General features: G+C 50.1%; 1 protein-coding gene across 2 annotated transcripts; it reads right to left on the reverse strand.

Annotated features, from left to right (window-relative positions):
* Positions 1-16,347: 16,347 nt before the first annotated feature.
* On the reverse strand, positions 16,348-95,562 carry LOC138517030 (zinc finger protein 850-like). Of its 2 annotated transcripts, none has more exons than XM_069632540.1 (2): positions 95,291-95,562; positions 16,348-26,425 (listed from the first exon to the last, which is right to left on the reverse strand). In XM_069632540.1, exon 2 carries the CDS (start codon positions 25,807-25,809, stop codon positions 23,962-23,964), a length of 1,848 nt encoding a protein of 615 aa, XP_069488641.1. In that variant the 5' UTR covers positions 25,810-26,425; positions 95,291-95,562; the 3' UTR covers positions 16,348-23,961. The 2 variants fall into 2 exon arrangements, with proteins under 2 accessions (XP_069488641.1, XP_069488642.1); XM_069632541.1 differs by lacking the exon at positions 95,291-95,562 and adding an exon at positions 37,150-37,225.
* Positions 95,563-144,179: the final 48,617 nt, after the last annotated feature.

The following is a 144,179-nucleotide window of genomic DNA, read 5'->3' on the forward strand; positions in this document are numbered from 1 at the left end:
GCCTTCTGGGCAGGTGGCGGCGTGCAGATCTTGCGGGCAGACACTGCGGGTCCTCAGGTGTAACACTGTATCAGGCATTTCTTTATACTTATACACAGGCGCCTGCTCTTTTCCCTAGAAATCCATGCTCCATATGCACTGCTGAGTGCTCTTTCCCCTAGGAATCCATGCTCCATATGTAATGCTGCCTGCTCTTTCACCTAGAAATCCATGCTCCATATGCACTGCTGCTTGGTTCCTGTATCAGGCATTTCTTTATCTATATACACAGATGCCTGCTCTTTCCCCTAGGAATCCATGCTCCATATGCACTGCTGCCTGCTCATTCCCATAGGAATCCATGCACCATATGCACTGCTGCCTGCTCTTTTCCCTAGAAATCCATGCTCATCCATGTTCCATATGCACTGCTGCCTGCTCTTTCCCCTAGGATCCATACTCCATATACACTGCTGCTTGGTTCCTGTATCATGCATCTGCTATTCTTATACACTGCTGCCTGCTCTTGTCCCTAGAAATCCATGCCCCATATGCACTACTGCCTGCTCTTTCCCCTAGGAATCCATGCTCCATATGCACAGCTGCCTGCTCTTTCCCCTGGGAATCCATACTCCATATGCCCTGTTGCTCGGTTCCTGAATCATGCATCTATTATTCTTATACACTGCTTTCTGCTCTCTCCACTAGAAATCCATGCTCCATATGCACTGCTGCCTGTTTTTTCCCATAGTAATCCAAACTCCATATGCACTGCTGCCTGCCCTTTCCCCTAGGAATCCAAACTCCATATGCAATGCTGCTTGGTTCCTGTATCAGGCGTTTTTCTATCCTTATACACTGCTGCCTGCTCTTTCCCCTAGGAATCCATATTCCATATGCACTGTTTCTTGGTTCCTGAATTATGTATCTGTTAGTCTTATACACTGCTTTCTGCTCTTTCCACTAGGAATCCATGCTCCATATGCACTGTGCCTTCTCTTTCCCCTAGGAATCCATGCTCCTTATGCACTGCTACCTGCTCTTTCCCCTAGGAATCCATACTCCATATGCACTGTTGCTTGGTTCCTGAATCATGCATCTATTATTCTTATACACTGCTTTCTGCTCTTTCCACTAGAAATCCATGCTCCATATGCACTGCTGCCTGTTTTTTCCCATAGTAATCCAAACTCCATGTGCACTGCTGCCAGCTCTTTCCCCTTGGAATCCATGCTCCATATGCAATGCTGCTTGGTTCCTGTATCAGGCGTTTTTCTATCCTTGTACACTTCTGCCTGCTCTTTCCCCTAGGAATCCATACTCCATATGCACTGTTGCTTTGTTCCTGAATTATGTATCTGTTAGTCTTATACACTGTGTTCTGCTCTTTCCACTAGAAATCCATGCTCCATATGCACTGCTGCCTTCTCTTTCCCCTAGGAATCCACGCTCCATATGCACTGCTGCCTGCTCTTTCCCCTAGGAATCCAAACTCCATATGCACTGCTGCCTGCTCTTTCCCCTTGGAATCCATGCTCCATATGCAATGCTGCTTGGTTCCTGTATCAGGCGTTTTTCTATCCTGGTACACTTCTGCCTGCTCTTTCCCCTAGGAATCCATACTCCATATGCACTGGTGCTTGGTTCCTGAATTATGTATCTGTTAGTCTTTTACACTGCGTTCTGCTCTTTCCACTAGAAATCCATGCTCCATATGCACTGCTGCCTTCTCTTTCCCCTAGGAATCCATGCTCCTTATGCACTGCTACCTGCTCTTTCCCCTAGGAATCCACTCTCCATATGCACTGCTGCCTGCTCTTTCCCCTAGGAATCCATGCTCCTTATGCCCTGCTACCTGCTCTTTCCCCTAGGAATCCACGCTCCATATGCACTGCTGCCTGCTCTTTCCCCTAGGAATCCAAACTCCATATGCACCGCTGCCAGCTCTTTCCCCTTGGAATCCATGCTCCATATGCAATGCTGCTTGGTTCCTGTATCAGGCGTTTTTCTATCCTTCTACACTTCTGCCTGCTCTTTCCCCTAGGAATCCATACTCCATATGCACTGTTGCTTGGTTCCTGAATTATGTATCTGTTAGACTTATACACTGCGTTCTGCTCTTTCCACTAGAAATCCATGCTCCATATGCACTGCTGCCTTCTCTTTCCCCTAGGAATCCATGCTCCTTATGCACTGCTACCTGCTCTTTCCCCTAGGAATCCACGCTCCATATGCACTGCTGCCTGCTCTTTCCCCTAGGAATCCAAACTCCATATGCACTACTGCCAGCTCTTTCCCCTTGGAATCCATGCTCCATATGCAATGCTGCTTGGTTCCTGTATCAGACGTTTTTCTATCCTTGTACACTTCTGCCTGCTCTTTCCCCTAGGAATCCATACTCCATATGCGCTGTTGCTTGGTTCCTGAATTATGTATCTGTTAGTCTTATACACTGCGTTCTGCTCTGCTCTTTCCACTAGAAATCCATGCTCCATATGCACTGCTGCCTTCTCTTTCCCCTAGGAATCCATGCTCCTTATGCACTGCTACCTGCTCTTTCCCCTAGGAATCCATGCACCATATGCACTGCTGCCTGCTCTTTCCCCTAGGAATCCATGATCCCTATGCACTGCTGCCTGCTCTTTCCCCTAGGAATCCATGCTCCATATGCACTGCTGCCTGCTCTGTCCCCTAGGAATCCATGCTCCATATGCACTGCTGCCTACTCTTTCCCCTAGGAATCCATGCTCCATATGCACTGCTGCCTGCTGGTTCCCATAGGAATCCATGCACCATATGCACTGCTGCCTGCTCTTTCCCCTAGGAATCCATGATCCCTATGCACTGCTGCCTGCTCTTTCCCCTAGGAATCCATGCTCCATATGCACTGCTGCCTGCTGGTTCCCATAGGAATCCATGCTCCATATGCACTGCTGCCTGCTCTTTCCCCTAGGAATCCATGATCCCTATGCACTGATGCCTGCTCTTTCCCCTATGAATCCATGCTCCATATGCACTGCTGCCTGCTGGTTCCCATAGGAATCCATGCTCCATATGTACTGCTGCCTGCTGGTTCCCATAGGAATCCATGATCCCTATGCGCTGCTGCTTGGTTCCTGTATCAGGCATTTCTTTATCCTTATACACGGATGCTTGCTCTTTCCCCTAGAAATCCATGCTCATCCATGTTCCATATGCACAGCTGCCTGCTCTTTCCCCTAGGAATCCATACTCCATATACACTGCTGCTCGGCTCCTGTATCATGCATCTATTATCCTTATACACTGGTGACTTCTCTTTCTCTTAGGAATCTATACTCCATATGCACTGCTGCCTGCTCTTTCCCCTAGGAATCCATGCTCCATATGCACTGCTGCTTGCTGGTTCCCATAGGAATCCATGCACCATATGCACTGCTGCCTGCTCTTTTCCCTAGGATCCATACTCCACATACACTGCTGCTTGGTTCCTGTATCATGCATCTGTTATTCTTACACACTGCTTCCTGCTCTTTCCCCTAGAAATCCATGCTCATCCATGCTCCATATGTACAGCTGCCTACTCTTTCCCCTAGGAATCCATGATCCATATACACTGCTGCTTAGTTCCTTTATGTTTAGTTTAGTTTATTCATTTGTATTGGCCGCCAGACCCGAGGGTTTGAGGGCGCAGGAACAGTATGGTTATTCTCAGCTTGGTTACAGTGCTGTACAGTCATTTACAGTGAGTGCATAGGTTAATACAGTGGCGATGGATACAATGATATACAGTTTATTAATATACATATAAGAATAGATTATAAAGGAAAGGTCAGCTATTGGTCATTATTCTTTAACCACTGAATGTAGTTACGTCTAAAGAGGGGGTAGGTTTGGGGTGTCCTCAGGGCTAGTGGTAGGGAGTTCCAGTGTTGGGCTGCTTTCACCTGGAAGCTGTTACCGCCCATTTTGGATCGATTGAATCTGGAAACTGTAAGTAGGTTAGCATTGGAGATTCTGGTGGTCCTGTTGGGGGTGTATCTTTTTATTCTGTCAGCTAAGTAACGTGGGGCTGCATTATTGAGCCATTTGTGTGTTAAGGAGGCTACTTTGAGCCAGATTTTATCGATAGTGGTGAGCCAGTTATGGGATCTCCTGATGTTGGAAATGTGTGCTCTCTTGGGGATGCTGAGCGCTGCTCTGAGTGCATTGTTTTGCAGGGTTTGGGTTTTATTAGTGATCTGTTTGTTGGCTTCAACATAGAGGGTGTTGCAATAATCAAGTTTTGATAAAACAAGGGCTCTGACTAGGGTGATGCAATTCTGAGTGGATAGGAACGGTTTGGCTGCTCTTATAAATTTACATGTGTAGGCTGTAGAAGAGGCCATGGAGCTAACCTGTCTATCGAAGGTGAGGGCGGAGTCTTGGTAGATTCCTAGGGTTTTCACTACCTTGGCTACCTTGATGGGGTTGCCGTCTATAAGGAAGCTTGGGTAGTTGAGGTCTAGTTTGTTTAGATTTGAGGTGGATCTGAGGATGATGGGTTCAGTCTTGTCATCATTCAGGCATAGACTGTGGGAGTCCATCCATGCCAGGATGATGAGGTACACCCTGTTCACCAAGGACAATTCCTTGTTGTAATCTCCCGTCAACGTGATGAGGATCTGGGTATCATCAGCATAGTTAGAGTAGGTGATACACAGGTTTTCAAGATCATCAAACAGGGGCTTTGTGAACACGTTGTAGAGTGTGGGGGAGACACATGAGCCCTGAGGGATCCAACATGTGATGGGGATGCGGTCAGCGGAGGCTGAGGTGGAAAAGACACGCATGGATCTCTTGCTCAGGAATGACTCAATCCAGCCGATGACTTCTTGGGAGAAGTGGGCAGCCGAGTCCAAGTGGTTGCAAAGAATTTTGTGATCAACTAGATTGAATGCTGCGGAGAGGTCTAGGAGAACCAGTAAAGCCGTTTTCCCCATTATCTCTCAGAGTGTCGATTTGGGCCTTAAGATCAATGAGAGCTGTCTCTGTCCCATGTTGGGGTCTAAAGCCTGATTGCAGGATTCCCAGGAGGTGGTTTTGCTCAAGATATTTTTGTATTTGTTGATAGGCCGTCTTGTCTAGTATTTTGAGCAGGAAGGGGACGGTGGTAATGGGTCTCTAATTAGTGGGTATGGTCAGGTCTAGGGAGGGTTTTTTGAGTAGAGGGAGGACCCAAGACTCTGAGGTTGTTGGGGATGGTACCTGATGAGAAGGAGGCATTGATAAGTTTGGTGATGAAGGGTGAGAGGTCTCTTGCTGCGTCTTTGATGATTTGTGAGGGGCAGGGGTCGCCTTGGCAGTTGGATGGTTTAAGGCTGAGGATGATTTTTTCCACTTCTAACGTAGAGACTTTGGAAAAGCTGAAGCGGGTGAGTGGGTTAGGTATTTGTCATGATTCCTGCCCCTCATGTCCCCAGCCCTCCAAGATGTCAGGCTGGAGCCAGACCACGATCACCTACATGGCCTTCAAGGGCATCTCCATCCCTCCAAAGACCCACTTGGAGTCAGACTTGGCGCTTGTGGCACCAGACTCACTCACTCACTCCCATAGGATAACATCGGGGATTGGACTTGTAGTGCTTTGATGGGGACAAGATGGATGCCCCCACATATTTCGGTTCCCAGAACTGCATGTGCAGTCTAGTCTTTTGGGTGTGGTTCAGCTCAGAGACACCTGGGATACCCAGAGACTATTTAAGCGACGCCCAGGCTGGGAAACATGCTTTGTGTTTCTGCACCTGCAGCGCGACACTCACCGTGTTTGGATCGGTCTCCAGGAGGCCTGCATCTTTCTTCTGCGCTCAGCTCTTGCAAGAACAAGAACACCGTTAGGAACAGCCATACCTTGCAGCGCTTCTGCCCATCATTCATCGCTCCTTCTGTTCTGCGGGCATCTTCGGTGGTGTCATTCCCATCCCGGCACACCGCTTCCTAAGGAAAAGAACAGAAAAAAGGCATTAGTAAGCATTCAGGAATCTTCGCTTATTTTTAACGACTGTACGAGCTTCAAACGCTTACCTGAATCCCAGCCGCTCTGGGGGAACTCTGTCTCCGGAACTTCTCACACATCTGCAAGAGGGAAAAGACACTCCAGGTTAGCGTGGAAACATCTAGAGGCACTGCATACTGCGCTTACTCACTGCATTTCTTCTTTATAACGGGCATCCACGCTGAAAACGTCGCAGCACCTAAAAGACACAGAAAAAGAACTCAGTTCAATACATATACGAAAGGGTCGCATTGCGCATCGCACTCTCACTCAGCTTCAGCGCTACTCATCTCAGCAGCATGTCGCCATCCCCGGACACCGGCCATCATCTAAGGAAGGAAAGGAACGAAGTTAGAGAACTGTTCAAAAGACTCATTATACTTACCTGTCGGACTCTTGCCAGTGAAGTAACTAGGCAGCAACGAGCCCACATCAACCAATGCGCCCCTGCGCTGAAAGCAGGACGGAGAGCACGCTTTCCAAGGAAACAAGGTTAGCTGTAGATCAAAGGGAAGGGTTGGACCCCCGGGAAGAAGGGGTTCAAGCTCACCAGAGACATTAGGGAGTTAAAACTCTACCAATCCTGTGTTTCAGGCCCAGTCTCCAGTCGAGTAGACTCCAGGGAAGGGTTCAAGGTCGTAAGAGGTCAGAACATGCTGTGTGACGTCCCCGTGGATACCAGGTGAGCGTTACAGTATCTGGTTCTGAGGCGTGAGGCAAGGTGCGGGGTGTGTAGGAGTGTTAGTGAGGTTGGTGGAGTTGGTTAGGGAATTTCTTTTGTTGGTGATTTTGATTTGAAGGCCTGCTACTTTGTTAGACAAGGCATTTTGGACACTGGTGCACCCTTGTTTATCTTTCACGCATGTATCTGGAACTAGGGGAGGTGTTTCCAGCTCTTTTATGAGAGTAAACAGTTCCTTAGTACTGGATTTGGCTTGTGATATTCTCTGGTTGTATGATTCTTGTTTAGCGATAATGATTTCCTTTTTGTAAGTGGAGACTATTTAGTTGAGGATCTGCTTATTGATGTCTGTGGGAGATTGTCTCCAGGCTTGTTCCTTTATGCGCTTCTCTAATCTGAGGGCTTTTAGATGGGTAGAGAACCATGAGTTCAGATGTTTTTTTGGCCTGCATTTACTCAGTTTTAGGGGTGCGATAGAGTCTAAGGCTAAGCGCATGCTATTGTTGTAGCTTTCTATGAGGTAGTGGGGGTTGGAGGTAGCCGAGAGTTGGTTCCAAGTTGGGAGGATAAGGGGAATGAGTTTTTCCGCTGTGATGTTTTTCTTACTTCTCGTAGGGATAGCTGTGGCTAGAAGGTTGTTAGTAATAGGGCTAGCGGCTTCCAGGTTGAAGGTGAGGAGGTGGTGGTCGGACCATGGTTGGGCGGTGTTGGCTGTGATGGAGGCCACACAGTTGTGGTCAGCTACCCAGTCAAGGGTTCTCCCTTTGTTATGAGTAGGGGTGGATACTCTTTGAGTAAAGCCTAATTCTAACAGGGTGCTGTTAATGAGGGTAGCCTGGAGGTCTTTGAAGCAAAGGTTGAGGTCTCCTAAGAGGAGGCTCTGGGAGGAGTTTTTTAAGTTGTTGGTGAGGGTGGTGGTGAAGTCTTCATCAAAGGAACCTAGAGGTTCTGGGGGTCTATAGAGTAGATGGATGGTGATAGTTTGGGAGTTGGCGGTGGGAAGTTTAGCTGTGAGAGATTTGCATGTTGGGAGGTGGTTAGTGGTGTCTAGTCTAATGTTGAGGTGTGCTTTGGCAATTATGGCGAGGCCTCCACCTCTGGATTCTGTTCTGTCCGCTCGGAGGATAGTATAGTCATCAGAGATGGCTAGTGAGAGAGCAGGGCCAGCAGCTGCATGGAGCCAGGACTCAGTGATAGCTAGGAAATCTAGATCTTCTGCTAGAATGAGGTCTGCTATATGTGTGGCATGGGCTACTACAGATCGCGCGTTAATTAAGGCGCCTCTTATGAGAGGGGTGATAGACTTAGTACGAGTGGTTGTAGCGGTTAAGTTGTGAGCCTTATGCTTGGTCGTATTATTGGTTAGGCTGAGCTTGGGTGTGTCCGTGGGGCGGTTGGTGGGAGGGACCGGGTGCATAGGTAGGGTCCGATTTGTTGAATTGGACTGGATGGAGTCTCTGGCTCGGGGCTCATATAGTTTGGGTAACCTGGCACGTAATTTGGAGTTTTTGGCAGCAAGGCTACATGGTGTAGAGAGGTGCATCGTGAGTGGGGAAGTGGTGCCTATGGAGGCTGAGCTAAGGGTGAGGCTGGGGTGGCTGGACAGGTGGATGAGGTGGAGAATGACTCTCAGCAGTGCTGAGAAGATGCCTGGTAGGTACATTGTGTAGGTATATGTGTGGTGTGGTATTCAGATGGCAGGGCAAGTAGCTGCCTAGTGCATCTTGGGTGGCCAGTGTACTTATTCGGTCGGCCGGAGTAGATTGTTGAAGAGCGGGGCAGCTGGGTACAAATGATATGGCAGCAGGGTCTGTCTAGATTTGACCATCACAAATTGGGTAAAAATACACTGTGCAGGCAAGTACCAAACAATGACAGCAGGGTCTGTCTAGGTTCGATCATCACAAATTGGGTAAAAGTACACTATGCAGGCAAGTAACGGCCAATATGGCAGCAGGGTCTGTCTAGATTCGACGATCACAAATTGGGTAAAAATACAATATTTTCATAAAGTGAATTGGCAGGTGCCAGTAATTTAACAGTTTTCGAGCAGTCTGAGAGCGTTTTTCTATTGTGCGATGGTGTGGGTTGCGAGCGGCAGGGTACTAGCACTGATGGTAAAGTCGTCTAGGCGACTTAACTGCTAGGGGTTGCAAGTGAGTTTCCTGTGGGAGTATCGTTAAGACGGAGGCATCTTTACTATTGTGGGATGGCTAGGTGTTGTAGCAGCAGGGGTCAGTGCAACAATGCAGAGGGATGAGGGATAGCTTAGAGTTTATAGGCTGTGTGCAGTTTAATGTATATTGGGTATGTAGGCGCTGCGCATGCGGAGGATAGCTTTCCTTATTAAGCAGGAGTCATCCCTAATGGACGGAAGGTCCCTAGGTATCAACGCTCACACAGCAGAGAAAGTAATTGCTTAGAGTAGGCGAGCGCCCGCATGTAGACAGTAAGGCAGAGTAAACAGACTTCAGTTGGGTGAAAACACATGAGAGGTGTTAACATTTGGAGGCACAGGGTAGGATTGGTAGTCAGCCAGTCCAGTGATTGTAGAGCAGCGGTTGGGCTGGAATTGCAGTGTTACCTTTGATGGGGTCAGGTGCGAAAGCCAGGGGGGCTGGCAGACGGCAGACACGGCAAAACAGGCGTAAAATAGGCGATGGCCTTGTCTCGAGAGGGCCGGCTTCGCCTGCCGGCGACCAATGGGGATGGAAATAGGCCGAGTGGCCAATCGGCAGCCTGCTGGTGGCCTGGCTAGGCAGAAGGGGCTACAGGCATGATACGGTCGGCCATCTTGGAGCGGCTAGGTACCTTGTGTACCTTAATGGAGGTGAAGGGCTCACTTGTAGGCCTTTCAGGCAAAATTGTGCAAATGTGGGATTTACTTTTGCAGGCTTTAATGATCGCTCGTCTGCAATAAAGCACAGGCTTGGATGGCGATTTTTGCAAAAAGTAGCGCTGGGGCATCAGCGCTTACCATAATTTGTGGGCTGGTCAGGCGGCTTCCTCAGTAGGCCCGCTGCTCCTGCAGGGACGTTACCTGGAGCACCTGCACCACAGGTTACCTGGAGCTCCTGCTCCTCAGGTGGGTGGTGGGGACTGCTGAGCTGGCGTAAAACAGACAATGGCTTTGTCTCCCGTGGGCCTTGGAGGGAGTGGGCCAGCTTTGCCTGCCGGCCACCAATGGGGATAGAAATAGGCCGGTTGGCCAATCGGCAGGCTGCTGGTGGCCCGATTAGGCAGAAGGGAATGCAGGCATGAATCGGTAGGCCATCTTGGAGTGGCTAGGTACCTTGCGTACCTTAATGGTGGTGACGGGCTCCCTTGTTGGCCTTTCAGTCAAAACTGTGCAAATATGGGATTTACTTTTGCAGGCTTCAATGATCTCTCATCTGCAATAAAGCACAGGCTTGGATGGCGATTTTTGCAAAAAGTAGCGCAGGGGCATCATCGCTTAGCAGAATTTGTGGGCTGGTCAGGCGGCTTCCTCAGTAGGCCCGCTGCTCCTGCAGGGATGTTACCTGGAGCTCCTGTTCCACAGGTTACCTGGAGCTCCTGCTCCTCAGGTGGGTGGTGGGGACTTGCTTGATGTTACTCACCGCCAAGCTGAACAGGCCGGTGCGTGGCTCCAACCTCAAACCAACAGGTAAGAGGGAGCTGCTCCAGATTAATGTTCAGCCCAAGCTGAAGTGACCTCCCAAATGGGAAGCAGCCAGAACCAGGCCTCCACAACTTGAGGATCTCTTTAATGTAATATACCCCTTTGCTGTACTCAGATAACAGACAGAGGAGTTGATTACCCAAAAGAGCGGGGATACACACACCGCTACACCAAGGCTGTAAAGAAAAAAGGACACTGATTAATACAGCAAAATAGGTTCCCTTATACAGTATTCCTAATAGTGGTGAGTATACCTGAAAAGACCCTGGACTGGATATGAATGCCAGTGTGGGATGGTAAGCAACGGATAACCAACCTAACAGGGAAGAAGGATCAGTTATCCCCAATACTTTAGGATACAAAAACCATGCTTATTCATTTGTGATAGCTTCCCCTATAAGCGGAGAGACACTGAGGAATCAGGTAAGGAAACAACGACAGGAAAAAACATAAAATGGGTAGATTAGTATAGGGAAACACCCCGGGCGGCACTGGGATGTTGCTAGAGTCAGGGTGGTGCACTGAGCAGGATAGCGTCCAGAAATGCACAAGTAGTGATCCAAAAATACAATGTCCCCAAAAGTCACTGGAGTTCTGTTGTGAGAGTTAGTTCTGAAAATATTTCCCCAAAAAGTCACTGAAGTTACGTTGTGAGGATGGTTCGCAGATACTGGGAAGTTCCCAGAAAGTCAGTGGAGTTCTGTTGTGAGGTTGGCCCTTGAATACACAGTTGTCTTGGACTACCAGAAGCAAACCATGGAAGGTTAGCGAGACAGGCTAAGTATAGAAGGCAATGAGGAAGGACAGGCTTACCTTGTTTACTCTGTATACCTATAGTAGGAGCCAGGTGGAATGGCGGGTACAGAGAACGCGGACCGGTTGGAGCTACTCGGGACAGCGAAAACAAAGTGCGGAAGATATCCCCAGGAGATGTGCACAGGGAACGGACGCGCACTGTGGAAGGCTCCGCCGGAAAGGTGAAGCTCTAGTGAAGTAGGGGAGGTAATGAAGACGCTAGGCAGGAGGAGTCTGTGGAATGTCTGGGTCAGGTGCAGGGTATGATTTGAACAAAGTCAAAGGAATAAGCTGAAGCAAGTCAATATGGAGTCCGAGATCAAGGTATCAGTAACAAGTTTGTTTTCCAAATGAAGTAACGCTAATTAGAAGCAGCGTTAGACGGGCAAAGAGCGCTTTTGTGGACTTGGCGAGAGGCGGGGCCTGCACCGACATGCCGAAGTCAGCTGTCTTGTCACGTGACCAGTGCGAAATGCATGTAACCTGGAGACAGGAATGCCACATCTCTAAGGCAACAGCCAGCATTGCAGGAAAAGAGATGCCAGCCTTCTGGGCAGGTGGAGGCGTGCAGACCCTGTGGGGCCTCAGATGTAACACTGTATCAGGCATTTGTTTATCCTTATACATAGATGCCTGCTCTTTCCCCTAGGAATCCATACTCCATATGCACTGCTGCTTGGTTCCTGTATTAGGCATTTCTTTATCCTTATACATGGATGTCTGCTCTTTCCCCTAGAAATCCATGCTCATCCATGTTCCATATGCACTGCTGCCTGTTCTTTCCTCTCGGAATCTATACTCCATATACACTGCTGCTTGGATCATGTATTGTGCATCTATCATCTCTATCCACTGCTGCCTGCTTATTCCCCTAGGAATCCATGCTCCATATGCACAGCTGCCTGCTCTTTCGCCTAGAAATCCATGCTCAGTACACACTGCTGCCTGGTTCTTTTATTAGCCATTCTTTCTCCTTATGGTGCCTAGTTGTTTTCATAGGCATGCATTCATCACATGCACTGCTCTCCTAGGAATCCATTCTTCACATGCACTGCTGCCTGCTCTTTCTCCTAGGAATTGTGAGACAGGCATGGTATCAAGAGAGACACAGACTCAAGTGTCATAGGATCAAAACCTTTATGTACTGTAACACTGGGGTAGTGTAATACCTAACTGGTATTAAGCAAAAAGTGTGTGTCCCTAGTACTAGTCTCAATTGAATAAACTGAATAACTTACTATCGCAGCTCCATTGTTTTTAGGAGTCTGTGAATCATTAGTCTGATGCAGCACACCCACTTCTTAGTAAAAGGGGGAAATTATTTTAATTTTTTATGAATTCAATAGTGCATCACTTATACAGGTGCAATAAAGAAAATATTAACAATTCACTGGTAAACACAATTCAGATGTGACCAAACAGCAAAAATAGTGATAAAATCCACAAACAATAGTGCTGAAACCATCTGATCTGAATCATAAATACTGGTGTTACAAACACATAAAACACACAATGTTTTTAACCTTAAATAAAACAAGTAAACATGACAAATGAACATTACACATTTAGTCCAAATGACTGTGCATTCTAGTACTGTTAGTGCTGTACATTCTGTACATGCTATATGGGGAAAGGCCAGAAACCGACTATTACTGCGGTAACTGGACCAGACACCAGAGTGCCTTGGGTACACCTTTAGATTAGGAGACTTGGTAAATCAACCTCCTGGTAATCTGACTTATTGTATCATCCTTCATGGTCTTTAAATGCAAGATATCTCTGCCTTGCCAATGTGGAAATTCCTAACTAATAGAGACTAAGACATATGGGGACCCATGATCGACTACAGGTCCTTTAAGTTATCACGTTTCAGTGGTCACCAAAACTACTTTCAGCCGCCTTCTTCTGGGCATCAAATTCAGGACCCTGTATACAAAAAATAAAATAAAATTGTAAGTGGAGTCTCTCAGACTGTGCCTATCGTTATTTGGCACTTATGTAGTGTGTTCTGTTCTCAAAACGTAGCATCTATTTTACCTGCCAGGGTTCTGATCTCTAGTTCTGGATCCGGACGTCAGTATGTCTCAGATCAGTTGGGCTTGATGATCATACGGTGATTGGATTAACGGTAAGTCCTGTGTGGTTGCCCACTACTTGGGAGTTATTCAAGATTAAAGCTGTGAAATAAATTAGAAGGGGAGGTGTCAAGCATTGGGTATTAATACGGGGGCTCATAAAAATATGCTCCAATAGTCAGATGAAATATACCTGTGGTAGTTATTCCTCAAGTGCATACTGGGAAAGCCCGCTGTGCGGAAAGGTGCACTCACGAGGTAGCGCGAAAAAGCTGTGGGCGGTATAAGCACCCATGTTGTGTCCTGCAACAGGAACATAAATGGTATTATAGTTCCTGTGTGGCTACAACATATGCTGCGTAGGATAATGCAACAAATAGTTAAACATGTGCAGTAGGGTCACATCAGTTACCTGTATCTATAACTATTGTCCATCCCATGTGCAACTTGGTTAAGAGTCCCGTACCAGTCTCTGCATACGATAACTTGTGGTGAGTCAAACCATCCAAGTTTTTATCTGGCAGGACAAAAAGATAGAAGTCAAAGGGTCTAGGAGCTGCAGCGCATTTTAGTGCTAATATTGTTGTTTATATTATGTATACCGCGTGCTGCTCCCCTTGACCTATATTGGCTAATAATTGTGGCCCGAACATCTCCCAACGGTGCACATTAAAAAGTACCTAACTGGCCCCAAACTCTAAAAGAGATGGTTCCCTTAACTGAGGTATCTAAGGGCCGTCGATGTCTGAAAGTCCAAAATCAAAATCAGTCTGTGTATAAACCTATGCTGGGCCTCACTCTCTGATAAAATGTGGTAAGTATCTTTAAGGAAAAAATAGTGATTCAAAAAGAAATATATACTATGGCTGGTTTCAGTTGGTCCTCTCACCAGGTGTGGCTTTGTCAGAATCCTCAAAGTTCATCACAATCAAAAAGAAGTTGTTCATCAGCTCTTCTCCACAACGTTCTTACACTCTGTTCCAACAACTCCCAATGTCTTTAGTTCTTGGGAATTCCCTTCCCCAAGCTTCAATCCTTCCAAATTTCAAACAAAGCAAAAAGATAACAGTTTCAACAAGGTTTCTCAGGGTTCCCTTCCCGCAGCTTATTCCTCCTTGTTTCACCAAATAAGGGTTCACCTTTGTTAGGCCTCTCAGGGTTCCCTTCCCCAAGCTCAGGGCCCTTCCGTTACAAACACAAAATTCAACTTGTCAAGAGGTGCCCTTCTTTTACTTACAGTTCCTTTGACACACAACCTTGGCTCCTCCTAAGCGCGACCACTCTGATCTTTGGCCCCTGTCACTTTGATGTGCACACTTGCACCTGGTCTTTCTCTTCTCTCGCACTGCCGTGCCCTGGTCACCTTCCTTTGAGTTCACTTTCCTCTTCACATGCGCCTCTTGATTATTAACTTATTAGCTTTTGTGCACCACCCCTTTTTCTTTCCGTGCCTCTTGCACACTTGTTTCGCTGTCCGGTGTTCACTTGCAACTTTCCTTCCCTTTCAGATAACTCACACTTATCCTTATACACTGCTGCCTGGTTCTTCTATTAGCCATTCATTCTCCTTATGGTGCCTAGTTTTCATAGGCATCTATTCTTCATATGCACTGTTGGCTGGATGCTGTCCTTGGAATGTATTGTCCAGCTGTACTAGGCCTGGTTCTTCCCCAGGCACACTCCTTTGCAATTATTTCTAACACAAAGGACCTTCATCCTGTAACACCAGTCTTAGGGCCTTATTCCAAGTTGATTGGTCTGGTAAAAAAGTGCTGGCATCGAGTTTTACTGGCATTTTACCGGACGGTCCGACTACAGGTTTGCCAGCGGGGCACCTGTATTACCTCCAGTTAAGAGCTTTGGGAGGAATAATAGCTCAGACGAATCACGTTTGTCTTGAAAGCAAAGCAACGTGGCGCAACACAGGGTTGAATCCTGATCCCACGCTTGGAAACCACTTGCTGGTGTTAAGCGCGTTATAAATGAACAAAAAAAAAAAAAGGTCATTACCGCCACCGGTATTGCTCGTGCTGGTAATCACGGCAAATCCCCTCATGGAGTCCTATGGGGATCTATGAATGGGGATTACCACTGGCACTCGGAATCCAGTGGTAGTGCCGCAGGACAGAGTGCCGGAAACGGTAACAGCCTTTGACAGTATCCTGGCGGGTTTACCACCACGATACCGGCAAGGTTAGAAATAGGCCCTTAGGTTCTAATAAACTGTTCACCTATCACCAATCAAAGATGCTTCCAGCTGTGTTGCGAGTCTGGGAAAGAGTCACAGTCAGAACACAATACTTGCATATTGTAGCTATGTAGCCTTCATTTGTATAGAGCTGCACATTGCCAAAGGTCCAGCTTGTGACGCAACCTATCTTTTTACATTCAGTAGACTGCTCACCTGGGGGCCTTTTCGCTGATGTCAGAACCCCTTCAGACTGAAAACAGAAGCAGATTATTTCTCCATTACTTACAAGCTTTCCTCAACAGTCTCCGATGCCTGCTTTCCAAGGGGGAGTCAGAACACAAGCTGGAGATCCAGACCTTCAGATGTACACATGCATCTCAAGGTTCCTCCTCTCTACATCATGCAGTTGCTCTGCCATCACCTCTGCTTCCTTCAACTGCTCCTTTTGCTTCTACAGGAAGTATATTCCATATTTTGCATCGGTTGATACAGTTAACTTCCTATTTTGCGCTATCGGTTCTGATCCTCTTGATGAAAGGATTCCAGAAGGACATGATCCATGTGTCTAGGTGACCTTTGCACATTAGGATATAAATCACTAGTATATAGACTCAGTTCTGGATATTGGCCGAGTTAAACAACAGCACTGCAGCACCAAAGCAGTCCAGTCGGTACATTCCTTCCCCCTGCCAGGTGCATCTACAGGGACCAGTTCCAACCTGTCCCTCGGGCATACATGTATGTGGGGTCTATACACAAAACCACAGCATAAAGAAAGAGCCACCATGTAACAGCTTAGAAAGAAGAATCGCCACACACCGGACTACCATCGACATCTTGGTGCCAACTCTTGTGATTTAGCAGGGCATCGATGAGCAGCAATATCTCAAGTCACTAGTCAAACCAGTCGTGAGCACCAACCACATGATTGCAGTCTAAATATATAGAGTACATCACAAAGAATGCACACTTTATTTACACTATTGGAAACAGAATAGGCAATGACTATGTCATTCTCTTAAGAAACAGAATCATGAGAAAAGTACAGCAGTACACCTTTGCAACCATTGGTGGTCGTACTGTCTGCTGTCCACCAACAACAAAATTGATTAACACTTGTGGGGGACACCATGGTTGCTAAATCCTGCCATGTGACCATTTCACACATTGGGTCCCCTTGGTTGTCCTTTTAGAGCGCCCCTCACAACTCTGTAGTGAATACTTGAAACAGGCTATCTGCATAGGCAGTCAACAAAGGAGAATCCCCCACTGCGTCAGGTACCTTTTGTAAAAATTCTGTGCAGCCATGAGCTCCTGCAATTTGTTACAATAGCAATGTATCTCCAACCCTCAACAGCACACACCCATGTGTGACCTTCCTGGGCTGCTTAGTCGAGCCTTGCCAGCCACCCAAGTCCTAGAACGGCAACATGCACACATACATCTTCTAAGCGAAAATCCCTAGAATTTGCAACCACATAGCCTACGATCATCAAGGGCGTTCCAACTGTGGAAAAAGTGTATTGAGGCCACACAAGTGGGGAGCGAGCGCTATATAAATAACCAAATACAATGCTTATATTTGCTGTAAGGGTGCAGGAAGCGATGAAAGATAGGTGGCATGTTTGGGGCTACACGTTTATTAGCCTAATGTAAAGCAAGTGAAAACCTAGCTTTCCCCAACTCGAAAAGAGGTTTCTGTCTAATGGGTCCGTCAGAATGTCCATAAATTAGACTCCCCCATCATGTCCCTTACACTTCTAACTAAATTCTTAACAGCTCAAAGTTCCATTCCCAGGAGAATTATACTATTAGATTCTAAAACAGTCAGTCATAGATCAAACAAAGGTTTTCTTCCAGCCAAAAACCACTGAACGACTCCTGACTCCCTTCCCCTGGCTGGAAGCACCAAAATAGTAGTTCACAAAACCAGACAGGGGAATGACTCTGTTCCCCTGGCTGAAAGGCCAATGTACAGTTCACCATTGTAACTAGGGGGAATACTCCCTTACCCTAGCTTCTTAACAATTGTACCTGGTTGCTGAGTACCTGGTGAATGACTCCCTTTTCCTAATAGGATTTGCCACAACCACCAAATCCGTGGGAAAGACCCCCTGGCACTGCAACCTGGTCCACCCATCTGCCCAGCACTGTCAATAGGAAGCAGACTTCTCACAGTGAAGACCATTTAGTGTGGGGTGCACAACCCTTGCTTCCCTTTTCACCCGTGCCCCTTGGTTCACTCTCCTGCCAAGGACTGCCACGAGGAAGATAACTTGTAATGTAACTTCCCATGTCTTTCCGGCCCATCTCGGGTGGTCAGTGAGATTTATTTGACCACCCCAATGAGGAAGATTTCCTTTTAATTCCGTTGTTAGGGTCCCAGACCCTTCTTTGTCTTCTTCTCGGCCGAGTAACCCTTGTGGCATGCTGCGGAGACCCTCCTGCACTCCCTGTGTCCCTACCGGTTTGCTCGTACCTCCTGTTACCTTCAGAGACCTTTATTTATGGCGGCAGCACTTCCTTGGACTGGAGCTGGTCTTCTGCCTGCTTCCTCTGGTCGTCTGCTTTGGGCTTTGATGGCTGTCTGCTCTGTGTGGTTTGGTTCCCTAAAGTATCGGTACTAGGGTGGGACTGCGTTGCCTCCCTTCTCACAGTGTTCATACCGCTGCCTCGCCTGTATGTTGCAGGACCCGTTGACTTCGGATCCCGAAGAGCCGCCTTCTGCTTCCCACCAGCGTCCACTGCCCTCCAGTCTTCGCAGCACAAATGCTCCCACGTCTTACAGCTTCCATGTCTGCTGCTACCCCAGACCAGCTTGACAACAATGGAAGTCCGTTTTTGATATTTATACAATGTTGCCAGCCTGGTCTAGGCCCACTGTATGAGTCATTCCTCTTTTTCACAGGATTCATGATCATAACTCTACTGGGCCACCCCGCCCCAGTACCTGGTTTACTTGAGTTCCCATAGCTCTTCTTCATCTTAGTGCTTTCAAGGACACTCAGGTCTTCTACCTTGCAACAATACATTGATCTGCGGTCTAGAAATATGTTAATAGAAAAGGGGACAGTGTGGGTATGACTTTCTTCTAAGGGCTGTACCCTAGATGTTTGTATTTGTCCCCAGAGGGGGAGAGAGGAGTCCCTCCCCACGAGTTCCTCCCCACTGTGCACCAACCCCAGGGGACCTATCGGGTAGCGGCCTCACAGAAAAGGGTTCCCCTTCGAGAAGTGACATCTATGGACCCGTCACAGTGCTAATGGAAATGCACTGTGAAGGCTGTATTAAGTGCCTTAGCTTTGCTCAGTCCTTAACTCTGACAACATGTTGTTACCAGCGAAAGTGAGCGTCCCCCAAAAATGCAGTGATAACTCCCCAATGAGAGTCAATAAAGGACACACCCCAGGAGGGAATGCGACCAGGACCAAGTGTGGGTGAGAATAAAAGTAAAGTTATCTAAGGTCAAAATAGGGCAAGAGAGGACTCTGCAAACTGCGAGAGCGCTCTGCCCAAACATCAGAAAATGCAATTATATTACAAAATCACATCATCTATGACGTGTGCTATATGGGATACATTGAATTGCGGTCAGCGGAGGAAGGGGACAGGACCGCATCCATGCTGTAGGGGTGGTGCTCCCGGATTGGCTTGCATAGAGCTGGTTACTTTGTAGAGCACGTGGGTCAGCTGGGCTCATCTGGCTGGGGTGCAGGGTCAGGCGATGTCCGAATCGTGAAGATATATACTAACATTTGCCCTTGTGGTCACACATACCTTGAACATTATTTATAACTTCTGGCATATATGAATTATATCACTGGACATTTGACCTGGACGATAAAAGTGAGACTACATGGGTCCAGGTGCCTAATCTATTCACAATATTACGTTGACACATTCATCAAACATTCCCTTAGATCTCATGAGAGAATGGTTTATTGTTCGTTATCGTGAAGGGAATATATTGCCACACATGGGATTAGTGTTCTGGGGTGAGCTGGGGTGGTACACCGGTGAGGGGCAGGCAACTGTTACATAAAAAAGGCTTCAGGGTGAGGGGCCTGTTGCCCATACTTCTTTTAACAGTCTGTGGGTGTGAGGTGGGTTTGTGGAGACATTGTGTGTCAGGGGGCATGTGGGTGGATACTTGGTGCGGGCTCGGCAGAAGGGTGAGAGGTTACATTTGTTGCATCAACGCATCAGTAAGACAAGGGCCTTTGGCTATCGACTCAGCATGAGGGGGAGAATGGTGCTGCTACATGTCTCCTCAGTAGACTCTTTAATCCTCCGATGGATTTATTATTCTACGGCTACCCTTCGCCCCCAGCATCGTAGTTAGCACTATTGCTGCATGTAACCTCTGAGGCTCATCTAATTCTCAGACAAGATTATTATTCCATGGCTAAACCTTTTGCCCAAAAATCGGTGACAGCGCTAATATTACACATAACCTCTGCCGGCCCATCTGACATTTGAATCGTGTTCCCTTATTCCATGTGCACACTTCTTCCCCATCACAGGTGGCAGATCTGCTTCGACGTGGGTAGCTTTTTCTAAATCTTAGAAGATTTTATTCCATGGATACCACTCATCCACAGCATAGGCGACAGTGCTACTGCGACATGTAGTCTCATCTAATCTTTGGATCGTGTTCCTGTATTCCATGTGCACACGTCTTCGTCATTATCACAGGTGGCAGATCTGCTTCGACGTGTAGCCTTGGTAGGTTCTTCTAAATCTTAGATGATTTTCTTTTGTTCCATGACTACCACTCGTCTCCAGCACAGGTGACAGCACTGCCACATGAGGCTCATCTAATCTTTGGATCGTGTTCCCTTATTCCATATGCACACATCTTCCCTATTGCAGGTGGCCAATCTGCTTCGACGTGTAGCCTTGGTAGATTCTTCTTAAATCTTAGATGATTTTATTCCATGGCTACCACTCGTCCACAGCATAGGTGACAGCGCTACTGCGACATGTAACTTCTATAGGCTCATCTAATCTTTGGATTGTGTTCACTTATTCCATGTGCACACTTCTTACCCATCACAGGTGGCACATCTGCTTCGACGTGTAACCTTGCTAGTCTCTTTTAATCATCAGAGACTATCATTTATGAGATGGGCAGACTAACAGATAGTCCCCATTCCTTACAATGTTCCAGAAAACATACTTTTGGAAAGAATTGTGCACACCCTAAGCAAACTGTGCTCCCACCGCGGAGACAGACTCGATGTGGGAGAATTAAGTTAGTAATATTTGGCCTAGGGTTCTACTGGTAGTGTTTCATGCCTCCATCCGGGCAATCATAGTGTAACCTTGCGCTCCAGGATATACATACAATTTAAATAAACACTAAGATAATTTCAGATTTTAATACTTTCAAACAATGTCAATTATTCCTTGAGCTTTATAGAGCTCCTACACAAGTAACAATTTACATGCACAGGTTTTCTACTTTAATGATAAGCTCCAACTACTTCACAATACGTGCATTTTCTATTGCATTCTGTAACAGAATAGCTTCTGAGCAGCAACTCATTTGGAGTGGTGGATAATCTGTGCTTCCTAGGACGTTGCTGGATGTCGGCACTCACCAGGGATACATTTTCTGGGGAGTACTTCCTTTTAGGGTTCAAGCTACGTTGAGATGTCATCTCCCCAGCAGATGAGCTGGAGAATGCATAGCTCCCTTCCCTGGGGATTGCAAGCTGATAACAGAAGGTCGTGGATCTGGCCCAGCGGTTCAGATGCCTCGGAGCAAAACTAACATCCTTGACTTGCTGGCAGCACAGGACCTATTTGGTAGATGCTTGTCTAGTACATTAGAATCTCCTTACAATAAATGTAGAAGGGCAGGGAAAGAGAGGAACAGTGAATACCAGGGATCATTCTGATGTGTTCCAGCAAGGGTGCAGAGAACACGCCAGCTAATGCCCCAGCCCACTGAAGGGCTGGTGCTATGGAGCAGCTGAAACTGAAAAATATCACCAAAGCCAGCAACTGACAGGATAGCACCCTCTGAAGGCACAAATGATGGATACTCAGTCTTCAGTGGAAAACACGGGAAGAAAAAGAGGAGACTGATCTCTAACCTTTCTGGGCTTGGAACAGAACTAGCAGGAAGGGCAGTGGATAAGTGCATAGCTAGGATCTCTCAGAAAGTGGACTGTCTTCACTGTGTGAAACATGCATGTTACATGTGTAAAGCTGCTGAGATACACTCTACCTTGCATAATCATGAAACAAGCACCACTGAATGAGGTCATAACACGGCAAGCAAGATTGTATATTTTAGGTGGTCTAAATAAATGGCAAATTATTATTTATTTCTTATTACACGCCACATGCCCAAGGCCTCGGGGCGCACATGATTTTATACAGAAGATGCAAAGACCACACGTCTGAAGCCAAACAGTCCACAGTGGATGGAGGGGGATAGTTCACATGTAAAGTGCAGAACTAGGACAGGAGAAGCAGCCTGCACGCTGCAACTATGAATCTGCAACGTTGATAAAGGGAGTACCATGAAAATGGTGTAACAGCACCAGTTACCAGAGCACTTAGAAGCGGGAAATATCTATCCTGAAGCACTATATAAGGACACAAATTATTATTATTGGTAAAATCCAGCTTTGCTAGAATATAAAAGAGCATGACTCTGATCAGCCAAGTGCCTCAGAGGGTGAGAGACTGGGTATTGGTTCAGAAAGGAGTATCAGAGGGGCAAGTTAGGAGGATTAGAAAGAACGACTTGCACTCACTGGAGTGAAGATGCAAAGGAGTTGTGAATAGTGAGTCAGCATGTAATGCCAAGCAAAAACTTCCTAAAATGAATAGGATTGTGGAAGAACAGCTACGTGAAACTGAGAACTAAAGAAGTAAATCTATAGAAGCAGATACAGCAGAGGGGGCCCTAACATTAATGCATCACACACTGAAACACGTGAAGTCATTAGAAGCAATGAACAGGAGGGTGAACTATATTTCATGTTAACAGGCAACTATTGTGGGTAATGAGTTCATATGCCCCTCACACATCTGCAGCAATGAAGGAAATACATCTGTCAGGGTAGGAAGTTTAGACTGGGCGGTGAAAAGGGACACCAAAGGCATAACACGGCTCCACTTGGCAGGATTTGGCTGAGACCCCAGTTATGCTACAGGCAAATTATTCCTTAGTATAACAATGAGTGCACAAAAACAGCTACAAGGCCTCCCATTTAAGAATAATTATTTTACAAATGTGCAATAATATACTGAGACGATAACACAACTGTTAAGTAAGTTTGAGAGGGTTCAATGGGATTCAGAAATAACAGCCAGTAAATAGAGGTTCTGGACAAAGAAAAAAAAGGTGGGTATGGGACTCGCAGAGAAACAATGCATTACACAGTCATGAGAATATGCTACAACAGATCCTCTTGGGCTCACACAGTAAATCTTGTGCAGACCATAAATGCCCAGATGCTGCTACAGTAGCTGCAATAACATTCTGAGTCAGTCAAGCTAATGTTTAAGGCTTCCAAGGATTCAAAGGACATCTGCTGCTCAGCGGATTCTTGTGTCATCACCAGACACTAACTGTGCTTCTCTGAGAAGAACATCCTTGCTGTGTCTAGGGTACATATCATCATGCATGTTTGGGGAGAATCAGAAGTCATCGCAAGGGGTAAGGAACTGGTGCTCGCCAGAAGTAAATATCCCCTTGTCTGTCCACCACTTCAGAACACTTGCCAACCAATTCGAAAGTGTTTATTACATTCTCTTAACTGCTGGAAACCTTTTTGATACTGATAAATTGCCCTTATTTATTAATGTTACTGCTTTCTGTCCAGTAACTAAACTCTTTTGATGCTTTCTATGAGTTGCAACATCCTCTGGATCTCCCTCCATCAACCTGCATCAGTGTTTTCTTCTTTATACCGTGTCTAAACTATTTAGAATGCAATCAAATGTACTGCCATTATTCAGCTATAATATCTACTTTCTCCATCTGAATTTTCCTAAATACGGAGTTGCTCAACCTTGGACAGTTGAGAAAATATTCTTAAACCTCAGCTTGGACTGGAATTGAGGTGGACTTCCTATTCCTATTGTTTTAAATGGTTCGATCGTCTACAGATGTAGTCTAAGTTATCCACACACAAAGACTGGTCCATATGTTTTAGGAGAAAGGATGTTAATGACCATTAGAGGTTGTTTTTTTGCCTTTACCGCAACATTTTTGTTAAGTAGGTTCAAAAGGTCTTCAATGGGAATCGAGACGCGCTTATTCAGGTTAACTTGAACATTGATCACTGTCCTCGTAATAATGGGCTCCTCTGTTCACTTTGTTTTACAGTCTTAGGCATTCTTAAGTGTGACACAATTCTGCTTCAATGGGATAATCAGCGCAAACTTCATGGAAGATCCAAGCTACCTCTCTGCTGGTTAACAGTCAAGGCTGCTAACTGCAAGCTGTCCCAAATAAATAATGTTTAAAGGACGTCTTACCAGTGTGTCTCTACTTCAGTGCACAACGCAGCTGAGAGTGAAATGTTTCCTACATCTGTACAGCTACTCGCTTGTACACAGGCATTTATGTTTGAGTAGAGCGTTCATGTCAATACATTTCTTCCCACACTCGTTACAGGTCTGTGGTTTCTCTCCTGTATGAATGCGCTTATGTTTGGCCAGCGTTGAAGATGCGCTGAAGCTCTTCCCACATTCACCACATGTATAGGGTTTGTCTCCTGTGTGTGTTCGCATATGTTTTTGGACTGTACTCGCCCGATTGAAGCTCTTCTCACACATAGGGCATGGATATGGTCTCTCCCCAGTATGTATTGGTATGTGCCTCATAAGTACCGATGATTGTGCAAAACACCGTCCACAATAACTGCACTCATGTGGTTTATCTCCATTATGTAGACGTTTGTGTGTCATTAGAGCACATGCATCAATGAAACTTTTCCTGCACACGTTACAGGTCTTTGGCTTCTCCCCTGTATGAATTCGCCTATGTCTTACCAGTGCTGATGACACAGTGAAACTTTTTCCACATTCAGTACATGCATAGGGCCTCTCACCAGTGTGTGTTCTCATATGTTTTACTAATGTATTTGATCGATTGAAGCTCTTCACACACAGTTTGCATGAAAATGGATTCTCTCCTGTGTGTATTCGCTTGTGTCTCATCAGTATTGATGACTGAGTGAAACCCTTTCCGCATTCAGTACATGTGTACGGTTTCTCTCCTGTGTGCAAACGCTGGTGCAGGATGAGTGCTTGTGATAGGCGGAAGGATTTTCCACATTCATTACAAGAAAATGGTTTCTCACCAGTGTGCACACGCTGGTGTGAAAGCAGGGTTGCTGAATGACGGAAATTCTTCCCACATACATCGCATGCATGCAGTGCTTTCCTTAAATGCGACTGTTGATGTTTCCTAAATGCAGTTGACTGAATGAAACCCTTTCCGCATTCCTCACATGTATATGGTTTCTTTCCTGTGTGTAGAAATTGGTGTTTAACCAATGTGGTTGACCGCCCAAAACTTTTCCCACACTCTGCACATTTATGTGGCTTCTCACCTGTATGTTTTCGTTGATGTACACTTAAACTTTGAAGCCGTCTAAAACCTTTCCCACATTCATTGCACGTGTATGGCTTTTCTCCTTTGTGTATTCGTTTGTGGGCAACAAAAGCCTTGGATTGACTAAAACTCTCGCCACACTTAATGCATGTATATGTTTTCTCACTTTTATGTATTCGGCTGTGCATAATAAGGGTATGTGATTTGTTGAAACTCTTTCCACATTCACCACATATGTAGGATTTATCTTGCGTGTGCCGCAGTTGGTGTTTGATTAAAGTGGAGGACTGACTGAAACACTTGCCACACTCACCACATATGTGTGGTGGCTTTTCCATGTGGACTAGTTGATGCGTTCGAAGGTACGTAGAACGTGCAAATCTCTTCCCACATTCAGTGCATGCAAATGGTTTTTCTCCAGTGTGCATTAGTTGATGTTTCCATAAGTCCGATGACTGGACGAAGCCCTTCCCACATTCTGTACATTTAAACGGCCTGTCTCCTCCATGTGTGAACTGGTGCCTGAAGAGGCTGGATGTGTGACAGAAACTCTCTCCACATTCGTTGCATTTGTAGGGCCTTTCTCCAGTGTGCGTTTGCTGATGCCTGATGAGATCGGACGACACCCTGCAACTTTTACCACATTGATTACATACATACGGTTTATCGTCGCTGTGTGTTTGTTGGTGCCTTAGAAGATGTGCGGAGCGCTGGAAAGATTTGTCACATTCATTACATGCAAATGGCTTTGCTTTCTTATGTGCCTCTTGGTGCTCGAGGAGGGATGATGCCGAATCTAAAGATTCCCCACACTGATTACACGTGTACATCTTTACTCTGGTGGTTGATCGCTGATCCGCTCCTTTCTAGGTACACAAGTCGCAGACAAGTTCACTAGGCAAATACTTGCCGTCTACCTTCGAATTCATTTGCTTTAGACAGCTCTGATAAGCCACTGAAATTCTTCAATGCATTTTCAAAATTTAGCTAAGGTTCAGGTCTCTAAGTACTAGTGCAATTGCTGCTGTGAAACACTTCGCTATATTGTTCTGAATTAGGTTTGTATGACAGTCAGCTGAAACCTGGCTCACATTCAGATGCATGGTATTGTAATAAAACGTCTGAATTTTCACCTCTGCATCACAGGCAAGCACGCCTCAAACGCTTTTCACAGCTCTGGCCCACGTGGGATAACACAACAGGCTGCTTTTCCTCTTGTTTACTCCTCTGGGACCCTTTGTCTTATTGTTGTGTCTATTGTCAGTGATGTATTAAATGAGCTACATTTATCTCCTCTGTTACTTCAGCAAAGAACATGGAGTGCCTTCAGCTTTTATCCACTCTAACACAGGTCAACAGTTGCTTTTAAAAAGGAAACTGAATTTAGGCCGATCGTGCAGTCTTCAAAAACAGTCTGAATCTTCTTAATGTGTATGGCTGCCAGCGCTGTTAGAAAGACAAAATAAAGAACTATTAGTGTGTGAACATTTTTGAGATTACATTCATTTGAATACTAATCAATCCTGCCCACTCGCATATTTTCCCCAGAAATGTTCATGATAGAAACATTTCTTCTTCACATTTCCCACAGAAAGGACCAAATCTAGATATCCTTCCACTTCCTGAATCCCACACAAAGGATTTTTGGGAGGGTAGAGTACTCGGGTGCAAAATGTCAAGTTGCAAGCCACTAGACAGCCATACAAGGGCACTAACCACCTTAATTCTATGCATACATACATAACACAATCTTACTCCCCAAGAGTCAAACATAACTATGGGCTAAGCAAAATAATTAGTCACAATCCACTAAAATAAAAGACAATCAAAATAGGTCAATGGAAGTTCCAGTAACCCTCTTCTTTTGATTCCTATTTTTTTTTTTACTTTGTGGTAATGTATTTCAATTAGAATTACTGAATAATCTGTTCCAAAAATCAGATAATCTATTCTCTCAAGAGTGAAACTTTTGTCGGGCCACTCTTTTTACATCTTGGAGATGTACATCCAGCCACTTTACTTGTGAACAGAAACTGACAATGGTTTCTAATGTTTTCAGATTTGAAAGAGCTCTTTGTTCTTTTTAAGAATCTTAATTTCCATTGGTTACCCCATGCCAACATCACCATTGGCTACGATTTGTGTAGCTGTAGATTACCAAGCAATTCTCCCACTCTATGCTCTCAGATGTCAAACTCTAAATTCTATCCCTCCGGGACTTTCTTTGTGCCGTTCTCTTTCTCACCTTATTACTCATTAGGTCCACTTGACTAGTCGCTTTAAGGACTTCACATAGCCGGAAGGGACTTCTCCTTCAGTTCAAAATACTCCCATATTTTAATTGGCTAAGACTACTCAATTTCCCGCTACGTTATGAAGCGAAGCACCTTGGATCAATTGAGTTTTGCTGAGTGTGCAATAGAAATGGAATCTATCCTGGCCTTCATAATCTAGCCGGGTGCCTAGGGTAGTATGTGCCAAGTCGTGATCTGACCGCAAATTGGACCCAACGTCTGAATGTCTTGGAGTCTATCCTTTTAAGCCCCATCGTCTGCTACTTTGCATTTATTATGGTCTAGGTCCATATAAGTGTCCCTCCTACAAAAAAAGGATTTCTCAGGAACGCTTGCCAGCATTGTGCTAACCGCCTCCCACAAGGCTTAAAGGTCCACATTAAAACAGCATATTGACCACAGGGGGATTTTATAATCCTGATAGAAGCCCCCAAGAAAAGGGAAGGTGTCTTCCTCATCACCTTGGACCACCCCATCTCACATTCTCTTAAGCCACAGAAGACTTTTCCAGCAATGGCATCCTTAAGGTGTGGTTCCCATTCCCTTATAAAGTGGGTTTCCAACACACCCTATAGATAGGCACCCTTTATTAAAATTGTCTTAATAATTAACACTGTGGGTTATACACCGACCAATACACATTTGTTTTGAAAAGTACCGTACAGAAAACATAGCTACTTTAAAGAGTTGTCCATCACACTGCCCTATCTGAGCTCAAAGGACACACTGTTGCACAGAGCCTGCCTCTACACACCCTGTAATAATGCCTCCCTCAGAGAAGCCCCCCAACCGGTTATCAGCACTTCCTGAGAGAATGAGGCCCATGGTCGAATTTCAAACATAGCACTACTCTGGAGCCCTTACTACGCACCAGTTATTTAATCTTCTGCAGTCAAGGAACATTCCAATCGACCTCATCTTGACCCTTCTTGTCCAGGCTCTGAATCCAGTTTATCAACAATATCTTTCCAAGACACAAACACCATGACTTACACCATCGGTACGGCAGCCCCTAGTTGTTTTTCACTTCATTTAAATGGATTATTCTTTCTTTTATTAAAGTATGCTTAACATTCCGATAAGTCACAAATGGGGTAACCCATTACGACTTTTCCACGCCTTATATTCAACCTACCATATCGTTGCTTAATTGGTTCCACCCTCTGTGACCGTTTGCTGTTAATTGACATTGGGTCCTCCTTTTCCGAGAATGACCAGGCACCTATCAATTCCTACCCCAAGTTTGGAAAACCAAACCAAAAAACTCCCAGAAGTTATGCAACGGGCAAATCGGCAGCCGGATCGACCATAATTCTCAGTCAGCTCAGACAGGCCTGCCCCTACGAAGTTGGAATTTTCTGGAACCACTCATTCTCATGGTCTCATTGCACTACCATCTCAGTCCTTTCTCCACTAGTTCCTCTGCTGACTTGCCTTTAGCTAGTGCACCAATTACTTCCTTCTCTCTCTGACGTTATGGCTCACTAAAACTTTTTGCAAACCTGTTGTAGTTACCCGCTTCACTGGGAAACTGAAGAAAAACAGCCGGCATCTTTATTCACAATTATCAATGTTGGCTTCAGTCGAAGTTCCATTCCCTGCATTTCCAATTTGGATACACGGATGTCCATTTGGCTACCAATGAGTATGGTTGCTTAGGTTCATGGCCTCAAACTCTCGTATCTACTCTTCAGTCTTGCCTAAATGTCATTCTCAGCAGCCATCATGTCCTCTTTCATAATTCTAAACCCCCTCAAGAAGGTGCCTTATAACCCTGTTAGTGGCGACTTGGTATCCGAATATTAGAGATATGTTACACAGCCCTCTATAATGGTAAGACACACATCAAAAAAGAAAGTCCAACCACTTTATAAATAATGTAAGGTAATCTGGTCTTCATTAAAAGGAGGGGGGGAGAACTGTTGTGGGTAGGTACAGTTAGGGCCAGGAGTGTACAAACAAGAGGACACCAAACGGGTATACAGAAGAGAACACAGTATTACACAGTTGAAATTTAAATAAATAATTCTGATGTAGAACAGAAACACAGGGTTATGACAGTTGGTCTAAAAATAAGGGCCCTGGAGAAGGATGAACGCATAGAGGATATGTTGGCAATGCAAGCCTCTGCTAATATGTGGAAGCGTGAGTCCTGTGCCGTAAAGGTGCAAATCCAGTGCTGTCGAGGTGGTCACATGCATCAATTATGTAACTCAGGGGGGTGTCAGGCAGGCCCTCCTGGGGCGAGGAACTCATTGACCACAGTGCTATGTAGCCTGTGCACAGGTGGAGAAGAAAGGTTCACTGGGATGAGGGGGATAGGGATATGGGGTAGAGGAGCAGGGGGGGAGAGGGGAGAGAGAATAGTGCAGCACTATGAATGATCAATTGATTATTTATTATGCACTTATACACAAGTGTTTCAAATGCAACCATGCATGGGGCGAGGGGGGGAGGAGAGCAAGACAAACAATCTTACTGGGCATGGTCCATTCAGATTATGCAGGTGAACAGAAAAGGAAGTGCGTGGGAGGGGGGGAATAGGGACAAGCGCGCCCAGTCACGTCAGAAGTGCAGGGAGATACCACTCATGGGTTATAACCGAAGTGCAGTAGTGCTGCAAGTGCAGCAGACTGGCGAGAAAGACTTGGGACCTGTGGGGTTCTGAGGTAGACCAGGCAGCCAGTTAGCAAATCTGAGCAGAGAGCAGAAGAGGAGGTTAGCAAGGGAGGGGGAGAGACAAGGAGGGGGCGAAGAGGAAAGTCTTGAGGAGTTTCCCGAATTTAAGGAAATCCGGCTGTTGAGATCCAGGCAACTGCAGAGCATAACGGCCCCCCACTCGTTCCCCCTTCCGCCCCAAGTCTCTGCTTGGGGAAGCGGCTCACCCGCAGAGAGATGGAGAAAAACGAGTGGAGGGCTCGGGAAGGCAAGTATTTAGGGAGGGAGCATTGCAGCTAGAGTGGGCCCAGGCCCCAGACAGCTTTGTGGACAATACAAAGGGTCTTGAACTTAATCCTTGCAGCCACAGGGAGCCAGTGAAGGGATTTCAGCGCCAGAGAAATGCATTCCCTGGGCTTGAGGCCAAGGATAAGTCTTGGGGCTCTGTTCTGGATGAGTTGAAGAGGAAGGAGGGCAGAAAAGGGAAAGTTGAGAAAAAGGCTGTTGCAGTAATCCAGCCTAGAGGAGACCAGGGCTCTGGAGACTTTGATTATTGTTCTAATAATGAGTTTCTGTGGAGAGGCCCAGAAGCTGAGAAAAGGTAGAATACCTCTGAGAAGGTGCAGTTGGTAGTGGGACTTTTTAGAGATGTCCGTGATGCGAGACGCAAAGGATAGAGAGTCGAAGATGACCCCCAGGTTTTTTGCCTCATTGGTAGGTGGAGGCACAGGGCCGAGGGAGGCCTGCCAGAGAGAAGGAGGGAAGGCGGGAGCAAGGGTCTCAATGAGGACAATCTCTGTCTTACTGGCACTGAGGCTGAGGTCGTGCAGCACATCACGACTGAATTGCGGACAGTCAGGTATGAGTGAGGAAGAGGCCGAGGGTGGCCTGAAGGAAAACTGCGTTTCTTCTGCGTAACACTGAAAGTTGGAGGTGAAGGTGGCTATCAATGGGCCAGGGGGGCCATGCAGCCATTGAAAACCCAGGGGAATAGATTACTATGTGAACTATACAACAGCCATTTCTAGTATAGGCCACCGGTAAGTAGGCCACACTTCTATCCAAAGCTGCTCCCATGTCGGGGGTGGACAGGAATTTCTCTAGCGCTCAGCCCCAGGCGATGTGCTGGAGCAATGTTCCAAGCCGACGACCAGCGAGCTAGGCACCTGGGTGCTCGCTGGTAATTTGTAAGAAGTAGAAATGTAATGCAGTTAAATAACATTTTATTACAGTGGGAAATGTGGTTTCAAATCGCTCCTTGGCGGAGGATCACGGGATGCGAGCTGTGGGGGCCGATGGAATGAGTGACGGGGAATCAATCACCAGGAGAGTTTCATCGTGTTCTTGTTGATGTTCGCGGGGCACCTCACTGTCCGGATGCCGTGTAAAGTTCCAGTGGTCAGCACAATCACGTAATGCTTTGAAACGCAATTGTGGGAAAGTTTACAACATCACAATGGGTGGTGTTGGACACATGGGCCAGGATGGCACGAGCCAATTACAATCATTCAATGCATTCAATGTATGCTTGGATTTAGGGGACTGACTTGGTCCCACCAATCAGTTTTGTAAGGTGTTTCAAAATAAGTTTCAACTGTGCGTATGCAAATGATGTCATTTTTGTATGAAAACTTTGCCTACTGTGGGCAGCATGGACAGCTCAGTTCAGTTCCACAGGTCTGTGCTCTCCCATCGGCATACTGGGCCTAAATATATTGTGTTACGTCCTGCTTGGTGTACACCTCTCCTTAGATCACCTTGGTGTTCCAATCGTTACATGGCTTGGAGGACCCCCGAGACATTGTAGACCCCAGCGAGATTCTCCTTTCCCTCAGCCAGCAAAGGGCATTCCAGTCACCCTCCATGGGGGGGAGGAGGCCCTGCAGACACAGAGTTCATAAAGGTCTGCTTGGTCCTGAGCGCTGCACACACTCAGGGTGAGGTGCGGGCAGTAGGCAAGGCTTGGTAACGGAAGGATCTCTAGGACACACGAGTGGACCTTTGCAGGAACGCACAATACTGTGTTTGCAAACACACGGAGGGGGGGGGGGGGGATTTTTTTTGTGGCGTTTAGGATGCATCCTACAGGGAGAAGGACGCTTGGACGTAGTCCTAGATGTTAGTTCCACCCCTCCGAGAGGGAGGGTGTGTGTGGCAGGCACAACTGCATTAGAGCAGAAGGGTGCATAGACTGTGGCCGACCCCCATTAGATGGGAGTTGTGCGTAGTGCAGGCAATTGTATAGTTGCATTGGGGTGTTAATGAATTGTTGATTTTTTAAGAAAGGCACGCAGTTGGATAGGTGGGGACTGGGTACGTCTGTCCTGTTTATTCTTTGGTGTTCCGTCAGTGTACTGTTGTAGTGTTTGTTGTTTTATGAGGGGTTGGCCAAGGTGGAAGGGTCGACACCAGTGGTAGTTTGTATATATTTGAGCTTTGCACAGTAGGGGCAAACGTAAGGTCAGAGGAGGGCGTGACCAGACAGTGCATACTAATAGAGTATGATAAGGGAACAGGTGGGCCTGTGGAGAAGGCCATAGTTGTACTAATAACGAGTGGGTGGGTGGGTCTGTGGAGAGGCCCAGTGAATGTGATGTGAGCAGGAGGAATGGTTAGTATGCATGTGTGAAAAGGGTGGGGGGTGGTTGCAAAAGGTAAGAGGAGGGTAGCGGAGGTTTGAAGGGGAATGAGGACACACTGTGGGGTCTACAGTGGGAAAAGGGAAGGAGCTCCAGACGATAGTTACGTCAGAGTGCATAAGTGGGTCTGAATGGCATTCAGGAGGGACACGTCCCTGGACCATTTATGTAAGTTGCCCTGATATTGTGATAAAATACTCAAATACCACTTTCAGTAGGTACAGGACACTGCGGGACAGTGTTTCCGCGAATGGCCAGGAGACGGAACATTTCCTAGTGGAATAACTGAAAGCATGTTTTCATATTTACTAGCAACCTATAAAGGATCTAAACTAAGAACAGGAAAAATATCCTATGGCTCTGGAAGATATATGAGGAGGAGAAGGATGGGCCAGAGAAGGGGTCAGACCAGGCAGTGATGCTGCAGTGTCACCTAATGCAACGCCCCCTCCCTACGGACTGTACCCAACGCTGTAACTTGGCGAGAGGTACACCAATCCATGGTGCACAAGAGAAGGAAAGGAGAAGAGCAGCAGAAAGTATTCAGCGGAAATACAGTCCCCGGAGGATAGCTCAGCGGCGACGTGCTCGCCTTGGAAACAAGATGACAAAGCAACACAGGTTCGATCCCTGGGTCCGCACTTATAAACCTCTGGGTATTAAGCGCATATATATGAGAGAGAGAGAAGACTCAGGAGGATAGCTTAGGGGCAATGTGCTCAACTTGGAAGCAAGACGACATGGAGCAACACAGGTTTGATCCCCAGATCCATATTTAGAAACCTCAGGTTATTTATAACGCGCTTAATACCCAATCATATCAAGTGTGTCTCCCGAGTCCACTAACTGAAGACTCTGAAGAAGAACCCAAGATAGCAGTGAAGATAGGACAGAAAGATTTCTCCTTTTTGATAGATACAGGGGCCACGTATTGTATAAGGGAGAGTGGGTTCCACACAGGGTAATAGACACGCAACACCTTGTGGCTTCCCTATTGTATTCAAAAGATACTCCAATAAAAATACTGGGGAGGAACTTGCTAAGTAAACTCAACACAACAATTTCGTTATCAGAGAAAGGCATGGTGTGCCCGACATTTGGAATGTACCCAGAAAAGGGCAGCCATCATACAGGCTTACTGTGCACAGAGCAGAGCACCTCGCAGGGACAGCCAATGCACCCAGAGGTGTTCCTGTACGAGGTCCAAATACTATCGGGTTGGGTAACCGGGATGAAAGGGAAAACATTTCGACTGGCCACAGAATATTTGCTCATGCCATCGGTGCACATGGAAGTTGCCCCAAGCATGTGGATACTGTTGCAGTTGGAGGGGGCAGTCACACGTAAATACATGGTGATATCATGTGGGACAGGTGAGGACGAAATTAATGGAATGACATACAGTTCTCTGTATTGACCCTAAATTGACTGATGATCATCTATTTGCAGACGTCGAGGAGGAGCGAGTAATGGTGATCCAGCTTCACATCCCATGCCCAATACAAGTGGTAGAAAGGATAGTGCCGCAAATGACATAGGTAGTGAAAAAGCAGGCCACCTAGTCTCGGGTTGACTTGGAGGAGGTCCAGTGAAATGTATGGACAAAAGGGCCCCACAATGTAGAAGTGCTCAAAGGAGCTGGGGCGGTCTGAATCAAATTGAAGGAAGGACGTTGCTACCCCGGGTGAAACAATAACCACTTTCCTGCGATGCAGATGAGGTCATCTATGACACGCTCCTTGCATTATGGCATCAGGTCATAATACAGACATCAATGTCACCATGTAACAAAGCTATATACCGAATCAAAAAAGCAACAGGAAGGGCCTGGAGATTTATACAGGATATCCGAACCTTGAAAAATGTGGTAAAGGCTGAGTTTCCACTCATGTCGAACCCGGCTACGACATTATGTAATATCCCGCCAACTGGAAAATAATTCACAGTGATTGATTTGAAAAGTGCTTTCTTCTCCATCCCATTGCATCCGGATTCTAGATATCTCACGGTGTTTACGTATCGCAGTGTCAGATTTGAACACGTGAGGTTAACACTGGGGTATTGTAAGGGTAGGATGTTCTTTTATTGCCAGGATTTTGGGAGGGAGGGTGTTGGGGGGAAAGGGGGGGGGGGGAGTAGTTAAAATGGGGTGGATGAAGGGGAATGGGGGGGGGGGATAGAACACCCTAAAAAAAGAGAAAACATTTGATGAACGTTTTCGTTATTCTTTCCACATTGAAACAGCAGGCGTTAGAGAGCCGTTGATGAAAGAACATGGAACCATTGCAAGTCCCCCCCCCCCCCAGTGTTTTCAACAAAGAGATCCAGATGGTTTTGAGCAATCAGCAAATACTCAGTACACTTATACAGTACGTAGACATCTGTATAGTGTGCAGTGTGACGGAAAAGCAATGCAGGAACGATTAAATCATTCTTTTCACCCTGCTAGTCGAGAAAGGGTACAAAGTAGACAAAGAGAAGCCACAGGACTGTCAGACTGAGGTGGTGTATCTGGGATAAATAATGTCAGTAGAAAGGCGGAAGATAGCACAGGGGGAGAAGCCATACACGGAACGCCACCACCCTGCATGGTTAAAGAGATACAGCAATTTTTGGGATTGTGCAATTACTGTAGGGCTTGGGTGTTCCGACTATTCAACATTCACAAGGCCCCTCCTCCAGGCACTCAAAGAAGCGCAAGACGTTAAGCGCCCCAAATGGACCTCAGCGAGTAACAAATATTTTGCCAAACTTTGAGTCACTTGCTCATGCCCCAGTATTGGTAACTCCAAACTATAAAGAGTAGAACACCTAACTAACCCCAGGCAACGTTATTTCGACTGGATGTTCCTCCCACTTAATCCTCACCTTTAGACATCTTCCTTTCCAGCGTCGGCTGCATCGGAATAGAAATTTCGGTAGGGGGCACCATGAGCCAACCTTTTTGACTGAATGTCCAGCGAAGGTTGACATGGATCGATAGTACAAATAGCACACACTGTGCCCATTACTCAGTTCTGTTTTTTCGCCTTCTTCCTACAGAATAACTGGCATTAATGCAATCAAACGAGATCAGACGCTCAAGGAACGCAAGGTGTAATGCACGGAATTCCACAGCAGGGTAGGATGGGAGGGGCGATGATAAATACATGGGAGGAACATCCAGTCGAAAGAACGTTACCAGGGGTAAATAACTTGGTTCTTCGAAAGGACTGTGTCCTCCCATATATTCCTAATTTTTACATGTCCCAAAGCAGTATTTAAATGGAGGAGGGAGTACGAATTTTCGGGAAATAATATTTAATTTCAGAGTTTGTCATGAATGAGTGTATGACATCCTTTCCAAAATCCCGCCTTCAGGCCTGAAGCAGAGTCTAGTTAATAGTACTTTGTGAAGGTATGAACAGACGACCAAGTGGCTGCCGCACAGATGCCCTGAATCGTCACCCCTCTTTGTAAGGCAGAAGCAGCAGCCACGCCCCTTCTGGAGTGAGCCTTAAACTTCTGGGGTATCCTTCCCTGCTAGTCTATAACATTCTGTGATTACACAGAATTAACAACCTTGATAAAGTCTGTTTACAACTGCCATAGCCAACTTATGTCCGGTGTAACCGACATAACGTCGGTCATCCTGCCTTAGTCTATCGAGACGTGAAATGTAGAAGCTCAGAGCTTTTTCTGTGCAGTCTTTCTTCCTCCTTACTAGGGTGTGGAGGAGGATAAAATGTTGGCAAAACAAATTTTCTGTGAAACATGAAAATCGGAAACTAATTTGGTAGGAAGGTTGGTCTAATTCTCAGTGTAACTTTGTCCTTGTAAAAAGTTGTGAATGGAGGATTACATGGTAAAGCTTGTAATTCGCTCACCCTGTGGGGGGATGTCAAAGTAGAGGCACTTGATCAGGACGCAAAATTATTCAAAACTGTAGCCAATTCATGCACACCTTAGAAATGCCACTTATTATTCACAAACAATCACTGTAAATAAAAGAGATTTGTGAAACCCATCTTAAAACCAATAAGTACTATATTTAAGAGTCACCACACCATAATACACAAACTGACCTCAATGGTGTTCCAGTTAAGAGTACAGAGCTTTTTAGATGCCTCCCGGGATTTACTTCTAGGCTCACTGTTAACCACTAGTGCTATGGCAACTGGGATTTATACTCCTCACAAGTCCTGTGTGAAGATAAAAAACACACTCCCTTAGGGGAGTAAGGATAGCTCAGGGGCAACGTGTTTGTCTTGGAAGCAGGACAATACGGCGCAACACAGGTTTGAATTCCGATCCCGTGCTTAGAAATCACTTGCTAGTATTAAGCGCGTTATAAATTAACAAAACAATAATAACGTGGTGATATGATAGGTAATTTATAACGCGCTTAATACCCAGAGGTTTCTAAGCGCAGACCCGGGGACGAACCTGTGTTGCTCCACGCCGCCTTGCTTCCAAGGCGAGCACGTTGCTCCTGAGCTATCATCCCGAGAGGTGCTGAAAATTATAGCTCAAATATCAAGTAAATATCCCCAACTGGCATTTACCCAATCACATAATCCCCAACAAAGTTTGTGCCTACCAAGTTAGACAATGGAGAAGCAGGAGTTCTCCAGAATGACTGCAAACATCTCATCACCAACAGGGCAGCAGACTTGCCTATATTCTATGGCATCCAAATAATGAGAAACCTAATGCAAAGATAGAAAAAGCAGGGAAACTACATTTGTGACCGAGTCACTGCACACCATTACAAACATAACGCGCTGTGTAAATAGTTCACAGCAACACTGTCAACTCCTGATGACACAAATACGTTAAATTTAACACTTTCTGAGGATTCCAACTCCCCTTGCACTTACCAAAACACGAGACCACACTTGTGTGGCAGGCAGGGAATTACTGCAAACCACAAGCAAAACCTGCTGCAATGTCGGATCCTCTCATTTGAATCATACTAGGCGCCCAAACCGTAGCGCGTCTATCAATTGCAGACCTACGTTCTCCTAGCATTGCTGGTTACTCATGGCGACCGTATTGGGAAAGGCTGCACTATGCATCCAATGCCCACCAGAATGCCAACAAACATCCTATTTTTCAATGAGCTCCGCCTAACTGTACACAGCGTAGCTACAATTACTCAGGTCACTAAGTGCTATATCTCAATGTAATTTAGAATGCAATCAGGTGCCCAACTAAAAATATTGTACCAGGCCAATGCTCATGTATGAAGTTCAGCGACCGCATACTGGAGCAAAAAGGTAGTTGAAACTCCTACTCTGTGGACATATTCTCCAAATATTACCAGTGTGCCCCAAGCGACCATCCCTCCGTTATACATAGACCACACTATATATTCTGAAACGCCCACAATTTGAAACTGTGTTTTTATATGCAATGCATATTACATTCCAAAGGAATATTGATGTTAACCCTACAAACATCCATTTTCTATTGTACTGTACTGTGGATGCAGATGTGAACACCGCCTCACGAAGGCTGCCGGCACACATTGGCAAACCACACCAATAATATAAAAACATCTAGCCCATATCTCCACTGGACACTCCATAGAAGCGGCACATCTCTACAAAAAGGCAAACCATTGCAATGCCTTATTGCAAAAAGTTTTTTTTGAAAACCTCCCATCACTATGATCAAAAATGTGTGTATGGGGGGTTGGGTGTTATGTCTCATTTTATGTGTGCACTACATGGGACTTCTTAATGTAGATGGACAAACTTAAGTATAGATGTCCAAATTAGAACATCAACATGGACCATTCAATGTTGGTTTTCAACCCATTGTCCACCGAGTCCAAACGGCAGATCCATTTTTGTTCCTCCCTCGTCAATGCTGTCTCTGTCACCACCTCTCGGGTGTGCTCCAACAACCTGAATAATGAACCACAACATATTTATAGGTTTATGGTTCACAGCAACAAAATGATCTACGAGCGGTTTATCAGCAACTTTGTTTTTCATACATGATTGATGCATGCAGATCCTTGGTCTTATCTCACTGCATGTTTTGCCTACATAGATTAGAGAACATGGACACTTTATTCCGTAGACCACCCACTTAGTACTGCAATTGGTGTGGTCCCGTAGTTCCCATTCAAGATCACACATGGTCAACTAATTTCAAATCCTTTGTGAGAGCACACACTGAACAAGTTCCACATCGGAAATGTCCCTGTATTGCTTTGAGACACCATCTGCTGGTGATGGAATAATCAGTGGGTTTCGAAGGAGTGCACCAACCTTTGTCTGAATAGGTGGGCGTTTTAACACAAATCTGTGTTTTTGGTCCCATTTGCCAGAATGTGCCACAGTTTTAAGATTTCTATTTGCAGCAAACTACTCGTTGGAGTATGTGTTGTAACACAAGTCATCTGGTTAGTCCTCACCTTGTTCTTTTTCCTAAGGCAATTCTTTCTGTTCAAATGTTTAGCTCGCGCATGTGGCCATTTTAATGGTTTGATCTGGATAACATTGCTGCCGTAATCTTTCCTGAAGACGTTGCATGTTTCTCAAAGTCCTCCTTGGACATACAATTTCTTTTAATGCACCGACTATAGGACAGGTTTTCTTTTAAGGGCTTTCGGGTGAAAACTAGTGTGGTGCAAAAGGGTGTTCTTGTGTCTCCTTACAGAATAATGAAGTATGGATCGCGCCACCTACTGTTTTCCTAATAAGTTCAAAAAAGGAATGAGGTCTTGTTACACATTCATAATAAAGATGTCTGTTGCAGCTGGGCCACATTAAGAAATCAACCAAAGTGGACCTTGCCCCTCTCCACATCATGACCACATCGTCTATGTACCTGTGCCAGCATATTATAGATGGTTTGTGTGCATTTCTTCACTATAAATATGTACATTCTCGAAGTTGTCAAAGTAGATGTTAGCTATATCGAGGGCAAATGTCGCCCCCATGCCTGTGCCTTTAATTTGTTTGCACCGATTGCTTTCAATCATAAAAAAAGTTTTCAGTCCAAGTGATACATGCACAGTCTAGAATTAATTCTGTAGGGACTTTATTCACATTGTTCCGGGTGTCTAAGTACTCTTTGATGACTTGGAGGCTAGCTAATTGTGGGATACTAGTATAGAGCGCCTCCACGTCTAAAGGTGACAAATCAGTGTGCTCCATTTTTATGTTTGTAATGTCTGTAGTGTCCCTGATGTACGATTTCATTTTCAATATCAACTGCTTTAGAATAAAATCGACATACATGGACAACGGTTCTAAAATAGAACCTATACTCGACACAATAGGTTATCCTGGAGGGGCCGTGACACTGATGCACCTTAGGCAAGATATAAAACAGTGGGGTGACTGGATGAACTTTATTCAAAACAGTTCTTTCCTCTGGTCTCTATCAATCTCTCGTTTTCAGCAAACGCTGTGAGGTTAATACTTTCCTCGCAAAGCCGTTCAGCAGGGTCAACTACTAAGAGCTGGTAACATGTATGGTTGTCCAGTAGCCGCAAGGCTTCTCGGTCTGTATTTGTCTCGGGACAAAAAGAACAAAACCTTTCCCTGAAACCCTTTGTCCACAAGTTTGATAGTTAGGTTGCAGTCCTTCTGGAGATCACTCATCGCCTTCCTCTCACCTTTCGTCAGATTATCTCTAGTGTCATCATTAGACAATAATAGACTCCTAGAGGTATTGCAAATTTTATTCTCAAATGCTAATATTTCTGGACTAATTCCAGATGTAGGCTGAACTAAGGTAGAATGGGGGTCTAAAATCTGTTACTCTAGACTATGTTTGTCACTTTCCCTGAAAAAGTATTTAAGTCGATTGACCCTGAAAAACATTCGATTTCCGGCTCCAAAATGTCTGCTTTTTTGGTCAGAACAAACTCTGACCTTTTTTCAGGACCTTCAGTTCCTCATCTAATAGGAGGTGATCCAATAAATTAAAACCCAGGGTTACAGAGTCTGATCTTGCCGGTTGTTCCACCGGCATGTTCTTACGCCAAGTTCCCCTTCGTTGCAACAACATCGAGCTCGACCTCTGCGTCCACCACCTGCTTGTGAAAAAATGGTTGGGGTGGACCTCCTAACAATGTTGAGGGTGTTTCTTCTCTACTGGATACTTCAGAGTCGTTCCACTTGTACCATTTGAAGTTTCAGAACATATTTACGACCTAGGCGTGCAACCCCGATTCTTTGTGTGTAACTTTGGTTTTGATCTTGGTAAAAGTTGGGATTTAGATAGGGGTACGTTTTCTTTTCCCTATATTGGTCAATGTCTTTTCACAATCTCCACACCTTTTTGTCTGTCAACTGTTGGAATTTTGCCATTTCTTCTATTATTTTTTCCAACTTAACTTTGGCATCGGCTATAACCGTTTCTGTTTTCCAATTCCTTTAATTCCTCAACTGTTTTTTATTTTCCACAATAACATACATCAATTGGTTATTCATGATTTCTTTGAATAAAGGCTGTTGTAGGAGTGTGGGTGAGTGACTTCGAGAGTCATCTTCGAACCTCGAGGCCTTGTCCCCGACGGGGTGCGGTGGAGGGGGGGTGCGGGGGGAGTCTCTCCTAGTGAGGTCCTGCTAACCTCTACCCCTAGGGATGATATCACGCAGCAGACTCGCCTCCCTAGCCTCAAAGCAAAAGGCACCACCGTGGGGAGAAGTGACTAACTCCCACGATTTGTCGCAGCTGCCACGATTTGTCGCAGCAGGGAGCAGAGGGTGTATGGACCTAGGTGTTGGGGAGGAGCTTTTCCTTCACAAGAAGGGTCTTGGCCTTCTGGCATATACTCCAACATAAAATAAGCAATTGAAATTTACCAGTTTGGGCTTTTGTGTAGACCTACGAAAGGTAGTTGCCAGACATTGCTATAATGCTACTAACTGCATTAATTGGTAGCTTGAAACAGTCCAGATGATAGCAGTGCCTGGTAAATGCTCATCTAATACCTACACACTTACACAAATGAAAACGATTGGCTTTGCCAATGCTTGTTTTGAACAGGACTTCAGTAAAGGACACACATACTTCTTATAAATCGAGTGGCTGAAGGCACACCTGGTTAAGACATTTACATTACACCAGTAGTGAGTTTACAGCTCCAATTGGCCCTCTATATTCTTGGAAGAAACAAATGGGTGAATGTATTTTGACAATAATGGGCCGAAACACAGTGTCGACACCTTAAACTTGGCGTCAGCAGTCTGACGTTATCTATCCGATCGTGTATTATTTGCATACGTTAGATCTGAGTGTTCTAGTGTGATAAAACCATGTGTTAATCTTTCATGTAATCATTGTCCCTGGGGGATAGCTCAGCGGCAATGTGCTCGCCTAGGAAACAAGACAACACGAAGAAACAGAGGTTCAAACTTCGGGTCCGCTCTTAGAAGTCTCTGGGTAAGCAAATACGCAGCTAAGTCATATTCCAGTAACAGCGCCTCGATGCCCCCGGGCTATGTGAGCGCTCTAAAAAAGAAAAATGCAAAAAAAGAATTAAGTGGCTAAGATTAAGTTGTACTGAATATACAGCTAGACAAGTACAGATACACTATTCCCTCATACAATATATTTGAATACTGTTGCACTTTATATCTTTTTGCACTTTCATGCATTATGCACTGTATGGTATGTTGCAGCACTTTTTAAAAAAAATGTTCTCTGATAAATATATTTTTCCTGCATTTTTGCACTAAGAGGATTCATGTTTTGTAGCGTCTGTACATTTATTTTGAAACGTGTCTGATTGCTATTTATAATAATAACAGGAATATATTATGGTGTGTTCTATACATTTGTGGATCTCACCTGATAAACATTAATGTGCAATTCATAAGCGCTTATAGAATAGAGCTCTGCTTTTAGGTCATCATACACTGACCAAGGGCGCCCTCTTTTGAGGTATTACGATGGCAGGGCTACTCTCCTGGTTTGTTTGTTTGTTTGTTTTTGCATTTATATAGCGCTAGAAACCCTCAGGCATCTGAGCGCTGCTTATCCCACTTGTGTGGTGCTCATGAATTGACCTCGGAAGGATGAAAGGCTGAGTATGGCTCTGCCGGGATTCGAACCTGCATCGGTAGGCTCTGCATGGATGTCAAAGTGAGCGCTCTACACTGTGCTATCTGACCGTTTGTTTTGCGATTTGTTATTATGGTACAGAAACCTTCAATCTACGCAAGAAAGAAAATTAATTCAATACTGTGAAGAAGAACATCGGCTGAGTAATGCAGAGTACTCTGCCAACAGCGAGAAAGGACTGGGTAGCTCTGCCGTGGAAGGCGCAGCTCTGCATCATAAATGCAGGAGGAGTCAGGAGAGGAAGCCTGGGAGATTCGAATCGGCTGTGTGCGAAAAACTGGCCTGGACCGAGACATGCAGCTTGGAAACAAGCTGGCGAGTGAAGGCGACACAGGAATAACCTGAAGGAGGAAGATACTCGTGCCAGTAATACTAAAGGGGTGAAGAGAAGTGAGAATCATTACTGATCCATCATACTCATCCCAGTAATATTAAATAAGTGGAAGCAGAAGAGAACTGTTATTGGTACTGAAGTACTAGTCCTCGTAACTGTCGAGTGAAGGAGAAAAGTGATAGACCATTTGAAAATATTTAGAACTGGCCGAGCCAGGAGGAACAGTGGATTTTGGCTATAGAGAAGCATCAAGAGGGTGGGGTCTAGCCATCCTTCACAAAAACACCTTTTAGTAATTTCCAACAAGAGGCTACCTTGCAACACCAAATGCAAATCCATGCGGGCCGGGAGGATAGCTCTGGAGCAACGTGCTCACCTTGGAAGCAACACAGTTTCAATCCCTAGCTCCTAACGAATTATAATTATCCTCGCCAAGTACCTCCTAAGCCATTCCGTAACCCACAACTTCCTTCTCCTATAGAGGCCACCTGGCTATGACCGACATTTCACAGACTCTCTCTATCCAGCAACCCACGCTCACTTTGTTAGGAGATATCTGGTTAGATGTCTCTGCCAAAACTATGACCTGCTCCCTCACCGACAATCTGGATGCTCTGGGCCTGTTGAAATTGATCTCACACCAGACCCACATTGCAGGACACACCCTAGATGCACATCTGGCCAAGTCAGCCACTCCCAGCTCACCCACTCATTTGGACCGATCACCACGCTATACCTTTCTCACTTCAATACCTCCCCACGCCCCACCACCACCACTTCTATCAAACAATCCCTCACCTATCCCGGCCACCTCACTTCAATACCCCCCACCCCCAACCCCACCACCAAACAATCCCTCAGCTATCCCGGCCTCCTCACTTCAATACCCCCCAACCCCAACCCCACCACCAAACAATCCCTCACCTGTCCCGGCCTCCTCACTTCAATAACCCCCAACCCCACAACCAAACAATCCCTCACCTATCCCGGCCACCTGGAATAAAATCATCATCAATCCAGACCGGGCCAATTCCCTATGTCATACTCTACCGGACCCTCCATCCATCTCTTTAACCTATGATGCAGCAAAACAAGGACTCTTCGTCCCCCACCCCCTTCACCATCTCATCACCCCTTCCAACAACCAACCCTATACCAAAACAGGGTTAGTAGAATTGCTGGGCATCAATTAGCTCCTGGAGTCACTTAATCAGCGCCTGGCAATAATTGTTTTCAGTGTGTGCAGCTGCTTAGCTGCACCTGCTGTGTCCCAGTGGAATTTTCAGAAATATCCACAAGATGGCAGCAGTGTATGACAGCATCAGCTTGCATGTTCTTGACATGGAATAGTGGAAAACCTATGGTGCCTGAACCATGCCTCCCAAGCTCAAATGACGCACACCTCCCAAGCTCAGATGACGCACACCTTCCCAAGCTCAGATGACGCACACCAAGCTCAGATGACGCACACCTTCCCAAGCTCAGATGACGCACACCTTCCCAAGCACCGCTGACGCACACCTTCCCAAGCACCGCTGACGCACACCTTCCCAAGCACCGCTGACGCATACTTCCCATGATGTTAATGGATTCATTGAGCACTGGTAACATTCGTTAGGCAAGCATCTTTATTTTCCCCTTTCTAATAAAAGGGGAAACAGTGCATAGTAGCAAAATGTAAATAGCATTGGATTAACCCTCCTGCACCATATTTAGAAAGAAAGCCCTGCTATACATGAAATACCGTGCCATGCCATGGTTTATTTTTCCTCTTACAAGGTTTGAGAAATACCTCTGAAAACGGATGTTTGCCCATTCATTTACAAGACAGAAAGGGAGTCACGGTGTTACTGTTACAGTATAAAGCATATGAATAAGACTGTGCAGGCGGCGCTCACTGCAAATCTGAATTCCTTTCTGAAACCTAGTGCTGCGGTTTCTCTTTGCTCTGAGTCCGGGCAGCAGATGGATGTAGGTTGCATGATTTTACTTGTGACGTTGGGATGTGCAGCAACCTCCCACCACACCTATTCTATTACTATAGCATTTCACGGCCTGAAACCTACTTCTTTGCTCATCCAGGGGACACTGAATACAAGATCTCACCTGACAGTGAATCAATACAAAGTGAACAACTGTGCATTGAAATAAAAAAAAGAGCATTATGATGGTAAATGTTTGTCAGAACGTAGGCCTTGAAGACAAGGTGGTTATACAAAATAGAGCAGAAAGCACGCTGCAGACACCTCTGACTGAGCTTCTTTCGCTACCGCCAGCTGCAGTGAGGACATGCTGCCCGACAGAACTCCAACGGAATAAGAACACGAATCCTATGCTCTCTGAGCCTAATCCATTACAAACTAGACAAGGATTTGCTAAAATGTGTTTAAGACTCCTTACAATGAGAACATGTATTTTGTGGATTCGCTAAAGAAATAGGCAGATGGCTGTTTTTTCGCCGCTCACAGACGTAGGGCCACTTTCTGCTCCTTCATAACGCATCTGAGTGCAACACTCCTAAACCCCTCTTTCTTATGCTTGCACAAACCTTGTATAACATATGTACTCCATGTCCCACAGACCCCGACATACAAACCTAGAAAACAATTATTTTCAGATTCCTTGCTGACAAGAGGGATGGCTTTCAGAAACAGGGGTTGACACCTAGGAATGCTTTCCTGAAACTAATTGTAATGGCCCCTGGTCAGAAAAAGTGGCTCCTGGTCAGATAAAAATCCAGCTCTTGAGCCATGAATCCCAATTTCGACTCCGTACCAAAAGCGATATACGCCTTCCCTCAAAGCTCTCAAAATCCTCAAACATCACCTAGAGTGAGCCTGGAGGACCACCCCCCACTCCTCATAACAACATCAGCCCTTGCAAGACTGAACAGGGCATACTTGCACGAAATCAAAAGCAAAAAAATTAAAACGTTTAAACCACACACTATGGAAACGGAATCTACAACTCCAAAAATCCATTTAGGAATTCCACAAAATCCTAGGGGATTTCAGCTCCCCTACTTGCCTAAGCCTCCCTAAACCCCGGACTCAAAAGCGCCGAGCAATGAACTTTCAAACCACGTTCATAGCGTTGCGCTTGAAAGACACCATACGATCATCACGGAACTAGCTCTGATCCCGCTTCAACATCCAGACTCTCCACAATACCGAACCCTTACTCACCCTCCTCACCTACTTTCTCTTCTTTCAGCCATCTATCCGAGGCTGATTTCTGCAACCTAGTAGCACTTAGCCAACCCACAGGCTTGCCTGGAGACCCTTGCCCACCACCCCTTCTAAAAATGATCCTTACCTCCACATGTGCTGGCAGCATAGCACTCTCCATTGTAAATAATTTGCTCTCATCAGGCACCTTCTCAGAGGCCTTCAAAACCTCTGACGTCAAAGCGCTTCTCAAAAAACCCAGCCTCGACCCACACTCTCCAGCCCTGTGGATAAAGGGTGTGTCAGCCACATTTACTCCCTAAAAATAGGCAAATACTCCCAACGAATAAAACTCTGGAGTAAAAATGCTCCTGCTTTCACCCAGAGTACCACAGGAAGGAACAACTATCATTATGGAAGAGGTCAAATGTATCTTTTAATGGGCATGAATAACTTTGCGCAAAGAAGTATTTCTCACAAAAATATTTGTTTTACAGGTAAACCTATTTTTACTGATTTATTACATATTCCCATTGGAATGGGACTCCCGTTTTACTCCCTAAAAAATCATTTTATTCCCAACTTTCAAAATTAGGGAGTAAAATACTCCCACTTCAAAATCTTATCTGGAGCACTGAAGCACTGACTCCGGAAGCACCTCAAAACCTTCCTCTTTGCTTCTGCTTTCTCTCTCCCTCTCCCCTGCTGAACAGCTAATTAATTCTTCACTGAAACTGCACTGATCCTGCAACTGGACCACTCTAAACAGCCTCGGTCCTGGGCCCAGCCACTCTCCACTTGCACTGATGCCCTGGAACCCCTTTGCACTGCGGGACTGTCTCTGTATCCCGACAGCCCCCCCACCTTCCCCAGCACTTGCTCTGCACTTACCTCGCACTTGCCACCAGCTGGCCCTATTTATTTATTTATTACTTTACGCCACTTACCTTATACTGCACTCCCCCCCCTCCCCTTCCTCCTGCACTTTTCCCCCTCCCCCACCCGTGCACTTGCGCGATCTGAATGACACCTGGCCTAGTAGGATCGTTGTCTGTCTCCCCTTGTCCCTCCCCTCCCTGCCTCGTCGCGCCTTGAAACACCTGTGTATAGGCGCGTTACAAATACCATATCATATCATATCTCCATCAAGCTACCTCCCAATGCCCGCTTCATTGCTAAACTAATTGACCATGCGGCATGTATGCAACTTGACCAATAGACTCCTCAACCCAGCCCAATTGGGGTTTCGACCCCTCTGTGTTAACAGAATGCTCTATGGTCTCCATCTGCACTCATCCTCCTGGCTGGATCTATCTGTGGCCTTTGATACAATCGACCACACAATACTCGGGAACAGGCTCCTAACTCAGTCGTTCACAAATCATTCTCCTCCCTTCTTTCTCCTCGCCCAGTCACAAAATGGGTGCTGCGGGAGCCTCCCTTTCACCCCTCCTCTTCAACCTCTACCTAAGCCCACTGCCAGCTCTCATGCGCTCACACAGCCGTACCTGCTACTATGCAGACGACACCCAGATCATTTTCAAAATCCCCAAGATTCCAGCTTCGCCTCTTGTCTCTCGGATATCAATCACTGGATGACTAACAACCACCCAATCCTCAACCCGGGCAAATCAGAGATCCGAATAGGCAGCAAAAAACTGCTCTGATCCCCCAACCTTTACTTTGGCCAGTTGCCCTTGGAGCCTCGCCTGCCGCCTCCACCTCAGTTAAAAATCTAGAATACACCATGGACGCCAGCCAATCTCTCTCCAAACACATTAACTCCTTATCCAGAACCTGCCACTTCCACTTACTCATCCTAAAACGCATCGTTCCCAACTTTGCTTACCCTCAAAGAGTCTCCGCAATACTGCCTATCATCATCTCCCATCTGGACTATGCCAACTCCTCAGCGTCCCGGCACACCCGCTCAGGAAACTTCAACGTATCCAAAACACAGCAGCCAGACTGCTCTTTGCCCTCTCAGACAGAGAACACATCACCCGCACATTCTGAATTTTGAACTGGCTCCCTGTTCACCTAAGAGCAACTTTCAAAGCCGTGTGCTTTACTCACTGAGCCCTCCATGATATAAGACCTGATTTCCTTCAGAACACAATCATCCACTACAAGCCCCCCAGAAACCTCTGACCGGGCTTAGCTCTTCTACTTGCTATCCCACCTCATCACTCCACCAGAGTTAGCGGTTCTGCTTTCTCTCTCCTAGCACCCAACATCTGGAACTCTCTTCCTCTGCACCAAAAATGACCTCTCCTTCACCTTATAAGAAAAATCCCTCAAACCTGGTTATTTACTGCATTATCCTGAAACGCTCCCTAAAACTTCAAAGCGCCACTCTGAGCATATGAACAGTCACCCCAGGCAGTGCTGGCTGCAATTGCGGCACTGACGTCCAAGCACCTGGCAGTTTATCATACCCCTATCATGACTCTGTTCCCCCTCAAACACCACAAGCTGAATCATGGCCCTCATATATGTAATGTCACAGGATTGACGAATCATTGCACCTGGCATATAAAGGAAAACAGGCAAATCGCAAACAGTGGTAGAAGCAGTGTGGGGTGATAGAACCGCCATCGTCGCAATCGGACACATTGGGGTACAGAGTCTGGAATTGTGATGGGAGGTCGTGCTGTCATGGCCAGGTCCCGAACCAGCAGGCCAGGCGGGGGTCCCCTGTGCAACTACAGGGGGGAAAATCAAGAACCAGCCCAGCATCGCTCAGTAAGGGATGGGCAGGTACTGCGCATGTATGAACCATAGGATGGGCCACCCATGGTAAAGGTAACTTGTTAACATGTTCCATAAGCGTGCAATATCTGGGTAGACTTGCCAAGAAGAATATGAAATTACAACCCCATGCGCCTCTTGTGGCAAATAGTTGGGAGCATAGATTATCGCTGTTGCTAACCGTTTTATCAAAGCAGCGAGAACTGACAGAAGAAGCCTAGTACCTGAGCGGGCACCCAAACAACAAAGTATCGATTTCGGCAAGGCATGTGTAACACCACTGACCGCAGGCATGGCTGTCCACACACAGCAGTATACAGCAAGGACTATGACAAAATCTGGTTGCGCTGGTCACATACTTCTCCACCTACTTACAGCAGACTACACCTCAAGACCTCCGACAGCAGAATGCAGTGCATAGAGGGTTTCTAGCACCCACGCCATCTCCCGACTCCTCTCAGCACCCATCCACATGCTGAACCACATGCTTTTCTAAGAATTTTTTTGCCGAAATGCACACATGCATCCTAATCGTACTCCACGACCTCCAACACTCTGGACTTGGTCCTCCGAGGGTGTTCCCACTAACAGCGCATTAACACTATAATGATGGTAAAAGGCGCTATACAAACAAGTACAATACAAGCGTATTAAAAAGAGAAAGAGAGGAATAACTTCAAAAGAGGAAAACAACGTGTCAAGGACACGAGAGAGAGAAAGAGCCCTATTTCTGAACGATATGAATTGGTCAAAATAGGTGCCAAGAACTATGTACACCTGTTACTAAGTACAGGCGAAGGAAGTCATTCTCCTGTGAATTAGGTGGTTTGGATAGTGGCAGGCAAAGGCTAGCTTAGCATTGACAGAGGACAGAATGTTCCTCTTGTCCTCACAGACGACTGATAAGCACCCTAGTTAGTTTTGGGTTTGGTAGGGAAGACGCATTGCTTAGGGATAGTCGGGAGTTAATTTCTTATTTTGTCGAATAAAGTCCATAAAATGGAAAATATCATCTCCGTCCTTCTGATCTGCGGTAACACTTAACCTGAGACTTCACGATCAGCACCAGCCCCACCCCAGTTTCCTCTTCTGGTTGCTTGTAGATTCCTTGATGCCAAATTAGGCGCCGTTCCAATAGCTTTCTGCTCTCCTGTATGGATCCATTTTGTATGGGCTGAAACACAATGTGCCACAACTGGGCATCCACAGGACACATGTGATTACTGATAAATGCAATGTTCAGAAAGCATCCTGTGGATCCCTCACCAAAGCCCTGCCTAAAGTCTCCTCCTAGGAGACTAGGAGAGGGCAGACGCTTCCTGGCCCCAATCCTGGAGGCAGTGTACTACAGGAGGGCAGACACTTCCTAGCCCCAATCCTGGGGGCAGTGTACTGCAGGAGGGCAGACACTTCCTGGTCCCATTCCTGGGGGCAGTGTACTGCAGGAGGGCAGATGCTTCCTGGCCCCAATCCTGGGGGCAGTGTACTGCAGGAGGGCAGATGCTTCCTGGTCACATTCCTGGGGGCAGTGTACTGCAGGCAGCCAGGAGAGGGCAGATGCTTCCTGGTCCCAATACTGGGGGCAGTGTACTGCAGGAGGCCAGACGCTTCCTGGTCCCATTCCTGGGGATGGTGTACTGTGGGAGGCCAGAAGAGGGCAGACGCTTCCTGGCCCCCAATCCTGGGGGTGGTGTACTGTAGGAGGCCAGAATAGGGCAGACGCTTCCTGGCCCCAATCCTGGAGGCAGTGTACTGCAGGAGGGCAGATGCTTCCTGGTCCCATTCCTGGGGGCAGTGTAATGCAGGCAGCCAGGAGAGGGCAGACGCTTCCTGGTCCCATTCCTGGGGGTGGTGTACTGTGGGAGGCCAGAAGAGGGCAGACGCTTCCTGGCCCCAATCCTGGGGGCAGTGTACTGCGGGAGGAACACCAGGGTAGAGACAGGGCCCAGGTTAGTGGGAGAATCCGTGGGATGAGATGCAGCATTTTCCCTCTAAAGGGAATCCTCTTACTGCCATGCCAGAAGAGGTTATGGTCATTATAACATCTCTCAACCTTCTATTAAAACTGAAACGGTAAATTCCAAGGTTGTTACCCCACAACATGTTCTACCAAAAGAACTAATCTTTTGAATCCCTAACAAACATCTTCCTCAATACCAAAGGTATACTACAAAGAATGGCAGCAATGCTGCCTTCTCTACACCTTCTTCCACTAATAAGGTTCAAACCTACAATCCCTCTTTAAAATACTAAGGGAATTAAATCTACCCTTAATTCTGCAGAAGAAGTGGAAACACATGTCATTAAAGTGAACTACATGTCTTAGAATAGGGACTGTGACGAAGAAGAGGGTTGAAGAGGCATGTAGAGGTGAAGGACAGGCAAACAGACACAACAGTCGTTGCCAGGATCAGGCAATTAACAATAAGGGCCTGCACCTGCAGTCAATTGTCCCACATAAGAGGCATAAAAGGCTGCCGCAGGAGGAGGTGTGTGGGGAGGAGTAGAATGGAGCTGAAAGGCTGGCAGTAGTAGCAGCAGGGGTAGAGCACGAGGCTGGTAGTTCGTGAGGAAGTGTGTTCACTTAAGAGGGGCGTGGCTGGAGCAGCCATGGAGTAGGACGTGCTTCCCGTGTAGCTCCGGAGGATCCAACAGATGATCCAAAAAAACTACCTTTGAAAGTGCACCATTGGTTCCAGAATTGATCACACATGCACGGGAATGTATGCTCTGCCCACTGTGTAAAGATCGAGAGTATCGTAAGCGGGAGTCGGGAGGAATTGCTCGACGAACGACGGGTGCAGTTCGGTCCATTGTCACACAAGATGGCCGACAACAAAGGAAACGACACTGGGGCACCTGAATAGGACAAATAGAGGCGGCGGCCACCGGGAAAGAACGGCAATGGTGAGGTGAAGACGGAACAAAACCCCTGGGGGTTATGGGCCTTGGGTCGTGGAGGCTCGGGGGCTGGCCCGGACGACAGGGGCCCGAGGGCAATAGGTGTGTGAAAATGCAGGCTGCACCACGACAAGCACGAGCGGCGCTCACTCGGCACTGATCAGCAACTAGCAGCGGTGAGAGGATATCGCGACTGCCCTGAGATCACTACGACGGTCGGTGAAGAGCGGAAATTACGATTGGGAAGACACTCGAACGCTAGGGTGACCCAACATAGACCGGAATATGACGGCGCGAGGGGCCGTGGGCAAGAATAAGAACAAAAAACCCACGATGGATATTTTTGCAAAAACACAGCAGTCTCCTGCGGCCAGCGCAACCAAAGGCCCGGTGGCACAGGCTGAGGGCGCCACAGCGGCCGATAACCATCAGATTTTAGAAGCCATCACGGAGCTGAAGGAATCTTGGGGGGTTGCGATGATGGACCTACGCACTTCCCTGGAAGCTAAAATCGAAGCAGTCTCCCTGTTGAGACAAGATGAGACTGGCGGAGCACAAGCTGCCTGGAGGGTGCGGTGAAATCTAACACGGACACCAGCACCAACAATGCAAAGGTGTCCTTAAACAACAAGTGGCTAACTTATAGTCTCAAGCAGAAGAAGCAGAGGGGAGAGCGAGGAGAAACAATATTCGCGTGGTGGGCTTGCCGGAAAGCGAAGAAGGCCAGGACCCGAACAATTACATTGAGAACTTACTCCTACAAGCAATTGGGGCCGGTACACTCTCGCAGGGTTTTGCGGTGGATCACACACATAGGGCCCTTATGAGGAAGCCGAGACCAGGGGCCCCTCCACGAGCAATAATTGCTAAAATACTGAACTATAAAGACCGCGAGAAAATATTGGAATATTTTCGGAAAGGCGGAACGATTGAGAGGGCCTCGTGTACTATCACGGCATACCCGGACTATACTATGCTGGTACAAAGGCAGCGGTACAACTATGTAACTATCAAAAGGAGGCTACGGGCTGCTGGGATAAGATATATGCTGCTGTACCCTGCGAAACTGAAGATCGTACATAAGAGCAAATTGCATTTTTTTAATACTCCGGAGGAAGCAAAAACATGGCTGGATCTGCAGTGCTGCCCGGATCAAGACACGTAAGAGACACAAAATGGACGTGGAAAGTGACTCGGATACGGTATGCATACTGCCAGGGCGGTAAGCGAACATCCCGAGGGTGTCTATGCGAAGACTGAGAATGATGTGCCTGGCTGTGAGAGGCTGATGTTCGATTATATATTGCTGATTGTGAGAGACTTGATGGACTGGAATATAGTCACAGTTACATATATTTAAATTGTTCGGCAATGTGTAGTTCACTGATGTGCTATTGGAGCGCAGGGTGGAAGTACCCTACCCCCCGAACTATAGTTGTAGTTTGGCAACTAGGGCGGCCTCACCCTGCGGAGCTTCGAGTACAGGTGAAAGCCGGAAAGAGCTAGATGTGGGGGAGCCTGAGATCCAGGGATGGACCTGGGCAACAGTTGGGGGGGGGGGTGTTGGGGAAGGGATGGGAGGCGGGGGGGAGGGAACGGGAAGTTTGTTGTGTTTTTGGTTAAAGGGGTTTTAGATTGGGATGCAAACCTATATGGATTGGAACTTGAAGCTAAGCGATACCTGGGGGGGGGGGGGGGGGGGGTTGGAAACGGGACCATACCAGGCCATAGGGGACCTTAAAATACTCACATGGAATGTGCGGGGGCTTAATAGCTATTTAAAAAGGAACAAGGTTATGCTGCATCTGCGCAGGCAGAAAATAGACATTGCATTGTTGCAGGAAACCCACCTCACACGTGAGAGGATGGAGATGATTGCTGGAAAATGGAAAGGGGTGTTGGTGGGCTCATCTTACTCGGCCTACGCAAGAGGTGTACTTATATGGGTAGCGCCACATGTCCCGTTTCAGCGGTTGCAAGTAGTGGCTGAGACAGACGGGAGGATGGCTATGCTGAGGGGATTGGTAGAGAACAGGGAGATAAGTATTGTTAATACGTACGCCCCGAACCAGAACACAGCGGCGTACATTAGGACACAGAGTGCAAATCTGAGCGTGTGTATGGGTAGCGAGGTTGCTCTTGGGAGGGGACTTCAACTGCGTACTGAACCCAAGGGTGGATAGATCGGATGGGAAATTAGACAGACCGGCCCCTGCATCCAGGGCGCTACAGACACTGCTTGATGACTTTGGGCTGGAAGATGCATGAAGAGTTTGGCACCTTGGGGAAAGGCAATATTCGCATTACTCGGCCCCACAGAAATTATCAAAGAGACTGGATTATGTCTTTGCATCACCTGAGATGATAGCGGAGACGGCATACATAGAGTACAGGGCCAGGGTCCTTTCTGACCACTCGCCCTCGATTGTTGCTTGGCAATAATGCCCCCCCCCCCCCCCCCGAGGGCGAGGATCCCGACTTGGCGCCTAAGAGCGGAGGCGTTGAGGGACCCCTTCTTTAGAGAGGACTTGCGGGAGGAGATAGTGAACTATTTTGAAACCAACACTGGGAGTGTGGACACGCCGGGGACATTATGGGAGGCCTTTAAGGTTGTCATGAGGGAGGCGGCCAAGGCGAAATCCAAGGGCCTACAGGGGGGGGTTTCAGCTGAACTGAGGGAGACGGAAGCAAAACTGGAAGAGGCCTTAAAAGCTGGTGATGATACAGCGGAGAAACTAGATTTTATACTTAAGCTACAGCAGAAATGTGCGGAATATTGGGAGAGGTTGTGTAACCTTAATTATAAAAGGTACATAGAGAGAGCTTGCGGGAGGCGATAAACCGGGGAGACTTTTGGCGTGGTTATATGAGTGAGACCCCCAGAGCCACAATTAGAACTATAGAGAGGGAAGATGGTAGCGTAGAGGATACCCAGGAGGGAGTTAATCAGACGTTTGTGGATTACTATAAAGGGTTATACGGGGAAGACGGGGAAAGCAGCCGTGTAATGATAGAGGAAACGCTGGAGGATATGGGGCTGCCCAAGATAAGCGAGGAGGAAAGAGAGGAATTGGACTCCCCGATTACCCTGGAAGAACTGGGGGGGAGGTGGTGAGGCAGTTGCCTACTAGTAAGACCCCAAGCAAATTTTATAAGGTATATATAGAAGAGGTCCTCCCCCCACTGCTAGAAATGATAAACGAAGCATTCGAGATGGGCCGCTTACCGGAGTCACTGAGAGAGGCGGTCATAGTACCTCTCCCTAAACCAAATAAACCTGGGCGTAGCTGTGGTTCCTTTAGACCGGTGTCGATGCTGAACCAGGACGCCAAGATATTGACTGCAGTCCTGGCGAATAGACTGAAGAGGGTCATTAGCAAGTTAATACATCCGGATCAAACGGGCTACGTCCCCCACAGAAACATCACCAATAATCATAGGCGACTCCAGAGGATCATTGAGTTTGGCAGTGGAAGGGATGAGGAAATGGCAATCGTGTCCTTGGATGCGATCAAGGCCTTCGAATCCATCAGGTGGCCGTGGCTGCTGGCGGCCCTGAAACACTATGGGTTAGGGCCTGGTTATGTGAGGTGGGCGAAGATTTTGTACAGTGAACCGCTGGCTAGAGTTAAGACAGGATTTGTGATTTCAGAGAGGTGGCAGCTTAGCAGGGGTACTAGACAGGGTTGCCCGTGGTCTCCCATGCTCTACATACTGGGCCTGGAACCTCTTGCGATCTATCTGCAGCAACAATATAACACTATAGGCATTGAGGTGAAAGGGGGGCGGCACCCGATTTCCCTATACGTAGGCGACATGCTGCTGTACCTACGATTCCCAGAAGAAAATCTCCAGTACATCCTAGAAGTGATGGAGAGATATGCGCTGTTGTCTGGCATAGCAGTGAACCCCCAAAAGTCCAGCATGTTCCCATTGGGGGGGGGGGATTCCATTGGAGCGATTACCTGTATTGGAAGTGCCATGGGCGGTCCGCACGTTTCGGTACTTGGTGATTAATATATACCACACTGTGGAAGAGGAGCACAAGTGTAACACGTAAGTGGCCATTAGAAACATCGAGACGTGCATGCGGTTTTGGGCGAAGCTGCCTCGGCGATGATGGGGCGGGGAGCGATGCTAAAGATAGTGGTCCTGTCGAGGCTCCTACATTACTTCGGGAATATATCGTACTTGATCCCTAGGGGGTTTTTCACCAAACTAAATAGCATGTGTAGGGACTTTCTGTGGCACGGCACGCAGAACAGGGTAGTGTTGTGGAAGCTTCAGAACTTCCATGACAAAGGGGGAATTAAGCTGCCCAACTACGAGACGTACTATGTGGCGAGCCAGTTGCAGTATGTTGCCAAATGGCTATCTGACGAAGAGACCTCTGACACAGGTTGTTTGGGCAGGATTGTGCACCCTTTTATCTGAAAGAAGTCATGTGGGCTCCCAGAGCGGAAATGGGGGGGCGCCCTAAAATGATGCTACTAGGGTGGAAGGTGTGGCGCAGGGCATGCCAAATGATGGGGGACCCGTCCCCATGCTCATCGCAGATGCCATTGGTAGTATTGACAGGGGCGGACACTCAGCTGCGACTGATACTCCGGACCCACTGGGAACCGGCTGGGGTGGCAACGATGGGGGACATCTGGCTGGAGGGCTTCTAGTATTACTTTTGAGGGGCTACGGGAAGTAGCTGGGTTGCATGAAGGCCAGTGCATTACGTACCACAGAATGGTACAGAGGATCAAGAGAACATGGCCTGAAACTATGCTGGAGGAAGAATTGGACGCCACCATAGACGTGATATATGATATAGCTGAGGGGGGTCATGAGATTTCCAGACTGTATAAGATGTTGATGTCTAAAGTGGGGAAGGAGGTCACGCAGTTGAGAATGGACTGGGAAACGGAGGTTGGGGCCCAAATGGGAGATGGGATGTGGGAAAGGGCACAGGGGTATCATAAGAAGGTGTCAAGAAACGCGGGGCTCAAACAGATACAGTTGTACATAACACACAGGGCTTACATGACGCCTTGGAGGATATCAAGGTTCGAGAATGCAGGTCGGCAACCATGCCCCAAATGTGACGAAGAGAACGCGGGCATGGTGCATATGTTCTGGTGCCCGATCAGAGAGGTTCTGGAGGGGTGTAAAGGAGAAACTAGAAGGAAGAGGGGTCAAGATAGTAGTGGATACGATGTGGGCCTGTCTGCTGGGGGGGTTCCCAAGACCACAGAAACTCAGGCACGTAAGCAAACTAAGGGACCTGGCTTATGTGCTAGCAAAAAGAAGGATTGCCATGGGATGGATGTCATGTCATGTGCCGAGGATAGAGGTGTGGTGGAAAGACTTGCAAAAATGGGCAGAAGCCGAAACCACGGCATGACAAGAAGCATGTGGCAATGGGGGGGGGGGAGGAGAATGAGTCCCTGAGGGCCTGGAAATCACTGATAGCTGGACTGTTTGGGTCATTGGACGACCCGACTGAGCCTGGGGAGGAGGTGACCGAACCACAGGGTGTGGAAACTGAAGGTTCAATGCAATAGACTCGCAAGGGGGGTGGGGTAGAGGGAGTTGTGGATAGGAAGTTAAATAAATACATAAGTATTGAAACTGTTGGAACATGCACTATTTGTTTGGTTTATTGTTTGTTTGTAAAAATTAATAATTTTTTTTAAAAAAAAACAAAAGTGTTCACTTAAGAGACGCTGGGGAAGGAAGAAGCAGATCTTCATCTGCAAGTCCTGAGAGAGTCTTGTGTTCACAAACCTTATTTGGTTGTGGCTGTACGGAGGGAGACATGCCGAGGTTGAAAGCCTTCCCAAGTGCGCCTAGTCGCTGTGACGGCTGAGCCATGACCGTGCTGCAACCAGAGGCCCATGTGCAGAAGCAAGCCGAGGGACAGAGTAGTGAAGAGACTCCCTGCAGTTAAGGCCAGCCCAAAGGCACCTGTGCTGCAGAGGAGTGTGGGTCCAGTGCCTAAAGTAGTTGCAGAATCATAAGAAGGCGGGAAGTGGAAGCAGCCCACAAGCAAACTGTTCCTGGAGCTAGTGAGTGAAGTTCTGTGTGCAGGTTCACTTTCAAAACCTTGCCGGTAACTGTTACCAGCTCTATAATAAGTTGTATAACAGTGGGAGCGAGTAGTAGTTGTTAGTCGCTGTGAAGAGTCATGATAATGAAAGTGTAGCCTACGCACTTTTAATGCAAGTCGGAGTGCTCACGTATAAAAGTAAGTCTACATTTCCATTGTTGAACTTTTTAAACGTTACCGGAGTGTTTGTGTCTCTCCTATTAAGCAGGGGAATGTTTTCTAATTCACCCGGAAATCTAAAGCAGACTTTCACAAATTGTTACAAAGTATATTCCATCAATGAGAGGCCATGCGTAAACAATTGTGAATCCTGACCAGAGACAGAGTCCAACTCTGTTTTGGGGAATACATTGTTTATCGCTCTTTAACAATCAAGATTCTCCTTAAAGAGTGGTTGTGTGTACCTAAACCGGTTTCTAGTTTGAAGATTGATCCCTGTAACACCCAGAATAAGTAGGAATGGCAAAGTCTCCCCCATCTCATTAGAACTGTAGAAAACAGCTCTGCTGTTTAAACATAAAATGCCCTTTTCTTGAAATGGGTTTATATTGACATTTTGAATTCACTAGTCTGTCTACGCCACCCAGTAGCAGAATATGCATTTGCACGGCCCCCTTTTTCTCTACATGTTGGCACCAGCTTCAAACCTGGCCATTCTCTCTGACGTTTGCAATCTAACTCTATTTCACGTCAGTCTACTCCAGAGTAGGCCAGAGATACGAAGCGAAATGTATATAGCATCCATCGATCCAGCTGCAGAATCTAGCCAAACGATTGCAAACATCCATCCACCCAACAGGCAGTCGCACACAATCACCCATATGCCCATCCACAAGATACACGCACACATCCAATCACATCGGCTCTACCCTCTCCTCACATCACGGACGTCTCCAAGAAGTCCCACTGCCAGCTCCTCAGAGGTATTCTTCCTTTCCTCACTTTACCCCAGAAGCTCACTGTCTCCAGAGCTCTGGTTCTCTCTAGGCTGGATTACCCAACAACCTCTTATCTAAATCTGCCTGCCTCTACTCTTCGCCCTCTGCAAGTAATCCAGAACAGGACTGCAAGACTTGTCCTTTTCTTTCTCTTTTGTAACACTTAAGACGGTCAATTCACAGAGCACATTGCGAGTCACAATGATCATAAAGTACATGCGTGTCATACATTGTTCATTGAATTCACGGTACAATTAACATGGCCATCAAATTCAAGTGGGGATGAGATTTCAAATTTGGTGAGAACATTTCTAAATGGTGGCCAAATATCTTTGGGTCGGCTCGTAAATGGAAACCGCTTAAATAAAGTGGGAGCAAAAGAGATGATAGTTATAAAACTGAAAAACTGAGGCTTTAAAAAGCTGCCGATGGTGTAAAAGAATTGTGGCTCTGATCTGTATCATTAATGCACAGCGTTGAACAGAACAGAGATTTTCAATATAAAAAGGTACAACACTTTCCTCCCTAACTTAGGAAGAAAAATGGACAAACTGGGAACTTGGGCACCTGAAAAAACGAACCTGAATGGCTGAGCAGGTTCAGCACAGAAAGCCCCAGAAGGAGTTAGATATGGGGCCCTCCCTGACAGCAAGTTAGCCATTACAAAGAGGATTTTTGTAAAGTAACCCCCAAATAAGACAAAGGTGCTGTGCTGTGAAAGTAATGCTATCAAGAAACATGTGACAAACCTTAAAACCTTTTTTTAAAGGACAAAGTAGGGGTTACCAGGCAGTGCATACACACCAGGAAGACAGAAGGTAGGGGTTACCAGGCGCACCATACACATCAGGAAAAGGCAGAAAGCGGGTGTTACCAGGCACTGCAATTACACCAGGAAGAAAGACAGAAAGTATGGGTTACCAGGCACACCATACACACTACGAAGAAAGGCAGAAAGCAGGGGTTACCAGGCTCTGCATACACACCAGGAAGAAAGACGGATAGCAGGGGTTACCAGGCGCTGCATACACACTAGGAAGACAGTAAGTAGGGGTTACTAGGCGCTGCATACACACCAGGAAGACAGTAAGTAGGGGTTACCAGGCGCTGCATACACACCAGGAAGAAAGACAGAAAGCAGGGGTTACCAGGCGCTGCATACACACTAGGAAGACAGTAAGTAGGGGTTACTAGGCGCTGCATACACACCAGGAAGAAAGGCAGAAAGCAGGGGTTACCAGAAGCCGCATACACACCAGGAAGAAAGACAGAAAGCAGGGGTTACCAGGCGCTGCATACACACTAGGAAGACAGTAAATAGGGGTTACTAGGTGCTCCATACACACTAGGAAGAAAGACGGAAAGCAGGGGTTACCAGGCGCTGCATACACACTAGGAAGACAGTAAGTAGGGGTTACTAGGTGCTGCATACACACCAGGAAGAAAGACGGAAAGCAGGGGTTACCAGGCGCTGCATACACACTAGGAAGACAGTAAATAGGGGTTACTAGGTGCTGCATACACACTAGGAAGAAAGACGGAAAGCAGGGGTTACCAGGCGCTGCATACACACTAGGAAGACAGTAAATAGGGGTTACTAGGTGCTGCATACACACTAGGAAGAAAGACGGAAAGCAGGGGTTACCAGGCGCTGCATACACACTAGGAAGACAGTAAATAGGGGTTACTAGGTGCTGCATACACACTAGGAAGAAAGACGGAAAGCAGGGGTTACCAGGCGCTGCATACACACTAGGAAGACAGTAAATAGGGGTTACTAGGTGCTGCATACACACTAGGAAGAAAGACGGAAAGCAGGGGTTACCAGGCGCTGCATACACGCCAGGAAGAAAGACGGAAAGCAGGGGTTACCAGGCGCTGCATACACACTAGGAAGACAGTAAATAGGGGTTACTAGGTGCTGCATACACACTAGGAAGAAAGACGGAAAGCAGGGGTTACCAGGTGCTGCATACACACCAGGAAGAAAGACGGAAAGCAGGGGTTACCAGAAGCCGCATACACACCAGGAAGAAAGACGGAAAGCAGGGGTTACCAGGCGCTGCATACACACTAGGAAGACAGTAAATAGGGGTTACTAGGTGCTGCATACACACTAGGAAGAAAGACGGAAAGCAGGGGTTACCAGGTGCTGCATACACACCAGGAAGAAAGACGGAAAGCAGGGGTTACCAGAAGCCGCATACACACCAGGAAGAAAGACGGAAAGCAGGGGTTACCAGGCGCTGCATACACACCAGGAAGAAAGACGGAAAGCAGGGGTTACCAGGCGCTGCATACACACTAGGAAGACAGTAAATAGGGGTTACTAGGTGCTGCATACACACTAGGAAGAAAGACGGAAAGCAGGGGTTACCAGGTGCTGCATACACACCAGGAAGAAAGACGGAAAGCAGGGGTTACCAGAAGCCGCATACACACCAGGAAGAAAGACGGAAAGCAGGGGTTACCAGGTGCTGCATACACACCAGGAAGAAAGACGGAAAGCAGGGGTTACCAGGCGCTGCATACACACTAGGAAGACAGTAAATAGGGGTTACTAGGTGCTGCATACACACTAGGAAGAAAGACGGAAAGCAGGGGTTACCAGGTGCTGCATACACACCAGGAAGACAGACGGAAAGCAGGGGTTACCAGAAGCCGCATACACACTAGGAAGAAAGACGGAAAGCAGGGGTTACCAGGCGCTGCATACACACTAGGAAGACAGTAAGTAGGGGTTACCAGGCGCTGCATATACACCAGGAAGAAAGACGGAAAGCAGGGGTTACCAGGCGCTGCATACACACTAGGAAGACAGTAAGTAGGGGTTACTAGGTGCTGCATACACACTAGGAAGAAAGACGGAAAGCAGGGGTTACCAGAAGCCGCATACACACCAGGAAGAAAGACGGAAAGCAGGGGTTACCAGAAGCCGCATACACACTAGGAAGAAAGACGGAAAGCAGGGGTTACCAGGCGCTGCATACACACCAGGAAGAAAGACGGAAAGCAGGGGTTACCAGGCGCTGCATACACACCAGGAAGAAAGACGGAAAGCAGGGGTTACCAGGCGCTGCATACACACTAGGAAGACAGTAAGTAGGGGTTACTAGGTGCTGCATACACACTAGGAAGAAAGACGGAAAGCAGGGGTTACCAGAAGCCGCATACACACCAGGAAGAAAGACGGAAAGCAGGGGTTACCAGAAGCCGCATACACACTAGGAAGAAAGACGGAAAGCAGGGGTTACCAGGCGCTGCATACACACCAGGAAGAAAGACGGAAAGCAGGGGTTACCAGGCGCTGCATACACACCAGGAAGAAAGACGGAAAGCAGGGGTTACCAGGCGCTGCATACACACCATCATGTACCTGTTCTTTACCATTGGGATCCAGTTTCATTTCAAGAGCTGCTGGCAGCTCCAAGACAATACATTCCCACCAACATTAGTCACGTATATCCTGGTGGTGGTGGTCTTGCCCTTAAAAGACATTGTTGCATCTGAATCTCCAATTATTGTTATTGGATTTTCATCATATGCATTGGCCCTTACCCTGGCCTCTTTCAATATGCACTTGGATAGAATTTCTCCCCAGGATTTCTTACTAATCAAGGTGTAGTCTGCACCACTGTCAACCAGCATTACAATTAGTGAGCCATGAACTCTACTCAAAGTTTTGGTTTATCTTAAGTTCACACACAGCATCCACCACTTGTACAACATTCAACCCTTCACACACATCCTCATAGTTATCAGCATCTTCTTTCATTCCCACGCTTCCATTACAAAATTGACAGCATTTAGATATGTGTCCTTCTCCCACAGCATCTACATTCAACGTACAGCGTGAATTTAACTATGTGCATTAGGGCACAATCTATAGAACATTTAAAGCACAAAGGTTCATAAACAAATAAGCATTAGGTTTCCATCTCATGTTGAGGTTTCGGAACGCTATATACTAGCGGCTGGTACCCAGTGGTAGTTTCTGCTCACTGGTTAATGTCAGATACCCAGGAGCTGCTTTTAGCTCAGACTCCTCTAATCTTTTCTACTACCCTCGGCACTAAGATTGTGTATAAATGTACTCGGGAAAATGATAAAGATGTATTTACAGGATTTTCATGCGCAAAAAGGCCTAGTACGCACCTTACCTGGAGGCCTGGCGTTGTGCATTCTGTCTCTTGCAAAATGACCGGAGTTTCCTCCACGTCTATACAAACCCCTAAAGGATCGTCAGTCCTCCACGACCACCGGAAGCCTCTGCCTCTTCCTCTGTTTCTATCGGAATATTTGTCTCTTCCTCTGTATCTCGAATTGTTTTCCTTGTCTCTATTATGTGCAGTTGCTCCCCTCGCTACCGTTCTACTGCCTGGTTTATATCTTTTCTTACCAAGCTAGTTGCGGTCTGCTCAAGGGACTTCTTAGAATTACTCCGGCACCGTAGCCTGCTAATCCACCCATACTCCTGGAGCATATCATGCTAATCCGCCCACATTCCTGCAACGTATCCTGCTAATCCGCCCACACTCCTGCAACGTATCCTGCTAATCCTTCCACACTCCTGCACCGTTCCTGCTAATCCATCCACACTCCTGCACTGTATCCTGCTAATCCGCTCCCACTCCTGCGCTGTATCCTGCTTATCCACCCCCATACCTATGCACCGTATCCTGCTAACCCACTCATACTCCTGCACTACATCCCGCTAATCCGCCCATACTTCTGCACCGCATCCCCCTAATTCCCAATATTCCTGCACTGTATCCTGCTAATCCGCCCATACTCCTGCACCGTATACTGCTAATCCGCCCATACTCCTGCACCGTATTTTGCTAATCCGCCCATACTCCTGCACCGCATCATGCTAATCCGCCCATACTCCTGCACCGCATCCTGCTAATCCGCCCATACTCCTGCACCGTATCCTGCTAATCCGCCCATATGCCTGGAGCATATCATGCTAATGCGCCCACATTCCTGCAACGTATCCTGCTAATCCGCCCACATCCTGCTAATCCGCCCACACTCCTGCACTGTATCCTGCTAATCCGCTCCCACTCCTGCACTGTATCCTGCTAATCCACCCCCATACCTATGCACTGTATCCTGCTAATCCGCCCATACTCCTGCACCGTATTTTGCTAATCCGCCCATACTCCTGCACCGTATCCTGCTAATCCGCCCATACTCCTGGAGCATATCCTGCTAACCCACCCATACTCCTGCACCGTATCCTGCTAATCCGCCCATACTCCTGCACCGTATCCTGCTAATCCGCCCATACTCCTGGATCGTATACTGCTAATCCGCCCATACTCCTGCACCGTATCCTGCTAATCTGCCCATACTCCTGCACCGTATCCTGCTAATCCGCCCATACTCCTGCACCGTATCCTGCTAATCCGCCCATACTCCTGCACCGTATCCTGCTAATCCGCCCATACTCCTGCACCGTATCCTGCTAATCCGCCCATATTCCTGCACCGTATCCTGCTAATCCGCCCATACTCCTGCACCGTATCCTGCTAATCCGCCCATACTCCTGCACCGTATCCTGCTAATCCGCCCATACTCCTGGAGCGTATCCTGCTAATCCACCCCCATACCTATGCACTGTATCCTGCTAACCCACCCATACTCCTGCACCGTATCCTGCTAATCCGCCCATACTCCTGCACCGTATCCTGCTAATCCGCCTATACTCCTGCACCGTATCCTGCTAATCCGCCCATACTCCTGCACCGTATCCTGCTAATCCGCCCATACTCCTGCACCGTATCCTGCTAATCCGCCCATACTCCTGCACCGTATCCTGCTAATCCGCCCATACTCCTGCACCGTATCCTGCTAATCCGCCCATACTCCTGCACTGTATTTTGCTAATCCGCCCATACTCCTGCTCCGTATCCTGCTAACCCGCACATCTTAGATTTGTATACTTCCAAAACTGGGACTGCAGCATTACCGGCATGACCACCTATAAAAAGTATTATCTCAGTGTTAGTTTAGGCCGATGAATTGCCAGGTGCTGGGCATGCTTCTACCATGATTACTCTTGCTACAGAAAACACCGAAATAATGAAAAGATCCATCATCTAGAGCAACAGAACATTTGCATCTTCTTACTAATTAAAATCATGGTTTCGGATGTATTCATATTCACCTCCGTCGTGTGATTGGACATGAATGTGACATACCCAGCCAAGGGTTTCTCTAGAGCAATCGCTGTCCTGCTAATCCATCACTGGCACAGGCAAGAAATTAACCGACGAACCAAGCGAGGAACATCCGATGTTCCTGCAGCTAGAGCATCTATCACGCCATTTAAGCAAGGGAGCTATTACTCCAGAATCTATATACAATTCCTTCGTTTTGCAGCCTGCATTATTATACTTAACAAAACAAAGGCAGATGTATTAGAATAGAGTTGTCTAATCAGGTTAATCAAATTGCGATCTATTGTTTGGAACCAGTGCTCCAGATAAGATTTTGAAGTGGGAGTATTTTACTCCCAATTTTTAAAGTTGAGAGTAAAATGTTTTTTTACTCTCAACAAGAGTATACAAGAAACTAAAAGATTTAGACTGCATTCAAACACAAGAGGCAGCTTCCAACAACAAACTACTTCTTCACCTGCCACCATCGTTCTGCAAACTCAACGTGCCAATGAAGTACCTTTAAAAATTTCCCAGTAGGGGGGCGCAAAACTCCCTGCTAAGGATAAGGTTGAATCTGCTCGAGACAAATGAAATTCGCAAAATCAGAGGCCTCACCGACATAAGCACCTGCCGCTTGTGAGAGTCCGAACCTGAATCAATTCGACATCTGCTTCTGTCATGCCTGAAAACCGCAACCTTGAGAACTGCCCATCTCAAACACTTAATCGCGGAGGAACGAGGGTGGGATGAAGACACATGGTGGATGAGACTGATCAGCGGAGACCGAACAACCCGGCTTCTAGCAACTGTAAAAATTCTAGAACACACAATGACTATGCTAACAGGTTCTGCGTCCCACCCTGTCTAGTCACTCCGATCTTCAGTTTTTCTTCTGCTTTTTGTAAAGCTCTCTTTTTGAACACACAAATTAAAAAAAAAATTACAAAAAAAAAATGTTTTTGGGGAGTAAAAACGTAAGTGCATTTCCCAATGGAAGTATTTTATAAGCGAGTAAAAAGATTTTTTAAATTGAAAATGTTCTTGTAATATTTATTTATTTCCACCTATTTATGCACATTAAAAGCTGTGTATAGGTCCATGGAGCCCAGATAGAGGTTGGTTCCATTTACTGCTATGCAACTCCTTGATATCAGCGTCAATGTTCCGTGGTTCCACCTAAAAGGCTAAAACCCAATAGCTTATCTGAGATTATGTCGTACTGGTCAGCCCTTCATGCACAGTTTCCAATGCACATTTCCCTAATATTTTCAGGGAAACATCACTCATTGAAATAGGTCTATAGCACTCACGCTTCGACCGATCACCTTTTTTAAAAACAGGTGCAACTGCACTTTAACATTCAGTAGGTAAATCTTGTGTTAATAAAACAGAAAGGAACACATTTGTAAGGATTTTAGTCCACACACCCAGATTACTCTTATAAACATATTCCAATTCCCCACACGGACAACGGCTATTCCATGACAGTTCGCCTCTATAGTCTTCCACCAGTTCAGATGTCATTCATCATTCATGGACTGCGGACAGGGCACTGACATGGGAAATTAGTAGGATCCTGTCCAGCTTTTATATAATAGGCGACCATTCCTCTCCCAATACACGCGTCACTAAAGAATCTGCAACGTGTCTCAAATGAAAGCACTTTGATAGCACTTACCATGACCAGCTTCAGATGTACGCACTGGTCGTTTGATTTGTAAGTGCTTCTCTTGCGATTGATTACGTCTGAGGCTAGTATTAGTATATTAGTACAGGTGAAGAGCCCAGTGCTTCCTCTCCTGCCTGTCCCATTTCTGCCACCCACCAATCTGCCTCTCCACTTCTTCACAAACTCCAAACTGTCCCAAAATAAGGATGCACAACAGCGAGCTAAGAGAACCAGCCTTCCTACAGAAAACTACACTGCCATTCTATGGAATTGTTGTCATACCTGTAAAGATTGAATGAGAAATGACTGGCTATGAGCAAATCAGTGGAAATATGCAAGGACCTGTGAAGAATGGCATTCCAGGTTGAGACCGGCCTCTAACACTGTAGCTTGAGTCTGCTCTCTACTCCAAGAGCCAGGAGGGTAATCAGTTGCCAGCTGGTGCCTGTCGCTGCCCAACTGCACCATTCGTCAATAGAGAAAATGCAACAGGTGTCCCTTAGCAAAGATAACCCCAAAAGATATTGGGAGTAGGATGGATCCCTTGCCAGGGAGGCACACCCGCACACACAGGTGTTGTAACCCTGCCTGGCAAGAGCACCGTCTGGTGTATTACAAGACCTGGCACAGATGCTCAGTGGTAGTCTGTGCCATCTGCACCCATCACAAACAAACATTGCTCCCAAAGTACTATATCATGGAGTATTCTGCCTCACAACCAAGAGGGCACTGGGTGTGAGCACTTTCTGTGTCCATAAAACTGCTGTACCTCTCAACCTGGGAATCCAATTGGGAGCATCAGCACTGCAGCGCTGTTGCCAAACCCTTCATAATAAGACTACCGCTGTTCCGCAGAGCTACGCAGCACCTGAGTTGCATACCGATGTTTACCCAGGATATGCCACATTGTGTGTGGGGGGGGTGGAAAGAGTCCCCCTGCAGCCCCCCCTACCCTAATTTATACCCCTACCCCCACCCATTTTTTACCATGCATATACCAAAAGACCTATTTTCGGTCAAATATTAGGTAAATTCTCGTTCTTTTTTTGCATTGGGTCATTTGTACGGATCCGGATTTCCCAGGCTAGGATAACTCATTCCGAGTCTCTGGAATCACCGCCACAGCTGCAAATGGAAGATGGATCCATCTAGGTAGTCACCACGAGCCGTTTGACACCAACTGCGACTGTCCTACAAATCAGCCGCCTCCTGCATGGAGAGTCCTCAAATTCCTAAAGGAACGTACACACATTTCTCCATACAATTCTAGCACACTGGGATGAGAATACGATGTTGCGTTCCAAAGCAAAAATCCTTGATTAATCAATAAAGACGGCAAGTTTCTGGCTCATTTTAAAAAAGTCCAAAAAGGAAGACCAAATACTGCTACCATTAGAGACATGGGCTGCTCCTTCATGAATTTGCTCCCGAGAAAGCAGGCAGACACTACAATGCTTCCAAATCTTTACGATTACTTGACAAATATTTTACCATTGAAGGCATCTTGGATCCCAAAGTCAACTCAACAGATCAAGAGAAATGTGAGGCAGACTTCTCTTACATGATTCTTTAAAATGGGACTACGCCCATTTCAAAAACGTAGCCCCGCTATTGAAAGGGGCAAAGTTCCCACTCGGCTGAAACGCTGACCATAGTCATTTAGAATTCAGACGAAGATGATAAAATCCCATCTAACTGTAGCCCTGCGTTACCAATTAGCTAGGATTGTAAAATATACGCTTAAACACTTGTAAGTAGACTTGCTAGTATAATGTACACCTCTACTAAAACTACTGTATTTTCTTTGTGGACGCAACAAAGACCAGACTTTCAATCTCGCTGAAGATAAGACGGACCTCCAACGTCAGCTACTGCAGTTAACTCAGATGCCGAAACACTTGCTAAGTATCTTTGCCATTCCTTTGTGAAGTATTAAAATAGAATCGTTTTGGAGACACATACATTAACATGATTATGGCCCTATGCAAATATGTCAAAATCTTCAGATGAGGTACCGCGATGACTATGCATACCTCTGTCCCCAAGCACCGGCCAGAGAGAGTAAACAAAGACAATCCCATGGCAGTTATTGAGGCCACAGGTGCAGAAGCAGGAACTCCGGTGGCTCAGGTAACCAGGCAGCTGCAAAGGAACAGGCAATCAAGTAAGGATATTGCACAACTATGACGGTAAACAATTCTCTAGTATAAGGAACTAAATGACACCTACCAGAATAGCCTGTAAAGATGTAGTAAGGAAAGCCCACCTCGTCTCCCTCCCTATGATGGGTGACAGGGAACGGGGAGCCCAACAGCAGCAAGATGACCGATTTTATCCAGCACCTCTAGAGACCTGTGATGTTACTTGCACCTTAAGGGAAGAGGTGTTTTTCCCAAGTGAAGAGTACAGCGTTCCAAAGGTCAAGGGTTAATCCAAAACAATCCGTGGGACAAGGCAGTAGTTCATGAACCAAGCAACCAAAAGTTTCCAAAGCACCAAATCCAGGAGGGTAATCCAAAAACAATCCAAAGTCTGTAAGCAAAGTCCAAAAAAAATCTAGGAATACACACCAAAGAACGTAACACCACTCAATGCCGAAAGCAACAGCTGAGAAGCGTGGTCCTGCGGTGCCGGCAGCTCTTTATACTGGCTACTTCCTTAATTGGTCACGTGACAGGTCAGGTGATCGCATCTGGAACGTTGATTGCGATCACTAAGCGCGGCGGTCTGCATCGGCCGCGAATGTAAGCCGGCGCCCCCCAGCGCCAGCTGGACCACAGACGCCATGGGTGCTGCCGTCCTCCACCTCTCGTGACATCCAGCTGCTCTTGGGAAGGGACACAGGTATTGGGAGGGAACAAGGAGCTATGCAGAGCATGAGCGGGAGCTGGACTGGGAACTGAAGGGAGGCGTGTGGGTGCTAAACGACGGGGAAGGGTAGGCGTGACAAAATAAACCCCAAGTCTGCATGGTTGTTAAGATCATCTCCAATTAGTTTCCTCTATCCAAAGCAACAAAACAGGGGAGCCCCATTTCTTTGCCTTCTTCCTTGATCGATCTGGGACCCCCTCATTATATCGTAATCAAGTAGCACAACTTGCACCTTATTCCAATGAAAAGACGCTGTTCATTTCAGAACTCACGCATGTTTTCAAATTCACAGAGGAATATTCAGTTACATGTAGGACATGCACTGCGCGACACTCGCCGGGGTACATACCTGATCACGTGGTCTCCACTTTGTGGCTCTATTGCTGGTGGCGCCTCTTCCACAGGTGTCCAGGGAGACCTTACGCTACGATAGAAGGATGGGAGATGGATGAGGGGACGCAAAATATTGAGAATGTGGATGAGCCCTGGGTGCAGTAGCCTTGTTGCACAACCCACGGTAGGATGAACCCTGGGTGTCGCCATGCTGGCTCCTGTCCACAGGCGCCCAACTCAGGTAGAATGTGGATAAGCCCTGGGTGTCCCCATGTTGGCTCCTGACCACAGGTGCCGAACCCATGGAGAATGGAGGAGCTCTAGGTGTCGCCATGCCGTCTCCTGTCCACAGGCGCCCAACTCAGGTAGAATGTGGATAAGCCCTGGGTGTCCCCATGTTGGCTCCTGACCACAGGTGCCGAACCCATGGAGAATGGAGGAGCTCTAGGTGTCGCCATGCCGGCTCCTGTCCACAGGCGCCCAACTCAGGTAGAACGTGGATAAGCCCTGGGTGTCCCCATGTTGGCTCCTGACCACAGGTGCCGAACCCATGGAGAATGTGGAGGAGCTCTAGGTGTCGCCATGCCGGCTCCTGTCCACAGGCGCCCAACTCAGGTAGAATGTGGATAAGCCCTGGGTGTCCCCATGTTGGCTCCTGACCACAGGTGCCGAACCCATGGAGAATGTGGAGGAGCTCTAGGTGTCGCCATGCCGGCTCCTGTCCACAGGCGCCCAACTCAGGTAGAATGCGGATAAGCCCTGGGTGTCCCCATGTTGGCTCCTGACCACAGGTGCCGAACCCATGGAGAATGGAGGAGCTCTAGGTGTCGCCATGCCGGCTCCTGTCCACAGGCGCCCAACTCAGGTAGAATGTGGATAAGCCCTGGGTGTCCCCATGTTGGCTCCTGACCACAGGTGCCGAACCCATGGAGAATGTGGAGGAGCTCTAGGTGTCGCCATGCTGGCTCCTGTCCACAGGCGCCCAACTCAGGTAGAATGTGGATAAGCCCTGGGTGTCCCCATGTTGGCTCCTGACCACAGGTGCCGAACCCATGGAGAATGGAGGAGCTCTAGGTGTCGCCATGCCGGCTCCTGTCCACAGGCGCCCAACTCAGGTAGAATGTGGATAAGCCCTGGGTGTCCCCATGTTGGCTCCTGACCACAGGTGCCGAACCCATGGAGAATGTGGAGGAGCTCTAGGTGTCGCCATGCCGGCTCCTGTCCACAGGCGCCCAACTCAGGTAGAATGTGGATAAGCCCTGGGTGTCCCCATGTTGGCTCCTGACCACAGGTGCCGAACCCATGGAGAATGTGGAGGAGCTCTAGGTGTCGCCATGCCGGCTCCTGTCAACAGGCGCCCAACTCAGGTAGAATGTGGATAAGCCCTGGGTGTCCCCATGTTGGCTCCTGACCACAGGTGCCGAACCCATGGAGAATGGAGGAGCTCTAGGTGTCGCCATGCCGGCTCCTGTCCACAGGCGCCCAACTCAGGTAGAATGTGGATAAGCCCTGGGTGTCCCCATGTTGGCTCCTGACCACAGGTGCCGAACCCATGGAGAATGTGGAGGAGCTCTAGGTGTCGCCATGCCGGCTCCTGTCCACAGGCGCCCAACTCAGGTAGAATGTGGATAAGCCCTGGGTGTCCCCATGTTGGCTCCTGACCACAGGTGCCGAACCCATGGAGAATGGAGGAGCTCTAGGTGTCGCCATGCCGGCTCCTGTCCACAGGCGCCCAACTCAGGTAGAATGTGGATAAGCCCTGGGTGTCCCCATGTTGGCTCCTGACCACAGGTGCCGAACCCATGGAGAATGGAGGAGCTCTAGGTGTCGCCATGCCGGCTCCTGTCCACAGGCGCCCAACTCAGGTAGAATGTGGATAAGCCCTGGGTGTCCCCATGTTGGCTCCTGACCACAGGTGCCGAACCCATGGAGAATGTGGAGGAGCTCTAGGTGTCGCCATGCCGGCTCCTGTCCAAAGGCGCCCAACTCAGGTAGAATGTGGATAAGCCCTGGGTGTCCCCATGTTGGCTCCTGACCACAGGTGCCGAACCCATAGAGAATGGAGGAGCTCTAGGTGTCGCCATGCCGGCTCCTGTCCACAGGCGCCCAACTCAGGTAGAATGTGGATAAGCCCTGGGTGTCCCCATGTTGGCTCCTGACCACAGGTGCCGAACCCATGGAGAATGTGGAGGAGCTCTAGGTGTCGCCATGCCGGCTCCTGTCCACAGGCGCCCAACTCAGGTAGAATGGGGATAAGCCCTGGGTGTCCCCATGTTGGCTCCTGACCACAGGTGCCGAACCCATGGAGAATGGAGGAGCTCTAGGTGTCGCCATGCCGGCTCCTGTCCACAGGCGCCCAACTCAGGTAGAATGTGGATAAGCCCTGGGTGTCCCCATGTTGGCTCCTGACCACAGGTGCCGAACCCATGGAGAATGGAGGAGCTCTAGGTGTCGCCATGCCGGCTCCTGTCCACAGGCGCCCAACTCAGGTAGAATGTGGATAAGCCCTGGGTGTCCCCATGTTGGCTCCTGACCACAGGTGCCGAACCCATGGAGAATGTGGAGGAGCTCTAGGTGTCGCCATGCTGGCTCCTGTCCACAGGCGCCCAACTCAGGTAGAATGTGGATAAGCCCTGGGTGTCCCCATGTTGGCTCCTGACCACAGGTGCCGAACCCATGGAGAATGGAGGAGCTCTAGGTGTCGCCATGCCGGCTCCTGTCCACAGGCGCCCAACTCAGGTAGAATGTGGATAAGCCCTGGGTGTCCCCATGTTGGCTCCTGACCACAGGTGCCGAACCCATGGAGAATGTGGAGGAGCTCTAGGTGTCGCCATGCCGGCTCCTGTCCACAGGCGCCCAACTCAGGTAGAATGTGGATAAGCCCTGGGTGTCCCCATGTTGGCTCCTGACCACAGGTGCCGAACCCATGGAGAATGTGGAGGAGCTCTAGGTGTCGCCATGCCGGCTCCTGTCAACAGGCGCCCAACTCAGGTAGAATGTGGATAAGCCCTGGGTGTCCCCATGTTGGCTCCTGACCACAGGTGCCGAACCCATGGCGAATGGAGGAGCTCTAGGTGTCGCCATGCCGGCTCCTGTCCACAGGCGCCCAACTCAGGTAGAATGTGGATAAGCCCTGGGTGTCCCCATGTTGGCTCCTGACCACAGGTGCCGAACCCATGGAGAATGTGGAGGAGCTCTAGGTGTCGCCATGCCGGCTCCTGTGTACAGGCGCCCAACTCAGGTAGAATGTGGATGAACCCTGGGTGTCCCCATGTTGGCTCCTGACCACAGGTGCCGAACCCATGGAGAATGGAGGAGCTCTAGGTGTCGCCATGCCGGCTCCTGTCCACAGGCGCCCAACTCAGGTAGAATGTGGATAAGCCCTGGGTGTCCCCATGTTGGCTCCTGACCACAGGTGCCGAACCCATGGAGAATGTGGAGGAGCTCTAGGTGTCGCCATGCCGGCTCCTGTCCACAGGCGCCCAACTCAGGTAGAATGTGGATAAGCCCTGGGTGTCCCCATGTTGGCTCCTGACCACAGGTGCCGAACCCATGGAGAATGGAGGAGCTCTAGGTGTCGCCATGCCGGCTCCTGTCCACAGGCGCCCAACTCAGGTAGAATGTGGATAAGCCCTGGGTGTCCCCATGTTGGCTCCTGACCACAGGTGCCGAACCCATGGAGAATGGAGGAGCTCTAGGTGTCGCCATGCTGGCTCCTGTCCACAGGCGCCCAACTCAGGTAGAATGTGGATAAGCCCTGGGTGTCCCCATGTTGGCTCCTGACCACAGGTGCCGAACCCATGGAGAATGTGGAGGAGCTCTAGGTGTCGCCATGCCGGCTCCTGTCCAAAGGCGCCCAACTCAGGTAGAATGTGGATAAGCCCTGGGTGTCCCCATGTTGGCTCCTGACCACAGGTGCCGAACCCATAGAGAATGGAGGAGCTCTAGGTGTCGCCATGCCGGCTCCTGTCCACAGGCGCCCAACTCAGGTAGAATGTGGATAAGCCCTGGGTGTCCCCATGTTGGCTCCTGACCACAGGTGCCGAACCCATGGAGAATGTGGAGGAGCTCTAGGTGTCGCCATGCCGGCTCCTGTCCACAGGCGCCCAACTCAGGTAGAATGGGGATAAGCCCTGGGTGTCCCCATGTTGGCTCCTGACCACAGGTGCTGAACCCATGGAGAATGTGGAGGAGCTCTAGGTGTCGCCATGCCGGCTCCTGTCCACAGGCGCCCAACTCAGGTAGAATGTGGATAAGCCCTGGGTGTCCCCATGTTGGCTCCTGACCACAGGTGCCGAACCCATGGAGAATGTGGAGGAGCTCTAGGTGTCGCCATGCCGGCTCCTGTCCACAGGCGCCCAACTCAGGTAGAATGTGGATAAGCCCTGGGTGTCCCCATGTTGGCTCCTGACCACAGGTGCCGAACCCATGGAGAATGTGGAGGAGCTCTAGGTGTCGCCATGCCGGCTCCTGTCCACAGGCGCCCAACTCAGGTAGAATGTGGATAAGCCCTGGGTGTCCCCATGTTGGCTCCTGACCACAGGTGCCGAACCCATGGAGAATGTGGAGGAGCTCTAGGTGTCGCCATGCCGGCTCCTGTCCACAGGCGCCCAACTCAGGTAGAATGTGGATAAGCCCTGGGTGTGCCCATGTTGGCTCCTGACCACAGGTGCCGAACCCATGGAGAATGTGGAGGAGCTCTAGGTGTCGCCATGCCGGCTCCTGTCCACAGGCGCCCAACTCAGGTAGAATGTGGATAAGCCCTGGGTGTCCCCATGTTGGCTCCTGACCACAGGTGCCGAACCCATGGAGAATGTGGAGGAGCTCTAGGTGTCGCCATGCCGGCTCCTGTCCACAGGCGCCCAACTCAGGTAGAATGTGGATAAGCCCTGGGTGTCCCCATGTTGGCTCCTGACCACAGGTGCCGAACCCATGGAGAATGGAGGAGCTCTAGGTGTCGCCATGCCGGCTCCTGTCCACAGGCGCCCAACTCAGGTAGAATGTGGATAAGCCCTGGGTGTCCCCATGTTGGCTCCTGACCACATGTGCCGAACCCATGGAGAATGTGGAGGAGCTCTAGGTGTCGCCATGCCGGCTCCTGTCCACAGGCGCCCAACTCAGGTAGAATGTGGATAAGCCCTGGGTGTCCCCATGTTGGCTCCTGACCACAGGTGCCGAACCCATGGAGAATGTGGAGGAGCTCTAGGTGTCGCCATGCCGGCTCCTGTCCACAGGCGCCCAACTCAGGTAGAATGTGGATAAGCCCTGGGTGTCCCCATATTGGCTCCTGACCACAGGTGCCGAACCCATGGAGAATGTGGAGGAGCTCTAGGTGTCACCATGCCGGCTCCTGTCCACAGGCGCCCAACTCGGGTAGAATGTGGATAAGCCCTGGGTGTCCCCATGTTGGCTCCTGACCACAGGTGCCGAACCCATGGAGAATGTGGAGGAGCTCTAGGTGTCGCCATGCCGGCTCCTGTCCACAGCGCCCAACTCAGGTAGAATGTGGATAAGCCCTGGGTGTCCCCATGTTGGCTCCTGACCACAGGTGCCGAACCCATGGAGAATGTGGAGGAGCTCTAGGTGTCGCCATGCCGGCTCCTGTCCACAGGCGCCCAACTCGGGTAGAATGTGGATAAGCCCTGGGTGTCCCCATGTTGGCTCCTGACCACAGGTGCCGAACCCATGGAGAATGGAGGAGCTCTAGGTGTCGCCATGCCGGCTCCTGTCCACAGGCGCCCAACTCAGGTAGAATGTGGATAAGCCCTGGGTGTCCCCATGTTGGCTCCTGACCACAGGTGCCGAACCCATGGAGAATGGAGGAGCTCTAGGTGTCGCCATGCCGGCTCCTGTCCACAGACGCCCAACTCAGGTAGAATGTGGATAAGCCCTGGGTGTCCCCATGTTGGCTCCTGACCACAGGTGCCGAACCCATGGAGAATGTGGAGGAGCTCTAGGTGTCGCCATGCCGGCTCCTGTCCACAGGCGCCCAACTCAGGTAGAATGTGGATAAGCCCTGGGTGTCCCCATGTTGGCTCCTGACCACAGGTGCCGAACCCATGGAGAATGTGGAGGAGCTCTAGGTGTCGCCATGCCGGCTCCTGTCCACAGGCGCCCAACTCAGGTAGAATGTGGATAAGCCCTGGGTGTCCCCATGTTGGCGCCTGACCACAGGTGCCGAACCCATGGAGAATGTGGAGGAGCTCTAGGTGTCGCCATGCCGGCTCCTGTCCACAGGCGCCCAACTCAGGTAGAATGTGGATAAGCCCTGGGTGTCCCCATGTTGGCTCCTGACCACAGGTGCCGAACCCATGGAGAATGGAGGAGCTCTAGGTGTCGCCATGCCGGCTCCTGTCCACAGGCGCCCAACTCAGGTATTTGTATTTGTTTATTTATAACGCGCAAACCCACAGGCCCAAGGGCATCAGGGCGCAATTTGTACAAGGTTGCTAGAATGTGGATAAGCCCTGGGTGTCCCCATGTTGGCTCCTGACCACAGGTGCCGAACCCATGGAGAATGGAGGAACTCTAGGTGTCGCCATGCCGGCTCCTGTCCACAGCGCCCAACTCAGGTAGAATGTGGATAAGCCCTGGGTGTCCCCATGTTGGCTCCTGACCACAGGTGCCGAACCCATGGAGAATGTGGAGGAGCTCTAGGTGTCGCCATGCCGGCTCCTGTCCACAGCGCCCAACTCAGGTAGAATGTGGATGAACCCTGGGTGTCGCCATGTTGGCTCCTGACCACAGGTGCCAAACCCATGGAGAATGGAGGAGCTCTAGGTGTCGCCATGCCGGCTCCTGTCCACAGGCGCCCAACTCAGGTAGAATGTGGATGAACCCTGGGTGTCCCCATGTTGGCTCCTGACCACAGGTGCCGAACCCATGGAGAATGTGGAGGAGCTCTAGGTGTCGCCATGCCGGCTCCTGTCCACAGCACCCAACTCAGGTAGAATGTGGATGAACCCTGGGTGTCGCCATGTTGGCTCCTGACCACAGGTGCCAAACCCATGGAGAATGGAGGAGCTCTAGGTGTCGCCATGCCGGCTCCTGTCCACAGGCGCCCAACTCAGGTAGAATGTGGATAAGCCCTGGGTGTCCCCATGTTGGCTCCTGACCACAGGTGCCGAACCCATGGAGAATGTGGAGGAGCTCTAGGTGTCGCCATGCCGGCTCCTGTCCACAGGCGCCCAACTCAGGTAGAATGTGGATAAGCCCTGGGTGTCCCCATGTTGGCTCCTGACCACAGGTGCCGAACCCATGGAGAATGTGGAGGAGCTCTAGGTGTCGCCATGCTGGCTCCTGTCCACAGGCGCCCAACTCAGGTAGAATGTGGATAAGCCCTGGGTGTCCCCATGTTGGCTCCTGACCACAGGTGCCGAACCCATGGAGAATGGAGGAGCTCTAGGTGTCGCCATGCCGGCTCCTGTCCACAGGCGCCCAACTCAGGTATTTGTATTTGTTTATTTATAACGCGCAAACCCACAGGCCCAAGGGCATCAGGGCGCAATTTGTACAAGGTTGCAAGAATGTGGATAAGCCCTGGGTGTCCCCATGTTGGCTCCTGACCACAGGTGCCGAACCCATGGAGAATGGAGGAGCTCTAGGTGTCGCCATGCCGGCTCCTGTCCACAGGCGCCCAACTCAGGTAGAATGTGGATAAGCCCTGGGTGTCCCCATGTTGGCTCCTGACCACATGTGCCGAACCCATGGAGAATGTGGAGGAGCTCTAGGTGTCGCCATGCCGGCTCCTGTCCACAGGCGCCCAACTCAGGTAGAATGTGGATAAGCCCTGGGTGTCCCCATGTTGGCTCCTGACCACAGGTGCCGAACCCATGGAGAATGTGGAGGAGCTCTAGGTGTCGCCATGCCGGCTCCTGTCCACAGGCGCCCAACTCAGGTAGAATGTGGATAAGCCCTGGGTGTCCTCATATTGGCTCCTGACCACAGGTGCCGAACCCATGGAGAATGTGGAGGAGCTCTAGGTGTCACCATGCCGGCTCCTGTCCACAGGCGCCCAACTCGGGTAGAATGTGGATAAGCCCTGGGTGTCCCCATGTTGGCTCCTGACCACAGGTGCCGAACCCATGGAGAATGTGGAGGAGCTCTAGGTGTCGCCATGCCGGCTCCTGTCCACAGCGCCCAACTCAGGTAGAATGTGGATAAGCCCTGGGTGTCCCCATGTTGGCTCCTGACCACAGGTGCCGAACCCATGGAGAATGTGGAGGAGCTCTAGGTGTCGCCATGCCGGCTCCTGTCCACAGGCGCCCAACTCGGGTAGAATGTGGATAAGCCCTGGGTGTCCCCATGTTGGCTCCTGACCACAGGTGCCGAACCCATGGAGAATGGAGGAGCTCTAGGTGTCGCCATGCCGGCTCCTGTCCACAGGCGCCCAACTCAGGTAGAATGTGGATAAGCCCTGGGTGTCCCCATGTTGGCTCCTGACCACAGGTGCCGAACCCATGGAGAATGGAGGAGCTCTAGGTGTCGCCATGCCGGCTCCTGTCCACAGACGCCCAACTCAGGTAGAATGTGGATAAGCCCTGGGTGTCCCCATGTTGGCTCCTGACCACAGGTGCCGAACCCATGGAGAATGTGGAGGAGCTCTAGGTGTCGCCATGCCGGCTCCTGTCCACAGGCACCCAACTCAGGTAGAATGTGGATAAGCCCTGGGTGTCCCCATGTTGGCTCCTGACCACAGGTGCCGAACCCATGGAGAATGTGGAGGAGCTCTAGGTGTCGCCATGCCGGCTCCTGTCCACAGGCGCCCAACTCAGGTAGAATGTGGATAAGCCCTGGGTGTCCCCATGTTGGCGCCTGACCACAGGTGCCGAACCCATGGAGAATGTGGAGGAGCTCTAGGTGTCGCCATGCCGGCTCCTGTCCACAGGCGCCCAACTCAGGTAGAATGTGGATAAGCCCTGGGTGTCCCCATGTTGGCTCCTGACCACAGGTGCCGAACCCATGGAGAATGGAGGAGCTCTAGGTGTCGCCATGCCGGCTCCTGTCCACAGGCGCCCAACTCAGGTATTTGTATTTGTTTATTTATAACGCGCAAACCCACAGGCCCAAGGGCATCAGGGCGCAATTTGTACAAGGTTGCTAGAATGTGGATAAGCCCTGGGTGTCCCCATGTTGGCTCCTGACCACAGGTGCCGAACCCATGGAGAATGGAGGAACTCTAGGTGTCGCCATGCCGGCTCCTGTCCACAGCGCCCAACTCAGGTAGAATGTGGATAAGCCCTGGGTGTCCCCATGTTGGCTCCTGACCACAGGTGCCGAACCCATGGAGAATGTGGAGGAGCTCTAGGTGTCGCCATGCCGGCTCCTGTCCACAGGCGCCCAACTCAGGTAGAATGTGGATAAGCCCTGGGTGTCCCCATGTTGGCTCCTGACCACAGGTGCCGAACCCATGGAGAATGTGGAGGAGCTCTAGGTGTCGCCATGCCGGCTCCTGTCCACAGCGCCCAACTCAGGTAGAACGTGGATAAGCCCTGGGTGTCACCATGTTGCCTCCCGACCACAAGTACGGGGTGACTGGCCTCGCACTGCCTCTAATGTGCTGTCTGGCGGAAGTCTTCTGTTGTCACAGAAACATGATCAGTAGCACAGAGCCTCATTCCTGTGCCAAAGATAGATTTATGCCTCAGATATCTAGGGCAAGAGGCGTCTCCACACTACTTGCTGTTCCCAACACGGGCCTGCCTCCTCCAGACCTCCGTGCCTCGGCTGGCTTCTCCAGTCCTCTGTGCCTCCATCTTTATGCACTTGTATCCGTTTTGCTTATTTTTTAATGGCACAAGCATAACAGATACTAATAAAAAAGGGTCATGAATAGAAAAATAAAAAGGGTGAAGTGAACGTGGTACTTGACCCCACCACGATTTTATTAATGATGCGAATGTACCAATGTATAGGGCTAAGACAGACTATTCCAAGGTCATTGGGTTATACCCTGAATACATCGGAAAGGCATTAAAGACTTTTTGGCAGGGCTAGTTTTGGCCTTAACTGGCAAAAAGGAAGTCATTCTGAACCTCTGTGTAACAAAGTAAGTTAATTGTTCCACTACTCTGGACAGAGTACAAACTTACTTCAATAAATAGTTTGCCAAAAAATCTCACCCGGGGATGTGGGAGAAGAGGTTAGAGCAATTAAAACAGCATCACTCATCTACACATTTATATTTTTGCTAAATCGAAGGGTAACAATATCCTATGGCCGCCTCAGCAAACGAAAAGTCTTCACACATTATACACAGTGACCATCACCAGAATAAGGTAACTTTCAAGATGAGATGTCAAACCATTTCTTGCAACTAAAAAATGCAATGAAAAATATGCAACTTAATTCAGAACCATCCGCCATCATTGCTCCACATGGAGCTGCATTTAACCCGGTGGCAAGAACGGAATCTGCATGGTCTAAAGTCCGGAATCTCATTGGGAATCCATCAGCTGCAATGACTCGGAATCTCATTGGGAATCCATCAGCTGCAATGACTCGGAATCTCATTGGGAATCCATCAGCTGCAATGACTCGGAATCTCATTGGGAATCCATCAGCTGCAATGACTCAACGGTATTCGTAGGAAAGACTAAGAGGATTATTCCGGATCCCAGAACTACTGCATGGATATCGCCTTTCTGAGAAAGGTACTTTTTTGTGATATAGTTTATAAAACCTTTTCACAAATAAACATTGTTTCAGCATATAAATATTATAAAAGTACAAAATCTAAGACAATTAATACAAAGTTTAAACATCTGCAAAAAAATTAAATTCACACAAATCAATGTTATTATTAAGTTAATCCAATTACGCAATCAAAACAATTTCCCCTTGAAGCTTGTGTACAATTTTCCAATACCTAATTAGGGCAACAATGAGCGATAATTGCCCTCCTTCCATCAGACAGGTGCAGAAACCGTCTCAATCCAATATTCCAAATCTCCCAAAAAGAAGCATGTGCCAATTCGCGGGTTCACTACCGAAGAGCGACAAGCGGTTTAGAAGGACACTTTGTTGAGTCGGGCACTGGACTACACAATTCATTCGAGTGCACATGCATCAGGACCTTGTGGGCTACAATCCGCGAGGTCCGCAATACGCATATGAATAGCTCACCATCTCAGGGTTTGAAATGACCGAGAACTATTTAGTTCCTGCTTGTAGCCTAGCAGAGCTTGCTTGATGCCAGCAGCTACCACATGCTACTTTTGGTTCCCAATAGAGCTGGTGCTACACAAAACATACCCACCCATCATTAACGTTGTCTGTTTAGCAATGTGTACACGCAGGCCTATGCATAACACATTCAAAGCATAATGGGATATATATATATGTATGCTTTAAAGAATTAGAAGCTGACTAGGAAGCTCCATTCGCTAGGGATGCCAGCGCTATGGAAACGCTGAGTTTGCTAGTGACCTTGGCACTGGTAAGAAATAAGGGGTAGACTTTTGCCAGCAAGAATGGGGACTAAGGGGGGGCTGGCACTTGTGGGTTCCATCCAGACTTTGCCACCTGACTAGTGGAGGCAGCAGCTGTGAGATACATTTAAAAGGGGTCAATGAGAGTTCACGTCCTGAAAAGAGGACATGCACCATCCCAAAATAAGTACAAGGTCGCAAGTGCTAGCGATGTATTTCTGATAACAGACCTGGTGTGAGCACCAAGGGGTGCATGGAGGACACTGGTTCCTTCATGGTTCTTTTAGTCTAGAAGGGAAGAATCCCTGGGTCTGGGACTATCTTCAGAGAGTCTACGCCACTGCTCGACAGAAGACCCATGTTTACAGTGATGATAACTAGAATCAATGGCCGGAAAGAGAAAATGGTCCGATGTTTATGTTTATTGAGTTTATATAGCGCTTTACACCAAAGCGCTTTACACAACTGATACAGTAAGCAATGAAGCATAATATGCAAACGTGAAACAAATCATTGGAACAGTATCTAGAACATTTTACTCAGAGGAGGGAGCCCCCAGGTGACCTCCTTTGTACTATGGTGGTTACAGTGTCCAATATGAGGTCAAAGGAAGAAGGGGGAGGGGAAGGGAAGGAGAGTCAGGGGACCTCCTACACACTAAGGTGGTTACAGTATCCAATATGAGGTCAACTTGAGTAGAGGGAAGGGGGACGGATAGGAGGGGGAGAGGGGTAGGGAAGGAGAATCAGTGGGGGAGTGGAGAAGAAGGGCTTTCAGGGAGGAGCGGAAAGAGAGAGGTAGGGAGTTCCAGTGGAGGGGGCCAGGAGTTGGAAGGAGCGGAAGCGTGATGAGGCACAAGGGGCTGGGGGTACAGTGAGAAGGTAGAGATCGGCTGAGCGTGATGGAGAGTAAAATGAGAGGAGGGAGGAGAGATGGGGGGAGGGCGAGGTCTTGAGAGATTTGTACAGAGGAATTGAAATTTAATTTGTGAGAGGAAGGGGAGCCAGCCGAGTTGAGAGAGTGAAGTAGAGATGGAGTCTCGAGGGCCAAGACGACAGAATGCGGATAGAGCAGTGGTAGATGGATTTTAGGGGAGTCAGGAAATCCAAAGAGAAGAGAGGAGCAGTAGAAGAGATGGGAGAAAATAAGGGAGGAGATTAGAAGCATGAAAGGTGAGGGAGGAGCGGATTTTCGGATGTTGAAGAGGTGGTGCCGACAGGCACGAGATGTTAGAGAGATGTGGTTGGAGATGGAGAGAGAGAGACAGAGACGCTACCTCCAGCGAGCCTTAAACAAGACACAAAACCCTTGATATCTCGCTCAAGAATCTCTCAATTGGCAAACACCGGGACTCACTTGATGCAACACGTGCCACTTCTCTCCTCCTGCAAATCAGGACACAGCCCCGAAGCGGCGAATGGGTGTGTATGTCCACCCCCTTCTCTCCTATGGAGGGACATAAGCAAGCGTCGCTTGCACCAGTCTTAAGCTACATAGCAGAGGAACGTGGCAGTAGGCGGCATTTCCCGCCTCTCACCATCCCTTCATCTTTCCCCTCCTCCCCTTTTCTGTTATCCGTGTCCGTCTCATAGGAGGCGCAGAGCCAGCCAGCGGAGGATGGCAAGGGTTCACACAGTTCATCCGTCATCTTCATCACCCCATGGGACGGGCACTGGGGAACTCGCATTAATACATTCATGGGTTAGATTTGTTCTGTTACTTTAATCGATGCAATTAAATGTTGGAAGGAAAAGAATATGCACTTTTCCACATAGCCCTCGTTACGTCCGGGAAAGAGCTGTAAAATGCCACTGTTTCATATATCGTCTGGTTGAGCATTAATACCCCGTGCCTATGTCTGTCACCCTCGCAATGTCACAGTGGGGATTTTCCCTGTCTTTATAAGGTTACCTATTGAAAAATGTATATTATAAAACAGACTTAAAACATTTTTTAACTGTGCTGTCCATGGTACTGAACTACCAGAATGAATGGAGCAACAGGAACGGCTCGAGCCACTAGATACGATTTATGACAGCCACCTTTTCTGCTGTGGAATTAGGAGTAATGAAAGGATTGTTCCTTTTGTAACACCCAGCCTGGAATATTCTGTCTTACTGTAGCTGCTCCTGCTGTTGGGGCCACAGCTGCCCGCCCCCCATCCCTGCCCAGCATCTGCAGTAGCCATCCCCCTGGGCCACTGAGCTCCATCCAGTAACACTGTAAAGAAGTGGTTCTCACTTTGCCCTGGGAGTGGCTTCCCCATACCCACCTTCCACTCCTCCTCTCTGTATCCTCCCCTCCTTCCCCATCCTTCCACTCCTCTTCTCTGTATCCTCCCCGCCTTGCCCAGCCTTCCACTCCTCCTCTCTGTATCCTCCCCGCCTTCCCCAGCCTTCCACTCCTCCTCTCTGTATCCTCCCCGCCTTCCACTCCGGGAGCAGGTGCAAGTGGATCTAGGTCACCTGGCCTAAGCCCCGCAACCTGGTGCCTTCCTGCCTGCCGCTCTTTTTCACAACTTAGCAAGCCCGGCCCACTTGGTGCCTTCCTGCTTGCCGCTCTTTTCCACCACTTAGCAAGCCCCGCCCACCTGGTGCCTTCTTGCTTGCCGCTCTGTTTCCCTACCTAAGGGGCCCTCCAGCCTCTTTTCCTTTGCAGATGGGGAGCAGGTGCAAGTGGATCTAGGTCACCTGGCCTAAGCCCCGCCCACCTGGTGCCTTCCTGCTTGCCGCTCTGTTTCCCTACCTACGGAGCCCTCCAGCCTCTTTTCCTTTGCAGATGGGGAGCAGGTGCAAGTGATCTAGGTCACCTGGCCTAAGCCCCGCCCACCTGGTGCCTTCCTGCCTGCCGCTCTTTTCCACCACTTAGCAAGCCCCGCCCACCTGGTGCCTTCCTGCTTGCCGCTCTTTTCCACCACTTAGCAAGCCACGCCCACCTAGGGCCTTCATGCTTCCCGCTTTTTCCCCACCACTTAGCAAGCCCCGCCCACCTGGTGCCTTCCTGCTTCCTGCTCTTTTGCACCAATTAGCAAGACCCGCCCACCTGGTGCCTTCCTGCTTGCCGCTCTGTTTCCCTACTTAAGGAGCCCTCCAGCTTCTTTTCCTTTGCAGATGGGGAGCAGGTGCAAGTGGATCTAGGTCACCTGGCCTAAGCCCCACCCACCTGGTGCCTTCCGGCCTGCTGCTTCTTTTACCACTTAGCAAGCCCCACCCACCTGGTGCCTTCCTGCTTGCCGCTCTTTTTCACCACTTAGCAAGCCTCGCCCACCTGGTGCCTTCCTTCACCATCACCGTCTTGTGGCCAATGCTGGATTTGACTTTTATGGACTTCATTCACGGTGCGACACTCTTTCTCAACTCTCATGCTGGACTTCCTTTGCAGCTTGTACTCATGGTGGCCCTGAATCATGCTGTTCCCATCTTCATCTTGTATCCTGGCTTGCAACATTATGTGTTATTACTGACTTCTGCAACTGTATTCGCTCTCCACTCTTGCTTCTCCACTCTTTTTGACTGCTTACTCTCTGTTCTCTCCTCCTTTCCCTATCTCCTCTCCTTACTTTCTTATATGCACTTACTCTATCAGAATTGTCCCTGGACCTAATATGATAGCAACCTCGTCTGTTTCCTCCACCCTCCCATTACTGTTTCTTTCCACCCCACCACCCCTTCAGCACTATCTGAAAAGTCGTCAGGCCTAGTATGATAGTCGCTTGTTTTGTTCCTCCCCTCCCTTTCTGCACCCCTTTCCCAAACCTTTTGTTTTTCTCCGGCTCTACCAGAAATGTCGTCAGGCCTAGTACGGTAGTCACCTGTCTGTTTTCCATTTCCTTCCCACTCTCCCCCTCCCTTCCTCATCTATGTCTTAGCTCTTGCACTATCTGAAATGTCGTCAGGCCGAGTATGATAGTTAATTTCACATTGTTACTGTTCATGGCTTGTAAGAATGTGGTTGTATGTTCCCAAGTTCCCTCCCTTGCCTTGAAGCGCTTTGAAACACATTGTGTATAGGCGCTATATAAATAAGCGATCATATCATATCAGCCAGTAACACTCTGAAGAAGTGGTTCTCACTTTGTCCTGGGAGTGGCCTCCCCATACCCCCCTTCCACCACTCCTCTCTGTATCCTCCCTGCCTTACACTCCTCCTCTCTGTATCCACCCCGCCTTCCCCAGCCTTCCCCTCCTCCTCTCTATATCCTCCCCTCCTTCTCCCTGTATCCTCCCCTCCTTCCACTCCACCTCTCTGTATCCTCCCCGCCTTCCCCAGCCTTCCCCTCCTCCTCTCTGTATCCTCCCCGCCTTCCACTCCTCTCTGTATCCTCCTCTCCTTCCCCAGCCTTCCACCACTCCCCTCTCTGTATCCTCCCTTCCTTCCCCAGCCTTCCACTCTTCTCTGTAACCTCCCCTCCTTCCCCAGCCTTCCTCTCTGTATCCTCCCTTCCTTCCCCAGCCTTCCTCTCCTCCTCTCTGTATCCTCCCCTCCTTCGCCACCCTTCCACTCCTCTCTGTATCCTCCCCTCCTTCCACTCCTCCTCTCTGTATCCTCCCCTCCTTCCCCAGCCTTCCACCACTCCCCCTCTCTGTATCCTCCCCTCCTTCCCCAGCCTTCCACTCCTCTCTGTATCCTCAGCTCCTTCCCCAGCCTTCCTCTCCTCCTCTCTGTATCGTCCCCTCCTTCCCCAGCCTTCCTCTCCTCCTCTCTGTATCCTTCCCTCCTTCCCCAGCCTTCCACTCCTCTGTATCCTCCCCTCCTCTCTGTATCCTCCCCTCTGTCCCCAGCCTTCCACCACTCCCCCTCTCTGTATCCTCCCTCCTTCCCCAGCCTTCCACTCCTCTCTGTATCCTCAGCTCCTTCCCTAGCCTTCCTCTCCTCCTCTCTGTATCCTCCCCTCCTTCCAAAGCCTTCCTCTCCTCTCTGTATCCTCCCCTCCTTTCCTATCCTCCTCTCGGTATACTCCCCTCCTTCCCCAGCCTTCCTATCCTCCTCTCTGTATACTCCCCTCCTTCCACTCCTCCTCTCTGTATCCTCCCAGCCTTCCCCAGCCTTCCACCACTCCCCCTCTCTGTATCCTCCCCTCCTTCCCCAGCCTTCCTCTCCTCCTCTCTGTATCTTCCCCGCCTTCCTCTCCTCCTCTCTCTATCCTCCCCACCTTCCCCAGCCTTCCACTCCTCCTCTGTATCTCCCCCTCTCTTTATCCTCCCCTCCTTCCCCAGCCTTCCACTCCTCCCTGTATCCTCCCCTCCTTCCCCAGCCTTCCACCACTCCCCCTCTCTGTATCCTCCCCTCCTTCCCCAGCCTTCCCCTCCTCCTCTCTGTATCCTCCCCGCCTTCCACTCCTCCTCTCTGTATCCTCCCCGCCTTCCACTCCTCCTCTCTGTAGCCTCCCCGCCTTCCACTCCTCCTCTCTGAAGCCTCCCCGCCTTCCACTCCTCCTCTCTGTAGCCTCCCCGCCTTCCACTCCTCCTCTCTGTATCCTCCACGCCTTCCACTCCTCCTCTCTGTATCCTCCCCGCCTTCCACAGCCTTCCACTCCTCCTCTCTGTATCCTCCCCGCCTTCCACTCCTCCTCTCTGTATCCTCCCCACCTTCTCCTCCTCCTCTCTGTATACTCCTCTCTGTATCCTCCCCTCCTTCCACTCCTCCTCTGTATCCTCCCTGCCTTCCACTCCTCCTGTGTATCCTCCCCGCCTTCCCCAGCCTTCCACTCCTCTCTGTATCCTTCCCTCCTTCCCCAGCCTTCCACTCCTCCTCTCTGTATCCTCCCTGCCTTCCACTCCTCTCTGTATCCTCCCCGCCTTCCCCAGCCTTCCACTCCTCCTCTCTGTATCCTCCCCGCCTTCCACAGCCTTCTACTCCTCCTCTCTGTATCCTCCCCGCCTTCCACTCCTCCTCTGTATCCTCCCCACCTTCCCCAGCCTTCCCCTCCTCCTCTCTGTATCCTCCCCTCCTTCCACTCCTCCTCTCTGTATCCTCCCCTCCTTCCCCAGCCTTCCACTCCTCCTCTCTGTATCCTCCCTGCCTTCCCCAGCCTTCCCCTCCTCCTCTCTGTATCCTCCCCTCCTTCCACCACTCCTCTCTGTAGCCTCCCCTCCTTCCCCAGCCTTCCACTCCTCTCTGTACCCTCCCCTCCTTCAACCACTCCCCCTCTCTGTATCCTCCCCTCCTTCCCCAGCCTTCCACCACTCCCCCTCTGTATCCTCCCCTCCTTCCCCAGCCTGCCTCTCTGTATCCTCCCCTCCTTCCTCTCCTCCGCCAGCCTTCCACTCCTCTCTGTATCCTCCCCTCCTTCCACTCCTCCTCTCTGTATCCTCCCCCAGCCTTCCACAACTCCCCCTCTCTGTATCCTCCCCTCCTTCCCCAGCCTTCCACCACTCCCCCTCTGTATCCTCCCTTCCTTCCCCAGCCTTCCACTCTTCTCTGTATCCTCCCCTCCTTCCCCGGCCTTCCTCTCTGCATCCTCCCCTCCTTCCCCAGCCTTCCTCTCCTCTCTGTATCCTCCCCTCCTTCGCCAGCCTTCCACTCTTCTCTGTATCCTCCCCTCCTTCCACTCCTCCTCTCTGTATCCTCCCCTCCTTCCCCAGCCTTCCACCACCCCCCCTCTGTATCCTCCCCTCCTTCCCCGGCCTTCCTCTCTGTATCCTCCCCTAGCCTTCCTCTCCTCCTCTCTGTATCCTCCCTTCCTTCCCCAGCCTTCCACTCTTCTCTGTATCCTCCCCTCCTTCCCCGGCCTTCCTCTCTGTATCCTCCCCTCCTTCCCCAGCCTTCCCCTCCTCCTCTCTGTATCCTCCCCTCCTCCTCTCTGTATCCTCCCTGCCTTCCACTCCTCCTCTCTGTATCCTCCCCGCCTTCCCCAGCCTTCCACTCCTCTATGTATCCTCCCCTCCTTCCCCAGCCTTCCACTCCTCTCTGTACCCTCCCCATCTTCCCCAGCCTTCCACCACTCCCCCTCTCTGTATCCCCCCTCCTTCCCCAGCCTTCCACCACTCCCCCTTGGTATCCTCCCTTCCTTCCCCAGCCTTCCACTCTTCTCTGTATCCTCCCCTCCTTCCCCAGCCTTCCTCTCTGTATCCTCCCCTCCTTCCCCAGCCTTCCACTCCTCGCTGTACCCTCCCCTCCTTCCCCAACCTTCCACCACTCCCCCTCTCTGTATCCTCCCCTCCTTCCCCAGCCTTCCACTCCTCTGTATCCTCCCCTCCTCCTCTCTGTATCCTCCCCTCCTTCCCCAGCCTTCCACCACTCCCCCTCTCTGTATCCTCCCCTCCTTCCCCCGCCTTCCACTCCTCTCTGTATCCTCCCCTCCTTCCCCAGCCTTCCACTCCTCTCTGTATCCTCCCCTCCTCATCTCTGTATCCTCAGCTCCTTCCCCAGCCTTCCACTCCTCTCTGTATCCTCCCCTCCTTCCCCAGCCTTCCACCACTCCCCCTCTCTGTATCCTCCTCTCCTTCCCCAGCCTTCCACTCCTCTCTGTATCCTCCCCTAATTCCCCAGCCTTCCACCACTCCCCCTCTCTGTATCCTCCCCTCCTTCCCCAGCCTTCCACTCCTCGCTGTACCCTCCCCTCCTTCCCCAGCCTTCCACCACTCCCCCTCTCTGTATCCTCCCCTCCTTCCCCAGCCTTGCACTCCTCTCTGTATCCTCCCCTCCTTCCCCTCCTCCTCTCTGTATCCTCCCCTCCTTCCCCAGCCTTCCACCACTCCCCCCCCTTTGTATACTCCCCTCCTTCCCCAGCCTTCCACTCCTTTCTGTATCCTGCCCTCCGTCCCCTCCTCCTCTCTGTATCCTCCTCTCCTTCCCCAGCCTTCCACCACTCCCCCTCTCTGTATCCTCGCCTCCTTCCCCAGCCTTCCACTCCTCTCTGTATCCTCCCCTCCTCCTCTCTGTATCCTCCCCTCCTTCCCCAGCCTTCCACCACTCTCCCTCTCTGTATCCTCCCCTCCTCCTCTGTATCCTCCCCTCCTTCCCCAGCCTTCCACTCCTCTCTGTATCCTCCCCTCCTTCCCCTCCTCCTCTCTGTATCCTCCCCTCCTTCCCCAGCCTTCCACCACTCCCCCTCTCTGTATCCTCCCCTCCTTCCACTCCTCTCTGTATCCTCCCCTCCTTCCCCTCCTCCTCTCTGTATCCTCCCCTCCTTCCCCAGCCTTCCACCACTCCCCCTCTCTGTATCCTCCCCTCCTTCCCCAGCCTTCCACTCTTCTCTGTATCCTCCCCTCCTTCCCCAGCCTTCCACCACTCCCCCTCTCTGTATCCTCCCCTCCTTCCCCAGCCTTCCACTCTTCTCTGTATCCTCCCCTCCTTCCCCAGCCTTCCACCACTCCCCCTCTCTGTATCCTCCCCTCCTTCCCCAGCCTTTTCCTCCTCTCTGTATCCTCTACTCCTTCCTCTCCTCCTCTCTGTATCCTCCCCTCCTTCCCCTCCTCCTCTCTGTATCCTCCCCTCCTTCCCCAGCCTTCCACCACCACTCCCCCTCTCTGTATCCTCCCCTCCTTCCCCAGCCTTCCACTCCTCTCTGTATCCTCCCCTCCTTCCCCTCCTCCTCTCTGTATCCTCCCCTCCTCCTCTCTGTATCCTCCCCTCCTTCCCCAGCCTTCCACCACTCCCCCTCTCTGTATCCTCCCCTCCTTCCCCAGCCTTCCACTCTTCTCTGTATCCTCCCCTCCTTCCCCAGCCTTCCACCACTCCCCCTCCCTGTATCCTCCCCTCCTTCCCCAGCCTTCCACTCCTCTGTATCCTCAGCTCCTTCCCCAGCCTTCCACTCCTCGCTGTACCCTCCCCTCCTTCCCCAGCCTTCCAGCACTCCCCCTCTCTGTATCCTCCCCTCCTCTCTGTATCCTCCCCTCCTCCTCTCTGTATCATCCCCTCCTTCCCCAGCCTTCCACCACTCCCCCTCTCTGTATCCTCCTCTCCTTCCCCAGCCTTCCACTCCTCTCTGTATCCTCAGCTCCTTCCCCAGCCTTCCACTCTTCTCTGTATCCTCCCCTCCTTCCCCAGCCTTCCACCACTCCCCCTCTCTGTATCCTACCCTCCTCCCCAGCCTTCCACCACTCCCCCTCTCTGTATCCTCCCCTCCTTCCCCAGCCTTTTCCTCCTCTGTATCCTCCCCTCCTTCCCCTCCTCCTCTCTGTATCCTCCCCTCCTTCCCCAGCCTTCCACCACCACTCCCCCTCTCTGTATCCTCCCCTCCTTCCCCATCCTTCCACTCTTCTCTGTATCCTCCCCTCCTTCCCCAGCCTTCCACTCCTCTCTGTATCCTCCCCTCCTTCCCCTCCTCCTCTCTGTATCCTCCCCTCCTCCTCTCTGTATCCTCCCCTCCTTCCCCAGCCTTCCACCACTCCCCCTCTCTGTATCCTCCACTCCTTCCCCAGCCTTCCACTCTTCTCTGTATCCTCCCCTCCTTCCCCAGCCTTCCACCACTCCCCCTCCCTGTATCCTCCCCTCCTTCCCCAGCCTTCCACTCCTCTCTGTATCCTCAGCTCCTTCCCCAGCCTTCCACTCCTCGCTGTACCCTCCCCTCCTTCCCCAGCCTTCCAGCACTCCCCCCTCTCTGTATCCTCCCCTCCTTCCCCAGCCTTCCACTCCTCTCTGTATCCTCCCCTCCTCCTCTCTGTATCCTCCCCTCCTTCCCCAGCCTTCCACCACTCCCCCTCTCTGTATCCTCCTCTCCTTCCCCAGCCTTCCACTCCTCTCTGTATCCTCAGCTCCTTCCCCAGCCTTCCACTCTTCTCTGTATCCTCCCCTCCTTCCACCACTCCCCCTCTCTGTATCCTACCCTCCTCCCCAGCCTTCCACCACTCCCCCTCTCTGTATCCTCCCCTCCTTCCCCAGCCTTCCACTCTTCTCTGTATCCTCCCCTCCTTCCCCAGCCTTCCACCACCCCCCCTCTCTGTATCCTCTCCTCCTTCCCCAGCCTTCCACCACTCCCCCTCTCTGTATCCTCCCCTCCTTCCCCAGCCTTCCACTCTTCTCTGTATCCTCCCCTCCTTCCCCAGCCTTCCACCACTCCCCCTCTCTGTATCCTTCCTTCATTCCCCAGCCTTCCACCACTCCCCCTCTCTGTATCCTCCTCTCCTTCCCCAGCCTTCCACTCCTCTCTGTATCCTCAGCTCCTTCCCCAGCCTTCCACTCTTCTCTGTATCCTCCCCTCCTTCCCCAGCCTTCCACCACTCCCCCTCTCTGTATCCTCCCCTCCTTCCCCAGCCTTCCACCACTCCCCCTCTGTATCCTCCCCTCCTTCCCCAGCCTTCCACTCCTCCTCTGTATCCTCCCCGCCTTCCCCAGCCTTCCACTCCTCTCTGTATCCTCTCCTCCTTCCCCAGCCTTCCACTCCTCCTCTCTGTATCCTCCCCTCCTTCCCCAGCCTTCCCCTCCTCCTCTCTGTATCCTCCCCTCCTCTCTGTATCCTCCCTTCCTTCCCCAGCCTTCCACTCCTCTGTATCCTCCCCTCCTTCCCCAGCCTTCCCCTCCTCCTCTCTGTATCCTCCCCTCCTCTCTCTATCCTCCCCTCCTTCCCCAGCCTTCCACCACTCCCCCTCTGTATCCTCCCTTCCTTCCCCAGCCTTCCACTCTTCTCTGTATCCTCCCCTCCTTCCCCAGCCTTCCTCTCCTCTCTGTATCCTCCCCTCCTTCCCCAGCCTTCCTCTCCTCTCTGTATCCTCCCTCCTTCCCCAGCCTTCCTCTCCTCTCTGTATCCTCCCCTCCTTCCCCACCCTTCCTATCCTCCTCTCTGTATCCTCCACTCCTCTCTGTATCTTTCCCTCCTTCCACTCATCCTCTCTGTATCCTCACCTCCTTCCCCAGCCTTCCACCACTCCCCCTCTCTGTATCCTCCCCTCCTTCCACTCCCCTCTCTATCCTCCCCTCCTTCCCCAGCCTTCCACTCTTCTGTGACCTCCCCTCCTTCCCCAGCCTTCCACCACTCCCCCTCTGTATCCTCCCTTCCTTCCCCAACCTTCCACTCTTCTCTGTATCCTCCCCTCCTTCGCCAGCCTTCCTCTCTGTATCCTCCCCTCCTTCCCCAGCCTTCCTCTCCTCCTCTCTGTATCCTCCCCTCCTTCCCCAGCCTTCCTCTCCTCTCTGTATCCTCCCCTCCTTACCCAGCCTTCCACTCCTCTCTGTATCTTCCCCTCCTTCCACTCCCCCTCTCTGTATCCTCCCCTCCTTCCACTCCCCTCTCTATCCTCCCCTCCTTCCCCAGCCTTCCACTCTTCTGTGTCCTCCCCTCCTTCCCCAGCCTTCCACCACTCCCCCTCTGTATCCTCCCTTCCTTCCCCAACCTTCCACTCTTCTCTGTATCCTCCCCTCCTTCCCTAGCCTTCCACTCCTCTCTGCATCCTCAGCTCCTTCCCCGCTTTCCACTCCCCCTCTCTGTATCCTCCCCTCCTTCCCCAGCCTTCCACTCTTCTCTGTATCCTCCCCTCCTTCCCCAGCCTTCCACCACTCCCCCTCTCTGTATCCTTCCTTCCTTCCCCAGCCTTCCACCACTCCCCCTCTCTGTATCCTCCTCTCCTTCCCCAGCCTTCCACTCCTCCTCTGTATCCTCCCCGCCTTCCCCAGCCTTCCACTCCTCTGTATCTTCCCCTCCTTCCCCAGCCTTCCACTCCTCCTCTCTGTATCCTCCCCTCCTTCCCCAGCCTTCCCCTCCTCCTCTCTGTATCCTCCCCTCCTCTCTGTATCCTCTCTTCCTTCCCCAGCCTTCCACTCCTCTCTGTATCCTCCCCTCCTTCCCCAGCCTTCCACTCCTCTCTGTATCCTCCACTCCCCCTCTCTGTATCCTCCCCTCCTTCCCCAGCCTTCCACTCTTCTCTGTATCCTCCCCTCCTTCTCTCTGTATCCTCCCCTCCTTCCCCAGCCTTCCACTCCTCTCTGTATCCTCCCCTCCTTCCCCAGCCTTCCACTCCTCCTCTCTGTATCCTCCCCTCCTTCCCCAGCCTTCCACTCTTCTCTGTATCCTCCCCTCCTTCCCCTCCTCCTCTCTGTATCCTCCCCTCCTTCCCCAGCCTTCCACTCCTCTCTGTATCCTCCCCTCCTTCCCCAGCCTTCCACTCCTCTTCTCTGTATCCTCCCCGCCTTCCCCAGCCTTCCACTCCTCTGTATCCTCCCCTCCTTCCCCAGCCTTCCACTCCTCCTCTCTGTATCCTCCCCTCCTTCCCCAGCCTTCCCCTCCTCTCTGTATCCTCCCCTCCTCTCTGTATCCTCCCTTCCTTCCCCAGCCTTCCACTCCTCTCTGTATCCTCCCCTCCTTCCCCAGCCTTCCACTCCTCTCTGTATCCTCCACTCCCCCTCTGTATCCTCCCCTCCTTCCCCAGCCTTCCACTCTTCTCTGTATCCTCCCCTCCTTCCCCTCCTCCTCTCTGTATCCTCCCCTCCTTCCCCAGCCTTCCACTCCTCTCTGTATCCTCCCCTCCTTCCCCAGCCTTCCACTCCTCTCTGTATCCTCCCCTCCTTCCCCAGCCTTCCACTCCTCTCTGTATCCTCCCCTCCTTCCCCAGCCTTCCACTCCTCTCTGTATCCTCCCCTCCTTCCCCAGCCTTCCACTCCTCTCTGTATCCTCCCCTCCTTCCCCAGCCTTCCACTCCTCTCTGTATCCTCCCCTCCTTCCCCAGCCTTCCACTCTTCTCTGTATCCTCCCCTCCTTCCACTCCTCCTCTCTGTATCCTCCCCTCCTTCCCCAGCCTTCCACCACCCCCCCTCTGTATCCTCCCCTCCTTCCCCGGCCTTCCTCTCTGTATCCTCCCCTAGCCTTCCTCTCCTCCTCTCTGTATCCTCCCCTCCTCTCTGTATCCTCCCTTCCTTCCCCAGCCTTCCACTCCTCTCTGTATCCTCCCCTCCTTCCCCAGCCTTCCACTCCTCTCTGTATCCTCCACTCCCCCTCTCTGTATCCTCCCCTCCTTCCCCAGCCTTCCACTCTTCTCTGTATCCTCCCCTCCTTCCCCTCCTCCTCTCTGTATCCTCCCCTGCTTCCCCAGCCTTCCACTCCTCTCTGTATCCTCCCCTCCTTCCCCAGCCTTCCACTCCTCTCTGTATCCTCCCCTCCTTCCCCAGCCTTCCACTCCTCTCTGTATCCTCCCCTCCTTCCCCAGCCTTCCACTCCTCTCTGTATCCTCCCCTCCTTCCCCAGCCTTCCACTCCTCTCTGTATCCTCCTCTCCTTCCCCAGCCTTCCACTCCTCTCTGTATCCTCCCCTCCTTCCCCAGCCTTCCACTCCTCTCTGTATCCTCCCCTCCTTCCCCAGCCTTCCACTCCTCTCTGTATCCTCCCCTCCTTCCCCAGCCTTCCACTCCCCAGCCTTCCACTCCTCTCTGTATCCTCCCCTCCTTCCCCAGCCTTCCACTCCTCTCTGTATCCTCCCCTCCTTCCCCAGCCTTCCACTCCTCTCTGTATCCTCCTCTCCTTCCCCAGCCTTCCACTCCTCTCTGTATCCTCCCCTCCTTCCCCAGCCTTCCACTCCTCTCTGTATCCTCCCCTCCTTCCCCAGCCTTCCACTCCTCTCTGTATCCTCCCCTCCTTCCCCAGCCTTCCACTCCTCTCTGTATCCTCCCCTCCTTCCCCAGCCTTCCACTCCTCTCTGTATCCTCCCCTCCTTCCCCAGCCTTCCACTCCTCTCTGTATCCTCCCCTCCTTCCCCAGCCTTCCACTCCTCTCTGTATCCTCCCCTCCTTCCCCAGCCTTCCACTCCTCTCTGTATCCTCCCCTCCTTCCCCAGCCTTCCACTCCTCTCTGTATCCTCCCCTCCTTCCCCAGCCTTCCACTCCTCTCTGTATCCTCCCCTCCTTCCCCAGCCTTCCACTCCTCTCTGTATCCTCCCCTCCCCCTCTCTGTATCCTTCCCTCCTGGGTGCAGTGCCCCCCCCCCCGCTCCGCCCCGCTCCGCCCCCAGGGCCTCTGCACCCCCTCCCCTGCGCAGCCCCCGCGTCTCTCGAGTCAGGCCGCCTCGGCCTCTTCGCCCGTCACTTGCCCACTGCCCTCTCCCTCCCGCAGGGCTCAGGCACCGTACCTGTGCACGCTCCGTGCACCCCGCTGTGCACTGCGCCTTCCTCCGGCTTACGTCCTGGACCAGGGGACCGGGGTGCAGGGCCCAACACAAGCCGCGGACACAGCGAGCGCAGCCCGGCCCTCCCCCGGGGAACCGAGCAGGAGGATGCCGTGCTGCACATGCGCAGTGCGCACTGGGCGGAACGCGAGCTCACCGGGTGCACGGAGAGGGACACGTGCTCACCGGGGACTGTATTTACTGTAACACCGAGCGGAGGCGCCCGCGAAGAAAGGGGCGTAACCATCCTCTGACAGCGCCTCCCTGCAGAACATGCTCCACCGCCCTTCAACACACGATCGCAGCAGGCCACGCCCATCAGGCGGCAAACACGAGGATGACAACAGAGAGAGGACTGACACAACGCGACCCCCCCCCACCTCCACTCCACTCCTAACAAAGAACTAGGGGGGCATTAGCAGCCTCACGAGGCATGAGTTGCCCACATGATCCATTCCAATCTGTACCTGGAAAAGTAGAACTAGTACTAGTCCCTGAATGCTGAGAAAACATGGACTGGATCAGGGCTTTAAGTGGGGTAAGAAATCGAGGGGAGGTCTTCATTTGGGGCGTGGCTTGTGGGAGGGGCGTGGCCTAAAAAGTACGCAAATCGTAGGGTATACACACAAATATATATAAATGTTATATCTTTGTGTGCGTACCTTACTATTTCTACGTTTATAAAAGATGGCTTGCAAAGTACACAAACCATAGTAAGGTACGCACACAAATATATAACATTTATATATATTTGTGTGCATACCCTACGGTTTGCCTAGTTTTTAGGCCATCTTTTTTAAACATTTCAGGTTTATAAAAGATGGCTTTGAAAGTACACAATTCAAGCCATCTTTTATAAAGCTTTAACTAGGGACAAAATTGTCCGTCAGCAAAGCTTTATAAAAGATGGCTTGAAATGTGTACTTTCAAAGCCATCGTTTATAAACCTCGAAATATGTCGAGTAATCCCCAGGTTCGCCGAGGGTTAAAGACGCCTCGGCGACCTGGGGAAACAAAGGGACAGTAACTGCCTCTGGTGACCTCTCGCGTGAGAGGTCACCAGATGCAGTTACTATGACTGACGGAAGTGGCAGCCAGTCACAGCATCGCTGTGGCTGGCTGCTACTTCTGTCAGCTTGCCTGACTTCATTGCAGGCGCATCTCCCGTCGCGCTGCGGCCGCGACGGGATAATGCATCCCGCCAATGTTGCAGTAGGATGGGGGCCCCGGCAGGGCCCCTGCTTAGTCCCACTTTTTGGAGACTGCCGGGGCCCGGCCCCGGCAGGCCCGGCCCACTTTAAGCACTGGACTGGATAAGCAACCACAGATTGGAATGAATTTTATTTTAATTTTATTTATGTATATTTATATAGCCCTTGGGCAAACAGCCCAAGGGCATCAAGGCGCGAATCAATAATCTTGCCAACTATGCCAGCAGTGAACGCAAATTGTGACTCCAGCGTTTGATACTGTAGGCCACCATGGACAATAGCAATTAGTTCTTATCACTAACCCAACCACAGCCTTGTGATGGGCTATAGACAAATAGTCACTATTATATATGGATCAACTAAGGTTTTTTAAATAGTAAAAGCTGAATCACTTCCAAGGGCTCCAAGATAAACCACAAGGGAGATCAAACGATTTACCCAGTGTTGGGGGTTGGGTCGGGAACCCCCAGCTCCTTCCGTAAACCCCCAACCCCGAAGGACTCAGCCAGAGACGTCCTCTCGGTTCGGGCTTCCTGGTCGCTCTGTCGCGGCCGGGAACGCCCCGTTTATTTATGTTGCACGCGGCGGCGTACAAAGTCACACCGTCGCGTGCGCGCACAGTCATCGGACAGCGCCACACTCCTTTTTCCAGGAGAACAATAACAATACTAACACTAGACACTGCAAACCAAACCAAAATGAGTCCTTAACACTTTACGAAAACCCCATGTTCAAAACACCCCTTTATTGACATCCACCCGGGTCCCCTTACTTAACAGTCCTCATCCTCAGGACAAACAGCCAGGTGACCCAGCACGTAATCGCTGAGGTGAGCAGGTTTCCCTCGCCCAGCCCTCTGGGGGTACCTCCTGCTCACCTCCGGCATGGGTGATCTGTCCAGGAGCATGCCCCTGGCCAGGGACTCAGGCAGACAGGGTGTTTCCCTTTCGTCCTCAGGGATCTCTCCTGGGTCTGGATCAGGAGGTGGATCAGTTCTTGGATCCCGCAGTTTCTTGAAGAAACTCACATTGCGAGTTACCGCCGACCTTCCGTCCGATGCAGTCACCATGGATCCCCGGACTGCGACGACATCCAGCGGTTCCGGTTCATACGGTAGGGAGAGCTTCCCATGGGGATGCCTATTCCGAATGAGTACCTCATCGCCAGGCTCCAGCCTCTGCGGGCGAAGCCCTCTCCGAGCGTTCTCTTGCTCGATCCTCAGCCGCCGGTCCATCTCGACCTGTTGGTCATTGATCACCCCAGGTTCTTTCTCTCCTACCTCCGGGAGCAAACCCTGAGGACACCGCTTGAAAAATGCCTCAGCCGGGGCCACTCCAGTGGATGCATGTGGCGTGGTGTGGTACACCCTCAGAAACTGGTACAGGGCTCTCTGGAGTGACTGCCCCTGCCCCTGAGCGATTCTAAAGGTCTTATTTAGAGTCCTCATGAGCCGTTCCGCTTCACCATTGGCCCGGGGCCAGAGGGGCATGATTTTCCTGTGCACCACCCCATAGCTCTCCATCAGCTCCGAGAAGCGTTCGCTCTGGAATGGTGCCCCGTTGTCCGAGCACAGCGTGCGTGGGAAGCCATGGGCCGCAAACACCTTTTCCACGGCCACCACGACGTGCTCAAACGCCACAGAGTCCACAAACTCCACCTCGGGGTATCTAGATCACTCGTCAACCAGAACTAGGAAATGGAGGCCCATGGTGGTGGATCCAAAGTCCGCATGAACGATTTCTCAAGGGTGCGTCCCCCTCGGCATTGTCTCTATTGCAGGTTCCCGCTGCAGGGGAGATGCCGCCTAGCACCAAACACAGGCCGCCACGAAGTCATCCACCTTGCGTTCTAGCTCGGGGAACCACACCTTCAGCCGTCGGCATTCCTTGGTCTTGGCGGCACCCTGATGACGCCGGTGAGCCAAAGCGATCACCTCGTCCACCTTCAACTGGGGGACCACAATCCGATCTCCGCGGAGCAGAAGGCCAGATGTCGAGAATGATAACTCCTCCCGGACTTTCCATAGTTGCTCAAGTCCGGTCCTGGCATCCTGGGTGCGCCCCGCCAGAGCCTCCAGCACCGACTTCCAGGAGCCCTGTTGCATCGAGTGTCTTAGGATCTGGAAGCACTCATCTTGCCCTTCAGCTGCCACCAGCTCCTGGAGAGGCATAGCGTTTGGCTTGGCTGCCTCCACCACCACCCGGACGTGCTCTTCTGCTTCTTCTGCGCAGGTGTCCTGGACTTCGCCTGCGTACACCCCAGGGTGTCTGGAGAGATAGTCTGCAGCGTTGTTCACCCCTGGCCGGTATACCCAGGTGACTCCATACTCAAAAAGGGCGAGCATCCACCACTCAATGTGTGCCGGTCGCTTGGATGACGACCCTGCTAGGATGGGAAGCAGCGGCTTGTGGACTGTCACCACCGTCACCGGGCGTCCAAGGACGTAGAGCCGGAGGTACCGGCATCCCCACAGTACTGCCAGCGCCTCACGCTCGATCTGTGAGTATCGCTGCTCCGCATCGGACAGGGCCTTGCTGGCATATGCCACCGGGCGGACGCCCCCACCACTGTCAATTTGTGTTAGCACCGTGCCCAGCCCGAATGGGCTGGCATCGACGATGATCTCCGAAGGCAGCGCGGGATTGAAGAAGGACATGGTGTCTTCAGCCGCCAGGGCACCCTTTATGTCATCAAAAGCCACCTGTTTAGCGGGCACCAGTTCCAGATGACATCCTTCCTGGTCAGTGCCCTGAGCGGTTGCGATCTGGAGGCCAGATTTTTTATGAATCGTCCACAGTATGTGACCATGCCTATGAAGCTTCGCACCTCGGATACGGACTCCGGAGGCTGCGCCTTCTTTATGTCCTGCACCTTCCGGGGATCAGGAGACACCCCCCCTTCTTTGAATATAAAACCAAAGAATTCTATCGATGGCGGAGAAATTCACACTTCTCTTTGTGGAGGGTGAGTCCCAAGGACTGCAGTCTCCCGAACGTCTTCGCCAACCACCTCAAATGGTCTACCTCCATTCTGGCAAACACCAGGATGTCGTCGCTTATGTTCAAAACGCCCTGTAGATCAGCCAGGGTGCCCCGAATAATGTTCTGGAACACCTCCGCCGCCGAGGACACACCAAAGCTTAGTCTCTTGTAGTGGTATAGCCCTCTGTGTGTTGTGAAGGTGGTAATGTACCTCGACTCGGGGTGGAGGACAACCTGGTGATAGCCCGCTCGAAGGTCCAGTTTCTAAAAGAAACGAGCGCCCTGTACCTCTCCAATGATGTCGTCAATCGTCGGGGTGAGGTGCCCCTCTCTCTTCATGGCCTTGTTTGGGAGCCTCATGTCGACGCAGATTCTCACAGCATCGGGTTGTTTAGGTTTCCGTGCCACCACTATCGGGGACACCCAGGGTGTCGGGCCTTCCACCTTTTCCATAATGCCAAGATTGACCAAATTGTCCAGGTCCTTGTCGACAAGTTCACGGAGGTGGAACGGCACCCTTCGATGTTTCAGGGCAATGGGCTGCATTGACTCATCAATGTGTAACCTCACAGGGTCACCGGCCATCTGCCCGATCCCCTTGAACAGCGCAGCATACCTTTCGAGCAAGTCATTAATGTCCTCCAAATAGACAGAGTATGCGAATCTGACGATGCCGAGGGCCTCTGCTGCAGCACAACTGAGCAGCGTGTTGGTGCTCACTGGTGTCACGTAGAATCATGCTGTGATTTGGGAGCCCTCATGTTCTACTTTTGCCACGAACACACCGTCTAAAGGGATGGGGTCAACACCACCGAAGGCAAAAATGCGGGCCTTGGGAGCAGCCAGTTTGGGGGGCTGGTTCATGGCATCATAGTGTCCACGGGCCGTTACATTCACCGACGCCCCAGTGTCCACAAGGACGGTGACTGGAGATCGGTTCACCTCAACCACGCACCTTGGCTGTCTCCTGTTCTTACTTCTCAGGATCCCCACACTCAAGACAAAGAAGATATTCTCTTCCTCCTCTTCTTCAGCCTCCTCCACCTGGGCATCCTCCTCAGTCTGATCCACCTGAGCGACGTTGGATGGTCGACCCTGTCGATTGGGCCCCTCGGTACCAATACTGGCATTGTGGCTTTGCATACCCTCGAGAAATAATCCGGCATCCCACTCCGTCCACAGGTCTTTCCAGCCGCAGGGCACTCAGCAGGGTGGGGCAGATCATACCCACATTTTTGGCAGATTTCTCCTGCCCTACCAGCTCGATCCCGGGGACTGCCGCCAGGTCTTCAGGTGCCCCTGCCACCTCGCCACATCGCACATACCTCTTCGGTCTTGATGGGGCGCGACCCGGCCTCCATTCTCACAGCCCTCGCCTCCGACACCTCATGGCACCTCCCCAGTTCAAGGATGCGCTGAAGTGTAATTCCAGGCTCCCTTAGCACCTGGCGCCTTAATTTGCCTGACGAGCAAGCCTGGATCAGCATCGTCCTGATCATGTCCTCCGCATCACCCCAAGCGCAGGCCAGCGAGAGATGCCTTAGGTGCCCATAGAAAGTGTCCAGAGTCTCATTGTCTTTCTGTTTGGCAGAGAGCATGACAAAACTTTCATAATCTGCATTGGCGAGAGGCAGGAAGTAGGCCTGCAGAGCAGCCTTCGCCTGATCATAGGATCCATCCCCTGGCGGGAGCGAGTCAAACATCTCTTGGACAGATGGACCTGCCGAGTACAGCATGGTTGCCAGCCGGGTATCATCATCTACCACCTGGGCAGCCCGAAAGTACATGTCCAGGCGGTCCACCCACCTCCTCCATCTGGGCCCCAATCTGGAAGGTAGGCCCGATACATCAAACTCCGGGATGGGCTGCAGAGCCACCTATGCACGTACCTGAGCCATAACGGGGAGGATCTGTTCAACAACAGGTGCTGCCGCAGGCTGTGCTGGAAGTAGAGGACCTTGAGGGCCTGCCTGACCACCTGGAGACTGCTGTGCCGGCTGTACTGGAGGTAGCAAACCTTGAGGTGCTGCTGGCGCACGTGGAGGCCGCTGCACCGCCGCTCCGTCCTGGTCCTCAGTATCACTCATTCGTTCGAGCGCACAGGCACCCCCAGCGTGAGGGACAGGGGCCGCAACTCAAACACCAAGTCCAAATGCCTCCAGCCAGCACCATTGAAAAAAAACAACTGCTGCACCACACCTCTGTGATGATGAAGAGGAAGAAGATCAGTGGGGCCACCAGTCTGATGATGAAGAAGATGAAGAGAAGCCTCAGCTTCCAGCTGTTCCAAAAATTAGGACAAGAAAGAAATATGGGCTATGCAGGCCCAGCAATTGGAGCCCTCCTTCTTGCCTGCACTCGACGTAGGAGACCCAGGAAAATGCAAAAACACCAACTGGGCAAAGTCACATGCAGTTATCACTGCCTGCTAGCAGGATTTCCAAAAATTAGGCCTGGATGCACTTCTCAACTCAAACCGGAGCTCGGAGAAGTTTCACGGCCTGATTCACAAAATGGCCACCAGCCGCGTGGGTAACGCACGGCCTGCGGGCCGGAGCGAAGTCTCAAGGCGACCTTGCTGCAAATATAAAAAAATTGCCGGTCAAGTCACCGCCGGGCCCAGGCATTGTTTCCCCCACTCGTTGCCACTGTTGGGGGTTGGTCGGGACCCCCCAGGCGCCTTCCGTAAGCCCCCAACCCCGAAGGACTCAGCCAGTGACGTCCTCTCGGTTCGGGCTTCCCTGTCGCTCTGTCGCGGCTGGGAACGCCCCGTTTATTTATGTTGCACGCGGCGGCGTGCAACGTCATGTCGCCGCGTGCGCACCCAGTCATCGGGCAGCGCCACACCCAGTATAACACACAAATTATGCCTAGTTTGCAATGTAAGCACTTGTCCCCATATCTTCACAGCTTTATTTCACATAAGTAGGTTTTGGGGTTTTGAAACCTAAATAATAGATACATAGAAGTGCTTTGAAAAGTATGCACATTTTATAAACTACCCTGACAATATATTACTCAGTAAAATAAACAGGTTGAGCAAAACGGTTAGGATTATAGCTTTATTTCCCCACCCTCATTGGAATATTGCAGTAGCAGCGTGCACAATAATATGTGTCTTAACACAGGTCCTTTGGTGTTTAAAACAGAATCATTGACTTGATGACAGTGAATGAAAACCAAAGCAAGCTGGAGGCATTATTTCACGCAGCATGCAGTGTCACACATCACCAAAGCAAGGTCATCCGTTGGAGTCATTGTTTCACGCAGCATGCAGTGTCACACATCACCAAAGCAAGCTCATCGGCTGGAATCATTATTTCATGCAGCATGCAGTGTTGCACATTACCGAAGCAAGCTCATCGGCTGGAGTCATTATTTCACGCAGATGCAGTGTCACACATCACCGAAGCAAGGTCATCCGTTGGAGTCATTGTTTCACGCAGCATGCAGTGTCACACATCACCAAAGCAAGCTCATCGGCTGGAGTCATTATTTCATGCAGCATGCAGTGTTGCTCATTACTGAAGCAAGCTCATCGGCTGGAGTCATTATTTCATGCAGCATGCAGTGTTGCACATTATCGAAGCAAGCTCATCGGCTGGAGTCATTATTTCACGCAGATGCAGTGTCACACATCAATGAAGCAAGCTCATCGGCTGGAGTCATTATTTCACGCAGATGCAGTGTCACACATCACAGAAGCAAGCTCATCGGCTGGAGTCATTATTTCATGCAGCATGCAGTGTTGCACATTACCGAAGCAAGCTCATCGGCTGGAGTCATTATTTCACGCAGATGCAGTGTCACACATCACCAAAGCAAGCTCATCGGCTGGAGTCATTATTTCACGCAGCATGCAGTGTCACACACCACCAAAGCAAGCTCATCAGCTGCAGTCATTATTTCATGCAGCATGCAGTGTCACACATTACCAAAGCAAGCTCATCCGCTGGAGTCATTATTTCACACAGCATGCAGTGTCACACACCACCAAAGCAAGCTCATCAGCTGCAGTCATTATTTCACACAGCATGCAGTGTCACACACCACCAAAGCAAGCTCATCCGCTGGAGTCATTATTTCACGCAGCATGCAGTGTCACACACCACCAAAGCAAGCTCATCAGCTGCAGTCATTATTTCATGCAGCATGCAGTGTCACACATCACCAAAGCAAGCTCATCGGCTGGAGTCATTATTTCACACAGATGCAGTGTCACACATCACCAAAGCAAGCTCATCCGCTGGAGTCATTATTTCACACAGCATGCAGTGTCACACACCACCAAAGCAAGCTCATCCGCTGGAGTCATTATTTCACACAGCATGCAGTGTCACACACCACCAAAGCAAGCTCATCAGCTGCAGTCATTATTTCATGCAGCATGCGGTGTCACACATCACCAAAGCAAGCTCATCCGCTAGAGTCATTATTTCACACAGCATGCAGTGTCACACACCACCAAAGCAAGCTCATCAGCTGCAGTCATTATTTCACGCAGCATGCAGTGTCACACACCACCAAAGCAAGCTCATCCGCTGCAGTCATTATTTCACGCAGCATGCAGTGTCACACACCACCAAAGCAAGCTCATCCGCTGGAGTCATTATTTCACGCAGCATGCAGTGTCACACACCACCAAAGCAAGCTCATCGGCTGCAGTCATTATTTGATGCAGCATGCAGTGTCACACATCACCAAAGCAAGCTCATCGGCTGGAGTCATTATTTCACACAGATGCAGTGTCACACATCACCAAAGCAAGCTCATCCGCTGGAGTCATTATTTCACACAGCATGCAGTGTCACACACCACCAAAGCAAGCTCATCGGCTGGAGTCATTATTTCACACAGCATGCAGTGTCACACACCACCGAAGCAAGCTCATCGGCTGGACTCATTATTTCATGCAGCATGCAGTGTTGCACATTACTGAAGCAAGCTCATCGGCTGGAGTCATTATTTCATGCAGCATGCAGTGTTGCACATTACCGAAGCAAGCTCATCGGCTGGAGTCATTATTTCACGCAGATGCAGTGTCACACATCACCGAAGCAAGCTCATCGGCTGGAGTCATTATTTCACGCAGATGCAGTGTCACACACCACCAAAGCAAGCTCATCGGCTGCAGTCATTATTTCATGCAGCATGCAGTGTCACACATCACCAAAGCAAGCTCATCGGCTGGAGTCATTATTTCACACAGATGCAGTGTCACACATCACCAAAGCAAGCTCATCCGCTGCAGTCATTATTTCACGCAGCATTCAGTGTCACACACCACCAAAGCAAGCTCATCCGCTGGAGTCATTATTTCACGCAGCATGCAGTGTCACACACCACCAAAGCAAGCTCATCCGCTGGAGTCATTATTTCACGCAGCATGCAGTGTCACACACCACCAAAGCAAGCTCATCAGCTGCAGTCATTATTTCACGCAGCATGCAGTGTCACACACCACCAAAGCAAGCTCATCCGCTGGAGTCATTATTTCACGCAGCATGCAGTGTCACACACCACCAAAGCAAGCTCATCGGCTGCAGTCATTATTTCACGCAGCATGCAGTGTCACACATCACCAAAGCAAGCTCATCGGCGGCAGTCATTATTTCATGCAGCATGCAGTGTCACACATCACCAAAGCAAGCTCATCGGCTGGAGTCATTATTTCACGCAGCATGCAGTGTCACACACCACCAAAGCAAGCTCATCGGCTGGAGTCATTATTTCACGCAGCATGCAGTGTCACACATCACCAAAGCAAGCTCATCGGCTGGAGTCATTATTTCACACAGATGCAGTGTCACACATCACCAAAGCAAGCTCATCCGCTGCAGTCATTATTTCACGCAGCATTCAGTGTCACACACCACCAAAGCAAGCTCATCCGCTGGAGTCATTATTTCACGCAGCATGCAGTGTCACACACCACCAAAGCAAGCTCATCCGCTGGAGTCATTATTTCACGCAGCATGCAGTGTCACACACCACCAAAGCAAGCTCATCAGCTGCAGTCATTATTTCACGCAGCATGCAGTGTCACACACCACCAAAGCAAGCTCATCCGCTGGAGTCATTATTTCACGCAGCATGCAGTGTCACACACCACCAAAGCAAGCTCATCGGCTGCAGTCATTATTTCACGCAGCATGCAGTGTCACACATCACCAAAGCAAGCTCATCGGCGGCAGTCATTATTTCACGCAGCATGCAGTGTCACACATCACCAAAGCAAGCTCATCGGCTGGAGTCATTATTTCACGCAGCATGCAGTGTCACACACCACCAAAGCAAGCTCATCGGCTGGAGTCATTATTTCACGCAGCATGCAGTGTCACACACCACCAAAGCAAGCTCATCCGCTGGAGTCATTATTTCACGCAGCATGCAGTGTCACACACCACCACAGCAAGCTCATCGGCTGCAGTCATTATTTCACGCAGCATGCAGTGTCACACATCACCAAAGCAAGCTCATCGGCTGCAGTCATTATTTCACGCAGCATGCAGTGTCACACATCACCAAAGCAAGCTCATCGGCTGGAGTCATTATTTCACGCAGCATGCAGTGTCACACACCACCAAAGCAAGCTCATCGGCTGGAGTCATTATTTCACGCAGCATGCAGTGTCACACACCACCAAAGCAAGCTCATCGGCTGGAGTCATTATTTCACGCAGCATGCAGTGTCACACACCACCAAAGCAAGCTCATCAGCTGCAGTCATTATTTCACGCAGCATGCAGTGTCACACATCACCAAAGCAAGCTCATACGCTGGAGTCATTATTTCACGCAGCATGCAGTGTCACACACCACCAAAGCAAGCTCATCAGCTGCAGTCATTATTTCACGCAGCATGCAGTGTCACACATCACCAAAGCAAGCTCATCAGCTGGAGTCATTATTTCACACAGCATGCAGTGTCACACATCACCAAAGCAAGCTCATCCGCTGGAGTCATTATTTCACGCAGCATGCAGTGTCACACACCACCAAAGCAAGCTCATCTGCTGGAGTCATTATTTCACGCAGCATGCAGTCTCACACACCACCAAAGCAAGCTCATCCGCTGGAGTCATTATTTCACGCAGCATGCAGTGTCACACACCACCAAAGCAAGCTCATCCGCTGGAGTCATTATTTCACGCAGCATGCAGTGTCACACACCACCAAAGCAAGCTCATCGGCTGCAGTCATTATTTCACGCAGCATGCAGTGTCACACACCACCAAAGCAAGCTCATCGGCTGCAGTCATTATTTCACGCAGCATGCAGTGTCACACACCACCAAAGCAAGCTCATCGGCTGCAGTCATTATTTCACGCAGCATGCAGTGTCACACACCACCAAAGCAAGCTCATCGGCTGCAGTGTCACACACCACCAAAGCAAGCTCATCGGCTGCAGTCATTATTTCACGCAGCATGCAGTGTCACACACCACCAAAGCAAGCTCATCGGCTGCAGTCATTATTTCACGCAGCATGCAGTGTCACACACCACCAAAGCAAGCTCATCGGCTGCAGTCATTATTTCACGCAGCATGCAGTGTCACACATCACCAAAGCAAGCTCATCGGCTGCAGTCATTATTTCACGCAGCATGCAGTGTCACACACCACCAAAGCAAGCTCATCGGCTGCAGTCATTATTTCACGCAGCATGCAGTGTCACACACCACCAAAGCAAGCTCATCGGCTGCAGTCATTATTTCACGCAGCATGCAGTGTCACACATCACCAAAGCAAGCTCATCGGCTGCAGTCAGTCATTATTTTACACAGCATGCAGTGGTACACATCACTCTTATTTCTTATTACAGTACATTTGCATCTCTTAAAGGACAATACATATTCTCAAGTGACTATTCAATACATAGCCAGCCCCAGAATTTGGGGGAACGTAGGTGGCAAATGGTGTGTGGGTCCCCCAATATTTTCATAAATAGAGACATCAGTGATATTACAGAAAAGTGTTACGTTTTGTTGGGGATAAGAGACAAGCAGACTTCAATTTGGGGACAACAGATCACTTTATTTAGTCATAAAAGTTGGTAAGGAATATAAATAAATGTGAATGAGCCAGTAAAAAGGATACTGTAGTTTCGTATTTTGGTTTCAATCTGGTCAAATCCCTAGACCAGGCCTCCTTCCCACTTCTGCTCGGCCACAGATGGTTCTTTACGGGCTTTCTATGTGAAACACTCCATCTGAGGGTCTTGAACTTCTCTCCTGACCACCCTTCTATTCAGAGTCTCTTATAAGTGGAAGATTCCCAGTCCGTATTTCCTCTCTAGATTCGACACTCTTTAGACTGGCACAGGCACTCCTCTAGTTTGTGTTGCCTATTCACGTGAGCTTTTTAAATGTTCATACCTTTCTCTGTCTATGTACCCTTTTTGGTGCTTTTATTGTAACGTTTCACTGTCAGCACCTTATAAGTCTTTCATAAGCCCATGCATTCCTCATTTAGCCACTCTCCCTTGACTACTACGAGAACACGTTTAATGAGCGTTGGTATTTACTCACGCTCATAGTCAATATACAGACCCGCCTCCCTGTCTCCTTTTCCTTTTTCACCGTGGAGTTGCTGATGATGCCAGGCCCACAGCTGTCGAGGGGCCGTGTCCTTCACACGTCTGCCAGGCCCCGCCTCCCCGTCGAGAGACAGACAGCTGTCGAGGGGCCGTGTCCTTCACACGTCTGCCAGGCCCCGCCTCCCCGTCGAGAGACAGACAGCTGTCGAGGGGCCGTGTCCTTCACACGTCTGCCAGGCCCTGTCTCCCCGTCGAGAGACAGACAGCTGTCGAGGGGCCGTGTCCTTCACACGTCTGCCAGGCCCCGCCTCCCCGTCGAGAGACAGACAGCTGTCGAGGGGCCGTGTCCTTCACACGTCTGCCAGGCCCCGCCTCCCCGTCGAGAGACAGACAGCTGTCGAGGGGCCGTGTCCTTCACACGTCTGCCAGGCCCCGCCTCCCCGTCGAGAGACAGACAGCTGTCGAGGGGCCGTGTCCTTCACACGTCTGCCAGGCCCCACCTCCCCGTCGAGAGACAGACAGCTGTCGAGGGGCCGTGTCCTTCACACGTCTGCCAGGCCCCGCCTCCCCGTCGAGAGACAGACAGCTGTCGAGGGGCCGTGTCCTTCACACGTCTGCCAGGCCCCGCCTCCCCGTCGAGAGACAGACAGCTGTCGAGGGGCCGTGTCCTTCACACGTCTGCCAAGCCCCGCCTCCCCGTCGAGGGCTTCACAGACAGCTGTCGAGGGGCCGTGTCCTTCACACGTCTGCCAAGCCCCGCCTCCCCGTCGAGAGACAGACAGCTGTCGAGGGGCCGTGTCCTTCACACGTCTGCCAGGCCGCTGTCGAGGGGCCGTGTCCTTCACACGTCTGCCAGGCCCCGCCTCCCCGTCGAGAGACAGACAGCTGTCGAGGGGCTGTGTCCTTCACACGTCTGCGAAGCCCCGCCTCCTCGTCGAGAGACAGACAGCTGTCGAGGGGCCGTGTCCTTCACACGTCTGCCAGGCCCCGCCTCCCCGTCGAGAGACAGACAGCTGTCGAGGGGCCGTGTCCTTCACACGTCTGCCAGGCCCCGCCTCCCCGTCGAGAGACAGACAGCTGTCGAGGGGCCGTGTCCTTCACACGTCTGCCAGGCCCCGCCTCCCCGTCGAGAGACAGACAGCTGTCGAGGGGCCGTGTCCTTCACACGTCTGCCAGGCCCCGTCTCCCCGTCGAGAGACAGACAGCTGTCGAGGGGCCTTGTCCTTCACACGTCTGCCAGGCCCCGCCTCCCCGTCGAGAGACAGACAGCTGTCGAGGGGCCGTGTCCTTCACACGTCTGCCAGGCCCCGCCTCCCCGTCGAGAGACAGACAGCTGTCGAGGGGCCGTGTCCTTCACACGTCTGCCAGGCCCCGCCTCCCCGTCGAGAGACAGACAGCTGTCGAGGGGCCGTGTCCTTCACACGTCTGCCAGGCCCCGCCTCCCCGTCGAGAGACAGACAGCTGTCGAGGGGCCGTGTCCTTCACACGTCTGCCAGGCCCCGCCTCCCCGTCGAGAGACAGACAGCTGTCGAGGGGCCGTGTCCTTCACACGTCTGCCAGGCCCCGCCTCCCCGTCGAGAGACAGACAGCTGTCGAGGGGCCGTGTCCTTCACACGTCTGCCAGGCCCCGCCTCCCCGTCGAGAGACAGACAGCTGTCGAGGGGCCGTGTCCTTCACACGTCTGCCAGGCCCCGCCTCCCCGTCGAGAGACAGACAGCTGTCGAGGGGCCGTGTCCTTCACACGTCTGCCAAGCCCCGCCTCCCCGTCGAGGGCTTCACAGACAGCTGTCGAGGGGCCGTGTCCTTCACACGTCTGCCAAGCCCCGCCTCCCCGTCGAGAGACAGACAGCTGTCGAGGGGCCGTGTCCTTCACACGTCTGCCAGGCCGCTGTCGAGGGGCCGTGTCCTTCACACGTCTGCCAGGCCCCGCCTCCCCGTCGAGAGACAGACAGCTGTCGAGGGGCTGTGTCCTTCACACGTCTGCGAAGCCCCGCCTCCTCGTCGAGAGACAGACAGCTGTCGAGGGGCCGTGTCCTTCACACGTCTGCCAGGCCCCGCCTCCCCGTCGAGAGACAGACAGCTGTCGAGGGGCCGTGTCCTTCACACGTCTGCCAGGCCCCACCTCCCCGTCGAGAGACAGACAGCTGTCGAGGGGCCGTGTCCTTCACACGTCTGCCAGGCCCCGCCTCCCCGTCGAGAGACAGACAGCTGTCGAGGGGCCGTGTCCTTCACACGTCTGCCAGGCCCCGCCTCCCAGTCGAGAGACAGACAGCTGTCGAGGGGCCGTGTCCTTCACACGTCTGCCAGGCCCCGCCTCCCCGTCGAGAGACAGACAGCTGTCGAGGGGCCGTGTCCTTCACACGTCTGCCAGGCCCCGCCTCCCCGTCGAGAGACAGACAGCTGTCGAGGGGCCGTGTCCTTCACACGTCTGCCAGGCCCCGCCTCCCCGTCGAGAGACAGACAGCTGTCGAGGGCCGCTGCCGAGTGGAGGTTGAAGAAGCGATGGGTGGAGCGGATCAGCTGTTGTTTCCACCCCTCTCGTTTCATCTTCGCTCGTCCACACCCCCTTCAGGTCTATGGTACGAAGATAGTTGGGCGTCTCTCTCTCTCTCTCTGACTCGATGCTACCTGTTTTCCCTTCAGCTCAGGATTCTCGTCATGAAACGAGTCACAAAACACTTTCTCTAGACACTTCCAACTTGGGTTATTATTTTAACAACAGTCATCTTCTGAACTAGAGCAACGGCACATTTAACTTCGGCTTCTCTTTTCCCCTCTCCAACTAATACGCCCAACAGTAATGGACGTCTTTTTCTACGTCTCGCGTTTCCTAGCAACCAGAAAAAAACAAAGAGCCAAGCTTAGTTAAGTAAAAGCACCTTTACCCTTTCCTCACTCGGGAGGCAGTGAGCATTAACCCTTTGCTTGAGTCTTATAATAGGCAACATTACCCACATTACACACCACCCCCCTTCTGGGCCCTTACACTCGGGAAGGGTGTTAGCACGTGATAAGAAATCGGCTTGGGCTAACAAGTGGCACGAATGGTGTATAGTTTTAAAAGAGAAGGGCTGGAGAGAAAGGAACCATTTTAAAACCCTTTGGTTTGTATCTTTGTTCAGTGCCAACCATACCAGTGGAGCATGGTCTGTCACCAATGTAAACTCCCTTCCAAGTAGATAAAACCTCAATGTCTATATTGCCCATTTAACAACCAGACACTCTTTCTCTATAGTTGCATAGTGTAATTCGTGAGGTAGTAGTTTACTGCTTATGAATAAAATCGGCCGCTCCGCCTCTCCTTGGTTTTGAAACAGCACTGCCCCCAGGCCAATTCCTGAGGCATCTGTATGTAAAAAGAACGGGGAACCATAGTCTGGACAATGCATTATGGCTTTATCTGTTAAGGTTTCTTTTAGGGAATTGAATGCCCTCTCGTTCGTCTCAGTCTGCCATTCTTTCTTGGTCGTAGAAGATTTTTTTAGCAGATTTGTTAAAGGAGCCGCCAATGAGGAAAAATGTGGGATAAACCTCCTATAGGAACCCACGAACCCCAAGAATGCTCTGACCTGTCTGGGATTTCCCAGGAATTGCAGCTTGTGGATTGCTTTTAACTTCTCCTCCTGAGGCTTGATGACTCCTTGCCCCAAATAATACCCAAAGTATTTGGTGTGAACATTGGCCATGAATGTTTTTTTTAGGATTTATGTGTAAGCCTGCCTTTTTTAGTGTATCCAGGATGGCTTCCAGTTGAGTGAGGTGTTCAGACCACAATTGACTGTACACTATGATGCCGTCTAGGTATGCACCGGTATATCGTTCATGACCCTTAATAATGCGGTTCATTAATCTTTGGAAAGTGGCTGGAGCACCATGAAAACCGAAAGGAAGAACCGTGAACTGATATAGTCCTGTTGGGGTAGCAAATTCCATCTTCTCTTTATCAGGTGGGTATAAGGGTATTTGCCAATATCCTTTTGTGAGATCTTTGGTCGTCAGAAGCTTTGCTTTCCCAAGAATGTTAAGAAGATCTTCTATTCTAGGCATTGGATAGGCATCACATTTTGAAACTTCATTTAATTTTCTAAAATCCATACAAAACCGAACACTTCCCTCCGGTTTGGGTACTAAGACCACCAGTGAGCACCAGTCACTGTGGGAAGGTTCAATTACTCCCAAGTCCAACATTTCTTGCACCTCTTGATTAATTGCCTGAATCTTTGTTTCTGGAATTCTATATGGCCTCAGTCTTACAATGGATCCTGGCTTTGTAGTAATGTGATGGAAGGCAAGGTTGGTCTTCCCAGGGAGTGAAGAAAATATTTCTGAATATTTATCCAACAACAACAATAGGCCCCTTTTTTGATTCAAAGTCAATTCCTGATTAATATTCAGGCTCTCTATTCCAGTCTCCTTTCCAACCAGTGGTAAATGCTCTTCTTGCAATTCATTACTATTAATCATGGCCACAACTCACACTGGTTCTACCCACTTCTTAAGTAGGTTCACGTGATAGGTCTGTAATGGAATTCTCTTCCCAGGTTGTCTCACCCTGTATGTCAGCAGCCCCAAAACCTCTTCGATTTTGTACGGACCCCTGCAGGCTGCCAGCATCTTGTTCCAGAGGTAGGTAACAGCACCAAAACCTGATCGCCAATGTTAAAGCTTCTGAGACGAGTTTTCTGATTATAATATCTCTCCTGTTTATGCTGTGCCTGAAGCAGATTGTCCTTAGCTATTGCTTGTAACTTCTCTACTCTCTCTCTCTCTCTCTCTCTCTCTCAGCTGGTAAGCGTATTCTGTCAAAGATATCTCTTATGCAGGTTGTTCCTCCCAATTCTCTTTTAGAATGTCTAATAAAGTTCATACAGGTCTTCCAAAAAGGAGCTTAAAAGGAGAGTATCCAGTTGAAGATTGAGGGGTGTTCCGAAGGGTTAGTAAGATCCAGGGTAGGATTCTATCCCAATCTCACTTCTCTGGCATAGCAGTCTTCCTCAGCATCTGTTTAATAGTCTGATTGTATCTTTCTACTAAACCATCGGTTTTAGGATGATATACTGCTGTTTTCAAATGATCAATTTTCAAGATTTCACAGACTTGCTTAAGGACACTGGAGAGGAAATTTGTTCCACGATCTGTTACGGATTTCCTTGGGGATTCCCACGCGACTTATAAAAGGAATTATAACATCGCAGATCTATTGTGTGTTGGGGGACTTTAGTGGGAAGGCTTCAGGATATCGAGATGCGTAATCTACAATTACTAGAATATATTTATGTCCTCTTGCAGAAGGGTCCAAGGGTTCCACCATATCGATGCCTATATGACTAAATGGTTCTAGAATTAGAGGCGTAGACTGTAAGGGTGCTTTCCCCACGTTAGCTCTGTTCTTTCTTTGACATTCCTCACAACTTTGACAGAATTTGACTATCTGATTATAGACTCCTGGCCAAAAGAATCTTAATAAAATCTTCTGAGTTGTCTTCTCAGTCCCTAGATGGCCTTCCCCAACTTGTAAATGTGCTACTTCCAGGACAGTGTTACAAAACTTATTTGGTACCAGTAACTATTTAATGTCATCACCATCCTGATTCTTTGTTACTTGATAATAAAGTCCATTCTCTTTTACGTACTAAGGACCCTTTCGTGTTGAAGGATGTAAAGCACGTTCTCGGGCGTACCTTAAAAGCGGATCTAATTCCTGTGCCATCCGAAAAATGTCTTCTTCTTCATCTAACTTCCAATCTACTGCTAAGGGTAAAACATTCTTCGCTCTCCATTCTTGTTTAAGGATTCTCTTGTCTGACTTACTTTTTTTCTGTTTACTTGAAGAACTATTGATTTCTTGGTCGTAAAATGGAGCAGTTTCTAACCAGCTCTTCTCTATATTCTTAATCAGTCACAAAAAATCAGGTACATCGGATCCCACTAACAAGGGCTCAGGTAACGTTGGTAATACGGCAGCCCTTATCCCGATACTTTTCCCAGCCAGCTTTATCTGTATTTCTTTTGAGGGATAAGACTTCACATCGCCGTGTACACACCTAATGGGGATCTTCCTGTCGGGATGTGAAATTTCACCTACCAGTTCTGATGTGACAGCCACCTGGAGACTACCAGCGTCGATCAGGGCTCTGGTAGGTTTTCCATCCACCTCCGCTTCACAGGTCAACACATACTGGGACTTGCTCAACGGCTGTGGCTCTTGTTCTTCAGTGTCACCCAGGTGTCGAACAAACCCACATCCATCGGTTCACTCTTACCTCTCTTTGTTCAGAGTCTGGCGAGGTGTCCCCAGTCCCCACCTTCAAAGCATTGTGGCCCTCTAATACTCCCTGGGACTAGTCTCATGTTGGAAGGTCTTTCGCTGTTGGGTCGGGACCGATTATTCTCCGAGTCTGGCTTCCTTAGCATGGAATTCAGCCATTTTGGTTGGTTTGTTGTTCTATTCGTGGAAGCGGTTGTATTGGAACTAGAACAGACGATACCATTATAAGTTAGGAGTCAAACCTGTCCCACTTTCTGATATGCAGAGGCGATGTCAACAGCCTCCAGCAGGGTGGGTCTATGGTGTTGCCTGACACAGCGCTGTACTGGTGGGGGAAGTGCCTCTATGAATTGCTCTAAAACAATTTTCTCTGTCAGTTCTTGTGGGGACGAAGTGGCTGTCTCCAACCACTTCTCTGCGAGTTTTTTCACCCTGTAAAAAAATTGTCTGGGAGTTTCTTCTGGCGTTAATCTTATCTCTCTAAACTTCATTCTATAAGGTTCTTCATCATGCCCCAGTCTTTCCAGGACCACTCTCTTCATATCTCCGTAGTTGGTATCACCTGTAGGGTTTGCAGTCTGGTAAGCACTTTACATTTCCCCTGTCATTAAAGGAGCAATATAGTGGCACCATCTTTCTGTAGGCCATTGGGCATTCCTGGCTACATGCTCAAAATTAACAAAAAAATGTGTGGGATCTTCGCCCGGTGTAAATTTCTGTAGTATTGAGGCTGGCACCTGTCAACTGTTCCTCAAAATAGTGGCTTCTAACAACTGCGCTTGTTGGACCTGCAAGGCCTGCTGAAAAACAAGTCTATCCGCTTGCGCTTGTTGACTCTGCATTTGTAGTGCCTGCTGCAGCAGGTGTTGTCCCTCACTTAATATCTTAATGAGTTCTTCCATGGCGCTCTCTTATCCCACAGCGGCCACCAAAATGTTACGTTTTGTTGGGGATAAGAGACACGCAGACCTCAATTTGGGGACAACAGATAACTTTATTTAGTCATAAAAGTTGGTAAGGAATATAAATAAATGTGAATGAGCCAGTAAAAAGGATACTGTAGTTTCAATCTGGTCAAATCCCTAGACCAGGCCTCCTTCCCACTTCAGCTCAGCCAAAGATGGTTCTTTACGGGCTTTCTATGTGAAACACTCCATCTGAGGGTCTTGAACTTCTCTCGTGACCACCCTTCTATTCAGAGTCTCTTATAAGTGGAAGATTCACAGTCCGTATTTCCTCTCTAGATTCGACACTCTTTAGACTGGCACAGGCACTCCTCTAGTTTGTGTTGCCTATTCACGTGAGCTTTTTAAATGTTCATACCTTTCTCTGTCTCTGTACCCTTTTTGGTGCTTTTATTGTAACGTTCCACTGTCAGCACCTTATAAGTCTTTCATAAGCCCAGCATTCCTCATTTAGCCACTCTCCCTTGGCTACTACGAGAACACGTTTAATGAGCGTTGGTATTTACTCACGCTCATAGTGAATATACAGACCCGCCTCCCTGTCTCCTTTTCCTTTCTCACCGTGGAGTTGCTGATGAGGGCCGTGTCCTTTGCACGTCTGCGAAGCCCTGTTTCCCCGTCGAGATACAAACCGCTGTCGAGGGGCCGTATCCTTCACACGACTGCCAAGCCCGCCTCCCCGTCGAGATACAAACCGCTGTCGAGGGGCATGTCCTTCACACGTCTGCCAAGCCCCGCCTCCCCATCGAGATACATACCGCTGTTGAGGGGCCATGTCCTTCACACGTCTGCCAAGCCCCGCCTCCCCATCGAGATACAAGCCGCTGTCGAGGGGGCGTGTCCTTCACACGTCTGCCAAGCCCCGCCTCCCTGTCAAGAGACAGGCAGCTGTCGAGGGGCCGTGTCCTTCACACGTCTGCCAAGCCCTGCCTCCCCATCGAGATACAAACCACTGTCAAGGGGCCGTGTCCTTCATACGTCTGCCAAGCCCCACCTCCCCATCGAGATACAAACCGCTATTGAGGGGCCGTGTCCTTCACACGTCTGCCAAGCCCCGCCTCCCCGTCGAGAGACAGACAGCTGTCGAGGGGCCGTGTCCTTCACACGTCTGCCAAGCCCCGCCTCCCCGTCGAGAGAGAGCAAGCTGTCGAGGGGCCGTGTCCTTCACACGTCTGCCAAGCCCCGCCTCCCCATCGAGATACAAACCGCTGACGAGGGGCCATGTCCTTCACACGTCTGCCAAGCCCAGCCTCCCCGTCGAGAGACAGACAGCTGTCGAGGGGTCGTGTCATTCACACATCTGCCAAGCCCCGCCTCTCCATTGAGATACAAACCGCTGTCGAGGGGCTGTGTCCTTCACACGTCTGCCAAGCCCCACCTCCCCGTCGAGAGACAGACAGCTGTCGAGGGGCCGTGACCTTCACACGTCTGCAGGCCCCGCCTCCCCGTCGAGAGACAGACAGCTGTTGAGGGGCCGTGTCCTTCACACGTCTGCCAAGCCCTGCCTCCCCGTCGAGAGACAGACAGCTGTAGAGGGGCCGTGTCCTTCACAGGTCTTCCGGACCCCGCCTCCCTGTCAAGAGACAGACAGCTGTCGAGGGGCCGTGTCCTTCACACGTCTGCCAAGCCCCGCCTCCCCGTCGAGAGACAGACAGCTGTCGAGGGGCAGTGTCCTTCACACGTCTGCCAAGCCCCGCCTCCCCATCGAGATACAAACCGCTGACGAGGGGCCGTGTCCTTCACACGTCTGCCAAGCCCAGCCTCCCCGTCGAGAGACAGACAGCTGTCGAGGGGTCGTGTCCTTCACACATCTGCCAAGCCCCGCCTCCCCATCGAGATACAAACCGCTGTCGAGGGGCCGTGTCCTTCACACGTCTGCCAAGCCCCGCCTCCCCGTCGAGAGACAGATAGCTGTCGAGGGGCCCTGACCTTCACACGTCTGCCAGGCCCCGCCTCCCCGTCGAGAGACAGACAGCTGTCGAGGGGCCGTGTCCTTCACACGTCTGCCAAGCCCTGCCTCCCCGTCGAGAGACAGACAGCTGTAGAGGGGCCGTGTCCTTCACACGTCTGCCGGACCCCGCCTCCCCGTCGAGAGACAGACAGCTGTCCAGGGGCCGTGTTCTTCACACGTCTGCCAAGCCCCGCCTCCCCATCGAGAGACAGACAGCTGTCGAGGGGCCGTGTCCTTCACACGTCTGCCCAGCCCTGCCTCCCCATCGAGATACAAACTGCTGTCCAGGGGCCGTGTCCTTCACACGTCTGCCGGGCCCCGCCTCCCCGTCGAGAGACAGACAGCTGTCGAGGGGCCGTGTCCTTCACACGTCTGCCAAACCCTGCCTCCCCGTCGAGAGACAGACAGCTGTAGAGGGGCCGTGTCCTTCACACGTCTGCCGGACCCCGCCTCCCCGTCGAGAGACAGACAGCTGTCCAGGGGCCGTGTCCTTCACACGTCTGCCAAGCCCCGCCTCCCCATCGAGAGACAGACAGCTGTCGAGGGGCCGTGTCCTTCACACGTCTGCCAAGCCCCGCCTCCCCATCGAGAGACAGACAGCTGTCGAGGGGCCGTGTCCTTCACACGTCTGCCAAGCCCCGCCTCCCCGTCGAGAGAGAGCAAGCTGTCGAGGGGCCGTGTCCTTCACACGTCTGCCAAGCCCCGCCTCCCCATCGAGATACAAACCGCTGACGAGGGGCCATGTCCTTCACACGTCTGCCAAGCCCAGCCTCCCCGTCGAGAGACAGACAGCTGTCGAGGGGTCGTGTCATTCACACATCTGCCAAGCCCCGCCTCTCCATTGAGATACAAACCGCTGTCGAGGGGCCGTGTCCTTCACACGTCTGCCAAGCCCCACCTCCCCGTCGAGAGAAAGAGAGCTGTCGAGGGGCCGTGACCTTCACACGTCTGCAGGCCCCGCCTCCCCGTCGAGAGACAGACAGCTGTTGAGGGGCCGTGTCCTTCACACGTCTGCCAAGCCCTGCCTCCCCGTCGAGAGACAGACAGCTGTAGAGGGGCCGTGTCCTTCACAGGTCTTCCGGACCCCGCCTCCCCGTCAAGAGACAGACAGCTGTCGAGGGGCCGTGTCCTTCACACGTCTGCCAAGCCCCGCCTCCCCGTCGAGAGACAGACAGCTGTCGAGGGGCAGTGTCCTTCACACGTCTGCCAAGCCCCGCCTCCCCATCGAGATACAAACCGCTGACGAGGGGCCGTGTCCTTCACACGTCTGCCAAGCCCAGCCTCCCCGTCGAGAGACAGACAGCTGTCGAGGGGTCGTGTCCTTCACACATCTGCCAAGCCCCGCCTCCCCATCGAGATACAAACCGCTGTCGAGGGGCCGTGTCCTTCACACGTCTGCCAAGCCCCGCCTCCCCGTCGAGAGACAGATAGCTGTCGAGGGGCCCTGACCTTCACACGTCTGCCAGGCCCCGCCTCCCCGTCGAGAGACAGACAGCTGTCGAGGGGCCGTGTCCTTCACACGTCTGCCAAGCCCTGCCTCCCCGTCGAGAGACAGACAGCTGTAGAGGGGCCGTGTCCTTCACACGTCTGCCGGACCCCGCCTCCCCGTCGAGAGACAGACAGCTGTCCAGGGGCCGTGTTCTTCACACGTCTGCCAAGCCCTGCCTCCCCATCGAGAGACAGACAGCTGTCGAGGGGCCGTGTCCTTCACACGTCTGCCAAGCCCTGCCTCCCCATCGAGATACAAACTGCTGTCCAGGGGCCGTGTCCTTCACACGTCTGCCGGGCCCCGCCTCCCCGTCGAGATACAAACCACTGTCAAGGGGCCGTGTCCTTCATACGTCTGCCAAGCCCCACCTCCCCATCGAGATACAAACCGCTATTGAGGGGCCGTGTCCTTCACACGTCTGCCAAGCCCCGCCTCCCCGTCGAGAGACAGACAGCTGTCGAGGGGCCGTGTCCTTCACACGTCTGCCAAGCCCCGCCTCCCCGTCGAGAGAGAGCAAGCTGTCGAGGGGCCGTGTCCTTCACACGTCTGCCAAGCCCCGCCTCCCCATCGAGATACAAACCGCTGACGAGGGGCCATGTCCTTCACACGTCTGCCAAGCCCAGCCTCCCCGTCGAGAGACAGACAGCTGTCGAGGGGTCGTGTCATTCACACATCTGCCAAGCCCCGCCTCTCCATTGAGATACAAACCGCTGTCGAGGGGCTGTGTCCTTCACACGTCTGCCAAGCCCCACCTCCCCGTCGAGAGACAGACAGCTGTCGAGGGGCCGTGACCTTCACACGTCTGCAGGCCCCGCCTCCCCGTCGAGAGACAGACAGCTGTTGAGGGGCCGTGTCCTTCACACGTCTGCCAAGCCCTGCCTCCCCGTCGAGAGACAGACAGCTGTAGAGGGGCCGTGTCCTTCACAGGTCTTCCGGACCCCGCCTCCCTGTCAAGAGACAGACAGCTGTCGAGGGGCCGTGTCCTTCACACGTCTGCCAAGCCCCGCCTCCCCGTCGAGAGTCAGACAGCTGTCGAGGGGCAGTGTCCTTCACACGTCTGCCAAGCCCCGCCTCCCCATCGAGATACAAACCGCTGACGAGGGGCCGTGTCCTTCACACGTCTGCCAAGCCCAGCCTCCCCGTCGAGAGACAGACAGCTGTCGAGGGGTCGTGTCCTTCACACATCTGCCAAGCCCCGCCTCCCCATCGAGATACAAACCGCTGTCGAGGGGCCGTGTCCTTCACACGTCTGCCAAGCCCCGCCTCCCCGTCGAGAGACAGATAGCTGTCGAGGGGCCCTGACCTTCACACGTCTGCCAGGCCCCGCCTCCCCGTCGAGAGACAGACAGCTGTCGAGGGGCCGTGTCCTTCACACGTCTGCCAAGCCCTGCCTCCCCGTCGAGAGACAGACAGCTGTAGAGGGGCCGTGTCCTTCACACGTCTGCCGGACCCCGCCTCCCCGTCGAGAGACAGACAGCTGTCCAGGGGCCGTGTTCTTCACACGTCTGCCAAGCCCCGCCTCCCCATCGAGAGACAGACAGCTGTCGAGGGGCCGTGTCCTTCACACGTCTGCCCAGCCCTGCCTCCCCATCGAGATACAAACTGCTGTCCAGGGGCCGTGTCCTTCACACGTCTGCCGGGCCCCGCCTCCCCGTCGAGAGACAGACAGCTGTCGAGGGGCCGTGTCCTTCACACGTCTGCCAAACCCTGCCTCCCCGTCGAGAGACAGACAGCTGTAGAGGGGCCGTGTCCTTCACACGTCTGCCGGACCCCGCCTCCCCGTCGAGAGACAGACAGCTGTCCAGGGGCCGTGTCCTTCACACGTCTGCCAAGCCCCGCCTCCCCATCGAGAGACAGACAGCTGTCGAGGGGCCGTGTCCTTCACACGTCTGCCAAGCCCCGCCTCCCCATCGAGAGACAGACAGCTGTCGAGGGGCCGTGTCCTTCACACGTCTGCCAAGCCCCGCCTCCCCGTCGAGAGAGAGCAAGCTGTCGAGGGGCCGTGTCCTTCACACGTCTGCCAAGCCCCACCTCCCCATCGAGATACAAACCGCTGACGAGGGGCCATGTCCTTCACACGTCTGCCAAGCCCAGCCTCCCCGTCGAGAGACAGACAGCTGTCGAGGGGTCGTGTCATTCACACATCTGCCAAGCCCCGCCTCTCCATTGAGATACAAACCGCTGTCGAGGGGCCGTGTCCTTCACACGTCTGCCAAGCCCCACCTCCCCGTCGAGAGAAAGAGAGCTGTCGAGGGGCCGTGACCTTCACACGTCTGCAGGCCCCGCCTCCCCGTCGAGAGACAGACAGCTGTTGAGGGGCCGTGTCCTTCACACGTCTGCCAAGCCCTGCCTCCCCGTCGAGAGACAGACAGCTGTAGAGGGGCCGTGTCCTTCACAGGTCTTCCGGACCCCGCCTCCCGGTCAAGAGACAGACAGCTGTCGAGGGGCCGTGTCCTTCACACGTCTGCCAAGCCCCGCCTCCCCGTCGAGAGACAGACAGCTGTCGAGGGGCAGTGTCCTTCACACGTCTGCCAAGCCCCGCCTCCCCATCGAGATACAAACCGCTGACGAGGGGCCGTGTCCTTCACACGTCTGCCAAGCCCAGCCTCCCCGTCGAGAGACAGACAGCTGTCGAGGGGTCGTGTCCTTCACACATCTGCCAAGCCCCGCCTCCCCATCGAGATACAAACCGCTGTCGAGGGGCCGTGTCCTTCACACGTCTGCCAAGCCCCGCCTCCCCGTCGAGAGACAGATAGCTGTCGAGGGGCCCTGACCTTCACACGTCTGCCAGGCCCCGCCTCCCCGTCGAGAGACAGACAGCTGTCGAGGGGCCGTGTCCTTCACACGTCTGCCAAGCCCTGCCTCCCCGTCGAGAGACAGACAGCTGTAGAGGGGCCGTGTCCTTCACACGTCTGCCGGACCCCGCCTCCCCGTCGAGAGACAGACAGCTGTCCAGGGGCCGTGTTCTTCACACGTCTGCCAAGCCCTGCCTCCCCATCGAGAGACAGACAGCTGTCGAGGGGCCGTGTCCTTCACACGTCTGCCAAGCCCTGCCTCCCCATCGAGATACAAACTGCTGTCCAGGGGCCGTGTCCTTCACACGTCTGCCGGGCCCCGCCTCCCCGTCGAGAGACAGACAGCTGTCGAGGGGCCGTGTCCTTCACACGTCTGCCAAGCCCTGCCTCCCCGTCGAGAGACAGACAGCTGTAGAGGGGCCGTGTCCTTCACACGTCTGCCGGACCCCGCCTCCCCGTCGAGAGACAGACAGCTGTCCAGGGGCCGTGTCCTTCACACGTCTGCCAAGCCCCGCCTCCCCATCGAGAGACAGACAGCTGTCGAGGGGCCGTGTCCTTCACACGTCTGCCAAGCCCCGCCTCCCCATCGAGATACAAACTGCTGTCCAGGGGCCGTGTCCTTCACACGTCTGCCGGGCCCCGCTTCCCCGTCGAGAGACAGACAGCTGTCGAGGGGCCTTGTCCTTCACAAGTCTGCCAAGCACCGCCTCCCCATAGAGATACAAACCGCTGTCGAGGGGCCGTATCCTTCACACGTCTGCCAAGCCCCGCCTCCCCGTCGAGATACAAACTGCTGTCGAGGGGCATGTCCTTCACACGTCTGCCAAGCCCCGCCTCCCCATCGAGATACAAACCGCTGTTGAGGGGCCATGTCCTTCACACGTCTGCCAAGCCCCGCCTCCCCATCGAGATACAAGCCGCTGTCGAGGGGGCGTGTCCTTCACACGTCTGTCAAGCCCTGCCTCCCCGTCAAGAGACAGACAGCTGTCGAGGGGCCGTGTCCTTCACACGTCTGCCGGACCCCGCCTCCCCGTCGAGAGACAGACAGCTGTCCAGGGGCCGTGTCCTTCACACGTCTGCCAAGCCCCGCCTCCCCATCGAGAGACAGACAGCTGTCGAGGGGCCGTGTCCTTCACACGTCTGCCAAGCCCCGCCTCCCCATCGAGATACAAACTGCTGTCCAGGGGCCGTGTCCTTCACACGTCTGCCGGGCCCCGCCTCCCCGTCGAGAGACAGACAGCTGTCCAGGGGCCGTGTCCTTCACACGTCTGCCAAGCCCCGCCTCCCCATCGAGAGACAGACAGCTGTCGAGGGGCCATGTCCTTCACACGTCTGCCAAGCCCCGCCTCCCCATCGAGATACAAACTGCTGTCCAGGGGCCGTGTCCTTCACACGTCTGCCGGGCCCCGCCTCCCCGTCGAGAGACAGATAGCTGTCGAGGGGCCGTGACCTTCACACGTCTGCCAGGCCCCGCCTCCCCGTCGAGAGACAGAAAGCTGTCAAGGGGCCGTGTCCTTCACACGTCTGCCAAGCCCTGCCTCCCCGTCGAGAGACAGACAGCTGTAGAGGGGCCGTGTCCTTCACACGTCTGCCGGACCCCGCCTCCCCGTCGAGAGACAGACAGCTGTCCAGGGGCCGTGTCCTTCACACGTCTGCCAAGTCCCGCCTCCCCATCGAGAGACAGACAGCTGTCGAGGGGCCGTGTCCTTCACACGTCTGCCAAGCCCCGCCTCCCCATCGAGATACAAACTGCTGTCCAGGGGCCGTGTCCTTCACACGTCTGCCGGGCCCCGCCTCCCCGTCGAGAGACAGACAGCTGTCGAGGGGCCGTGTCCTTCACAAGTCTGCCAAGCACCGCCTCCCCATAGAGATACAAACCGCTGTCAAGGGGCCGTGTCCTTCACACGTCTGCCGGGCCCCTCCTCCCCGTTGAGAGACAGACAGCTGTCGAGGGGCCGTATCCTTCACACTTCTGCCAGGCCCCGCCCCCCGTCAAGAGACAGACAGCTGTCGGGGGGCCGTGTCCTTCACACGTCTGCCAAGTCCCGCCTCCCCATCGAGAGACAGACCGCTGTCAAGGGGCCGTGTCCTTCACACGTCTGCCAGGCCCGCCTCCCTGTCAAGAGACAGACCGCTGTCAAGGGGCCGTGTCCTTCACACGTCTGCCAGGCCCCGCCTCCCCGTCAAGAGACAGACAGCTGTCGAGGGGCCGTGTCCTTCACACGTCTGCCAAGCTCCACCTCCCCATCGAGATACAAACCGCTGTCAAGGGGCCGTGTCCTTCACACGTCTGCCGGGCCCTGCCTCCCTGTCGAGAGACAGACAGCTGTCGAGGGGCCGTGCCCTTCACACGTCTGCCAGGCCCCGCCTCCCCGTCAAGAGACAGACAGCTGTAGAGGGGCTGTGTCCTTCACACGTCTGCCAAGCCCCGCCTCCCCATCGAGAGACAGACAGCAGTCGAGGGGCCGTGTCCTTCACAAGTCTGCCAAGCCCCGCCTCCCCATCGAGATACAAACTGCTGTCGAGGGGCCATGTCCTTCACACGTCTGCCAAGCCCTGCCTCCCCGTCGAGAGACAGACAGCTGTCGAGGGGACGTGACCTCCACACGTCTGCCAAGCCCCGCCTCCCCATCGAGATACAAACTGCTGTCGAGGGGCCGTGTCCTTCACACGTCTGCCAATCCCCGTCTCCTCGTCGAGAGACAGACAGCTGTCGAGGGGCTGTGTCCTTCACACGTCTGCCAAGCCCTGCTTCCCCGTCAAGATACAAACTGTTGTCGAGGGGCCGTGTCCTTCACACGTCTGCCAAGCCCCGCCTCCCCGTTGAGAGACAGACAGCTGTCGAGGGGCCGTGTCCTTCACACGTCTGCCAAGCCCCGCCTCCCCGTCAAGATACAAACCGCTGTCAAGGGGCCGTGTCCGTCACACTTCTGCCAAACCCTGCCTCCCCATTGAGAGACAGACAGCTGTCGAGGGGCTGTGTCCTTCACATGTCTGCCAAGCCCCGCCTCCCCATCGAGATACAAACCGCTGTCGAGGGGCTGTGTCCTTCACATGTCTGCCAAGCCCCGCCTCCCCGTCGAGATACAAACCGCTGTCGAGGGGCTGTGTCCTTCACACGTCTGCCAAGCCCCGCCTCCCCGTCGAGAGACAGACAGCTGTCGAGGGGCCGTGTCCTTCACACGTCTGCCAAGCCCCGCCTCCCCATCGAGAGACAGACAGCTGTCGAGGGGCCGTGTCCTTCACACGTCTGCCAGGCCCCGCATCCCCGTCGAGAGACAGACAGCTGTCGAGGGGCCGTGTCCTTCACACGTCTGCCAAGCCCCGCCTCCCCGTCGAGAGACAGACAGCTGTCGAGGGGCCGTGTCCTTCACACGTCTGCCAGGCCCCGCATCCCCGTCGAGAGACAGACAGCTGTCGAGGGGCCGTGTCCTTCACACGTCTGCCAAGCCCCGCCTCCCCATCGAGATACAAACCGCTGTCGAGGGGCCGTGTCCTTCACACGTCTGCCAATTCCCGTCTCCTCGTCGAGAGACAGACAGCTGTCGAGGGGCTGTGTCCTTCACACGTCTGCCAAGCCCTGCTTCTCCGTCAAGATACAAACCGTTGTCGAGGGGCCGTGTCCTTCACACGTCTGCCAAGCTCCACCTCCCCATCGAGATACAAACCGCTGTCAAGGGGCCGTGTCCTTCACACGTCTGCCGGGTCCTGCCTCCCTGTCAAGAGACAGACAGCTGTCGAGGGGCCGTGCCCTTCACACGTCTGCCAGGCCCCGCCTCCCCGTCAAGAGACAGACAGCTGTAGAGGGGCTGTGTCCTTCACACGTCTGCCAAGCCCCGCCTCCCCGTCGAGAGACAGACAGCAGTCGAGGGGCCGTGTCCTTCACAAGTCTGCCAAGCCCCGCCTCCCCATCGAGATACAAACTGCTGTCGAGGGGCCATGTCCTTCACACGTCTGCCAAGCCCTGCCTCCCCGTCGAGAGACAAACCGCTGTTGAGGGGCTGTTTCCTTCACATGTCTGCCAAGCCCCGCCTCCCCGTCGAGATACAAGCCGCTGTCAAGGGGCCGTGTCCTTCACATGTCTGCCAAGCCCCGCCTCCCCGTCGAGAGATAGACAGCTGTCGAGGGGCCGTGTCCTTCACACGTCTGCCAAGCCCCGCCTCCCCGTCAAGATACAAACCGCTGTCGAGGGGCTGTGTCCTTCACATGTCTGCCAAGCCCCGCCTCCCCGTCGAGATACAAACCGCTGTCGAGGGGCTGTGTCCTTCACATGTCTGCCAAGCCCCGCCTCCCCGTCGAGATACAAACCGCTGTCAAGGGGCCGTGTCCTTCACACGTCTGCCAAGCCCCGCCTCCCCGTCGAGAGACAGACAGCTGTCGAGGGGCCGTGTCCTTCACACGTCTGCCAAGCCCCGCCTCCCTGTCGAGAGACAGACAGCTGTCGAGGGGCCGTGTCCTTCACACGTCTGCCAGGCCCCGCCTCCCCGTCGAGAGACAGACAGCTGTCGAGGGGCCGTGTCCTTCACACGTCTGCCAAGCCCCGCCTCCCCGTCGAGAGACAGACAGCTGTCGAGGGGCCGTGTCCTTCACACGTCTGCCAAGCCCTGCTTCCCCGTCGAGAGACAGACAGCTGTCGAAGGGCCGTGTCCTTCACACGTCTGCCAGGCCCCGCCTCCCCGTCGAGATACAGACAGCTGTCGAGGGGCGCTGCCGAGAGGAGGTTGAAGAAGCGATGGGTGGAGCGGATCAGCTGTTGTTTCCGCCCCTCTCGTTTAATCTTTGCTCGTCCACACCCCCTTCAGGCTTATGGTACGAAGACAGCTGGGCGTCTCTCTCTCTCTCTCTCAGACTCCGATGCTACCTGTTTTCCCTTCAGCTCAGGAGTCTCGTCATGAAACGAGTCACAAAACACTTTCTCTAGACACTTCCAACTTGGGTTATTATTTTAAACAACAGTCATCTTCTGAACAAGAGCAACGGCACATTTAACTTCGGCTTCTCTTTTCCCCTCTCCAACTAATACGCCTAACAGTAATGGATGTCTTTTTCCCCATCCATGTCTCGCATTTCCTAGCAACCAAAAAAAAAACAAAAAGCCAAGCTTAGTTAAGCAAAGGCACCTGTCACGCCCTCTCACACGACCTTTCCCTCTTCACACCTCTCCTCCTCAGGCGCCTCTCGCCGTAGTATTTCCCATTCACACCACCAGCAGGGAAAACACGGCAGGCGGAATACCATGTTGGGCGGATCTGCCTCGTTTCGCCCTTTTCCACGTTGGCGTCTGCCATGGCGCCTCTTGCACAGCCGGCAATGTCAGAATACCAGGGAGTGTCGGCAGCTCCAATCGCTGGCCACGTTGCGCTCCATGCAACGTACGCGAGCAGTCACGTGATACGTCACGTGATAACACTCGCCCCTTCAAAAGAAGCTGGCAAACAAGACTCTTTGCTTCACAGCTACTTCAACTTCTACGGAGGACTGTCACGCATTACCCTGCTCTTGTTTGCTTCGACCTTGGAACTCTTTTCGGATTTGCTATTGGATTACCCTTGGATATTGGCGTGCTCTCTGATTTTCTGGACATCCGACCCCTGTTCTACTCTGGACTTGCTCTTGGATTGCCCTTCTGTTTTGCAACCTTCGGATTGCTTCAAGCCTTGCTACAGACCCTGCCACACTCCACGAGGTACTGGGAAGGAGTGCCTATTACATCATTCCAGCTTGCTGTGGATTTCCTTGCGTAGGTTTTCTACCTACATTCCATCTCTATTAGGTAAGCTGGTGTCACTGCATCTTGTTTAACTCTTTCTATCGAATGCCCATTGCCATTATAGTGTACATTCCTGAATATAACCTTTTGCCTTACAGCACTCAGGGGTCCTTCCGGCGTTCTCAATACCGGGCTGACGACAACACTCCTTCCTGTGGCCTCAAAGATTGCTCGGGCAGTGTTTATATTCTGCTCGAGCGGTACTTGGGGACGGAGGCATTTTATAACTGCACGACCATCAAGTCGGACCCATCAAGTTAGAACAGCACCTTAACCCTTTCCTCACTCGGGAGGCAGTGAGTATTAACCCTTTGCTTGAGTCTTATAATAGGCAACATTACCCACATTACACTGAGCCTACAACAAACAAAGGTATTATGGGATGTTAAATTAAAGAGGTTGCCCATGAGTAAGGCAGGTGAGAAATAAACCGACCCCCAGTATATGAATTGTCACTGGTAATATTTACATATGTGGAAATATCAGGAGTGAGGCTTTTTTGAAATAGCAGACAGTGTGAGCTGAATACCTGAAATGGACTAAATAAATTTTTAATTTTGGCAGATAAGTCATAGTGGGATGAATGGATTTGGCCAGGAGCGCACACTTTGGTAAGGTGGAGAAGCTGGGATTTGAGACCAGTCTGCAACTCAGGAACCTGGACACATCTCTTCCCAGATGTAATTGGTTGAAATATTGTTTGTGAAAGGTCTTTTTCAAACTTTTGTTTGAAAACAATATCTGACTGGAAGCCATTGCAAAAATATGGTGATTGTGTTTTGCTAACTGAAGTTAACTGCTGGTTTTGCAGGCGTTTATTTTCGTTGTGTATATATTTGCCCATATTGTCCAAACTAGTAATACACTTATTTCTACAAAATAAAGGTTATTTGGGCTGTCAAAACAAAACCTCCAAGCAAGATCCAAGGATGCCATGTCACGGCAGGGCAGGGATTGTCCCTGGGGCATTGGGGCCGGTTGCATCTACTGCAGGACTCACCTTATAGTGTGATAGAGCCTATTTATTGGGAAGTAAGCAATTTTGCAGGTCTTCACATTTAAAGAAAGATATTTATTGTGCATTAGTTACATTTAAACTTTAAGCACATAAAACCAACAATCACACAATATCAATAAACATCACAAATTCATAAAATCCAAAATCACAATTTCCTAATGATCACAAATTAATATGATACAATAAACCACTAGCATTATGTAATCCTAACATTTAAAATCCCAAGTTCCATTTACCATAGAAGAAAAATGATGACAACATAAAATTTATAAAATTCCTACCACACTCTTATAACATCACAGGGACATAATATCATAACGTCACCAGGACAGTTCAACTTTGATCTAAATTCAAAACCAGTTTCCAAATAGAGTAAGCTGTCGCATTTATTACAACTGATTAATGTGTCCCAAAATTGATCTCCTCTAATATTATCCAATGAGCTAACAAACCCCCCATATCCCTTTCCATAGTAAGGAAGTGAGGTCAATATATGACAGCAGTTCCTGGTACCAAATTGCACCCCCTATATGAATCATCCTGAGGTGTAACGTCTTGCCAATGACTAACATATTCTTTGGTTTGTAGTATGTTAAATCGGAGCAACATAGTAAAACTCCTCAAATCAGGACTGGAATATTTAGTTAAATAACCATGTGGTACCCCACTTTTAAAACTTTGTGATGAATATTCTCTGTATCGTTTCAATTTGTGAAATTATGCTAACTGCCAAATCCATTTGCTCTGCCTTCCTATTAATAATTATTTCATAATCGTGGCGAGTGTCAAACACCTCGATGCCAACCCTAATTCTGATAAATATTAGTGAAGGTTAAGAGTTCTCCAATTCATTTAGTTATATTAGCGCCTGCCTCTTTTGCCCCAATAGCTTCAATAAATCATTTGAAGATTGATCAGTTGGGCGCAGTTTAGCATACAATAACACTTTTTTAACTGCCCATGTTGAATATGAGGATTGGAGACCATATTCCAATCTTTGGGCTTCAACTGGTACTCCTTTCGGAGATTTATTATAGATCGTAAATGTTTGGCTTCCAATTTTCCAAGCCAATTATCCCAAGGCCATGGTAGTGCTTTAAGGGCGTACACTATAGATGGGACTATGCTCGTCTTATAGATTTCAACAATACCCTGTGTATTTTCTCCACCCTGATGCTCAATATAATTTTCTATCACTAACTATTGTTTCCAAATTTTTCCCTGTACAACAGACTCATAATATACAGTAGTTGGTCTAATCGTTATGTGAAAACCCAAATGTGTGATTTCCTGACCATTCTCCAACACAGTCAACTACATGTACCATTCAAATCTTTCTACCATTATATGGTACACCCCCCAAACTCATTGTTCCGGTCTTTATTTTATTTATAATCATTTCATTTTCCCTGGCGTATGTAGACAAAGCATTCAATGTTCGTTGCAATCCGATTTGTGTTTGATGATCAAAAATAATAATATCATTAGAATACAACAAAGTGATCGCTTTTATGCCAGTTATTCTTGGTGTAAAATTATTGGCTGTCCTCAAATGCCAATTCCATATCAGCGTTAACGGCATTATATAGGATGGGGCCGAGTGCACAGCCCTGTTTAAGACCCAAATTTGTTGGTACAAATATGGAGTGGTGACCCTTCAAATGTTAACAAGATTAACCTGTCTCATGTCCCTAAATAAAAGTGTGTGTGGGGGGGGGGCAGAGTTCAATGATACATGCATAGACACTGAGTACATGGGGATGGAGGGTGTAGTTGCACCCGTTCTCCTTGCCATGCTCATCAAAATCACTGGTTGTGGCAGGGTGTCTGTCTCCTCTCCTGCTGGATTCAAGCTTGGTGAAGTGCCAGCATGCATGTACAGTGGCATTAAATATACCACCTCATATCATATCATATCATATAAGATCTATATCATATCTATATCATATCTTGCAAAATGAGCAAGTCCGCCCACTTCAAAATGTGAAGGGAGCCTCATTAATGGACCACCTGACCTTTGGAGGGGGTGGGCAGGCCAAATCTGTTTTCAGGTGTGGGAGTAGCAGGGATCCTATAGCAGAATGTTGCTAAGACAACTCAGCAGGTTAGGTGACTGTTGCTGAGTTTTGTTGCTTTAGACCTTTCTGTAAATCATATGGCTTTTTCGTATTCCCGCACCAAAATGTGCTGTAAAATGTGATGTTTCGACCTGAGGATGGGTATAGCGCCCTCGTGTTACTCTGCGGGAATCTCTGCCCCGTAGCAAAAGTCAAAAGCTGACACCCATTAATATATGGAAAGAGGAGTGTTGGTGCACACCAATTGTTAGACAAAAGAAAACTACACTAAGTTAATGGGTCTTAGACATGAAGGTATAGGTGCGGGGGAGGAACTGTGGTCCTGGCACAAAACCACCTCATAATATGAAGAAGAAAAGATGATCCAAAGTTGGAATCCTCCCGTCCCCTGCACACTGTCAAGATGCTGTATAATACAGCTAAAGTAATTTAAAACAACAGTTCTATTAATTACTAGACACTTAGTCAAAAGAATGACATAACAAATTGATTTCTGTAAAATGTTATATTGCTGATTTATATAAAAAGCAAAAATGCATTTTATATGTAAGAGGCAAAGCAAATTAATCAGTCCGTTCTCTGTGGCTGACGTGTTTCGAGGACAGATTGCTCTTCTTCAAAAGCCTTAGCGGACTGAAAAGTGAAAATCATAAAAAAACAAAATCATAATGGATATAAGAACAAGATTGCATTCAAAGAGTTTCATAGTTCTCCACTAAAACATGAGCGCTACTATATATACATAGTGTTACCTACAAGTCGAGGCAGGCATTTTAAAACATGTTTTCAGAGTACAGTGCAAGAGACACCATATGTGTCCCGTGTGTGATCTGATATCAACATATCTCGAACCTATCAGTTGGTGACTATACCGGTTAATCTGTTTCCAGATGCACAACCACAAGTGGTACTAGTATAGAGTTAATTCAGAGTTAGTACAGTCACTATATATCTAGCATATAATCTATCAGGATTACAACTTGGATTAATACATGTAGCCATCTTGGATTAACCCAGTGTATATGCTAATCATAAAAGCACAATGAATGGTTACCTTAATAAAAATCTCAATGGAGATGTCTTGTATTCTTACGTCCAAGGGTAACCCTGATCACAGAAGAATGGCAGTCCAGTAGATAATTCCCACTAAGTGCAACCTATGGGTAAAATGCAACTGGCGGAGGTTTGAGGCATGTATCGCCTAAAAACACAGAACAGCAGAACAAGTATTAACAAATTGCGATCGTATTCCTAGTTATGACTGATGATGGCTCAATAACAGACATACAATGCATCTGTCCAATGTATCGAGGCGTGGGAGTGGCTCACTATACAGCCCGAGTTTCATACCAGCTAAGTGTGAAAAAGCTCACCTGAGTGTTGAAAGTCTGAATAATGTTTGGTCAGATCGGTGGAATAATCGGGAGGAGAAGTAGTGAATTCCCAATATCCTCTGCTCACGCGGTGACTGGATATGGTCCAATGGGATGGTGTAGTATTCTCATCTTGGCTACGAGATGCTTGCGGCTGGACAGAATGTGTCTCGTGGACAAGCTCTGCATCACTGTCCTGCGTCATGCTGTGTAGATACATACGTGCATGATAGAATAGGGAATGCAGGTTAAAGGATTACAACTGACTTTAGCTCAACCTGGCGGTGCCGATGCTTGCTCCCTCCTGCTCTCCCCATATCTTTATATTTATCAATAAATAGTGTTAATACCCACTTGCCACGTCTCCATCCTATGTATAAATTCAGTGTCACTTAATGCCATATACTACAATTGGTGATGAGGATTTCTAGCCCAGCCCACCTGTTCTGTGACGGTTGCCAAGCCGCTGAGCCATTCCATTTAACAGCAATGATGCACCGAGGCGTCCGAGCAGCCTTCGCAAGGTAACAGTGTAATTTTATGCGCAACAGCTTTATTTGCGCTCTGTCTCATATTTTCTTTTCGTTTCATGCATGCGTGCCCTGCTCAATCGACACGTCAGCGTGTACAAAAGCTTCCGCATATGCACACGTGTTCAACAAGGAAGTGGACATAATTAAAGCCACACACAGGTCGACCCGTGAATTGTATTGAGTGAACTAATGTACAGTACTACCTGTCATGGACATATTTAAAGATACATGCACACCAATCCGTGTGTTATATTAGCTGAAGCAGTTCTCTGCACTGCACAATTATCAACACATTAGAATATTTATAAGTGTTGCAACAAATTCCATATTTTACAAGAAACTTCAACAATTTAGTATTTTGAAACACAATACACAGTGACTCAAGGAATCTCAGTACACAATACAGTTTCTGGAACCAAGAAAAAAATTTAACATCCACTACACTATATAAAAGGAGAATAAATATGTCTTTCAACAGTGTTCCCCCACCCATGTTTCTTCTGCCTGATCGTGGTGAACCTGGAATACCACGGAGGAGGTGGATCAGGTCGTTTGAACATTATGCAGGGGTTGTTTGTGGCCAGAATTGCAGTGCTGAAAAAAGGAAATCATTACTCTTACATTGCCTAGGCCCAGCTGGCCAAGAAAAGTTCGAGACACTTCCTGTTAATGAAGACATCAATCTTAATTAATATGAACGACCCGTCAAGAAGATTGACAAGCATTATGAGAAGAAGTTGAGCACCATATTAGAGCGCTACAAATTTGGGAAGAGAGCACAGGAGGAGGGAGAAAGTGTGGAACATAATATTACTATATTGAGAAAATTAGCTAAGACTTGCAATTTTAACGAGCAATTGGATGAAAGACTGAGAGACCAGTTGATGTTAGAATGCAGGAGCGTCAAAGTGAGAGAATGATTATGGTCCGAGGATGATCCGCCCTTAGATATTGTATTACGAGTAGCTAAAGAAGTGGAACATACTGAAGCATGTGTAAAGGAATTAGAAAACAGGGTTAAGTCTATTCAAATCAATTCTGACACAGCGAAGCCTAATATTAATCCATGTAATCCCACTGATACCAACGAATCAATAGCTATGGTGAATAGCACCTCTATCGGGCGCAGAGCGTTTGGTAAGCCATGCAGGACATCGTGCGATGAGGAAAAAAGGAATACAACAACTTTAAGAGGGCAGTTCATTAACCATACAAGGAAAAGTAGTCCAGACAGGCAAAGATTCAGCCCAAGGAGAAGGAGGAAAGGCAGATGTTACAGATGTAATAGTGGTAATCATTGGGCAGATGACCCAGATTGTCCTGCATTAAAAATAATATGCAGCAAATGCAAAGGAAAAGGACATTACTCCAGATGCTGTAGATTTCGCAGCGCATCCATGAATTGGATAGGTGGTAACACTGGCAGTGGTCACAGCGAAGAAGAAGAAGGAGAAGAATGTGTATTTATCATAATGAATGATGAGGATGAAGAAGTTATGGAGAGCCCTAAAGCTACTGTTTGTGTAGACGGCATAAATATGAGTATGATGATAGATTCTGGTGTGAAATACACACTGGTACCACAGAATCTGTGGGATAAAAAGAAACATGAATAACTACATGAAGCCGACATTAACCCCAGAGCATATGGTGGTGTTAAGATTGACATAATTGGATGGTTCTGGGGCACATTAAAATTCAAAGACAGGAAAGCTAATGGTAAAATATATATAACCAGTGTTGGCAAAACACCTCTTTTAAGTTGGAAACACCAAAGCAAACTTCAAGTGAAATTAGATTCCACTGCCAATTAATCTGTTTTAGCAATTGGTAGTGATGAAATCAATTCAGATAAAATGAGTGATGTCATGAAAGCAGTATTTTGAGAAGGAATTGGATGTCTCCGATGATACGTACATGAGACCAAGGCCATTATTGAAAGTATTGATGCCAGCGAGTGAGTCTCACCATTGGTGGTACTCAGAATATGTGTGGACATGTGAGAACTAAACAAATGATTTGTCCCTGATAGACATCCTCTTCCTAATATTCAGGAACTCATTTCCACGATTGGTCCATCAAAATTCTTTTCGACATTGGATTTAACGTTGGCATATCATCAAGTAAGGTTGCAAAATAATTCCAAACAAGTTACAGCTTTCATCACACCTGATGGGTTATACCAGTATAAGAGGAGGCCTTTTGGACTGGTATCTGCTGCATCGGTAGTTCAAAAAATAATGCACAGACTTTTTGAAAGAGAACCAGGCATAATATGCTTTCAAGATGACATCCTGATCTATGCAGATAATCAAAAAACACATGATGAAAGATTGAGGTATGTGTGAAAGAAACTACACGAAGCGGGGATGACTCTAAGCAGAGATAAATGCAATATTAATTGTTCAGAAATTGAATATCTAGGGCACAGAATTTCAGCAAATGGCATATCGGCAAAGAAACAGTTGATCGATACTATAAGAGGCATGCCTAGACCACACACTAAGGAGGAAGTACGCACTTTCATTGGTATGGCAGAATATTATTCTAAGTTTGTGTGAGATTTTGCAATACACACTGTTCCGATGCGAGAGCTCCTCAAGCAGAAAACATTTGAATGGAATTATGAATTTGAAGAAGAATTTGAATTCATAAAGTCTGCTTTGGCTAAAGCCCCGGCGTTGAAGGATTTCAGAAGTAACAGAAAAACCATCATTACTACAGATGCAAGAATGTGGGTTTAGGAGCTGTTGTCACTCAAGAAGCCTGTGGCAAGGAAGTTTTGATTGCGTTTTCCTCAAGATTACTTAAAGGAGCTAAAAAGTCATATGCCGCCATAGAAAAAGAAGCTCTAGCCATAAAATGGGCAGCGGAAACATTTAGAAGCTTCATCTGGGGTGTCAAAGTAGAATTCCGTACGGATCATAAGCCACTAGTTCATGTCATCATGATTAAAGGATTAGACAAGGTGTCTAATCGCATCAGGAGATGGATAATGCTTCTGCAAGAATTTAATTGTACTGTACGATATGTTCTAGGAATTAAAAATATTGCTGCAGATTGCTTATCTCGCCTTACCAATGTTTGTGAAGTTGGTGAGGAGGGAGAAGATGACATGGACGTTGTTCTGAGTATAGGGACGACATCCATCCCACAAAAAGAATGGAATGACGCAGAAGCAGAAGATAGTGTATTAACACATTTAAAAGAACTTATCAAAGGTCAAAGTTCATTGACAAAAGCGAGATTTGAAGAACTTGCTCTCGAAAACTATTGGAAAGTTGTAGATGAATTATATGTGTATGACAAAATGATCATGAGAGGTGACAAAATAATCCCACCATCAAGAGTACGTCAAAGACTTATTGATTTGGGTTATGAAGGTCACCAGGGGATTGTGAAAACCAAACAGAGGATACGAAATGACTTCTGGTTGCCTGGCTGTGATCTTCAAATAGAGCGGTCCATTCGAGATTGTATCCTTTGCAATGAAAGTGAGAGAAGCTGTGTGGCGGCGAAACACCCTATGGTTGTGACAAAGATTCCTGAGAAAGAGTGGGATGAATTGGGTATGGATGTGCTGGGCCAGGTGAACAGTAATGGAATGCAACAATATTGTTTGGTTGTAATTGATCTTCTAACTAGATGGGTGGAGGTATTAATTGCACCTTGTATCACGGCAAGAACTGTCACTGATTTCCTTTCAGAAATTTGTGAGAGAGAAGGGTTTCCGAAAAGCATCATGACCGACAATGGTACACAATTTCGCTCCAAAGAGATGGAGGAGTTCTGTAGTAAGAATTCCATAGAACACATAAAGAGTGCAATTTACCATCCACAGACCAATGGTATAGTGGAGCGGTTTAATAAAGTGCTCAAGGAGACCATTTGATGGGCATGGTTGAATGGATTGAACTGGGAGAAAGCTCTGAAGGAGAAAATTGTGGCACATCGTTTTACCCCAAACTCCACCACAGGTTTGTCCCCGTTTGAGTTAAGCAGGGGAAGAAAGCAAACACCAAATTTGTACCATCATGGATTAGTAAAAGCAATGAAGTACGGAAGGATTTTGAGTCTGTTTGTGAGAAGATCAGGAGAGTCCAGTTGAAGAACACATTTGCTAATGATAAAAGACTATCTGTGAATGGGAAAAATAGAAAACCTGTTGTGGGAAATGTGATAAAAATCAAACTTCCTCCTGCTCTAAGTAAATGGTCTAAACCTGTTAATGTTATCGAAGCATTCAAACATGCTGTTAGAACAGAGGATGGGAGGATATTGAATACAGAGAAAGTGTTGGTGGTGGAACCACGGGACAATAGTGTCAAGAATGACAGTGGATGATTGGATTATACTGGTGAAGAGTTTGCAAGTGGACGGATGAATGATACTGGTAGTAGAGCAAGTTGTGTGAGGATAACACCAAGAATGAAGTGTGAAGGAAATGTTAATATCAAGTGTATGTACAAAAAAAAAGGATATTTCCTTGCCAGATTTCACCAGAGATCAAGTCGAGGTGGGGAAGAGTCTGTCGCAAACCACGACACATGGAGGACTATGTATAAACTCATTCAAGTTGCCATAAGGACTTAACAGTTTTGTTCGCTAATTTTGTTCAGTGTTATTTTGAAGGAGGGAATATGTGTAGTATTCTCATCTTTGCTACGAGATGCTTTCAGCTGGACCGAATGTGTCTCATGGACAAGCTGCTACCTCATCTCATGAACAAGCTCTGCATCACTGTCCTGCATCATGCTGTGTAGATACGTGCATGATAGAATATGGACTGCAGGTTAAAGGATTACAACTGACTTTAGCTCAACCTGGCGGTGCCGATGCTTGCTCCCTCCTGCTCTCCCCATATCTTTATATTTATCAATAAATAGTATTAATACCCATTTGCCACGTCTCCATCCTATGTATAAATTCAGTGTCACTTAATGTAATATACTACGGATGGTGGAGCGTCAAACTGAATATAAATTAAAAAGAAGGCGGAAATATACATCTATCAGATTAGTGTACCAGAACTAAAACTCTAAAATGTAAGTATAAAGCGAAAAAATGAATGAAAAGATCCTAGAGTGATCCTCAAGAGTGAAACATCACCCAATGTAGAAGTATAGAAGCCGTACCTAGCTCCGTGTCTACAGCCATGCAAAGCGTAACATGAAACTGTCTCAGAGGCGTCTCTTTCCATAGATACAGGAGCCGCCATTTTGAAATGGTATAAATAGTCAAACGTTGCCGTCGAAAAAGAGGTAGGACTGAATTAATGCAAGTGCCTGATCTCGAGAGGAAAGACTAAATGAGTGTAAAATCAGATCTAAAGAGCGCTACATTTTGAAATGGAGTGCACTGATTCAGATATGGGGGTCACTATAGTAACGTCTTCCCCACGGAATGTCTGTTCCTTATCAGCACTGTGTCTCCTACCACAATGTCCTTTTCCTGGAGGTTCCTCCGCTCGCTCTCTTTTTCATTCCTGGTGTGTCGCTCCTGCCAGACGCGTTCGTTGTCAATTACCCCAAGTGTCCTTCCTTCCACCTCCGGTATCAGCCCTCTCGGGAAGCGTTTGAACAAGGCCTCTGCTGGTGCAACCCCTGTGACTGTATTCTCTCAGGAATTCGAACAGGTTCTGGTGTAACTTCCCCCACCCCATTCAAAGAAATACGGAAAATGTTGTTCAAGGTTCGCATGAACCTTTGTGCTTCTCCGTTAGATCTTGGCCAGAGCGGGGTTACTCTTCGGTGCCTGATACCCCTGTCCTCGAGGTACTTAGCAAATTGTTGTCCCTGAAACGGCAGGCCATTGTTCGAGCAAAGTTCTAGTGGGAATCCGTGTGTGGCAAAGATCTTCTCCAGTGCCAAAATGGTGTGGTCACAGGCCGTAGACTCTACCAACTCGATCTCTGGGTATCTGGACCACTGGTCCACCCCAGCTAGAAAATACATGCCCCTTCCCGTAGACCCAAAGTCTGCATGTACGGTACCCAATGGCTGCTCGCTTCTCTCCATGGATCTTATTGGGGGGCCCCTTTCTGCTGGGCTAGCCGCTTGGCACGGGACACATATGCGTACAAACTTGTCCACTCGACTCTCCAGATCGGTGACCTATACCTTAGGCCTCAGGCGTGCTTTTGTTTTCGCTGCACATTGGTGCCCTTTGTGTGCCAGTTCTAGCACCCTGGCCACGAGGGATGACAATCTGCCGGCCACGTAAGATGAGTCCATCCTCCGACACCGAGAGCTCATTCCGGGCTTTCCACATGGCCTGCATGTCCTTCTGAGCTCCTGCCTCCCGTCTGGAATTGTTGACTAGCACGTCTTTCCACTCTCCGCTGCCTGTGGCTGATCGGATGACCTGAAACACCTTATCACTATCCGACGCCGCTACTATCTCCTGACGTGCTAACGCTACCGGCATGGTGGCTTCCACAATGCTGCGGACCATTTTGATGCTCTCTATCACTCCCACCTTATCTTGATTGCGGCCTGCTCCGGGGTGCCGAGATAAGTAGTCTGCTGGGTTGTTGGTGTCAGGCCGGCATTGCAACTTCACCCCGTACTCGATCAGAGACAACATTCACCATCAATTCGCAGGGGCGGTTTTGATGAAGCGACCGCCATGAGTGGAATTAGTGGCTTGTGGTCCGTGATGACCACCACCGGTTTGCCTAGAATGTACAGTCGGAAGTGTTTACACCCCCACAATATTGCCAGAGCCTCCTTTCAATTTATGAAAACCTCCTTTCTGTGTCTGAGAGGGCTTTGCTGGCGCATGCAATTGGGTGCATTTTCCCTTGGGTGTCAGCTTGCAACAGTCACGCGCCCAGGCCTACCGGACTAGCGTCCACCACAATATCTGCTTCCTTTTCTGGGTTGAAGTATGCCATCGTTTCTTGGCCCGATAGCGCTGCTTTGATGTCCATAAATGCCTTTTGCTCACTTTTTGTCAGCGCCCTCAGCGGCTCAGATAGAGATGCCTGGTCTCGAATGAATCTGCTGCAGTAGTTTAACATGCCCAAAAAATGTCTAATTTCCGCAGCTGCCTTGCAAATGTCACACACCTTTTCAGGGTTTGGAGATATGCCTCTGGCATGAAAGAACGAAGCCGAAGAACTCGAAGCGGTCCTTGAAAAACTCACACTTCTTCTTGTGCAGTGTGAGTCCCAGGCTATTTAGTCTGTCCAACCTTTTCATGTGGTCAGCTTCTGAGGATGCAAAGACAAGGATATCATCGCTCATGTTAATTACCCCCTTCAGTCCGGCCAGGGCTCCCCTGATGACATTTTGGAACACCTCCGCCACTGACGAGACTCCAAAGATCAACCTCTTGAACTGGTACCACCCTTCATGTGTGGTGAAGGTCATAATGTAGCGTGACTCGGGATGTAGCTCCAACTGATGATATCCCGACCTTAGGTCCAACTTGGAGAACACCTTAGCCCCTTGCAGCTCACCAATGATGTTGTCCAAAGTTGGCGTGAGGTGTCGTTCTCTTTTTATGGCGGCGTTGGGTAGACGGATGTCAGCACAAGTGCGTACCGCACTGGGCTGTTTGGGTTTTGGAGCTACCACAATCGGGGACACCCACGGAGTACGGCCCTCCACCCTCTCTGTAATGTTCATGTCAATCAACACCTGTAGTTCTTTCTCTACTTGGGCCCTCAGGTGCAATGGTATTCTTCTGTGTTTCAGGGCCGTATGCCTCACTGTCTCATCGATATGTAATCTGATCGGGTCGCCCTACAGCTTACCCACCCCTCTGAAGAGGTTCTCATACCATTCTAGGAGGCGGTCAAGGTCGGTTTGGTACACCGACATGGTGAAATGGACAATGTCTAGTGCCTCCGAGGCTGCACAGCTCAATAGGGAGTGAGGGCTTACATCTGTCACGAAGAACCTGCCATTAATTGTGTTCTATCCATGGGTGACTGGCGCCACAAAGACACCTTGTAGGTGCAGGGGTGTACTCCCCCCAAAGGTGTGGATCCTTGCTCTGGATGTTTCGAGCTCGGGCGGGCCAGGGAGGGCATCGTAATGATCTGCCGCTAGAACACAAACCGACACACCTGTGTCAATCAAGACTGCCGTTGGAGTGTCACCAATGCTGACCATGCACGTGGGCTGCCTCCTTTTCTTAGCTCCTGTGGCAATGTTGGAGATGAAAAATACCTCCTCTTCATCTTCTTCTTCCACTATGTCGAGCTCTTGTACCCCTTGTTCAATGGACGCTACACTCCTGAATTTTCTGAGGTTTCGCCCACTCACTCTTGCAGGTCCTCTGGATGTGGCCACTGGAGCTGCAGCCCTGCAAACCTTTGCATAATGTCCTGGCGTGCTGCATGTGCCACACACTCTCGCTTTTGCGGGGATTCGCCCACATGAGGCAGATAATATCCACAGTATTGGCATGATTGTGGATTACTTGCGTTGGGAGGGCCATCAGCCCTTTTCTGGCCCCATCGTGACTTCGAAGGAGTCGTCCTACCCACTGCAAAAGCTTCTTCACTCCTACCTGGGCACACATCAGGGTCCATCTTGGCTCCCCTGCTCTCAGCAAGCTGAAAGGCACGACCAGTGTCCAAGATCTGCGCTAGCATTAGGCTGGGCTCCAGGAGGACCTGTCTCCTCAACCTACCGGAGCTGCACCCTTGATGGAGTTTATTGCGTACCATGCTCTCCTCATTGTCCCACCTGCAGGAGCTGGCCAATTGTCTTAGTCTTCCGCAGAACTGATCTAGAGATTCATCACTCAGCTGTTTCTCTGCGCACATGATGAATCTTTCATAGTCCACGTTCGCCATGGACAGGAAGTGATTCTGCAGAGCTAGCTTGACAGCTGCGTAGGGGGTCACCTGCAGGTTTAATGACTCAAATATACGGTGAACTTACGTCCCTGCTGAATATAACAACGTTAACCCAAAGCAACCATTTAGGCCCAAGTTTAGATGGGGGCCCTGAAATGTCAAATACCGGCATGGGTGCCAGAGTGCCCTGTTGTCAGCGTGGTACTTGCGCTGGGGCGATGGCTGCCCCATCCTGTTCACCCTTACTGCAGACCGCACAAGCACCCCACGTTAAGGTGTGAGGCCGCAAGTCTGTCTCCTCTTGGGTATTGTAGGGCACCCCCACTCACCTGCGCTTTGCACGTGACTTGTGTTAGTTACAGACGGAAGTGATATATACGTGTTAAGTCTGTTGGCCCAACAGAACTGTGAGGCACATGATTATATATATATATATATATATATATATATATATATATATATATATATATATATATATATATATATATAATACCTTGGAGAACAAGCAATACACCTAAGTCATAAAATAAAAAATTAATTGAACAAAGAAAGATACGTAAAGAGGGTAGAGTGTGATATAGGGATACATGTGTGCTAATTGGAGTAGCAAGGAAATAAACCCTCATAATTGTTTGGATGGTCATGATTACTTGTACAGACAATTTCGAAATCAAAGTGGACACGGGTTATTCCAGGGTGGCTCACGTTTAACAAATGCATACATACAAATTTAAATTTATCAAATGTAATTCCAGTTACATAAAACATGTCACCTATTTTAGATGATAATGTAAGGCTGATTAGTCACATCATCCGTCCAAGGAGAATCATTCATCAATGGGGTAAATAACTATGAATTGTGGATACAAGTTATGGCTTCCAAGTGTACAAAATTGCATTCTGTGTGCGAAGATGAATACCATACTGTGTTACATGATCGACAAAACCATGAAGGATCGGATATGGCTCCCAGACTCCAAGTATTGTGTGGGAGACTATTGGAAAAGGTGCCTTATAGTCCCTCCAGGACATCTTATACAGACATTTAGATGTATTTGTAAAGAAAAGGAACTTGTAGATACACAACATTTCTCTCAGAGTTAGTGGATGTGTAAAACTACGGATCATCTCATTTCTATTACAGGAAGCAATTTAGGGAACATTCCTCTTTCAAGCCCTTGGGTTGTACAGTGTCAAGTAAATGGATCCAATATAGTTCCCTTTGAAGGAGAAGTGAATGGTAATTTACTCCCCTTTGTGGAAGTTTAACAACCTCAAGTATCTGAAACTTCATTTGTGCAATTGTATGGTGTTGTTTTATAAAGTGTCTAGCCAACGGTGAATGCTGATTCTTACACCTCATACTGGATTTGTGTTCCGTCCACCTTTCTTTTGACAGTCTCATGGTCTGGCCCACATTCAATATCCCACAGAGGCATTTTAACTTTTAAATTACTCCTGCTGTTCAGCATGTAGAATAATCTCTAAGTTTGATCTTCTTTCCCGTGCATGGGTGAGAAATGGTTGTTTATCTTTAGACGGTTTTTCTACCCTAACCAGTCTATCGCTTAAGTTCTTTCCTCTCGTAATGATGTGAGACCACCGTTGCATAAGAGTCACACTGACCTTTGTAGCTTTTATCCTGAGACAAACGGTCCCTGCGTCCAGGCCACCTGCTGACCACCTTGTCAATAATGTCTCTTGATGGGATCTCCCTTCTGCAGAATACTTCCAGCCTTGTTGTGCAGTTGGTGCATAAAAACACCTTCAAATGATCAAAGACACGGCCATCGGGTGTCCGACAGCCATGAAAGTTCCAGAAATTGTGCCAATGAGGCACATGAACGGCGCTCGAGCACCCTTTCGGGCCGCAACCATCGCGTGTAAATATCTAAGATGGCCGCCAACTTGCCGCGTAAGATTCAGAGCTGCGTTGTAAGTCGGAACGCCTCATCCGACATGTAAAGCGTGTTGAGGATCTCGCACACACCCCCACAGCACTTCCTTGTCGCCAATGTTGTAAGCGCACCTCAGCCCCAGGCCGCCCCACACAACACGCACGCATATATCCGCACCCAATCACCAGCAGGGTCAGCTTCCCCGTAATGCTGTGAGACCACTGTTGCAGAAGAGTCACACTGACCTTTGTAGCTTTTATCCTGAGGCAAACGGTCCCTGCGTCCAGGCCACCTGCTGACCACCTTGTCAATAATGTCTCTTGATGGGATCTCCCTTCTGCAGAAGACTCCCAGCCTTGTTGTGCAGTTGGGTGCTTAAAAACACCTTCAAATGATCAAACACACGGCCATCGGGTGTCCGACAGCCATAAAGGTTCCAGAAATTGTGTCAATGAGGCACACGAACGGCGCACGACCTCCCTTTCGGGCCGCAACCATTGCGTTTAAATATCTAAAATGGCCGCCAACTTGCTGCATAAGATTCGGAGCTGCGTTGTATGTCGGAACGCCTCATCTGAAATGTAAAGTGTGTTGAGGATCTCGCACACACCCCCACAGCACTTCCTCGTAGCCAATGTTGTAAGCGCACCTCAGCCCCAGGCCGCCCCACACAACATGCACACACACAGTGGAAGGAAGCACTGACACGTCTGCTCGGTATGGGGTCCAGGCGGCTACTGCCGTCTCGGTGCTCGTTTATTAAACTCTGCATGCGTGAGCCGGAACGAGGCTCGTGCATGCGCACAAACAACATTACGCTCCGTAACAGTCGGGTTATCACCCGCGCTTTGCACATGACTTGTGTTAGTTACAGACGGAAGTGATATATACGTGTTAAGACTGTTGGCTCAAGAGAACTGTGAGGGACATGAGTATCTATATATAATACCTTGGAGAACAAGCAATATACCTAAGTCATAAAATAAATTAATTGAACAAAGAAAGATACGTAAAGAGGGTAGAGTGTGATGTAGGGATACATGTGTGCTAATTGGAGTAGCAAGGAAATAAACCCTCATAATTGTTTGGATGGTCATGATTACTTGTACAGACAATTTCCAAATCGAAGTGGACACGGGTTATTCCAGGGTGGCTCACGTTTAACAAATGCATAC

The sequence above is a fragment of the Ambystoma mexicanum genome, chromosome 6q (assembly GCF_040938575.1).
Source record: "Ambystoma mexicanum isolate Mex_15411 chromosome 6q, UKY_AmexF1_1, whole genome shotgun sequence".
In the NCBI taxonomy this organism is placed as follows: Eukaryota; Metazoa; Chordata; class Amphibia; order Caudata; family Ambystomatidae; genus Ambystoma; species Ambystoma mexicanum.

Coding starts and splice junctions, on each gene's coding strand:
- LOC138517030 (XM_069632540.1), bottom strand. CDS start 25,809: ATGTACACGTGTAATCAGTGTGGGGAATCTTTAGATTCGGCATCATCC.